The 144,179-nt window shown below is 47.1% G+C and overlaps 2 protein-coding genes across 2 annotated transcripts; both read right to left on the minus strand.

The window, feature by feature from the left end:
• Positions 1–6,632: 6,632 nt before the first annotated feature.
• On the minus strand, positions 6,633–116,988 carry MAP3K12 (mitogen-activated protein kinase kinase kinase 12). Its single transcript, XM_033138514.1, has 14 exons — positions 116,464–116,988; positions 37,927–38,425; positions 32,752–32,935; positions 30,003–30,194; positions 28,634–28,792; positions 26,514–26,672; positions 24,883–24,991; positions 22,323–22,432; positions 21,234–21,350; positions 18,348–18,485; positions 16,554–17,109; positions 14,392–14,462; positions 10,503–10,776; positions 6,633–7,526 (listed from the first exon to the last, which is right to left on the minus strand). Exons 2-14 carry the CDS (start codon positions 38,387–38,389, stop codon positions 7,428–7,430), a joined length of 2,631 nt encoding a protein of 876 aa, XP_032994405.1. The 5' UTR covers positions 38,390–38,425; positions 116,464–116,988; the 3' UTR covers positions 6,633–7,427.
• A 7,464-nt stretch (positions 116,989–124,452) lies between these two features.
• On the minus strand, positions 124,453–143,434 carry LOC117040631 (pleckstrin homology domain-containing family A member 3-like). Its single transcript, XM_033138515.1, has 8 exons — positions 143,236–143,434; positions 140,890–141,006; positions 138,734–138,889; positions 135,616–135,752; positions 132,776–132,946; positions 129,722–129,765; positions 127,529–127,686; positions 124,453–125,705 (listed from the first exon to the last, which is right to left on the minus strand). Exons 1-8 carry the CDS (start codon positions 143,273–143,275, stop codon positions 125,644–125,646), a joined length of 885 nt encoding a protein of 294 aa, XP_032994406.1. The 5' UTR covers positions 143,276–143,434; the 3' UTR covers positions 124,453–125,643.
• Positions 143,435–144,179: the final 745 nt, after the last annotated feature.

The raw sequence follows: 144,179 nt of genomic DNA on the forward strand, positions 1-144,179 counted from the left end.
GCAAGCATAGCCGATCGCCAGGGGCAATTGGATTTGTAGTTCAGCAACATTTGGAGGGCCAGATGTCCCCCATCTCTGCTGTGTCATCCTGAAAAGCCAATTTTGAATGGGCAGCTTGCTGTGCCTGTCTCGTTCCTCCCTCGGTTAAGCTAGGAGCAAGCAAACCACAACATTGGCTTAGTGTTCTATCTGAACCAGTGCTCATGGCTTGTTTGTCTCCAAGCAAGTGGGAACCAATAATAAACCTGTACTCCTGTATTAATAGAGTAGCATTTCCCTTGACAGCCACAGGGCCAATAACTGACTTTGTATTGGGGGGGAGGGAGGGACAAAAATTGGCTGGATAGATGTAGTAGAAAAAGGAGTGAATCTAGCTGAGATTGGCACTAATGTCCGGAAAGGAGAATAGAGGCATAGCTGTCAACTTTTCCCTTTTCTTGCGAGGAATCCTATTTGGAATAAGGGAATTTCCCTTAAAAAAGGGAAAAGTTGACAGCTATGAATAGAGGGCCTACCGAATTCTTACAGGCTTTTTGCCTGAGGGACTTTTCTTAAACGTCCTTGCGGAAAGGACAGTGAAACCTGAGCTAGTTTAAAACTTGACAAATCTCTTAACACTTTTATTTCTAAAGATGCATCTGTGCTCTAAACTTGTCCGTGGCTGTAGAATCCCAGGTCTGCCAGTTCTCCATGCAAAAATGAATAGAGTGAAAGATTCCATTGAGGGACAAGCAGAAGTTTTGTGCATTAAATTCCTAGAGCTGCAGACTTTGTGGGATTGCTCTCAAGTGCAACAGTCTATTTCTGTCATCAGGAGGGCAGGGAGGTTATGCAGGACACTGCATGCTGACCATTTCAATTTCATTCAGCCCACACCAAGCATTCCCTGTCCACCTAAAGCTCTTTTTTTCATTGTGAGAGCTTAAGATGTGTGCACGCCTAATACCACAGCTCTTCTGCACTTCCACTGCATCTGTGAATATACAGAATGTAGGTATTCAGTTGTCACAGGCAGCTTAAACTAGGCCTGGAAACAAGTTTCCTTGGTTCCTGAAGAGAGTACGGATCTGGTTTCTTTCTCCATGTGTGGTGCAGTCTGTAAGGCTTCAACTCCAACAGTCTTAGTCCCTACTTGTCTTGTGCTCTAGGAACTCTCTTCAGTCATGTGACTGACCCCTGTGACTGGCTTTATGCCTCTCGCTTGAGGCAGGATGGGGATCTGCAGTGTTCAGGGGGTTCTATTAACTCATCGGAGTCAGCACTAACATTTGCCCAGGGCTCTTAATACCCCCCCCCACAAAGCTTGTTTCCTGTGCTAACTCCAACCCCCATGCTTTTTCATTTCATTTATTCTCTTTTTCCATGTCTCGAACTTGCCTATGGAAAACAAATTGTGATATAGATTCTTAATGTGTGCCGTTAAGTGTCCAATGTTGAGTATTCATTTGGCTGGCACATGAGATTGGAACCGAGGTTCTCTTCCTAGTGGCTGCACGCAACTCAAAACAAACAAACAAAAATCTTTGTTGGCATCACTTTGCTCTGATTTTCTTAATGGGAGGGGCAACAAAGTCGGGCGCAGAAGCCCGGATTGCATCCATTGGCAATCTTTAATTCTGCCGCCCCTCTGACTTCTGAGATTTTAGCAGCCAGTTATCCTTGCAGTTTCAAGCTTATTTTTATAGCCATGGGGCTAGAAGCTTGCTTCAGGACAAGTACTTAAAGCTGAAATGTTAAGAATTGGGAGCCTTGGCGATATTCGGCAGAGAGGACATCATTCGAATGGAATGGCTTCCTTGCTGGTACCTACCCCCCCTCTTCCTCCTTCCCTCCCCACTTAGCACGTGAAATTTTGTGTTTGGAACCCTTGAGGAATGCACAGGGCCGCATTGAGAACATGCAAACGCTGAATACAAAATGGTCTTTAATTGAAATCTGCAGTGCCATTACTCATCTAGCAATGTTATTACCATACAGACATGATCTATCTTACAAGGGTGGATGTTAAAACAAGTGGTGAGGATGCACAGATCCAAAGTGGTAGGAAGTATGGCTTCACCTAAGGGACTTGAGAACTTTCCTTCCACAGGAAGAATGACAAACTGGGCTGGGAGTGGTCGGAATGGGTCGTATGTCATGCTCGCTGCGCAGCGCAGCCTTTTCTAGGGACCAAGATCCTGTGAGAGCCTAACTAGGGATCCTAAGGAATTAATGCAGCCAGGAAGAGTCTGAGCAGAGACCCTTGGGAAAGGACGAGGCCCAAGTCAACCCTAGCAGCTGGAAGTTTAGTATTGACAGGGGAGCTTCTCCACCTTGAGCTAATGTAAAATGGTTTGCATTATTTCCATGGAGACCGGTTCTCAATAAGGGCTGTTGCAAAGGAGTACTTTCTTCATTCAGTCTGTGGCTGAATGCAGTTTGTGTTGCCTGATGATTCCAGTTGCTAATGGGGTGCCCTGTGCATTTATTAAAAAGCTATATTTCTACTGCCAGGCTTTTGGTCCAGAATTGTCTCCTCTGACAGCCAGCCAGCCGCGCTCCAAGATGCGAGACAGCGATCTCTCCCTGCTGTGCTACCTGAAGTTCTTTTAATTGGAGGTGCCACTGGTTTGAACTTGTGACCTCCTACATGGGAAGCATGTTCCCTGTTGCTGAAGTATGATAGCTCTCTACTAGTCTGTTCTGGAGCAACTGCAAGCTGTTACGTCTCCATTCGAGGAGGCTGGTTCTCAGTACATTTTAAATCTTGTTTCCAACATGGCTCGCAAGACCCACAGAGCAGAGTAAGGTGTTTTGTTAAGCGTAGCCTCTGGTGGTTAGGCACCCAATGTGTATCTGCTTAAAAAAAAAAGCCACTTTGAAAGACTAGCAACATTACAGATGGTCAGAATGAAACAGCTATACGGCCTCGGAATCCTGCAAAACTTGGCACTGCATGTTCTAGAACTGACTTTGGAAACACTCTTTATTTTTGTGCCAAAAGTTGGGAGTTCAGAACCATTTGCAGCTGCATCAGATCAAAGGCCTATCGGGTCTAGGACTCTTGTCTTCAAAAGGGGCCAGCCAGATGTTTCTGGGATATTTGTCCAAGCTACCCTGAGAACACCTGATAGGTTGAAACCATGATCTTGAAACAGATGCTCATTTGCTGTGTGAGATGGAGCCTAATGTATGTATGGCTCCTCTAACCAATCAGGAACCCCAACTGGTCAGGATTCCTGATTGGTTAGAGCAGCCCTAATGTGCACAGCTGTATGGTAGTAAGTGCTCCTTTGTCCCTAATGCCAAGTGTGTTGACAGGGCATGTTCCCATTACCCTCTGCTGTGTTCAGTGAACGCATGTAGGAAATGCATTACAAATTTGTAAAGTTTTTTTTTTATGTAACCAAAACAAATACCTTTAAAATAACCTGCCTTTGTTGCAATTTAATCTTGAATATATTCAAAGGGGAGGTCTTTAAATCTAGAGAATTTTTCTTGCCTTCCTTCCCACCCCTAACATTTCAAAATAACATTTCTTATCTTGTAGAGCTGCCAAGGACATGCTCTTAACAATCAGTGCTCCATATCTGGAGGGACAAGCTAGAAAGTGAAAGTCTTCAAGCAGATTTGCCAAACCAAGGCTTGAACATATAGTACATGGGGAAACCACTGTTAAGATTTTGCAAAGGGAACTGAAATGACTCTCTGGGCTCTGCCTTAGAAAGGATCAAACCCTTCCAATTCAGGGAAAATTTAAGCACATACTGAACTGCATAATTTAGTCTATTTGGGCTAACAGGGCTACTTTTCAGAATTGCTGGTTTTTCATGGAGTTTTAATGGGACATTTTACATTTAAGATTACTTTGCCATCATAAGTCTTCAGGATGGGCCAAGCAGTATATTTAAACAAGATTCGTGTGATCTGGATGTGTTCTTTTAAATCTTTGTGAGATTTCCAACTGCGCCACTAGCAGATGCTAGTTCAGACCCCACCCCCGTGAAATCTCACGCTTTGCTTGAAAGACTGTGACAGGGAGGGCTTATTCTGGCTGGGGAAGTGTGTAGGGAGCAGTCTCTCTCCCCCTCTGGCCTTTGGTTAGAGTAACTGTACAGTATTGAACACTAAGCCTGTGAAAACTGCTGCCAGCAAGAGATTGGCTTGCAGTGTCCTGTGTACCTAACTGCAGAGCTGGCAAATTTCATACTCTTCCTACCTGCTGTTGGAGTTAATGGACTTTTTGGCACGATCCCTTTAGCCCATCTGTTCAAATGTCCTATAACTGAGCTCTTGCCTGGAAGACCTGGGGCCTTGAGTTGATGGAAGAAATGGGCTCTGAAATCTCAGGGAGCTTGTGCAATGGTTTGTCTTTCCCTGCTAGGCACTGCTGCATACTTTTCCTGCTCGCACCATCTACCAGGAAGACACATGGGCGCTTCCCTGTGGCCTCAAGAGACCCCAGTGGAAACACTACTGGTTGCATTATCACGGGGGCTGCAAGTTTTAAAGGGATTGACCAGTTTTTCATGGGGAGTTTCCCTCCTTTTCCCCTCCTCCCTTTCAAAGCAACAAATATTCAAGCATCTTGAAATCCTTTCTTTGCCCTGTGAGGGAAAAGCAATAGCTGTAATGATAACTGGAGCCATTTGGAAGCAGAAAGGTGGTGCAAAATTTGGAGAGCTTTGAAAGTTTTCTTTTTTCTTGAAAAGCATGTTGCTAGTCCTCATGTGTGAGGCTGCTGTGCAGCAAATGCGCAGAAGATTCAAACATGTAGGTGGGGGCGTGGAGTGCCTGTTACTCCTAGCTGCCAGTGCCCCCTGACTTCAAACTTCTATTGCTCTTTGCAATTCTATGCATCCCTGTGGGCTAAAAAATTCTCTTCGGTGGAAATGGGGTTTAAGTGCCAGATTCTGTTTAGCCAACAAAGGAGGTACAGCTGTGCAAAGAACAATATAATCATACACACACCTCTTCGGCCGATCTATTAGAGCTGAAGGAGACTGTCCACATGAGCCTAGCTGAAGAGTGGGCTACCTTTGTTTGCAGTTCAGCAGATCAGATCCCTAAAGCAAAGCTGGTGTAGCAATGGGGCATGGGGGCCTTGGATTAGTGGGCAGTGGGAAGAAATTTCCCAGCATGCCACTCTTAGCACCACAGAAGGTGGAGCAGCAGGTATTAGGCAGGAGCTTCTGGAGGCTATAAGCCTCGCATCCCTAGTCCATCTGATTTAGCACTGTCGGTGGCAGCACCTCTCAAATCTGGCTCTAGCGTAATCGGGCTGTGTTTAGCCACAGGCTGCTGTGTTCGCTTGAACTTGTCTTTACAATGCATACAAAACATAGGCTTGTGCAGCAGCATCATGCAAAGCCTGCTCCTGGTTGCACTGAATTCTCCCCACCAAAAGCTGCTGCATTCCCCTTTAAATAGGAAAAAAAAGAGCAGCTGCGGGAAGGAAGGGCAGGAGCTTGGGCACCCAAGGCAACCCCTGCCCCCTTGTGGGCAGAAAGGGAATTAGCACCAGGGCAATGCTGCTGTCAAAACGGGTAGGTCTTTCGAACTGGAGCATGCATTGCGGTTAAAATGCCGGACTTGGGTCTCCATTCTGCAGCTCCCGTCTGGGGAAGGCGAACAGGCATGTAAGGGGAGAGGGCTTTCAAAGATGGGAGCGAGCGAACCACAGCCAGACCCCCTCCCCCATAGAAGGAAATCAGATGGCCAAGCAGGGACACCCCCTGTTAACGTTTCACAAATCAAGCCAGGTGTGTTTTGTAAGCATTCAGGTGCGCTGTTTATCTGTTTCGCTGCTGTTCTGGCAAGGACTCTGAGCAAGGATCCAACAGGAGGCAAATTGTGCACTGGAGGGGGACCCCCCATATGCATATAAGCTGGGCAGGGGGTGTCACAAAAGCCACAGCTCACAGTGCTAGTGAGCAGAGGAAGACATTTTTTTAGCCAGTTCAGCTTCGTTTCAGGAACTCTTCTCTTTCCCAGTAATCTCAGCCTAGTTGTCCCCGCCCAGGCTGCTTTGTCAAAATGGCAGAGGGTGGGGGGGAAATGTGCTGGTCCCAAAATCTGTGGCTGAGAAACCCTGCCTTAGTTTATCTTTTTGCACCAGGGGCGGTCCCCACCCCCTTTTTTTGTTTTAACCCTTTCGCGTCCACCCCTGCGCTAAGCTCTCACACCCTTGGTGTTTTTAACCAAACACAAATAAGCAACAAACATTAAAGGAGAGGGGACATATTTCTCCAAACCAGGACCTTCACCTGAGAAACCAAGAGGAAAGGGGATTCTTCCTTGCCGGGGTACGCTCAACAGACTCCCCTTCCCCCCCTTTTTAAGCGTTAAAAGGCTATCGCCAGAATCGAGCGTTGGGATCAGAAATCCCAATTCCTGCCTTGTCCGTCCGTGCGCACGATCTGTCTATCCCTCACTTCCCTCCCCGCTCCCCCCCCGTTACACAGACCCATTTGACAGAGACACGTGTTAAGTGCAAATGTAAACATTTCTCGTTACAAATTAAAAAATAAATAAATTACTTGAAAAGTGCAGTGCATGTTGGTGCCAGCAGGGGAGAAATGGAGCAGGGGTTTTCCCCCCATTCCACCATTGGAATGGGCCACATGAAGTGTGTGTCCGTCCGTGTGTGTGTGTGTGTACACATATATACAGTATGGGAGGGAGGGAGGGAGGACTGTTGGAAGAGAAGAGGGCTTGTTGCGCTCAGGCTTTGGTTGTTACTTTTGGGGAGGGCTATATTGGGGGCAAGGGGAAGGAAAACAACTTATTCCCAAGCTCTGGGTAGGGGGAGGTTTCCGTGCTGACTGCGGCCCAAACATGCATTGAGTCCAGATCAGAAACAGTCTGGCACCTGGGATGTGCCTGGTCCAGCTAAGATGTTTGAGCCTTGCCAGTGCGCCGAGAGCTCCTTGCCGCTTCCTTTGGTAGACGAAGGCACCATTCCCCAGCCTGGGTCTTCTCTCTCCGATCCACGGGCCCATCGCTGACTCCCTGGGCTTGGTTAGAGCTTGTTGGTCCTTTGCTGGGGCCCACAATGTCCGGGACTCTTGAGGCAGCAGAACAGAAGGGATCGACTGCTTTCTGCGTGTATCGAAATCCTCCCCTGCTTAGTTGCGGGGCTGACGGATGCAGAGTTTGCGTGTCCCGTTTGTTTCACGTCTCCAGCTGCCCCAAGTGAAAACTGCAAGCCCCGGTGGCGGGGAAGCGGCCCTCGACCCCACAACCAGTCCGAAGGAAGTCAGGGACGGGAGAGTATGGATGAGGCGCACTGGCTCTCCTTCCAGAGATTATGAGATAATATAGATTTATATAGAGCTTTTATAGATTATTTATATAAATATCTGGGGAGGTGGTCGTGGTGCAGGGAGGCAGAGGAAGGGCCCGGGGGGTCTGTACAACCTGGGGAAGGAAAGGCCAGACGGGTGCAATCACAAACTGGGCATGTCCTGAAGTCTCTGCGTCTCCCCGCTGCCTGAATGGTCCAGTTCGGCACTGTCGCAGTCCGAATCCTCGTAGGCAGCAGCGTCCTGGAATGAGAGGGAGAGTGTGAGGAAATTGGGGGCATGTGGAGAACGATCCAAAGGACCCTGCCGTCACCCAATAATAATATAATAATAATTTATTATTTATACCCAGCCCATCTGGTTGGGTTCCCCCAGCCACTCTGGGTGGCTCCCAACAAAATACTAAAAAACACGTTTCTGAATGGAGAATTAAACTGTGTGAGATGGTAGAGATGGCTAAGATAACAGCAAACATTAGAGGTCGCTCTAATCAAGAGTTAATAAAAGAATGGGAAAGAGTAAAAGAATACATGACCATATCTTATTCTGGAATTGATATTCTGTATAATATGGAGTAAATCGTACAGGGGATATGAGAGAATTGGGAAATATAGAATAAGGATAAAGGATATAAGATGCAATAGCACGATTATAAAAGGTAATATAAGGTACTGAACAAATAAACTCACGTACAAGTGAGGGGGAGTGAAAGGGGTGGGATGGGGGGAGGGATTAATTTCATTGTTTTTATTGTTTGATTGTGTGTTGGTATGTGTGTGTGTATATTATTGGAACCAAATAAAGATTATTTATTAAATATTTTTTTTAAACTAAAAACACGATAAAACATCAAACATTAAAAACATCCCTATACAGAACTGCCTTCAGATGTCTTCTAAAAGTGAGATACAGTGGTACCTCTGGTTACGAACGCTTCAGGTTACGAGCTCCGCTAACCCAGAAGTATCTGCTCCTGCTTGCAAACTTTGCCCCAGGATGTGAATGGAAATCGCGCGCCAGAGACGCATGCGCAGTGGGAGGCCCCATTAGCAAAAGCGCGCCTCTTGATAAGAACAGTTTCAGCTTAATAACTGCCTCCGGAACAAATTAAGTTTGTAACCAGAGGTACCACTGTAGTTGTTTATTTCCTTGGCATCTGATGGGAGGGCATTCAACAGGGCGGGCGCCACTACCGAGAAGGCCCTCTGCCTGGTTCCCTGTAGCTTTGCTTCTTGCAGTGAGGAAACTGGTAGAAGGCCCTCAGAGATGGACCTCAGTGTCTGGGCTGAACAATGGGGGTGGAGACGCTCCTTCAGGTATCCTGGGCCGAGGTCATTTAGGGCTTTCAAGGTCAGCACCAACACTTTGAATTGTGCTCGGAAACGTACTGGGAGCCAATGTAGGTCTTTTAGGACCAGTGTTATGTGGTCTCGGCGGCCGGTCCCACTCATCTGGTAAGCAGGCAGGTAGGGTGAGACAGCTGCCCTGGACACAGAATTGACCTGCACCTCCATGGACAGCTGTGAGTCCAAAACTACTCCCAGGCTGCGCACCTGGTCCTACAGGGGCACAGTTACCCCATTCAGAACCAGAGAGTTCTCCACACCTGCCCGCCCCGTCCCCCCAAAACAGTACTTCTGTCTTGTCAGTATTGAACCTCAAACTGTTTGCCGCCATCCATCCTCCAACCGCCTCCAGACACACAGGACCTTCCATGCCTTACTGATTCTGATTTAAAAGGTAGAGCTGGGTACCGTCTGCATACTGATGAACACCCAGCATGAGGCCACATGCGGCCCTGAATTGGCCTTGAAGCAAGAAGCTTCAACCAATGCCCTGCTGGATCAGGCCAGTCCCTCATCTAGTCCAGCATGCTCTGGACCAGATGTCTGAGGAAAGAACGCAAGGAGGACATACCGGTAATTGCAACAACACTCCCCTCAACTGGTATTTAGAAGCACACAGCTTCTTGACAGAGGCAGAGCATAGCCGTCATGACTAGTAGCCACTGATAGACTTATCCTCCTTGAATGCGTTTAATCCTGTTTCAAAATGGCCATCGTTGCATCTTGTGGAAGTGAGTTCCACAGCCCTGCATGAATAAGTTTTTGTCTGTCCTGAATCACCCAACATTCAGCTTCACCAGATGTTCCTGAGTGCAAGCGTTACTGTGAGAGAGGGAGAAAACCTTTTTTTCGGCCCACTTCCATCATACCAGTGCATACTCTTCATTAAAGCTGGGGTGGGGGGACCTGGAATCTTCTAGATGCGACTGCACCGTGGCTTCCCCACCCCTTCTTTAAAGCAAATATTCCACACCCAGAAAAATGAAGAGGCTAATCTTGCATGTGATCCACACTTAGGTTACTTCTGCTAGGCACAGGGAAGGGCAAAGGGTTTAGGGAAGCTTTTAATGTTTGATGGATTATTGTATTTTGATATTTTGTTGGAAGCCGCCCGGAGTGGCTGGGGAAGCCCAGCCAGATGGGCGGGGTATAAATAGGATAGATGTTTATTCAGCATTTGCGCCCATCATACAATACAATCATACAATACAAAACAAGCAGTCAATCAAAAATCAGGTAAAATCAAATAAAACGACGACCCAATACAAGCCGCGGATATAATAACACAACTCACAGGGACCAATATTATCGCTTCGATAAAACATATATATAAAAAGGTTAAAATTTAGGCACCCAAAACTAAAACCAATGTCTAATTCTATTTTTGAAAAACATACCTAATTATCAGTAATCGGCTGACATCCCATAGTATAAACAATAAATTGTTGTTGTTGGAGGGGTTGAACACTGGCAATCTCACTCAGTTTTCTTTGTGGTTTGGGATTCCCCCCCCCCCAAAAAAAGGCAGCCCTCCTATGCAGCTTGAAATTTAATAATGTAAAAATAGAACAGTGACCCAATCCACTCATGATGCCGAATTCTGTCCGTTTGTTGATGGCGCAGTCTTACACACATTTTAACAACAGACCAGAAGCCACCAAAATCGGTAGGTGCAGGGACAGGCAATGGCCTCCGGGGCTGCAGGTAACCCAACATTTTGGGTTTTCCTGCACCAGTAAAAGTGACCTTGCAGCCTTCTCAAAGCTCCTGCATCGCCCAAGTTCACCACCAGGGGGAAACCCGCAAGCAAAACACCAAAGTCCCGGCAGCTGAAATGGATGCCAGCACCCTTCCATTCTCGCACCGCACCCACCTCTCCAGGGTTCTGTTCTGCACTGAGCTGGCGTTTGACAAGCTGGATGGCCGCCTCCTTTTCGGACAGCCCGTCCGAGTGCCCCAGGATGTCGTCGTCCGAGCGCTCGGCATCCAGGCGTTCGTCTGTGTTGGTGCTGGCCACATCCGGCGTGCCGCCGCTGTGGGATGCTGTGGTGCCCTCGCTGGCAGTGCCCTCCTCGCCATCCCCATCGGAGAAGTTCTCGGAGCTGAAAGTGGAAAGCGACTGCCGCTTGCTCATCGCCTGAGGCCACCTGGGTCAGGCGAGACAGAGAGAGAGAAAATATGAAGCCCCCTGGAAACATGGACCCATCGTCGTGGCAAAGGGAGTGCTAGGCTAGCCAACCTCACTGGCCTCCGACTCAGCCACCATGGCCAGGGCCGGATTTAGGTTTGATGTGGCCCTAAGCTACTGAAGGTAATGGGGCCCTTTATATGTCCAGCTGTCCTTTGTCCACAACAAATTGTCACTGTTTTTAGTGTTGAATATATACTGTATATTCTGGCGTATAAGACTACTTTTTAATCCAGGAAAATCTTCTCAAAAGTCGGGGGTCGTCTTATACGCCGGGTGGAGAATCTGCGGTCGAGTATATCTCAAACTCTATATTTTAACTGGAAAACTTGGGGGTCGTCTTATACGCCCAGTCGTCTTATACGCCGGAAAATACGGTACTATATGGTAATTTATGGACCTAATAGGTATCTAAAGCAATTTGCACATAACAAATAGGAGCCTACACAAGACAAAACACCGTTGCTGTATGTAGGTTTTATTTTGTTTGTTTTTTATCTTATATTTTGGAAATGTACATCCAATTTTTTTCCCTTTACAATTTTAGGGGCCCCCAAGAGAGTGGGGCCCCAAGCTATAGCTTGTTTAGCTTATATGTAAATCCGGCACTGGCCGTGGCCCATGGTTAGAGATGGGAGCCGGAGTCCCACAAAATCTGGAGGGTGCCACATTGGCTATATCCCTGAACTATGGGATGGCTGCATAAAATTAATAAACCTTTATTGTCACTACACCACCTGTGTGCAGTGAAATTAAACAAGCTTCCCTCCCCCCATACACTCAGTCTTCTTCGCACTCTGTGTGCTTCTTGGAAGTCAATTGCAGCACTATTTTTTTTTCCTATTCAGCAGCCCAACAGCCGCAGATAAAAACTGTTCTTTAACCTGTTGGTGCGGCTGACTATACTTCTATATCTCCTGCCGAAGGTAGGAGATTAAATTGGTGCAGGCCGGGGTGTGAGTCATCCCTGAGAATTTTCCTCACTCTCCTGAGGCAGCGGTCTCCTGCGATGTCATCTAGTGAACTCAGGGGACAACCCATGATATCATGTGCTGTATTCGCCACCCTCTGTAGGGATTTTCTCTCCATGGCTGTCAAACCAGCGTACCACACTGTAATACAGTATGAAAGGACACTTTCTATTGTGGACCGTTAGAAAGAGATCATCAATTTTTGTTTCACATTGTTCTTACGCAAGACCCTAAAGAAATGGAGTCTCTGTTGGGCCTTTCTAACCACCTGGGTTGTATTGATTTTCCAAGTGAGGTCTTCACTAAGGCAAACTCCCAGGTATTTGAAGGAAGATACTCTCTCCACACAGTCCCCCCGATATAAAGGGTAAAGGGGACCCCTGACCATCAGGTCCAGTCGTGTCCGACTCTGGGGTTGCGGCGCTCATCTCGCTCTATAGGCCCTGGGAGCTGGCGTTTGTCCGCAGACAGCTTCCGGGTCATGTGGCCAGCATGACAAAGCCGCTTCTGGCTAACCAGAGCAGCGCACGGAAACACCGTTTACCTTCCCGCTGGAGCGGTCCCTATTTATCTACTTTCACTTTGACGTGCTTTCGAACTGCTAGGTGGGCAGGAGCTGGGACCGAGCAACGGGAGCTCACCCCGTGGCAGGGATTCGTACCGCCAACCTTCTGATCAGCAAGCCCTAGGCTCTGTGGTTTAACCCACAGCGCCATCTGGGTCCCCGATATACAACGGGGCTAATTCCCCTCTCTTCTTCCGAATGTGTGTCTGCATTAAGGAATGGTTTCCTGGTTGTCTAAGCGGTTTGCCCGTTGAACAGACCGCCTTGGAAGATGCAGCTCATCCGATTTTAAAACGGACAAATGATTATTATACATAGGTAAAAAAAGGATTTCCTCTATTCAACTTTTTTGAGGAAAGGTTATAATCGTGTATAAAAGTCAGAGCAGTTCATTCGTAACAGGAAATCGCTCGTAACATGAGGCAGGTTTTTGCTAATGCCGCCTCCCGCTGCTGCCGCACCACCGGAGTGTGACTTCCGCTTGCAACCCGGGGCAAAGGTCGCAACAAGGGGCATCTACTTCCGGGTTAGCGGAGCGCGTAACCCGCAGCATTCGTAAGGGGGACAGTACATAACACGAGGTACCACTGTACTTGTTTAGGCAATGTGAAGGGAGAAGGGGCGAGTGGATTTTGAAATGAAAATTGGAAAAGATATTGTTCTTGGGAAAGCAACGAAGGGAGGAATTGACTCAATTTACAGTGGTACCTCGGTTTTAGAACGTAACCTGTTCCAGAAGACCGTTCGACTTTCGAAATGATCAAAAAGCAAAGTATGAATTTTCGGAAGCATTTACATCTGGAAAACTCAATACGGAAGCTGCGTGGCATGTTCGGCTTCCGAAAAAAGCATTCAAAAACCGAAGCAGTTACTTCTGGGTTTTCGGCGTTCGAAAGCTGAAACTTTCGACGTCCGAGTTGTTAAAAAACCGAGGTACCACTGTATTTCAGTCACTGACCAGAGTGCCAGAGGGAGGAAAAAAGAAAGAACATATGGATGTGGAAAGTCAGCTTTTAAATTTGTATTGAATTTGTATTAATTTGTTTTTTTTAAAAAAGAGGAAGGTAGGTGCAGGCCTTCCATCAAAGTTTTTTTTAGCAGATGTTGAATGGCCACGTCACCTATCAAGAAAAATTCTCTGCATAAGTTTAAGGCATGACTGAATACGCAGAAATACTGCATGACTGAATACGCAGAAATGGACAAATTGACAGGAAGAATCCGGGAGCAGCGGGACCAGAACTTCATCAAAGACTGGTTAAAGTTTACGAACTATTTAAAAGACAATTTACAATTGAATACGTTAATAGGATTTCAAGAAGCTTTGTAGCTAATTTGTAGAGTTATCATTGTAAGTAGGATAGAAGTAAAAAATCTTTTTTTTTGTTTGATAGTGGTAAGCAATGGTTGATTTAAGAAGTATAATGTTAAGATATAAATTAGAAAGCCATGTGAAGGGGTTGAGGGAAGTCATGGCTTGTTAGCCAAAGATGAATGTAAGAAATTTTTGTTTGAATGTGGTATTAATTGTAGTTTAATATAAAAAATAATAAAAATTATATTTAAAAAAAAGGAAAAAAGAAAAATTCTCTGCAGCAGGGAACAACAACCGGTGCACAACTGACAGATGATTTCAGCTGAGGGTTGGGGAAGAATGGCTTTGTGGGCCAAACTCAATCCCTTGGCTGGCTTGTTAGCTTGGTTAGCCTTGCAGGGGGTTGGACTAGATGACCCTTAGGGTCCCTTCCAACTCCACAACTTTATGATTCTAAGACTGGTTCCTGGGCCAGAGGTTCCCCCACCCCTGAGGTGCACTAATGACACAAAATAAATAAACAGGAGCCTGCCAGATGAGTCCAAAGCCAGCTGTGTGATGACATTTCTTTCACCTGTCCTGAATCTTTCAGCTTCATAGTAATGTCTGATCCAATGTTGCACGGAGATTGATTCTGTTGGGGACGACGACAACTCAGGGCTAACCACCTCCATCTTGTAATGCTCCACCAGTTGCACTGTTCTAACCCAGGCAAACACTCACCTTTGCCGGAGAGGGAGCTCGACTTCGCTGTCTACCTCGCCTTCTTCCTCCTCCGAGGAGACCCCACGCTTCTGAGCCGAGAAGGGGGGGCAAAAAGAGAAGGAAACGTGTCATGGCTAAAATGAGACTGGATGAAACAAACCCACCAGCCTCCAAGATTCTTAAAAAACATATTCCACCATTTTCAGTGCTATTAGATTCCGGGGCCGTGATCCAAACAGACATGCACGTGGCATTCAAAAACAGATTCTGAATAGCTGGCTGGCAGTGTTTCGAACCCCTCACCTGTGCTTCACATCCACAGCTCCAGCTGAGGCAGGGCAATCGCATGCCCACAGCACCTACTTAAATGTGCGACTCCCTAGCCAAGTAGATAAAAGATGTGCAAAAGTCAACTGTGGTGGCCATATGGCCCCATCTGGATGGAGAAGGGCTGGATTGAGCCCGAAATGAATCAACAAGCCTTTCTTAGGGGAAAACACCCCCTTCTGTTAGGATTTCATTCTCCCATTGCTTGGATCATGTGATCCTTATTTACAGTCCGCACTGCTGGAAGTGTGGGAACGGAAACAGATACAGAACCCTGAAAATAGCCTGACGTTTTGTTTCTGTTCTAGTACACCCGTTTGCCTTAAATGAGAGATGCGGACCCCTGTGGCCCTCCAGATTGTCGCTGGACTCTTACCGCCCATCAGCTCTGACCACCCACTATGATGGCCGAGTCTGACGGGAGCCAAATGCATCATTAAAAGAGGGCACCGATCCGTATAAAAATTTGTGCATGCTAATCTATAGACGAAGAAGCAAATTTGGACATAATTTCAGTGGAATAATATCTCAACGCTGTGGGGAAGAATGTGACCTGTGGGCCTGTCCAGGTACGGATCCTTAATGGGCAGCTTCAAGCCCCCTATTTGTAGGGTTCTTCACCATTAACGCAGACTTGGGATGGGGCAGTCCTTCAAAAAGAGGAGCCTGGAGAGCAGGACACCTGGCCACCCTACTTCTCCATTCAGTTCAGTCCAACAACACCTGGAGGGCCATTTGCACTTGGCATAAACAGCTTGGGTCTGGGTGGTCTCATGTTTCCCATGTGAATTTTTGCAAGATTTGAGACCAGTATGTGCATCTTTCGCTAGAAACAAGGCCTGCTTTGCAGGGGCTCCAGGACTCTGGATTTACCCTCCTCTGGGATGTTCATTTGCCCTCTTCTTATACATCATTTCGGAGGCAGGAAAAGACATTTCTCTTTCACTGTGTCTTTGGGAACTTAGCCCTTTCTGCTGCTCTCCTCTCATATACAAGGGGTTGTCAACCTGGTCCTACGCCCAGTTTCAGGATTCTAGGTGGGCGGTAGGGGGTTCTATGGCACAAGCTGAATCCTTCCATCGAGCACTGGTGGGCAGTAAGGAAATTTTACCATCAAGAAAGATGCATTAGTGGGTGGTAGGTATAAAAAGGTGGACTACCCCTGAGAAAGACAAACAAAACAGAAGATGGAGGAGAGGGGAGGGAGGGAGAGAGGGAGGGAGGAAGGAAGGAAGGAAGGAAGGAAGGAAGGAAGGAAGGTAAAAGAAAGAAGCGAAGGGGGAGGCGAGAAGGAAGGAAGGAAGGAAAGAAAGAAAGGGGAGGAGAGAAGGAAGGAAGGAAGGAGGGAAGGAAGGAAGGGAAGGGGAGGAGAGAAGGAAGGAAGGAAAAAGGAAGAATGGAAGGGGGAGGAAAGAAGCAAGCAAGGAAGGAAGGAAAGAAAGAAAAAGAAAAAGAAAGAAAGAAAGGGAGGAGAGAAGGAAGGAAGGAAAAAGAAAGAAGTGAAGGGGGAGGCGAGAAGGAAGGAAGGAAGAAAGGAAAGAAAGGGGAGGAGAGAAGGAAGGAAGGAAGGAAGGAAGGAAAGAAAGAAAAAGAAAGAAAGAAAGAAAGGGAGGAGAGAAGGAAGGAAGGAAGGGGGCCAACTTGAATAAAATACCGGGGGGGGGGGTAAGCCCCACACTGCACAATTGATCACAAAATGTGTTGCATGCACACCATCTGAATGGAAATGCCCACCAATTTTGGGAGGGTCCTGGCCCTCTCACATATTTTATTGGGGGAGGGGCAAAGAGACCTCAGCCCCAAGGATTTGGCTCCTATGGAGGGAAGGAAGAGCTCCCCCTGCCCAGCTCTACCTGGCTCCGGGTGACGGCTGCCCGATACAACATGGCCGCTGGCGTGAGGTGCTGGGATTGCGGTGCAGCCGCTGCTCGGCTGCCCCTGCCCTGCTCCCGCTCGGCTTCCTCTCTTGGCTGCAGCCCGGCCTTCCCTGGTGGGCCCACAGCGCCTTGTCGCGAAGAGGGTGACTCGGGGCTGCTGGAGCAGGGGACGGAGGCCGCGTCTTCGCTGGGTGTCTCGCTGCGGGGCTGCTCGGCTGGCGGGGATTCGGGGCCGGCCGCCCCCTTGCGGCCTTCGGCTCCCAGGGTGGTGGAGATGAGGTCGGGGCTGGAAGACGACATCTTGCGCAGCAGGAGGTCGTGCTGGAGCCCCCTGAGGGCCGCGCAGGGCTCTAGGCGCTTGGCTCCCCCGGGATCGGCCAGCTCCCCACAGCTGCCTCGGGTGCTGACCTTGCGGTAGCGCGACTTTGCCCGGCGGCTGCGCCCGGGGGATGGGGGCCCTTTCTGGCACACGGGGATGGCGAGCTGGGGCAGGGTGGGGTCCATGATCACCTCCGTCTTCAGAATGTCAGGCCTGTGGAAGAAAACAAAAGTGGCATGAGGAACCACAGTTGTTTCTGTTTGACCCTTTACAGCGGCGATGGGGAACCCTCCGGCCCTCTCTGTCTGACCCTCAGGGTTCTCTGCAAGCCATACCCCATGCTGGCCCTTCTTTGCATCTCCCTTGAACTCTGATAATGCTGCCTTGCCTGAATGGAGGGGTGATGTGTGTGTCTGTGTGTAAGTGCATAACAACTTACCGTATTTTTCGCTCCATAAGACGCACTTTTTCCCTCCTGAAAAGTAAGGGCTTATTTTGAAGCCCGGGTGTCAGGGAACTATCCCCGACTCAGCGCAGAGTGGTGCAAGGGCTCTCAGGATGTTACAGAGAGCCCCAGTCCCACCTTGCCAGCAGTACCTCCTCTAGCAGCGGGAGGAGTGGTGAGGCATCCAGCGAGGAGGGGGAGGTCTCTCAGGGGGAGTGGAGCCGAGGCTCTGGGGATGCACGAGAGACCCAGCACTCACACAGTTCAGCGGGCGATACAGGGGGTGTGCAACTTCTGTCGCCCCAAAGGCATCGTGGGGCGAAACGAAAAGATGGGAGGCGGGGTTTTCGTATCCCTAAGCTCTTTTGTTGGGGTCAGAACCGGAAGGGACCATTCCCGGATTCTGACACCGCTTGATACAGACATGAACCTTTTAGCACTGCACTGTACATAGTTTGCACAATAAAAACCTTAAAGGAAACAGCGGAGTTCTGGCTGCTTACTCATGAGCAACTAACTGAGAACCTTACACCTGCATTTTAGGAGGTTGTGTTGGAAAACCTTAAACACCATGTATAGATATGTAGATGAAGAGACAGATTTTGTGCCCAAGAAAGCGAAATCCTGCACCCAGAAAAGCTGGATTCTGGAAGCAGAATAAATTATGCAAATGTGCCTAATTTATTCTTCATTTTAAAAATACCATGCATAATGTACTGGCAACAAAAGCCACAACTACAGCAAACCTTATTCAGCTATTCCTCCATGTCCACGAGATTGGACATTGCCTACATGGCTTCCAATGCATCTATGTAACAATGAGGGCTAGAAGCTTGGTTGTTTTAAATAAATAAAAGAAAGGAAGCCGAGATTCTTAGGAAGCTGAGTTGTGAACTGTATTCTACACCTGCACTCCCACAAAATCATGCCGCGCAACACTGAAAGCGACAGACACTCTTCATCAATCCCTCTCTCCTTTGTAGGCCTTTTCCTGGCCACTCCTCACCTCTTGCTGTGCGGAGAGAGTTTCTGAGGCACATTCCTCTTCTTGATCAGCTTTTCCACGGTGTTGCCATGCAGGAGGCTGCGTGAAGGATGGTGCTTAAAGAGCCCAGGGTATTTCTTCTCCAGGGCTTGCTCCCGCCTACGGATGGGGATGGAAAAATTTGAGAACGTATGAGGATGGACTATGCAGACACCAGACCGCTGAGTGGCATGGATCCTTTTGGGGGCAGGAAGGCAAGCTACAAATTTTGTAAATGGTTGTGCAATTAAAATACATTAACTACAGCAACCAACGATGCCCCAACTTTACAGGTGAAACTCGAAAAATTAGAATATCGTGGAAAAGTCCATTTATGTAAGCAATTGTTTTCATTAGCTACTGGAGTTTAATATATGAGATAGACTCATGACATGCAAAGCGAGATATGCCAAGCCTTTGTTTGTTATAATTGTGATGATTATGGCGTACAGCTGATGAGAACCCCCAAGTTGAAATTGTTAATTTGGGGTTCTCATCAGCTGTACGCCATAATCATCACAATTATAACAAATAAAGGCTTGACATAGCTCGCTTTGCATGTCATGAGTCTATCTCATATATTAGTTTCGCCTTTTAAGTTGAATTACTGAAAGAAATGAACCTTTCCACGATATTCTAATTTTTCGAGTTTCACCTGTACATACGTTGTTACAGGGTTCCCTGGGACACAGGAAAATAGGAAAATAGCTGCCTTGTACCCAATCTGACCAATGGTCCATGTATCTCAGAATTGTCTACTGAGGTTGAATCCTGACAAGACAGAAGTACTGTTTCTGGGGGACAGGGTGGGTGGGTGTGGAGGACACTCTGGTCCTGAATGGGATAACTGTGCCCCTGAAGGACCAGGTGTGCAGTCTGGGAGTCATTTTGGACTCACAGCTGTCCATGGAGCCGCAGGTCTATTCTGTGTCAAGGGCAGCTGTCTACCAGCTCCATCTAGTATGCAGGCTGAGACCCTACCTGCCCGCAGACTGTCTCACCAGAGTGGTGCACGCTCTGGTTATCTCCCGCTTGGACTACTGCAATGCGCTCTACCTTTGAAGGTGACTTGGAAACTACAACTAATCCAGAATGCGGCAGCTAGATGGTGACTGGGAGCGGCCGCCGAGACCATATAACACCGGTCCTGAAAGACCTACATTGGCTCCCAGTACGTTTCCGAGCACAATTCAAAGTGTTGGTGCTGACCTTTAAAGCCCAAACAGCCTTGGCCCAGGATACCTGAAGGAGCGTCTCCATCCCCATCATGCAACCCAGACACTGAGGTCCAGCGCCGAGGGCATTATGGCAGTTCCCTCACTGAAAGAAGTGAGGTTACAGGGAACCAGGAAGAGGGCCTTCTCGGTAGTGGCACCCGCCCTATGGAATGCCCTCCCATCAGATGTCAAGGAAATAAACAAGAAGAGTTTGGATTTGATACCCCGCTTTTCACTACCTGAAGGAGTCTCAAAGCGGCTAACATTCTCCTTTCCCTTCCTCCCCCACAACAAACACTCTGTGAGGTGAGTGGGGCTGAGAGACTTCAGAGAAGTGTGACTAGCCCAAGGTCACCCAGCAGCTGCATGTGGAGGAGTGGAGACACGAACCTGGTTCCCCAGATTACGAGTCTACTGCTCTTAACCACTACACCACACTGGCTCTCAACTACCTGACTACTAGAAGACATCTGAAGGCAGCCCTGTATAGGAAAGTTTTTAATGCTTGACATTTTATTACATTATTATTATTATTATTATTATTATTATTATTATTATTATTATTATTATTCTTTCTAGTAGCACCTTAGAGACCAACTGAGTTTGTTCCTGGTATGAGCTTTCGTGTGCATGCACACTTCTTCAGATACACTGAAGATATCTGAAGAAGTGTGCATGCACACGAAAGCTCATACCAGGAACAAACTCAGTTGGTCTCTAAGGTGCTACTAGAAAGAATTTTCGATTTTGTTTTGACTATGGCAGACCAACACGGCTACCCACCTGTAACTATTATTATTATTATTATTATTATTCGGTTGGGATCTTCCCAGAGTGGCTGGGGAAACCCAGCCAGATGGGTGGGGTATAAATAAAAAATTATTGTAATTATAATTATTATTGTTACAGGGTTCCCTGGGATGCAGGGAAATAGAGAGCTGCCTTGTACCCAGTCTGACCAATTGTCCATGTATCTCAGTATTGTCTACAATGACTGGCAGGGGCTCTCCAGGGTTTCAGACAGGGGTCTCTCCTGTTTCTACCTGGAAATGCCAGGAATCGAACCTGGGATATCTAGATGCAGGGTAGATGCTGAGAGCGGCCATTGAGCTATGGCCCTTCTCAACTGGGTTTGCCCTCTCATCCCTCTTCCTGTATAGCCTCAAATGATGCTGTGAGAATCATTGGGCTTACGGGGGGGAAACCTGCCATGCTTCTCAGATCCACAGATTGGATCTGCCGTCCTTCCTGGTCCAAGCTCTCTGGCAAAGCAAGCCAGAGAAAGCTTGCCACCTAGAGGTCAGGAGCAGCCAGAGGCATCAGGATCCTTCCCCATTTCCTGCATTGCTGCAGCTCAGTGGGAAGAGTGCACACTTTGTGCCCACAAGGTGCCAGGTTCAATCCCTGGCATCTACAGGTAGGACTAGGAGAGAGATCTCTGTCGGGAAACCTGGACAAAAAAAAAATGGCCCTGTAAAAACCACTTGCAACGTCTAGCACCCCTTGCAGTGGGATCCCCCCGGTGTTCCTGGGACTGCAATTCCCATCATCCATTGGGCCCTGCTGGCTGGGGCTGATGGGAGTTGGAGTCCAACAGCACCCAGCAGGCCCCAGGTTTCCCTGCCCTGTTTTTGAGCTTCCGCCTTCTCACCGGAGTAGCTCCTTCTCCTTCAGCTCCAGCTGCAACATGAGGGAGTTGAGCTCCATGTACAGGTTGTTGGCTCGCTCCAGCTTGCGCTCGTAATGCTCCCGGATGTCCAAAGCGTGCCTGGGGAGAGGGAGAGGAAAGCAGCTGTCAGGCGTCCTATACGAAGAGGCCTCGGGAGCTGTGTCTGCTCTGCCGATGGGCTGCTTTTCAGAATTAGCAGCAGTGACCCAAATGGCGAGGGGCGCTGTCTCACTAATGCTGTCTGCTACGGGAGTGGGTATACATGCTAAGTACAATATTTTAATTCACACAAAAATGGAAAATGTGTGTGTATTAAGGTTTAAAATGGAAAAGGGGACAAATGTGTGTTGCTAAAACGGGGGGTTTTCCACGAGAGTTCTTCTAAAGCACTCTGAGCTCTTGCAGAGGTAATGATGAACTGTCCTCTGGTAGGTTGTAACCTGGGATCATGTGAGAGGTATTAGGCTGCAATCTCCAATTTGAACTTCCTGACAGTGAGAGCTGTTCGGCAGTGGAATTTGCTGCTAAGGAGTGTGGTGGAGTCTCCTTCTTTGGAGGTCTTTAAGCGGAGGCTTGACAGCCATCTGTCAGGAATGCTTTGATGGTGTTTCCTGCTTGGCAGGGGGTTGGACTGGACGGCCCTTGAGGTCTCTTCCAACTCTATGATTCTATGATTCTATGAAGGGAGTTGCAGTGGCGTAGCAACAGGGGCGGGTGGGGGCAGGCGGGCTGCTCCTGGTGCCACGTCTCCGGAGATGACAAGGCATGCGGTTTGCTGGCAGCGGTGCTCCAGCGCCGCGTGGATGGTGCCGGTATCTTCTGCTGGCAGCCACGAATGGAGGATTCTCCGTTCGCGGGTGTAGCGGCGACGGAGGGATCCCACCGCCCTCCGTGCAGCGCTGGAGCGGCAGGCCGCTGTGTGCAGCGCATGTGCAGAGTAGCTCCGTGCCCCAGAGGCGCACTCCATTGTCTCTCGAGACAGGCATGTGCCGCCGCCGCCACCAAGCTCCTGACAACAGGGAGGAAACCTTTTCAACCGTATCCTTCCTACTCCTATATCCATCACCTTACCTGAGCTCTTCTCGCCGCCGGTGGATCAGCTCCTCCTCCAAGCGGTGCAAACATGTCCCCTCTGACTTGATCTTTTCAAAATGCAACTTCACTTCCTCCCTCCATTCAGCCTGGGGGGTGGGGGGAGAAGAGAAGAGACACACATAAGCTTCTCTCCCGGATTCCGGACATACACAGCCGAAACTAATGGAAAACAAGAAGCGACACGTCTTTGGTCTTCTGGCAGAGTTCAAATGCCCAAGCAAGGAAACACTGTCCATGGGCAGAAGGTAGGAACATGCATGCAGCCCCCACCTCAATGCACACACCCCCTGCGTGCCACTGGCGAGGAGGGCTGCAATGCATTTGTGTTGGTGCTATGTCGATTGACAGCCCTAGAATGTATTGTTTGATGGTCTTGTTGCCTGGTGTACTGAAACCGAAAGACGATAATAGTGCCTCACCAGGTCTACTCTATGCAGCCTTAATACTGGTATGTGATCTTCAAATTTCTCAAGGGCTGTCACATGGAAGATGCAGCACATGGAAGATGTTGAGGGAGGCAGTTTCTGGAGGGGAGGAAGCCCAATGGCAGCTGTCCCCCACCAAGTCCGTGAGTCCCTCACCTCTGCCTCTTGGGTTACAAATATCTAAAGCATGGGTAGGCAAACTAAGGCCCAGGGGCCAGATCCGGCCCAATCGCCTTCTAAATCCAGCCTGCGGACGGTCTGGGAATCAGCATGTTTTTACATGAGTAGAATGTGTTCTTTTATTTAAAATGCATCTCTGGGTTATTTGTGGGGCATAGGAATTCGTTCTCCCCCCCAAAAAAAAATATAATCCGGCCCCCCACAAGGTATGAGGAACTGTGGACCAGCCCCCTGCTGAAAAGGTTGGCTGACCCCTGACTAAAGGGCTGTCACATGGAAGAGGGAACAAGCATGTTTTCTCCTGCTCTGGAGGGCAGGACTCGAACCAATGGCTTCAAGTTACAGGAAAGGAGATTCCGACTAAACATCAGGAAGAACCTTCTGACAGTAAGAGCTGTTCGACAGTGGAACGGTCTCCCTCAGGAGGTTGTGGACTCTCCTTGGGGGTTTTTTAAGCAGAGGCTAAATGTCTTTCCTTTGGACCACATCAGTGAAGCTGTGAGGGGGAGTCTTGTCATCTGGGCATCCCAAGACCTCCACACATATTGCCCAGGCTTGCGCCCCAAGAGGTAACTCTGGTGCTACAACTGCAGCAGTTTGACACACTCCATTGGCTCTCGAGACAGAGAGATATGCTCACAAGAATGGTGTAATGCAGGAGTGGGGGAATCTAATGAGAGAGAGAGCCCCAGAACTGATAGAGCTGAGAGGTATTCTCAACCCAGGAGCCCAGAGCAATATATATATATATATAAAACCGGCCACGACAGCTGGACAAGAGAACCCCGTTACTAAGTTATCCCTAGTTAGAATAAAAGGGGATTATCCTCACAGACGACCTCAAAGATCAAGGTGGGGTGTATGGAAAAAGTGACCCTGAACACCTCATAAGTAATATACTTGGTAACAGAGGGGTAGTTGGCAGGGAGGTTCGTCGCATTTTTCAGTAGGAGGGGCACATTCCCTTCTGTAAGAAGCCCTGTGATCGTCGGATGAAAGGTGATATATAGACATTTAATAAATAAACGAATAAACAACAGCAACAACCACCTTCCAGGGCCTGCATGCTAAGATAAATTTCACCTTGGTCCAGTAGGCTAGTTTCTATGTGCACCTCTGTCTATCCCTTATTCAGGCAAGCAAGAGGAATATTGTTAAAGTTCAAGGACTTGTTCCAGCCAAGCAAGGGCTCAAGGAGCGAGCAATGCAGGGCCAATAAGGGCTGTGGCCTGGGGAAAGTCCCAACGCCAGATGAAGAGGCCTCATTTGGCCCACGGGGCTGAGGTTCTCAATCCCTGGATAAGAGTGTCAGAGGAGGACATGGCTTCAAACCCAAACCCAGCCATGACATTCACCTAAACCTGCACCTAACTTATCTCACGAGGTAAGGACGCGGGTGGCGCTGTGGTCTAAACCACAGAGCCTAGGGCTTGCCGATCAGAAGGTTGGCAGTTCGAATCCCCGCGACGGGGTGAGCTCCCGTTGTTCACTCCCACCTAGCAGTTCGAAAGCACGTCAAAGTGCAAGTAGATAAATAGGTACCGCTCCGGCGGGAAGGTAAACGGCGTTTCCGTGCGCTGCTCTGGTTCGCCAGAAGCGGCTTAGTCATGCTGGCCACATGACCCAGAAGCTGTACGCCGGCTCTCTCGGCCTATAGAGTGAGATGAGCGCCGCAACCCCAGAGTCGTCCGCGACTGGACCTAACGGTCAGGGGTACCTTTACCTTTTCAGGATAAAATGGAGGAGAGACCCCTGTACACCATCATGAATCTATAGAGGAATAACTACAGCAAATAAATAAAACAATACGTAGGCTGGTGAGAAAGAGAGAGGAAAGCTCCGTATTAACCTCTACGAGGAAAATGGAGAGGAAGCGACTGTGACCCTCCAATGGGGGGCTGGAAGAAAGGCACTGGCCGAACAACACCCACCTGGGATTTGAAGTAGGTCTCTTGAGGTGTAGACAGCACATCGGCGGACGCAATGTCAAGATGGAGCAGGATCTGGCGGAAGGAGGGCCGGTTCCGAGGTTTGCTGTTCCTGGATGGGAGAGAAACAGACGGATGGAGCTGGTGTGGACATGAGCTCATGGTGAGCCTCTGCCCAGGTTGTCTCTCCCTGAGCACTTGGTTGTATTTGATGGCACCCAGGAATGGGATGGGGAACTGGGGGTGGCATGCAATTGGTGCCCCTCCGTAGATGGAAGACATCTCTCAGCAGAACCACCGCTCAGTAGAGCATTTGCTTTGCCTGCAGAAGGTCATTTGCCCTGCATTTTGCTGTCGCTATGGCAAAGGGGAGACCCATGTGGCGCTGTGGGTTAAACCACAGAGCCTAGGGGCTTGCTGATCAGAAGGTCGGCGGTTCGAATCCCTGCCACGGGGTGAGCTCCCGTTGCTCGGTCCCAGCTCCTGCCAACCTAACAGTTTGAAAGCATGTCAAAGTGCAAGTAGATAAATAGGGACCGCTCCAGGGGAAGGTAAACGGCATTTCTGTGCGCTGCTCTGGTTCGCCAGAAGCGGCTTTGTCATGCTGGCCACATGACCCGGAAGCTGTATGCCGGCTCCCTCGGCCAGTAACGCGAGATGAGCGCCGCAACCCCGGAGTCGGACACGACTGGATCTGATGGTCAAGGGTCCCTTTACCTTTATCTATGGCAAAGGGAGCCACAACCATGCTCATTTCTGGGTTCCCATCAGGGAATTTTGTGCAGCACAGGTCAATAGGCACATCTTTAAAATAAAAATAAAATGCCTCCAGTGATATTCGGATCGCTGCGTATCTGAGGTAAATAAATATGGAGGAAGATTCTCCCCCAATCCTCCCCATGGCCAGATGTTGTTCTTCTTGTGTGAAGTGTGCGCCGCACAGTTCTGGGAGTGGGACGGAATTGTTTCCACATGACACACTGGCAAACATCTGATAGTATCTGAAGAAGTGTGCATGCACACGAAAGCTCATACCAAGAACAAACTTAGTTGGTCTCTAAGGTGCTACTGGAAGGATTTTTTGATTTTATATTTTGATTTGACAACACAACACATGATAATAAAAATTTATTATTTATACCTAACCCATCTGGCCGGGTTTCCCCAGCCACTCTGGGTGGCTCCCAAACAGAATATTTAAAAAAACGATAAAACATCAAACATTAAAAACTTCCGTAAACAGGGCTGCCTTCAGATGTCTTCTAAAAGTCAGGTAGCTGTTTATTTCCTTGACATCTGGTGGGAGGGCAGGTGCAACCACAGGGCAGGTGCCACCACCGAGAAGGCCCTCTGCCTGGTTCCCTGGTAACCTTACATCTCACAGGGAGGGAACTGCCAGAAGGCCCTCAGCGCTGGACCTCAGTGTCCAAGCACGATCCTGCACAAATGGCATCCTGCAGAGCACAATAGCACACAAGTGCCTTTCGTTTGCCTGCCACTGAGTCTCCAAAAATGACTTGGCAGTGTATAATATTCAGTGATTCAGGTGGGGAGGGTCACACATCCAGGTTCTCACTCCTGATGCAGGGAGAGGCGTTTGGGCTTCTTCTTCTTTTTGCATCTCATGGACTTACCAGCACTGTCTTAGCAGGATCTTGAAACCGTCAGGGCAGCTGGTGGGCACAGGAAGGTGGAGGCTGTTGCTGCCCACCCCCCAGATGATGGCTGAGGAGTCCACATCCTTGTAAGGGATCTCTCCCGTCAGCAACTCCCAGAGGACGACTCCAAAAGACCTATGGTGGGGAAATTAAATCTCAGGACCCATCTGGCATGTAGCAACTGACTGCATTGTGCTCCATTTTAACAAAACTCTGTCTGCAGCGGTTTCCCATCTCTTTCATTTCTTACAGTGGGGGGGGGGTCTACCTGTTGGCCATCCCTGTTTTACAGGATGGAGAACGTAGAAAACCCTCACACCTTCCTCTGCATTCCTCCCTCTCCCAGTCTAATTTTGTGTGGTAAAATCATCTAGCATTTCAATTCTGCTCTTCCGCAATAAGTTACCCGAAATAAATAGACAAGTTAATATGTAAATTAACTGAGAAATGATATTTCCCCGTGATTTCATGTGGTGAGACTTTCTTCCAATGGCCCCTGAAACGGATGAGGTGTAGTTTTTTTGACCAGTTTTTATTCCCCCCCCCAGCAGTTGTTATACCCCCTGGCTGCTTGAGAGGGAGAGGCCAGACAGCAAGACCCCTTCCATCAGCCATACTGATCAGGTCTGCCTGCCGTTCAGCTCTCCTCCCCTCACAGAAATGCCTCAGGTTCTATTGATTTCCCCATTTGCATTCCCATTCTGTATCTCGTCTGTTAAATTTCAGGTTGTTGTTGTTGTTTAACTGCCTAGTTTTTCTGCCTAGCAGAAAAAGGGGTTATATAAATAAAGGTAAAGGTAAAGGGACCCCTGACCATCAGGTCCAGTCATGTCCGACTCTGGGGTTGCGGGGCTCATCTTGCTCTATAGGCCAAGGGAACCGGCGTTTGTCCGCAGACAGCTTCCGGGTCATGTGGCCAGCATGACAAAACCACTTCTGGAGAACCAGAGCAGCGCACGGAAACGCCGTTTACCTTCCTGCCGGAGTGGTCCCTATTTATCTACTTGCACTTTGATGTGCTTTCGAACTGCTAGGTTGGCAGGAGCTGGGACTGAGCAACAGGAGCTCACCACCTTAGGTCCCTTGGTTATATAAATGTCAATCAATAAATGTTTGGGTTCTTCTTCTTTTTAAATGCCTATGTTTATTAGTTGCTATAGCAAAATAACATAAAGCTGATTCCTGCCTGCACGGATGCCATCTAAATATGGCAGCCATGGGGAGCAGGAAGCGTTCAGCACAGATTGCCAGTTTCTGGACTATGTGCAGTATAGATGTGTACTGTATATTTGTGAAGGAGGATGCTAGAATATGAAAATTCAAGGGTGTCTTTGCCCATACGGAACACGAACACCTATGCACGATGCACACAGATCTGAAGGCTCAGCTCTGCATCACATATTATCTGGACTTTTGGTTGATGGGAACAGGGATGTGGAAGCTGGAATCCTCCAGATATTGCTGGGCTTCAGCTCCCAGCAGCCCCAGCCAGAATGGCCAACTTTCAAAGATGGACAGGAGTCTGGAGGGCCCCTGGGTCTCTGCCCCTGTTCTGGATCCTCCCCCGTCATGGAGGCTACCCTCTGGGATGGGAGATTTTGGCACTTGGGGTGCGACCTGAATTTTTAAATCCTCTTGCTCCACTCTTGGAAGCAGTTCCATTCAATGGTCCCCATCTCCCTTCCTTGTATTTTATTCTACGCGTTGGGTTTTAATCGCCTCACAATGATTCAATTAAATTGCATTCACACCCAACGAGCTCAAGCCAGAGCACACGGCTCCCCCAACCCCTGTCCATGTTTATATCTTCACAACAAGCCCGTGAGGTAGGTTAGGCCGAGAGGTAGTGAGTGGCCCAAGGTCACCAACGAGCTTGATGGGTGAGGGAGGACTTGAACCTGGATCTCTCCTGGTCCTGTTGCAGAGGGCTGGGGACTGCTGAGCCGTGTCTCCATTTCCATGATGGTTGTCTTCGCATTTCTCTCTCTCTCTGTGTGTGTGTGTGTATGTGTGTTTGCGTTCTTGTGGCCTACCAAGCCCTGATCCCATCCTCCCTCCCTCTCCCTCCCCTCTTCTGGGCAGTCCCTTCTCCTCACCAGATGTCAACCTTCTCAGAGACAGGCTCATTTCGAATGACTTCTGGGGCCATCCAGGCCACTGTTCCGGCGAAGGACATCTTGGTGCTCTTGTCACTGAGCTCCTTGGAGGTGCCAAAGTCAGAGATCTTCACCACATCATCGTAAGTGATCAACATGCTATTTGGGGAAGGTAGAGCAGAGAAGAAGCATGAGGCATTGCAATGTCGATCTTCCCACCGTGCGCATGACCAAGGAAAAGAGAAGTCATGCTCTCAGCAGTCAGCAGGGGGAGCACAGCAAGGGGATAGGTAACTTCCTTTATAATGGAGGGAGAAGCACTCTGGTTTTAGACTGCTCCTCCGCATGGGGCTGGGCTAGATGACACCGGGGCACCTTCCAACTCTACAATTCAATGATTCTACGCTCTAGACAAAGAATCTGGATTACCTTGCTGGTAATTTGGCAGGGAGGCAGAATACATACTGCCCCTTGCGACCGTGACATGTTGAAAGCCCTAGTCCTATTGCCACTTCAAAAGCAGTGCTGATTCTTAAATCAGAGGGAAGTCCTGACCCGGTACCCTAATCCCATCTTGTGATCACTAGGGCTGGCCGATATATCGCTATATCAACCAAAACTGGTTTGAAGTCCATGCCGTGATATTGGTTCCATAGTTTCTGACCTGGCGATATATCGCAAATCACGATGTGTTTGTGCGTTCTATGCAAAAATCACGATGTGGGGGAAACCATGAAGCCCGCCAATGGCTCTACCTACGTAGCTCAGACAGACGGTCCTTCATCCTTATTTCAGACATTGTGATATACAGTGGTACCCCCGGGTTACGTACTTAATGCGTTCCAGGTTACAGTACGTAACCCGAAAAGGACGTAACCTGAACAATTTGTTCTGCGCATGTGCAGACCGAAAAAAACCCGAAAACCCGGCAAAAAACACTCTGCGTATGCGCAAATCGCACGCACGTCGGGTTGCGCTTCCGGGTTAGCGGAGTTTGTAACCCGAAAAGTACGAGTACGTAACCCAAGGTACGACTGTATTGATATACCACGATGTTTAGCTAGTGATATATCACGATGTTGAAAATCAGATATTGCCCAGCCCTCCTGTTCACTTCTACATAGTTTCATCCTTATTTCAGACATTGTGATATATCTGTATAACACGATGTTTAGTTGGTGGTGTATTGCGATGCCAACCCCCCCCCCTTTCTTGGCAATCACTCGTGGCCGACTAAGATGGTCTTCCATGAATGCAGTCTTAGGGGTGTGTCTGTAAAACCAGAGATCACCCAGCCCTAGTGCTCACTGTCCCCCGGTAACTCCCAGCCACGCCTCCCCACTGTAACTCTGCCCCCTCCCCTTCTTACTTGGGTGACTTGAGGTCACGGTGGATGATCTTATGCAGGTGCAGATAATTCATGCCGCCGGCGATGCCCATGGACCAGTCGACCAGCAGCGAGGGGGTGACCTTGCGCCCGGCACGCAGCACTTCGTACAGCTGCCCCTGGGCACAGAACTCCATGATGATGCAGTAGCAGGGGGCCTGGGTGCAAACACCCCTAAGAGGAAGGAAGAAGCACAGGGCATGTTAGAGGCCAGCAGGAACATGTGGTTAAGCAGTGCTCAGCATAACACGAAGCAGTGATACAGAATTCTGTAAGCTTTATCACAGGGCTGGGGCATTGCTTCCGGTCCAAGGGCCGTATTTCCTTGTGTGCAACCTCGTGGGGGCCGCAGGCCAGTGGTGGGTGGGCCCAGAAGCAAAAGAAGGAGTGGTCAAAGGCAAAAGTGAGTGGGCCAACAGATAATAATAATAATAGTAATAATAATAGTAGTAATAATAATAATAATAATTTATTATTTTTACCCAGCCGCTCTGGGCGGCTTCCAACGGAACATTAAAATGCAATAATCTATTAAACATTAAAAGCCTCCCTAAACAGGGCTGCCTTCACATGTCTTCTAAAGGTCTGGTAGTTGTTTTTCTCTTTGACATCTGGTGGGAGGGTGTTCCATCTGGTGGGAGGGTGACATCTGGTGGATGGGGTGGAGACGCTCCTTCAGGTATACTGGATGCAACTCTTACCTTCATACGGCAGATGGAGTCTCCTTCATTGGAGATTTTAAAGCAGAGTTTGGGTGGCCATCTATCAGCTATTTAGCTGTGATTTCTGCATAGCTTGGGTTGGACCAGATTAGCGTTACTGTTCCTTCCAACTGCAATTTATGATATTCCCGCCATGCAGAAGTCAAAGGGTGGCCCTAAAGCCCTAAATGGCCTCAGTCCTGTATACCTGAAGGAGCGTCTCCACCCCCATCACTCAGCCCGGACACTGAGGTCCAGCTCCGAGGGCTTTCTGGCGGTTCCCTCACTGTGAGAAGTGAGGTTACAGGGAACCAGGCAGAGGGCCTTCTCGGTGGTGGCACCCGCCCTGTGGAACATCCTCCCACCAGATGTCAAGGAAATAAACAACTCTCTGACTTTTAGAAGACATCTGAAGGCAGCTCTGTTTAGGGAAGTTTTTAATGTTTGATGTTTTATTGTGTTTTTAATATTCTGTTGGAAGCCGCCCAGAGTGGCTGGGGAGGCCTGGCCAGATGGGTGGGGTATAAGTAAAACAACAACAACAACAACAACAACACCAACAACACCAACACCTAAGCCTTACTCAGAGCAGACCTACTGAAATCAAGGGACCTAACATATTCTGTCCTGAATTTAATGATTTTCTTCTTTTACTGTATATTGTTGTATGTAAAAACTTTTTCCAGTAGCACCTTAGAGACCAACTAATTTTGTTCTTGGTATAAGCTTTCGTGTGCATGCACACTTCTTCAGATACACACTTCTTCAGAAGTGCATGCACACAAAAGCTTATACCAAGAACAAAATTAGTTGGTCTCCAAGGTGCTACTGGACAATTTTATATATATATTTTGACTGCGTCAGACCAACACGGCTACCTACCTGAATGTATATTGTTGTGTAATGCTCTGATATTGTATGACAGCGCAGTAACAAACACTTTTATAAACACGCTTTATATAAATTCTCTGGTGGGCACCAAGTTGCAGAAGGCTGAACAAAGCACACACACAGTTAGCTACCATATTTTTCGCTCCATAAGACATGCTTTTTTCCTCCTAAAAAGTAAGGGGAAATATCTGCGTGTCTTATGGAGCAAATGGTGGTCCCTGGACCTGAATTGCCCAGGGGCCAAAAGAGGATCATGCTTTCTATTTTACAAAGAGAGAAAGGGGGTGTTGAAAGGACCCTGCTCAGCAGCTGATCAGCAAGAGATCGGGAGAGAGATAAGAGTCCTGGCTCCCTTTCAGCCCCGCCCTCCTTTGTTGAATGTGCTGCAGAGGGAGGTTGTTTGTTTCCCCAGCGACATGTGACTGGCTGATTAGATTAGCTCAGTGTTTTTCAACCTTTTTTGGGCAAAGGCACACTTGTTTCATGAAAAAAATCACGAGGCACACCACCATTAGAAAATGTTAAAAAATTTAACTCTGTGCCTATATTGACTATATATAAAGTAATTTTTCAATTTTTCCCACGGCACACTAGGCAACTTCTCGCGGCACACTAGTGTGCCGCGGAACAGTGGTTGAAAAACACTGGATTAGCTGTCTGGAAACTGTAGAAAAGGCTCCCTTTATAAGCTGCAGAAATGTGAGTTGAACCCCATAAAAATGGGGCTTTTCCTCTTTGCTTTTCCCCCTTTGCAAAAAAAGCTGCAAAACTTTTAGCTGATCCTCAAAACACCAGGGCTTTTCCCTTTGCAAAAAAGCTGCAAAACTTTTTGCTGATCCTCAAAAAAACCCAGGGCTTTTAGAGGAGGAAAACCAGAAAAACATTTTTTTTCTTGTTTCCTCCTCTAAAAACGAGGCGCGCCCTATGGTCCGGTGCACCCTATGGAGCGAAAAATATGGTATATGCTCTCATGGGAACGATGGCTCATGCCCAGCGCAGGCGAGCAGGTGAACAACCCAGCAGGAGGAGGGTCTATTGCTTGGGAAAGGCAATGTCCACACCACACTTGGGCACTGTCCTACTGGAAGCCGGCAGATCACCCCCCACAAGGCACCCCATCACCCAGACCCCACACTCACTTGAAGGTGATGATGTTGGGGTGCTTCAGTTTCCGCAGGTGCTTGATGTCCGTCTCCTTGAGGTCTCGCACCTTCTTGACGGCCACCTCCTCCCCATGGAAGCGTCCTAGGAACACAGCGCCTTGGGCCCCACTGCCCACCCACTGCAGGTCCATGATTTCTTCAAAGGGCACTTCCCAGGGGTCTGCATTTGGGAGGGAGAGAAGGTGGCTGTCGACAACCGTTCAAGGAAAGGAGAAGGAGAAGGAGGAAGGCAGACTCTCTACCAGCATGGAAGTGAGTCATTCCTTCTGCCAAGATCACAGGGCTTGAGGGAGACATAACCCTCACGTAGGAATCGCGAAAGCAAGGGTGTATTGGAAGGGCAAACGGAAACACGGCAGAGACGTAACGTTCAGTATTCTGAGAATCTCAGCTCTTGGTTAAAAAAAAATACTCAGACCGAGTTTCTATCCCTCATGGCGGTGAAGATAGCTTGAAAGTGTGAGGCCAACGTGTACGGAAACTGTAGAAGCTGTGTGTGAGAGAGAGAGAGAGAGTGAGAGGGGGGGAGGGAAGGAGGGAGGAATTTCCAGGGCTGAGGGGAAGGGAAGAAGGGCGCAGGTTCAATCCTTGATATCCCCAGGTAGGGCTGGGAATGTCTCCTTCCTGAAACCATGGCGAGCTTTCGCCAGTCAGTGTTGACAATTCTGAGCTACAAGGACAAACAGTCTGACTCTGCAGAGCAGTGTCAGGGAACTGTCCCCGGCGCAGCGCAAGGTGGTGGAAGGGCTCTCGGGATGCTACAGAGAGCCCCGGCCCCACCTGACCAGCAGCACCTCCTCTGGCAGCGGAGGAAGCAGTGAGGCTTCCAGCGGGGAGGGGCAGGCATTTCAGGGTATGGAGGGAAGAGGCTCTGAGGATGCTGGAGAGACCCTGCACTCCCCTAGCTCAAGGGGCGATGAAGGAGGCACGCAGGTTCCGGCGCCCCAAAGGCGTCGAGGGGTGAAACAAAAGGATGGGAGGTGGGGTTTCCATATACCGAAGCTCTTTTGTTGGGGTCAGAACCGGAAGGGGCCATTCCCGGATTCTGACGACGCTTGATACAGACATGAACTTATTAGCTCTGCACTGTACATAGTTTGCAGAATAAAACTATTAAAGGAAACTTGGAGTTTTGCCTGCTTACTCATGAGCAACTAACTGAGGACCTAACAAGCAGGTTCCTATGTCCCTGTGATGGAGCGCTGCCTGGTTCAATACATTTTGGCACCTGAGGCGAACCACAAAATGGTGCCCGCCTTCCCTGCCAAGGAACAGTTCCCTACATCAGGAGCAACGGGGGAATAAATATCTACATGGGGATCTGTTGCCCCTGTGGATCCTGCCCCCTGAGGTGGTCACCTCCCCTTGCCTCATGGGCCAATGCTCCCCACAGTTCTTTGCTTCTCCCCAAGCAGTTGTCCCCTGCCTACATCATGGGGCCATTTAAATCTCAGACATGCATGAACTGGTCACAGAAAGTTAGCTCCAGTGTAGCTGGGGGAGCATAAGAAAAAGGACCAGAGGGAAGGGAACATGGGACTTGATTCTACATTTTGAGCCTGAAAATTGTCCTGAACCATCCACGTGTTTTCAAAGGAGGAGGAAGTACAGTGGTACCTTGGTTCTCAAACTTAATCTGTTCCGGGAGTCTGTTCAACTCCTGAAACCATTTGAAACCCCAGAGAAGTTGGCAAAAATATATGGAACAAATTTGGGTAAGTGCTGGAAATGCCAAGATGAAATAGGTACGTATTTCCACTCTTGGTGGAAATGCCCAAAGATTTATGAATGTTGGAATATTATATATGAAAATTCTGAAATATTTCCATTAAGTATGACCCCTGAGAATATTCCTGAAGACAGAAAAAGCATCCTTTTGTACGCTTGTGCCGCAGCTAGGATACTTATAGCTAAAACCTGGAAAGGAGAAAAAATACCAACAGTCCCAGAATGGCAAATTAAGCTAATAGAATATATGAATTTAGCAAGGATGTAAGCGGCAATAAGAGATATACCAAAGCAGAAAACAAAAGCAGAATGGAAATATGTGGAAGAATATTTAAGAAAAGCAGGTTTGAAAACGGAACTAATGATTTGCTTAGATTAAGATACGCACGTGGGAGATTTAAACTATATATATATATATTTTTAAAGAATGAGAGTAATAAAATTATTAGTTAGAGTAATGAAATGAGTATTATACTAAGAAAACCGTTGTAGAAGCAATATGAAGTCATATTTTAAATTTGATTTATAATCCGAAAGAGACTATTGTAAATGTATGTCTGTTATTATTTGTGTGATGTAAGATTTAATGTTTTGTTTTGTTTTATGTTTGAATTTCTTTTCTTAAAAAACACAAATTTAATAAAGGCTTATTTTTTTAAAAAAGAAAAGAAAGAAAACCAAGTCGCAGCTTCTGACTGGGTGCAGGAGCTTCCTGTACTCAAGCGGAAGCTGCGTCGGACATTCAGCGTCTGAAAAACGTTTGCAAACCAGAACACTCACTTCTGGGTTTGCGGCGTTCGGGAGCCGATTTGTTCGGGAGCCAAGCCGTTCGAGCACCAAGGTACCGCTTTATGTAAGAGGCATTCTGTTGCAACAGCTGGAAATACCTGTCCTATTTGTTTCATAAGACCACAGGTGAGAGAAAATGGGTTGGTGACCCCTTGCGTATGAACACACACCCCAGCATCGTAATAAAAAGATGGTCCACATTCACTTCGATAGCGTGAGGTCACCAACAGGTGAAATGCCCATAACCCACCCCACTCGCTACTTTTTAGTCCTTAGGGTTGCCAGCTCACAAAGCTGCAAGGCCAGGGGAGGCCACAACTGGCACACTCTAGAGCAGGGGTAGCCAATGGGAAGAGGCACCATCAGAAAACTGAGACGCAAGGCCTTTGCTTGGGGAATTCTGTAAGGGGACCCCCATACGCCTCTTCTGTCTATAAGCTGCATGGCAGTACTTTTCCTGGATGATGTACTCGGCAGTACATCATCTGATCTGCATGCAAAAGTTCCCAGGTTTAAACCCCAGCATCTTCAGGTCCAGTAGTAATGTACGGAAGTGAGAGCTGGACCATCAAGAAGGCTGATCGCCGAAGAATTGATGCTTTTGAATTATGGTGCTGGAGGAGACTCTTGAGAGTCCCATGGACTGCAAGAAGATCAAACCTATCCATTCTCAAGGAAATTGGCCCTGAGTGCTCACTAGAAGGACAGATCCTGAAGTTGAGGCTCCAGTACTTTGGCCACCTCACGAGAAGAGAAGACTCCCTAGAAAAGACCCTGATGTGGGGAAAGATGGAGGGCACAAGGAGAAGGGGACGACGGAGGATGAGATGGATGGACAGTGTTCTCGAAGCTACTAACATGAGTTTGGCAGTGGAGGATAGGGGTGCCTGGCGTGCTCTGGTCCATGGGGTCACGAAGAGTCGGACACGACTGAACAACAACAACAATCTTCAGGTAGGGTTGAGAGAGAACCCACTCTGAAAAACTAGCGAGCATCTGCCAGGCATTGTAGGCCTGAGCTAGATTGACCAATAGCTTGACTCAGTATAAGACGGCTTCCTATTTATGGAGGCATGTTACTACCAATGGGTGACACCAGCAGCCATTAATCCAATCCTGTTCCTCACCTTACATCTATTTGCACGGTAAGCAATCAACACACCTCACCGTAAGGAAAGGGTTAAGCTGCCCTGCTTAACAAGCCTAGAGTATTGAGAATGAATTCAAGTAAGCAACGCCTACCACAATTACTGCCTAGGATGGAAAAAATCTCCCCGCGGGATTTGTAACAAAACCCATCTTGGCAGGTGCACATACTCAATCTATATTACAACGCTGCTAGAGGATGTTCCTTCTCCCTGCAGTTCTTTGTATTCGCGGGTTAACTGGAGCAGCTCACATTAAATAAGCAGTTATTTAACTGAAGGCTTCAGTGGTCGAAAACAGCACATTGACTTGGGCCCAGAAGCAAACTTGAAAATAGTGCTGATCTTTTCAGGAGAGAAGTATGCAATACGATCCCTTTGGCTAGAAAACATTAAGAGTCTAACGGTTGCGTTCTGGATCAGCTGCCGTTTCAAAGGCAATCCCAGGTAGAGCGCATCGCAGCAATCCCTGACCACTGAATGTGTCCCCATGATGGAGACTGATTCTCCCAAGGATGCGCTTTGCATCTCAAGTTATATAACCAGTGAAGCTGTTCGGAGCCACGCCTGGGCACAGATGCCACCCGAGAGGTTGGCGTTGCCGTGTTTGTCTGGGCAGTAATGAGCCAGAAAGATCACAGGGCAAACGAATGGCCTCTGGCCAAAGTGGTAGATAACATCCCTGCTGCCACCACGTCTGATTTAGGGCACTTCCAGATTGCCAGAAATTTGTGGGACGAATTCAAGCACACGCCAAACTTTAGGTTTCCACCTTTAAAGTGCATTATTAAACGGTCGTGTCACTCTGGAGATACAAACCTGCTTTTCAAAATCAAACCAAAAAACCCCAAACGTTTTGCAGTTTGGAAAGTGGAGAAGGAATGCACGGAAAAGCGTGGGGGTGAACTAACAGGAAGATATGCAAACGCCCCACAAGAAAATCAGGATGAATGCTCATTGTTGTGTTAACCACCCCACAAATAAATTGGAACGAAAGTGCAATAAAGACAGAACAAACCTGGGATGCTGGAAAGTGGCTTACTTACTGCTTATTTATTGCTTACTTATTGCTGTAAGTCACTTTGAATTGTCTAAGTAAATAAAAAGCAAAATAAAATAAAAAATTCCTTCAAGTAGCACCTTAGAGACCAACTAAGTTTGTTCTTGGTATGAGCTTTCGTGTGCATGCACACTTCTTCAGATACACTGAAATAGAAGTCACCAGACTTAGTTGGTCTCTAAGCTGCTACTGGAAGGAATTTTTTATTTTATTTTGTTTTGACTATGGCAGACCAACACGGCTACCTACCTGTAACTGTTAATAAAAAGCAATATGTAATAATAATAATAATAATAATAATAATAATAATAATAATAATAAAGGTGATCAAATCGAGGACTTTTTGCACACTGCCCCTGAGCTCTGCTCCCTCCCATTGTTGTTCCTATCGCACTAAGATTCCTTTAATGCCCACCACTGTCTCCTCACCTTCCTGTTGTTGTTTGTGTTCAGTGGAATATGCCTTGCCAATCATGGTCCAGACGGGCTTGAGGCAACCAAACAGGCCCTCCAGGAAGCCACTCCCCGCGTGGCAGTGGATCCGCACTTGGTCGGCATGGTAACGGGTAGGCCGCACCTCGGGGTTCCCGGCCCCGGCCCCTGCGCCGGCCCCGCCTCCCCCGCCAGCTTCATTCTCGTGGAGCTGCAGGACACTGTTGGCAAACTGGTCGTGCGCCTCCTCGCTGGGACTGGGGCTGTGCCCGCTGCCCCCGCCTCCGCCCCCGTCGATGGGCAGCACATCCCTCAGCACGCACTGGGTGGGCGTCAGGTCCTTCTCAGGGGTGCAGTCCGAGGCGTCGGGGTCCAGCTTGCGGAGGGAGCTCTCCGTCAAGATAGTGTTGAAACTGCCAAAGGATGGAGAAGGTGTGCGGGTCTCGTGGAGGCATGCCATGACGGTGTCTAGCTTGAGGTAACGTCCAGCTAGTCCCTAAGGGGGAAAGAGATAGAAAGAGACAAAGAAAAAAGAACGTTGAATAAGACTACCAATGGCATTACTGAGTTTGTCAGGTTTGAAGAGCAACGTTTTGACATATTAATAACTATATCCCAAGCCTGGGTATCAAAAGGGAATTGGATCATAGAGTTAGTTACATCTTATACATCCCATAATCCTGCCCTGTTGCTGCCCATCGCAGAAGTCCCTTTTCATTCGACTGCTGTAGAACCGCCCGCAGGGAACACTTCAAGGAGCAAAACTGCAAGTGACTTACAAGTGCATGTATTTCTACCCCAATGGGAGGTGATTATGAGTGAAGAATTGCCGCGTGTCGCAGGGGTGTAGCAAGGTAAATTGGTACCTGGGGGCAAAAAAAATTTTGTCAACCCCCCCCCCAGGCATGGGAAGGTCAGCTGGTACCCGGTGCGGAAAATTTCTTGTCAACCCCCCCATTGATCCCCCCCCCGCAAAATGGTTTTACGTTATTTCATATTTTCTTACAAAGGAATAATAACAAATAATAATAATAATAATAATAATAATAATAATAATAATAAAACAACTTTTATTTATATCCCGCCCTCCCCGGCCAAAGTCGGGCTCAGGGTGGCTAACATCAGATACATAACATTGGTATAAAACCAAACAATAATTAAATTACCTCCTAAAAAAATCTCAAAATCAAATTAAAGTCTAATTAGATGGCTTTCCACAGGGTTAGGGTTGGGAACAGTAAGTGTTCTCTGAACTGAAATTTCAGCCTTCATGACATAGGAAAACAGCCAAGTGAACAGCTATTTTGGTGGAGGAGGGTCAAGATATTAACTGATATGCATGAAATTTCATATATAGCTATATAATCCCTAGTATAGTAAGATAAGACCTTCGGAGCAGGCATTTAAAAATAAATTCAATTTTTTTAATTTTTTTTTTTTAAATTGTTCCTTGATAATTTGTCACCCCCTTCATTATGGAACCCAGGGCGGCCCACCCCCACCCCCCTTGCTACGCCCCTGTGTGTGTGTGTGTGGATTGCTGCACCCTTCACCTGTCCACTACTTTTCAGTTGTGATTCCCTCCCCCCCTTTATTTCCAGATGTAGGTTTGTGACAGTAGCACATCTATGAAAGGAATCTTGGGGCCAGTGGCTAGGGAGAGAATTCCTGTGGGAAGATAATGCTTCTCTGTTGAACATCGCCACTCCTCAACTGGTGTGGTATGAGTTTGCATATTGTTTGATACTAGAACCAAGGCTATAAGCCAGTCAACACTCTTTCCTGTTAAGTCTCATTCCTAAGCCACTATTGGAGTCATTCATTATCCGTTGCTTATGTATTCATTCACTCTGTTAGATTTAGCCCAGTCCCTTTCCCCAGTTTAAAGCAACACTAATGAACTAGCCACTGAACTAGACAACACCATTACTTTGACAGGCAGTGGTGACCTTCTTGGGTCTCCAGCCGGTGGTGGTGGGGGTCCGGTGAGTGTTTGTGATGGCATGGAGAAAATGGCTTAATTAAAAACTGCAGAACTGTAGCTGCAGGTCCCCCCTGTTGGGACAAGGAGGAACTTTGGTACTTCTAGCTGCTCGTTCCGTAGCTCTAAGGCATTCGTCTAATGCAGGCATGTCCAACAGGTTGATCGCGATCTGTGGTAGATCACCGGTGGATCATTGGCTCCCCCCAAAGAAGCCGAACAACTGTGGCTCCCCTAAAAATAGCTCAACATTTCACCTCCTCCCTGAAAAAACTCAACCATTTTGACCCAAACCCCCTAAAAAGGGGGTAGATCACTGCCAGTTTTTAACTCTGTGAGTAGATTGCAGTCTCTTGGGAGTTGGCCACCCCTGTTACTAATGCGATAAGCTTCCCACTCTGCTTAAGGTGCCCCTTGCAATATGCCATGATCTTCCCTAACCTTCTCCAGTCCATCTGAAGGAGTCTGAAAGTCCTTTGGTACAGGGTCTAGCTGACTTCAGTAGCAGTTAAATGCAAAGCAGCTACAGCGTAACACAAGTTTAAAATGGCTGCTAGGGAAAACAGTTCAGAGGCTTTCTTCTAAAATTGGTTCCCCGGAAGCAGTGTAAGAAAGGCAGGTCTCAAAAAGGGACTTGTATATGGACAAAGTAAAAGAAACCGAGAGAGAGAGAGAGAGAGAGAGAGAGAGAGAGAACACAGGCCTAAGGGTGAGCAGAGTAGCATGGGGAAAAGCTACAAGGCATGTATGGGAGCCCCAAACAAATGGACTGATTAAGGAGATGGAATTGCTGGCCTGGAAAAAATGGGACGCTTAATGGAAAGCCAGAAGGAAAAGGACACAAGACCTTTAGAAAGGATGCTAAGAAGCTTTTGTGTTAATATAGTGCATGGCGAAACCAACAAAGACGGTCTTAAAAGTGCCAAGGGGATTACGCGATCGGAGCAGTGAGCAAGAAAAAGAAGTTTAGCATCAGAAAGCAAAGACGGATAAAAGAATAAAAGAAGAACTTGCAGGGCATCTCTCAGCTGCAGGGATGGACGGGGGGACACACATACACGCACACACACGCACGGACACACACACGGCACCTTTGCAATTCAGTTGATCAAATGTTCAGCTTTGAGTCTCGTCCTTTCTTGCCCATGCTTGACTCTCATTATTTTTGTGTCTTTAAGGCTGTAATCCTCTATCTGTTTACCTGGGAATAAGCCCAATGGAACCTATTTCTAAATAGAATTACATTTTTAGGGTTGTAGCCAACTACCGGTATGTTAGCTATGACCAGTAACTTCAGTAGGTCTGCTCTGTGTAGGATGAGCATTGGTTATTATTGTTATTTTTTAAAATAATCTGAATGGTATTTTATATGTTTATGTTACCCACCTTTCAGACTATCATGTGGAAAGGAAGCATCTACAGGTGAAACTCGAAAAATTAGAATATCGTGGAAAGGTTCATTTCTTTCAGTAATTCAACTTAAAAGGTGAAACTAATATGTGAGATAGACTCATGACATGCAAAGCGAGATATGTCAAGCCTTTATTTGTTTTAATTGTGATGATTATGGCGTACAGCTGATGAGAACCCCAAATTAACAATCTCAACTTGGGGGTTTTCATCAGCTGCACGCCATAATCATCACAATTATAACAAACAAAGGCTTGACATATCTCGCTTTGCGTGTCATGGGTCTATCTCATATATTAAACTCCAGTAGCTAGTGAAAACAATTGCTTACATAAATGGACTTTTCCACGATATTCTAATTTTTCGAGTTTCACCTGTAAACATATTAAATAAAAAAATTGGTATGCTTTAAGCAGGCTGCCTTTTCAAAAATGGCTACCCATTTATTTATCACCTTGTTAATATTCCTAATAGCAGAAATGTTAATATTTAAAATTAACTGCAAGCAAGAGGGCCAAACTTGACAGGATGCTGAATGTACCGTGCAATATTTTGTGAATCTTTCTAACACTGTAAGTAACAACCCCTGTGAGACCTTATCGGATCAGAACTGAGGCACAGAGGCAGGGGTTTTTTGTGGTTTTTTATTTTTTAAAGAATTCTTATTTCTATTAGCCCTGGCAGAGAAGCCTCCGTTGCAGATATGGTCTTGATAGGATCAAGAAACCAAAGGTAGAAGAAACAAGTTTTGGATATTTTATCTTAAACGGGAAACAGAAGATGACAGGCATATGTCAGATGAAAAGAATTCAAAGTCCATCAGAAGTGATGGAGGTGGGGGAGGGTTTTGTTTAAATAAAATAATAAAAAAAGACAGTGGGAAGCAGTCTTTTGATGGAAACATCTGTGTGCCGAGACAGCGTGTTGAGAGCCTGTGGAGAGATGGTTCTGTTGGCTTCCTTCTTCTGGGAGATCAAGGCCAGGGTTTTATGGTGTGCAAAGGAAATTCTGCATCTGATTCTAGTCTTAGAGGGGCCCCAAAGCAATCAATTCTCCTCATATCCCAAGGCTGTCAGTTGCCATTATTTTTCAAGGAAAAAAACCTCTCACTTGGGGGGGGGAAACCCCACCTAGATGAAATATATCTTGGTTCTTTTTAGAAGAAAAAGAAGAACTATGCTGTTGAAAAGCTAAGGAACACAAAGGACCGTGTGTGCGTGCGCGAGAGAAAAGCATTTACTGATGGTGCTACATTAATCATAATAAAAATCTTCTAAATGCATCATATCCTGCCTCCTCCTTGCACAGCAATACAGGTACAGTATACAGTGGTACCCCGGGTTGCGTACATAATTGGTTCCGGGTTACAATTTGTAACCTGAAAATTACGCAACCTGAACAAGTGTGTGAAAAACCCAGAAGTAGCGGTTTGCGCATGTGCAAACGCGTCTGCGCATGTGCGAACTGCACATAATACTTCTGCGCATCTGCGTATCACGTGTGCTCCGGGTTGCGCTTCCGGGTTACCGGAGTTCGTAACCTGAAAAGTACATAACCCGGAGTGTACGTAACCCGAGGTACGACTGTACATGCAAAGCTAGATGACCAGCCATGAATATCATTCCCTAAACCCCAAGCTCAAACACTTCTCATAAGCGCTATAAGATTTGAATGTTGTTGTTGTTGTTCAGTCGTTCAGTCATGTCCGACTCTTCGTGACCCCATGGACCAGAGCACGCCAGGCACGCCTATCCTTCACTGCCTCTCGCAGTTTGGCCAAACTCATGTTAGTAGCTTCGAGAACACTGTCCAACCATCTCATCCTCTGTCGTCCCCTTCTCCTTGTGCCCTCCATCTTTCCCAACACCAGGGTCTTTTCTAGGGAGTCTTCTCTTCTCATGAGGTGGCCAAAGTACTGGAGCCTCAACTTCAGGATCTGTCCTTCCAGTGAGCACTCAGGGCCGATTTCCTTGAGAATGGATAGGTGTGATCTTCTTGCAGTCCATGGGACTCTCAAGAGTCTCCTCCAGCACCATAATTCAAAAGCATCAACTTTAGCATTTGTATCGACCCTTTTGTGCAGATCATCTCAGCGATGCTTGCAACAAGCACCTTGGTTTGTATTACAATGCAGCAGGAGAGACCTCTCCATCTATGCAGGCAGCACAACCATGTTCAGAAAGGAAGGTCGGCATTTGTTCTCCCCATGTGGCAGGGGATGTGTGAGCCCATCTGGTGAGTTCACGGCTAAGCTGTGAATTGAGCTCATAACTCATGCTCTCAACCAAGGATGGGGAAAATAGGGCCCTCCCGATGATGTCAAACATCAGGTCCTCAGCCTGGATTGCCGATATTCAGGGAATGTGGAAGTCGTAGCCCAACAACACCCGGGTGCTGTAGGTGCTGCAACTAGGGCTGGGCGATATCTGGTTGACAACATTGCGATATATCACCAGCTAAACATCGCGACATACTAATGCCAATATATCACAATGTCTGAAATAAGGATGGAGCCACATAGAGGCATTGGCTGGCTTCATGGTTTTCCCCACATTGTGATTTTTGCATCATCACCATCACCATCACCATCATCATCACCATTTATTATGTACAACCCGCCCATCTGGCTGGGTTTCCTCAGCCACTCTGGGCGGCTTCAAACAGAATATTAAAAACACGATAAAACATCAAACATTAAAAATATCCCTAAACATTGCTGCCTTCAGATATCTACTGAAATTCAGATAGTTGTTTATTTACTTAATGTCTGATGGGAGGGCGTTCCACAGGGCAGGTGCCACTACTGAGAAGGCCCTCTGCCTGGTTCCCTGTAACCTCATAGGGAGGGAACCGCCAGAAGGCCCTCGGCACTGGACCTCAGTGTCCGGGCAGAACGATGGGGGTGGAGATGCTCCTTCAGGTATACTGGGCCGAGGCCATTTAGGACTTTAAAGGTCAGCACCAACACTTTGAATTGTGCTCGGAAACGTACTGGGAGCCAATGTAGGTCTTTCAGGACCGGTGTTATGTGGTCTCGGCAGCACATGCACACAGTTGTACTGAGCTTTGGAACCCCCCCCCCCGAAAAAAGCACCATACAACCAAGGAGGATCTCTCTGTCCCTTCGGAACTCCAAGCTGGAGAAGACTGTTTGACTCCCACTTGCTGCTGTTATATGCTTGCCGAGTGGTAAGGAGGATTGCGGAAGGGATGTTTGGTGATTTAAGGAGCAAAGGGAAGAGGAACACAGCTGTGGGGGCTTCAGCTCCAACATGACCCTCTTTCTTGTCATGGTGCCATCTACCACCAAGAGGCAGGATACCACTGAATACCAGTTGCCAGAAACCACAGGAAGGGGAGAGTGCTGTTGCGCTCATGTCCTGCTTATGGCCTTTCCATAGGATGCTCGGTTAGATGATGGGCCTTTGGCCTGATCCACCAAGGCTCTAGTTGTGTCCTCAATTGCCCTGCAAGAAAGGCCAAGAGAGAGGCAGGAGATGGTGACAACAACAACAACAACACCACAGTAATGATCCAGATGACGTCTGTCAGCAGAGCATCTATTAATATTTTCAATAATGGAGAAAACAACAGTCGACACTTGATCGTGCTCTAACTAAACTCTTTTGTTTGCTTGTTAATAAATGAATGAATGGATAGCCAACTCTTTTGTTTGCTTGTTATTGTGTTGCTCTTAATGCATCCATTTGTATGAATGTGAGCTGCTTCGGGGATGCAAAGCAGGCTATAACTCTATGGAATAAATAAATACCCCCCCAAAAGCCTGCCTACCTATGCAGGGTTTTGGGATGAGAGGAGCAGTCCTAATTCTTGGACACCTGCCAGAGAAAGGTTTGTGAACGTGTGTGTGCACGCGCGCCTGGGTCTGCACACAGCGCATTGTTCCTGATCAATGCTTTCCTGCACCAAGCAAGGTGCCATGTGGTCAAGTTTAAAGCAGCCAGCACAAAACCTGCTCCTGTGGGATCACCCTCCATCTCTTTGAAGAACAAAAATCCTAAGGAATCTTTTTTTTTCAGGGATGAGCATAGCAGTATTGTCAGAAAGGTTTCAAGGGCCCAACGTTGGCTATACTCAAAATTCAGAGGGGTCTCCAAACACATTTTACTCAAAGTAAAATTAATCAACCTAAGTTTATCATTCATGTCTATTAATTTCAGTGGGTCTTCTCTGAGTAAGACCAGCATTAGATAATTTATAAACCTTTTAAGTGGGGTGTTTGTTTGTTTTTTGGGGAGAGGCAGATTTTTAAAAATATGTTGCAATTGCATACATATGGTTAATAGGACAGTCACCTTTCTTTCCTATTTAAAACAGAAGGGTTTGGGCGTTTGGCATGCATACTCTCAGTATACAGGCCCATTTTTAAAAAGTGTAATAATAGCCATTCAGTTTGTAGAGTTGGCATCTGAGGAATTATCATCATAGGCATTTTTATCCCAATATTAAACTTTAGAAGGCTCCCATAATTACAAGTGAACTGAAAGGTGGGGTAGGGGTGAGTCTGGGTCTGGGGCTAAAAGACTCTTCCCTCTCTGATTGGCGCCCCTGATATTTACAGTTTCCCAAATGTTTCTGTTGGGAGCCACTTGGAACTGGTTTATTAAATTTGTCATGCAGGTAGCGATATGCCCTTGATCCACAGCTTCGCTACGGCCCAAGCTCTCTCCATGGTGCTGAATTTATCAACCATCTGCCTCCTTTGTTGTTTGTGCATTCTCTCATGGGTTGGCTATTGGGGTTGCTTCTGAAACACGTCCCCTTCCTATCCACAACTTAAAGGAGCAAGCAGAGGGTGTCCTTAGCGCATGCACAGGTTTTAAAATTTGCATCCTGCTAGCCACATGTGGAAAGTCAGAAACCTGTATTTATCCAGATCTGAAGAGGTGCTTCAGAAATGGCAAAGACACGTCACTGCAATTGGTTATTTCCTGCTCTGTTCCTTACTCCTGCCTTTAAGGTACAAATAGAGATGATTAATATCAGAAGCGCTCCTGGTATTTTAAGGTTTTGGGGCACTGTTTAAATTCATTCCATGGTGGCAGCCATGACAGGGGAAGAGGGCATGTAGAGCAGTACAGCACTCAGCTAAGTGAATGCGGAGCAGATGCCCTCTGTGCTGAAGAATTCTGTGGAACCTGCATGCTTGAATCACTGAGCAGCAAAATAGATTACATTACCCTATCGGCAGGGCACCAGGACTGCTTTCGGAAGCCTCCAGTTCCTGGAACCTGTCCTCCTCTTTTATTTGGGCTGCGCTTTGAGCAGAAGTGCCATCTGGCAGTGGACTCAAAGACATTACTAAAGGGAAACCTTTCCACTGGCCAATTCCACGTCACTAGGTGATACAACGGCATCGGCATATCCCAGCCGGTCTAGTGACTCTGCTTGTCCTTCATTTTCACCTGCATATGCTTAGAAAGCTCTTTTCTAATCACCGATACACACACAAAGTCTACACCTCAGAACAAATTGCTGTGCATCAGGCCCATGGAAGGGTTAGCCAGTGGCCTTGAAAAATTGCATATGTGTGCATGCATTTCTGAAGCCCAGACTCTGTGTTTGAGACAATATAAAGCTGAAACTTGGGCTCCATGATCACTGCAGATGGTGACAGCAGTCACGAAATTAAAAGACGCCTGGTTCTTGGGAGGAAAGCAATGACAAACCTAGACAGCATCTTAACCTAGACAGCATCTTAAAAAGCAGAGACATCACCTTGCCGAAAAAGGTCAGTATAGTTAAAGCTATGGTTTTCCGAGTAGTAATGTATGGAAGTGAGAGCTGGACCATAAAGAAGGCTGATCGCCGAAGAATTGATGCTTTTGAATTATGGTGCTGGAGGAGACTCTTGAGAGTCCCATGGACTGCAAAAAGATCAAACTTATCCATCCTTAAAGAAACCAACCCCGAGTGCTGACTGAAGGACAGATCTTGAAGTTGAGGCTCCAGTACTTTGGCCACCTCATGAGAAGAGAAGACTCCCTAGAAAAGACCCTGATGTTGGGAAAGATGGAGGGCACAAGGAGAAGGGGACGACAGAGGACGAGATGGTTGGACAGTGTTCTTGAAGCGACAAGCATGAGTTTGGGCAAACTGCGGGAGGCAGTGAAGGATAGGCGTGCCTGGTGTGCTCTGGTCCATGGGGTCACAAAGAGTCGGACACGACTGAACAAAGCTGAAACTTGGCATGGGCATTAAAGATAGGTTATACCAACCTCCCTCAGTCTGGGATCTTTCAGGTGTTGTTAGACTAGGACTCACATTAGTTCTAGCCAGCATGGGATAATGGGAGTTGTAGTCCAAAACATCTAGAGGGCACCGGTTTGGGGAATGCTGGGTTAGACAAAGACCCAGGGCTTAAGCCTAAAAATAAGCAGCTCAGACAACAAATACAGATCGTGGGATGGAGACTAGGTCACAAGAGCAGGAGACAAATCGTCATTTTTATCCTTCTAATCCCAGCCTTGCCCAGTTCTTCTTTTCAAGTGGTATCTTAGCCACAGATTATCCATTATGTTTATAGATGAAGGAGGGGGTGTGTGCACGCAAGGTGACATCAGTTGCCGTATTCTGCAATCTTTTGAGCTACACTGAACTCTTCCCCACCTAACAGAGATAGCAGTAGCAAGAAGATCAAAATGAACGAAGTGAAAAAGAAAGAAAAAAAGAAATTGGCCAGCTGAGAACTTTTGGGTCACACTGAATTTTTACTTGGCAAGAAAGGGACTCGTTTTCAGCTACAGAGAGAGCTGAAAGAAAGCAAGGTGATTGAAAAGAACAAGATCAATTTCTGTAGGTGCACTGTGGACATTTCTAGGCCACACAGAACTTTTCAGCAGCCAGAAGGGAATACAAAGAATATATTTTTCAATACAGCTACAGTAACTGGTTTCTCGGGTAACTATTTCTGGAAGACGACACTTCTGTCTACCTCAAAATATGGCATATTTATACACCTACAGACGTTAGCCGAATAAACTTAGCTCCTGGCCTATTAGGTCAACGTCTGTTGATATATAACTATGCTAAACTTTTAAGTCATTCTCAGCTATGGAGTTATCTAAGAATGCTGACATTTTTACTCATTTTAAGGGCATTCTTATCTAATCATAACAGGCAAATCCACCCAAAGCCAATAATTTTTAAGATCTTATAATTTCAGTAAATTACACCTAATAATACTGCCAACAAAAACCACATTAATTTAGCACTTTAGCGATTGTCCCTTTTGCACTGCCTTCAAAGTCTTACAACAACCTTAAAAGGTTGGTTGGTATTATTTTCTCCATATTGTATGCCCTTAACTCCACCACTAGAATAACTGAAAAATGCATAACTTTGGCTGGACTACAGGTATAGCCCAGCTTTTTTAACTGCTCAAACACAGAAGCAACACATAGCACTGATTATTACATAGTGGGTATTCACAGATTTCCCATCCCACTGCAATATTTAAGACTCCTTTCTTCTCTTCCCTGTCCTTCCCTGTACGTGGTTCTCTCACTTTTTAATATGCTTATGGAGCCCTTCATCTCCTTAGAGCTGGACTGACTCATAGCCTTTAAAGGATTTATCCTCATCGCTCCTCTGTAATGAGAAGCAGGGCCAGGGGTATTATCCCATAATGGGGGAACTGAAGACCAGCCAGTCTTACATGCCTTGCCCAAGGTCATGCAAGAAGACTGTGGCACAGCGGGATAGACTGGGACCCAGTTGACGGCTGACCGTCCACAGAACTCAGAGCCAACCCCAGGCAATGATGTGCGTGGAAGAAAGAGCTCCCATAATTCTATTGACAACACACAAAACACCAGGGAGATCCAGCTCATATTTGTGCTGGGTAGTCACAGAAAAGCGGGCTTTACGTCACTAATAACAGAAGGCTGGGTTCTGTCCCAAGAGTCTGGCTGTGCCCATACATGAAAATAAACACTCTTTCCTTCAAGCTTTGTGGGATGGATGGAGCCGCTGCACATATTCATTCTCTCTCTCTCTCTCTCTCTCTCTCTCTCTCTCTCTCTCTCTCTCATGTGACTGTCTTGTAGAGTTCTGGTGTGGCTAGTGATTGGCTCATAAACTGTGTGTATGCAAATGAAGTCCAGTGTCCCGGTGGGAGCCTCCTTGCAGCTGGCATTTGTAGAAGAAGCATGTGGCATACGGGGCAGCACCAGACAATGGGGCTACTCTCTCAATTGATTTTGGCTTCCCCCTAATCTTGCCAAGGAAGCAAAACTGCGTTTTTACTACCGGTAATTTTTGTTGGAAGCCACCCAGAGGCAACCCAGTCAGATGGGCAGCATATAAATTTATTATTATTATTATTATTATTAGAGGTGGGCAAGAGCATTACAGAACACCAGCTTTGATTCTGATTCTCAGCAGTGCAATCAGTGGGATGGGTTGCGGTAGAACAGGGGTGGCCAACTCCCAAGAGTCTGCGATCTGCTCACAGAGTTAAAAACTGGCAGTGATCTACCTCCCTTTTGGGGGGGTTCAGGTCAAAGTTGTTGAGCTTTTTTTTTTTTAGGAAGGAGGAAGACCCATTTTAGACCCATTTTTGTGGGGTTCAGGCCAAAGTTGTTGAGTTTTAGGGGGGAGGTAAAATGTTGAGCTTTTTTAGGGGAGCCACAGTTGTTCAGCTTCTTTGGGGGGAGCCAATGATCTACCAGTGATCTACCTGTTGGATGTGCCTGCGGTAGAAGGATGGCACACTTTTCCTAGTTTAGGGAACCTTGTTTGCCCATGACGTCCCTGTGTCGATGCCCCATGGCTTTCGGCAAGCTAGTTTCAGCACGGCCCCCTTCTCTGGAATGGTAGCCCAAGCAAATTTTTGTTTTAACGGAAGAATTCAGTCTTCGGGAAAGGAAGGGGGATGGCTTTAACTGAAGGAGGGTCTGTGGTTGCAAGCAACTGGACCTCAGGGATTAAAAGGAACTGACAAATAAAGGCGACAGAGAGAACTGAAAACAAAGATGGATAGATGGGGTGGGGGAAGGGGGACAAGATACAAATGGGAATGCAGGTGAAGCAAAGACAGGACTGCAAGATTCAGGAGAACGAGTGTGTGCAAACATGGTGCCTTCATGGTGCTGTTGAACTCCAGCTCCGATCAGCTCCTGCCACCATGGCCTAGGGTTAAGGATCATGGGAGATGTCATCCGACATCTGGGAGGCACCACATAGGTTACTCCTGGTGGAAACAGGTGGATTTCTACATCCCTCTTGTTGTATGTGGCAGACAAAACAGAGAACTCTGGCAGGCCTAAGGAATGGATGGTAAGATGCAGAGCTGCTACCAGCAGGGATTTCTGCCCCTTGCACAGAAAAATATGGGGGGGGGGTTGCAATCAAGGACTTCATGCACCTTTCCCTGAGTTTCGGGTTTCCCACAGTGAATTCAAGCGTACCTTCATATATATATATGATTTTTTTTTTCAACGTAAATTTTTACAGAGATATATCAAACATAAATAATAAAAACAAGATTCCAAGGAGTCTCCTGGACTTCCATCCTCCCCTATGTGGGTCCTATTATTAACCAGTTCCTCCTGCATCTTTTATGATAATCCAAACCCTTTACTTCTTCCATTATGTCCAGAATTCAGCCTTAAACTACAAGTGCTATTCCAATTCTACTGACGATTTCAACTGTTTACAGTTGTCTTTAAGGTAAGTTAAGATCAAGTGTACCTTCCTATCTGCAGCCCGGGTGAAGCACAATGAGAGGCATGTGTGAATGGAGGACTAACAACTTGCAGGCAGAAATAAATATAAGAAAATAGTAGAAAAACGAGAACTCAGGCCACAACGATGATTCAATTGATTCAAGTTTTTCCAAGTCTCTTATGAATAGATTTATTTCTTAAAGTTTATATACCAGGTGAAATTAATGTGCCAGGACAAGGCCCTGTTTTGGTGATTCTTCTTCAGCTAATAGAGTCTTAAATTCTTAAGGTCGACGTGTACTGGTTGCTTAGAGTTAGGTGATTCAAAGTACGTTTGTGATATTTAAAGAAAAATTAAGAAATAAATATAAAGCTGAGTAGAGCAGAGAAAGAAGTTAGGGTACTGGATTGATTGGTGCAAAGAGCAAAGATGGAAATGGAACCAGAGAGTCCCGAGTGTCACTGCGATAACCGAGTTTCCTTTGAGCGTGCCTGTCTCTTTACTCGCTAAAATTCATTAGCTTCCCTTGAGCAGGAATGGGACAATCTGTGGCCCTCCTGGTGTTTTTGGACTCCAATTCGCATAATCCTTGAATACTGACTAGGGCACATGAGAGTTGCATTCAAACAACAAAACCCGGAAGCCCACGGGTTCCCCAGCCCTGCTCTTGGGCAACAGGAGTCCTTCTTGTTGCTGAAAGTCCTTATCTCTTCCCTGCACCCCAGGGACCATAGTCCGGTTTCCTTCTGAGTTGCTTTCGCTGCTTGGAAAGCCAAGGCTGCCAAAATTCACTTTCCAAAGGTTAATAGCAGACCTGGGGTCCTCCTCTGCTAATTACCGTATTTTTTGCTCCATAGGGCGCACCTCGTTTTTAGAGGAGGAAACAAGAAAAAAAATTTCCCCTGGTTTTCCTCCTCTAAAAGCCCCGTTTTTTTGAGGATCAGCTATAAGTTTTGCAGCTTTTTTTGCAAAGGGAAAAGCCCTGTGGTTTTTTTTTAGGATCAGCTAAAAGTTTTGCAGCTTTTTTGCAAAGGGAAAAGCCCAGGTTCTTTTGAGGATCAGCTAAAAGTTTTGCAGCTTTTTTAGCAAAGGGAAAAAACCTGTTTTTTTGAGGATCAGCTAAAAGTTTTGCAGCTTTTTTTGCAAAGGGGGAAAAGCAAAGAGGAAAAACCCCGTTTTTATGGGGTTCAACTCACATTTCTGCAGCTTCTAAAGGAAAGGGAGCCTTTTCTACAGTTTCCAGACAGATAATCTAATCATCCAGTCACATGTCGCTGGGGAAACAAACAACCTCCCTCTGCAGCACATTCAACAATGAAGGCCTGGGCAAGGGGACGGGGCTGAAAGGGAGCCGGGACTCTTATCTCTCTCCTGATCTCTTGCTGATCAGCTGCTGAGCGGGGTCCTTTCAACACCCCCCTTTTTTCTTTGTAAAATAAAAAGCATGATCCTTTTTTGGCCCCTGGGCAATTCAGCTCCAGGGACCACCATTTGCTCCATAAGACGCACAGATATTTCCCCTTACTTTTTAGGAGGAAAAAAGTGGTCTTATGGAGCGAAAAATACGGTAACTCAATCACTTACAATTTTCATAGTTACTAGTTGTGTTTTAATAGTTGTAACTTGCTGTGGGCCCTTAGGGTGCAGGGGGGATAATAGGTTGGAAGGAGGAGGAGGAGGAGGAGGAGGAGGAGGAGGAGGAGGAGGAAGGAAAAGTAGTTTGGAGGTACCCCAAGGTACCTAGTCCAACTGAAGACAATGAAGGAGAAGCTGAGCTGCGCATCCCAACCTAGTAGAATGGAGGGACTTGAGCTGGGGTAGAAAGAATACAGATGAATAATTTCCTGTGCTCAACACCCTTGTGTAGAGTTTTTTATTTATTTGCATTCACAAGTTCTCCCTCCACTGCAGACAATGGGGGTGGGGAGTCTACAGCATTAAACCAATATAAAAGAGATCACAATAAAACAAATCTCTCAGACCGCTATTCTGGGCCCAGATATGTCCAAACCACCATCACAACACACCATTAATTTATTAAGGTATCTCTTCACTCCCAGTGTGGTAGCAAAGACTTTTTTAAAACAACAGGGACAATATGGTAGACGATAAAAATAATGCATTTTGAATACAGCAATATGAAATGCCTGCTCCCACACTGGATTATCCCTCATACCAAGAACAAACCAAGAACAAACTCAGTTGGTCTCTAAGGTGCTACTGGAAAGAATTTTCTATTTTGTTTGGATTATCCCTTGACCTTTTAAAACTACGCTCAGACATACCCCAATGTTACTTAGGCTTAACGCCTGGTGAATTTCCAGAGGCAGGGAGTTCCACAGTTGTGGGATCAACCACAGAAAGCAGCTCTCTAGCGGTTGTTTTTGTGTTCAGGCGAAATGCACAGCTGTTAGCGGGGTCAGGCTGTGGCTCAGTGGAAATCCCTGCCATTTCCTGTTAAAAAGGATTCGAGGGACGGGGGCAAAAAGGACCTCAGAGAGATGCTGCCAGCCAGGGTGGAGAGTATTGGATGAGCCAGATCAGTGCAGTGACCCAGCTACTTTTGCCAAAGGAATAAATAAATCCGGCCACTGATAACAAAGTAGTGGGTAATAGTGGGCAAGGATCTAGTGCTGAATGCACCAAAATGTTGTTCTGCCATCCCATTGTCATGACAATTGAGCATGGAGGATAGATGGCATCACTCAAGGGGCCAGATTTGGCTCAGGGGCCGCCAGTTGCTGATATTTGTCTGAGATGGTGCTCTCAATTCACTTAAGAAAGCACCATGGAGCAAGCGCAGTCAGATCACAATACAGACCGATTGCCATCTCTGAACTAAACAACGTGTTCAGAAGTCCTTTTCAAACAAACTCTGCACTGTTTCCTGTAGCTGGTAACACCCACCCAGACTTAGCCAAAAGCTCTTCTCTTTCTCAGGTCCCATGGATTCAGCTTTCTCAAACTAGAGACCAGTCTTCTCCCAATTCCGTCTCCCTTCAAATACAAGTGGACACTGGAGGTATTCCACAAGATTTTACTCAAGAGTCGACCCACTGATATTAATGAACATGACTAAGTTAGGTTCATTAATTTCAGTGGGTCTACTCTGAATTAAACTCAGACCACCACCACCACCCCAACTGCAGACTCAGCACCTCACAGTGCAGTCCTAAGGCATGTCTATTCAGAAGTAAGTCCCGTTGAACTGAGTGGTGCTTACTCCCAGGAAAAATGTCCACAAGGTTGCAAAACAAAGCAACCCGGAAACTGTCCTGCAATGCCTAGCAAGAAAAGGAAAGTAGTCGTGTTCGTCTGCCATAGTAAATAAAAATTAAAAAAAAATCCTTCCAGTAGCACCTTGGAGACCAACTAAGTTTGTTCTTGGTATGAGCTTTCATGTGCATGCACACGAAAGCTCATACCAAGAACAAACTTAGTTGGTCTCCAAGGTGCTACTGGAAGGATTTTTAAAATTTTGTTAAGAAAAGGAAAGCCATACAAGCATGCCCCCAGCTCACCTGTGCTTTGTCCCCTCAATCCAGCAACTTGAGTTATCCCCAACTCTGTGGCCGGTGTCACTTGTCCTTTTATCCTTGCAAATTCTCTCTCCATTTGCCTTTTGACCTCTTCCAACTTCAGACAATCCAGGGCAGGTGGATCCCAGCTGCCTTCACATAAGCGAAAATGACAGCGCCATGTGGTTGTTGTTGTTTTTTATCTCCTTTCAAACAGGAGAGAACTTCAGTGCACCATCTGTTTATCTGTCTATCTGCCATCTATCTATGAACCCACCCATCTTCCACAAACCCTTTAAAAAGCCTCAGGTCCCATCCGCTTCAGCTGTCCTCAGCACTCTGTAAGAACTCCCATTGCGAGCACATTTTACCTACCCACCCGCCCACGGCTATCTACCCTGTCATCTAAGGCTACAATTCCATGCATGCCTGGGAATGAGCCCTCCTGAGCAAGCATGCACAGGGTCAGGTTGCATGCCTACCTATCTAACTTAGCCCTCCGAGTCCAGGTATATAAGCATGTCTCCTGCCATCCATCCCTAACAGAATCAAAGGAGACAGCTATTTACCTTCCAAAGCACAGATACCCACGCCTTCCCCCCCCTCCCTCCTGGCTCCCTCTCTCCTACCCATGTGCTGTCGCTGCTGCAGTCTGGGCTCCTCTCGCTGCCAGCCTTTTCCAATTCCTTCCTCCCTCCCGTCTCCTCTGGAGTTAATCTCTCTCCTCCTTCCCCTCCTCGCACAAGGATGCTCTAGCCAATGGGCTGCCTTGGCGGCCCTCTCTGCTGCAGGTAGCTCGGTGGCTCGGCTACTGATGTCATCGCAGTGGAATGCGGGAGCCAAGGTGAAGCGGTGTGCCATGTGTTTGGCGGCGGGTTTTTACGTGCCCAGGATCAGGCCTGAGGCGGGAGAGGGCCTGGGAGGACAACAGCATGCCTCTCTCCTCCGACACCCACCTGCGCACTTTCCCTTTTATGTAAAAGTGCTGGAGCAGAGGTTAGAATGAAACCTCCTGTTTGCTGTGCATTCAAGCTTCCAGCTAGAGCGTGTTTTTTGTTTTTTGTTTTTGCATCTCAGAGGGCTCCAAAATTGCTGCTGAGAAGGGGAGAGGGTGGCAGCTGAGAAAGAAGGCGCAGGAAATAGAAACTGTGAAGACAAGCATATTCACAGCTTTGAGGGACCTGCGAGAAGAAGCCTGTGGAAAAGAAGGTTCCCCTCTCCCCCACTAGGATGTTTCTGAAGGTCCTCTAGTCCAACCCTGAACATTAGGGGAAGGTCTCCCTCATCAAATAACCTAAAGAGAGCGCTCTGCTTTCCTTTCAGCAGGGGGGAAGAGTCTAGTTTTGTCATCTGGGCAGCCCAGGACCTCCCTGCCCACTGCCCAGGCTTGCACCCCGGAGAGGTCACTTTGGTGCTGCTAACCCCTCCATTGTCTCTTGAGACAGACGGATGCCAGCAACTACAACTCCCATCATCCCTGAGCATTGGCCATGCTAGCTGGGGCTGATGGAGGTTGTAGTCCGAGAGCATAAGGGGCACTACAGGTTTCCAGTCTTTGCTTTACTGATACATTTTGGGAATCTCAGGCCCACAGGCTCGGTTAGGTCTGCCAGGCTTTGGAAATGAGTCCGCCAGGCTGTTTTTGGAAAAATCATGCACACTTTTCCCGGCCCTGGCATGGGAAAGTTCAAGATACTGTTATTTTTTAAAAAAAGAAAAGAAAAACCAGAGGTTCATTCTAAGAACTGGGAGTGCTCTGCACACAGACAGAAAGACACAACAAGTTCAAAAAGCGTTGGCTTTCTGATGCAAAGGAAGAATCAGGACCACACTTAAAAGCTGCACTCCTCCCTCTTTTTGCACATATGACTTGAACTCTTCATTTGCTTGATGCCTGCAAAGGAGGAACATGCTCCTGATTCTTTCCTTTGAAGCGGAGTCACCTGATACCATGATGATGTCAGGTGACTGACAGGTGGGCAGCCCCACACACTTGTCTAAGCGGTCCATGGCACTGCTTAGGATCTGTTGACAAACCGCAAAAAAAAAAAAACAGTAAACCTAGGTTATGTGGAAGCATTCACAAACACACCACAAAGACGTAACCGGCTGTATCAAAATAATATATTCATGCAATATATTTCTCTCTGTATCAAAAGTTCTTCACAGACATAGCCTACATGTAGAGGTCAACAAAGTTCAGCAAAGTAACGTAATAGCAAAATGAATAAAAGTCCCAATGAACGATATCGATCACGAAGTCCCAGATATGAACTTATCCACATATATGTCTCTGTGTTTGTGTGGTCCAAACAAAAGCTTGCACAATTCACAAGAAGAGCTTGCACACTAGTTCAGGGACAAGGTTTTCCAGAATAGTAACCCTGTTTCGCCCTCCTGGGCTTCATCAGAGGTGCAAGCTTCTCAATAATAAAAAATACAATATGGTAATACAACATCTTTGTACACAAAATCTAAATACCGTAATACAAACAATATAGACACACCATAGATGAGAGCAAATGGGCACACGAGCATTACTTGCAATGCTTCGGGGGTGAGCAGAAGGCGGGTTGGGATCTGTTGGCAGATTGCTAGATGATTTGCAGCAGGTTAGCAAGGGTTTCTGGCTCTCAACTGTTTAGACAAAATAAAAGGTAAAGGGACCCCTGACCATTAGGTCCAGTCGCGGACGACTCTGGGGTTGCGGCGCTCATCTCGCTTTATTGGCCGAGGGAGCCGGCGTACAGCTTCTGGGTCATGTGGCCAGCATGTCTAAGCTGCTTCTGGCAAACCAGAGCAGCGCATGGAAACACCATTTACCTTCCCGCCGGAGCGGTACCTATTTATCTACTTGCACTTTGACGTGCTTTCGAACTGCTAGGTTGGCAGGAGCAGGGACCGAGCAACGGGAGCTCACCCCGTCGCGGGGATTCAAACCGCCGACCTTCTGATCGACAAGCCCTAGGCTCTGTGGTTTAACCCACAGAGCCACCTGTGTCCCTTTAGGCAAAAGAGTCAGTGGTTAATGTGTTGGATTAGGATCTGAAAGAGCAGGGTTCAAATCCCCACTCAGCTATGCAGCGCACTAGGTGACCTCTGGCTCACTCCCAGCCTAACCTACATCGCAGGGTTTTTGTGAGGGTAAAATGGGGAGGGAATGAACTTTGCGCACTACTTGGAGCTCCTTGGAGAAAAAGGTGGGATATATATGCAAAAACAAAACAAAACCACAGCATCCACAACAACACCCACCCACCCCCCAAAATTAGAATCCCTGATCCACAGTAACTCAGACATAAGTAGATTTGCATTTCTAGGTGTTCTGTGGATTAAAGGAGGCAATTGACTTCCCCTTCTTTAAGCCCCAGTTTTGCAATTGGCTCCTTGTCGGCCCACCCCTCCTGAGCACTTAACTCCCATTGGTGGACCTTGGGGTAGAGGGGCGGGGTTCTAGTACAACACAAAGCAGATCCCCCCCAAAGCTTAAGTCAGCTGTACGTGAGCTAATGATTTGCTCTTTTTCTTTTTCTTTCCCTCTCATCTGCAAAGGTTGCCTAGGGAAGGATCCCATGGGCCAAAGGACACACTGAAAATAGAACAGCCTTTCTTGGGCAGCTCTGTGAGCTATGACTCATTCTCTACTTTAGTTCTACCTCAGTTGCACACGGCTTTTCTGTAGTCCGGTTAAGGGCTCAGCCCAGTTCCTAGTCCGGTGTATTTGGGGCTGGGGTGACACCTGGCTTGAGAGCAGTACATGTGAAAAGGATCTAGGAGTCTTGGTAGACCATAAACTTGACATGCGTCAACAGTGTGATGCAGCAGCTAAAAAAGCCAATGCAATTCTTTGGCTGCATCAATAAGAGTATAGCATCTAGATCAAGGGAAGTAATAGTACCACTGTATTCCGCTCTGGTCAGACCTCACCTGGAATACTGTGTCCAGTTCTGGGCACCACAGTTCAAGAAGGATACTGACAAGCTGGAACGTGTCCAGAGGAGGGCAACCAAAATGGTCAAAGGCCTGGAAACGATGCCTTATGAGGAACGGCTTAGGGAGCTGGGTATGTTTAGCCAGGAGAAGAGAAGGTTAAGGGGTGATATGATAGCCATGTTCAAATATATAAAAGGATGTCATATAGAGGAGGGAGAAAGGTTGTTTTCTGCTGCTCCAGAGAAGCGGACACGGGGCAATGGATTCAAACTACAAGAAAGTAGATTCCACCTAAACATTAGGAAGAACTTCCTGACTGTAAGATCTGTTCGACAGTGGAATTTGCTGCCAAGGAGTGTGGTGGAGTCTCCTTCTTTGGAGGTCTTTATGCAGAGGCTTGACAGCCATCTGTCAGGAATGCTTTGATGGTGTTTCCTGCTTGGCAGGGGGTTGGACTGGATGGCCCTTGTGGTCTCTTCCAACTCTAGGATTCTATGATTCTTTCTCACAGCACTGTGGGCAGAGCCAAGAGCTATTAGGATCTGGGGACAGCTGCCCCTTGTGGTGAACCCCAGCAACTTCTCAGTGAAGGATCCCGAAAGTGGCAGCTTCTTAGTCCAGCCTCCTGCTTTCCACAGTGGCCAGCCAGAGGGCCCAGTGTTAGAAGGTGACAGGTTCGATCCCTGGCATTTCCAGGTAGGACCAGGAGAGACCCCTGTCTGAAACCCAGGAGAGCCCCTGCCAGTCAGTGTAACAACAACAACAACAACAACAACAACAACAACAACAACAACAATTTATTATTTATGCCCCGCCCATCTGGCTGGGTTTCTCCAGCCATTCTGGGTGGCTCCCAAACAGAATATTAAAAATACGACAAAACATCAAGCATTAAAAGCTTCCCTAAACAGGGCTGCCTTCAGATGTTTTCTTAAAGTCAGGTAGTCGTTTATTTCCTTGGGAGGGCATTCCACAGCACGGGCGCCACTACCAAAAAGGCCCTCTGCCTGGTTCCCTGTAGCTTCACTTCTCGCAGTGAGGGAACTCCCAGAAGGCCCTCGGAGCTGGACTTCAGTGTCTGGGCTGAACTCAGATTCTGTATATAACCTATGTGCCAAGTGGCTCCTTAAACCAAGGTATACAGTTGCCAAAACAGAATGTCTAGTGGGCATTTTTTGGGCAAGACGTCTCTACAGTCTTATCTTCCAAATGATGGACTGACTGCGATTGATTCTCAGTTAAACATCTGGTTAGTTAAGATGGCAACCTTAAGCTTAAGGTTAAGAGCTTTGAGAACTTAAAGAAGAAAAGTCATTCTATACAGAAACAGTCCATATATATATTGGTCTATTACAATCTCTTTTTCTTAATGGTGACACAGACCATTAATAACAAAATAATATTCTTCACAACTGAAAGCAGGACAAGTGGGGGTGAGGTAAGTGAAGACAAGCTGCAACAATTAACTATAACGCTGTTCGCTGCTCCTGCTCAGGCTGCACAGAAAAAGCATTTAGGTTCCGGAAATTCATTCCTATTGTGCAGATTAAATATAACAGATAGAATTCTACAGGATGGGGTATTAGGGTGTGAAAACAGTCCAGATCCAATGACCCCAGGCATGTACCTCTAGATGGTAGAGAAGTCAGATGCCATCCTGACACCCAGGCATCTTCACCTGGTCGCTAGTGGTTGAAGGTAAAGGTAAAGGGACCCCTGACCATTAGGTCCTGTTGTGTCAGACTCTGGGGTTGCGGCGCTCATCTCACATTACTGGCCGAGGGAGCCAGCGTACAGCTTCCAGGTCATGTGGCCAGCATGACTGGCGAACCAGAGCAGCGCGCGGAAACGCCATTTACTTTCCCGCCAGAGCGGTACCTATTTATCTACTTGCACTTTGAGGTGCTTTCGAACTGCTAGGTGGGCAGGAGCAGGGACCGAGCAATGGGAGCTCACCCCATTGCGGGGATTCGAACCGCTGACCTTCTGATCGGCAAGCCCTAGGCTCTGTGGTTTAACCCACTGGTAATAACGCCTGAGATATACCAATGATGACCAACTCTTGCATTTATGCGGTGCAGTCAGTTTAGTGGGCTGGGGCTAGAACTGTATTCTGTTGCATACACTGACCTTCTCAGGGCAGAGGTGGAGCTAGCTGCTCCAGCACCCGGAGCGGCCCACATGCTGTGCACTCGGGGGCGGGGGTAGCTGCTCGCAGGGGTGGGGCGAGTGTCCCAGGGGGGCTCGGCAAGCGACAAGCATCAGGGGGGGCACTGCCCACGGTGAGCATCCCAGGGTGTGGCACGGCAATGTCATCCCCCCCAGGGATGATACCCAGGGAAGACCGCACCCACCACACACCCCCTTACTCCGCCGGTGCCTTAGGGTCTCCATAATGGCACATTAAAGGACGTTTCTTCAAAGAAAAGCAGCTTAGTAAAATGAGCTGTTGCCGTGGCTGAACTGTGAACTCCGTTCAAATCTCACCTTAGCCATGACCTCTCCGAGTAGCCTTGCAGAAGCTGCCCTCTCACTTAGCCAGCTTTCCATCTGCAACATGGTGACGATACATATTCACCGAACCTTAACAGGGCAGTTGCAAGGGTTGCAAGGGTTATTATGGCTACAGTGTAGTTATTATGGGTACAGGTAGAGAGCCAGTGTGGTGTAGTGGTTAAGAGCGGTAGACTCGTAATCTGGGGAACCGGGTTCGCGTCTCCTCTCCTCCACATGCAGCTGCTGGGTGAGCTTGGGCTAGTAACACTTCTTTGAAGTCTCTCAGCCCCACTCACCTCACAGAGTGTTTGTTGTGGGGGAGGAAGGGAAAGGAGAATGTGAGCCGCTTTGAGACTCCTTCGGGTAGTGAAAAGCAGGATATAAAATCCAAACTCTTCTTATTATTATTCTTCTCGGGTTACAAACGCTTCAGGTTACAAACACTTCGGGTTACAGACTCCGCTACTCCAGAAGTAGTACTTTGGGTTAAAAACTTTACCTCAGAATGAGAACAGAAATTGTGCGGCAGCAGTGCGGCGCCAGCAGGAGGCCCCTTAGCTAAAGTGGTACCTCAGGTAAAGAACGGTTTCAGGTTAAGAATGGACCTCCGGAACGAATTAAGTACATAACCAGAGATACCACTGTATATGGGAAGGGCTTGAAATGAGCTTTGTTGCCTCCAAACTTTCTCGTGCAAATGCAAGTTCTAGTTACGTATCACTTCATTTATGCACCGTTTATATGACATATAAACATATAATAATAAAATGATAAAATCTGCGCTTGACTCCACAAGGAGGCAGGAAAACTACACAGCACTGATAAGATTTCCTAAAAAGGAACAAATGGCACTGAAGAACTTCATGAATTTCAAATGAGCTAAGAAGGTCAATGACCTTCAACCAAGCAAAATTTGAATTTCGTGGATGAAACTGGAACATGGACATTTCAAAACTGGACTTCCAAGTCCTCAAACTCCCAATTGAAAGCCAGAAATTCAAAACTTTGCTCTTCAAAGCATCGATCCAGTTTTGCAAAAAATCCTCTGCTGGGTTGCATTTACAATGTCAAAAAGAAATTGTACCTGTGTGCTGCACAGGTATGCTCACCAGGGAGCCGAGATCGATTGCAGTTCCCCATTGCACCTGCCCTTCATGGAAGACCTGGGCTTCCTTTTGCACAGTGTGCATAACACCTGAAAGGAGTTGCCCTGCTCCAGGCCGCTTGGTCACTTGCTTGCGTGTGCACATGAGCTGCGTACATCTGGCCACTTGCACACACCCCTCGCAGAGACAATGCTTGGTCCCCAGTTTCCTCTTCAGCTTTAGCAACAGCCATTCTCCTTCATCTGGCCAATTAAGTCCCACCAAACGGAAATGAAATTAAATTGGCTAAAGCTGCCCAGGGGTAATTAATCAGGGTTCTTCTACCTTTTTGGCAGCCTCTCGGTCTGGCTATTCATCATCAGAGTGCCTTGAGATTTAAAGTGAAACACAGCAGCTGGAGTGAATGATGTAAAAGGACAAGTCTCCAGGAAACGTCCTCGCCGGGCAGGCGGGGGCTCTCGTATGTGTGATTTTCAAGGGCCGCTACATGAGGCACAGCCTCCCCCAACCTGGAGCCCTCCAGATGTTGTCCAACTCCCATGAACTCCAGCCAAGCAGACCCAATGCTCAGGGATGATGGGAGTTGTAGTTCAACCAGGTCCAGAGGACGCCATCTTGAGGAAGGTTGAGGCACAAAGGGAACAGCCTGAGCTGAGTGGTACAGAGAAGGTCCCAGGCTTATTCTATGGCATCTCCAGGTAGGGTTGGGAGAGAGACTCCTGTCTGAAATCCCAGGGAGCTGCTGCCAGTCAGTGTAGACAATACTGGTTATTTGTCTGACTGGTATTCCTATGCCCCTAAGGCCTTCTGTGCCACTGCCACAAAGAGAATAATGTGAGGATCCAGTTTACCGCAGCACAAAATGGGATGTCACCATAGCAGATAGCAGTGTGGGAGGCAGATTGTGCTACATGGGTTGAGTTTTCTTTCCTCTCTTGCCATTGTTGCCTCCAAACTTTCTTATGCAAAGGCTAGTTGTGGTTAAGTATAATCTGGGGCCCAGTGCCAGTATTTAGGCAACTTCTGGAGCCCCAACAGCCTGGCACTTGTCCTAGTCCCCCTCCCCGCTTTCACAAACTGGCTGGATTTAGGAGCCACCATGTTAATTTCCCACTGTGCCCATGGAGACATTTTTGGCAAGTGAAAACAATAGCTCCTGGCCACCCAGTGCCAGTTCCACTTTTTAAAAATGTCACCTTATGGTGAAACATACAGAACAAAAACCAGAAGACAAACATGCTAATATAATTCTAGAATTGTAGAGTTGGAAGGGGCCCCTACCTTATCTGAGATACCATTGCAGCAATCTCAGCTAAAGCATCCATGACAGATGGACACCCAACCTTTGATTAAAAAAACTTCCAAGGAAGGAGAGTCCACAACCTCGTGATGGAGACCATTCCACTGTCAAACAGCTCTTACTGTTATAAAGTTCTTCCTGTTCTTCTTCAATAGAAGAGAAAACAGGGAGACCAGATCGTGTGAAAGCTATCTTTTTCGGAGATGCCTTTGAATAGTCACCGATGGTGACTTAGTTGCAACAACTAAGAAAATTTAATTTGTCCCAAGAATTGTTGATCCAATTTTACAGAGGTTCTATTGAAAGTGTTCTCTGTAATTCTATTACTGCCTGGTATTGCACAGCCCCTAAGCTGGATAAGAAGAGGCTACAACGAGCAGTAAGAATTGCAGAGAGGGTAACTGGTGTTAGTTTGCCTCCAATAGAGACACTTTATGCTGTTCGAGCCAGGAAGAGAGCAGAGAGAATTGTCGCAGACCCTTCGCATCCTGGTCATCACCTGTTTGATTTACTTCCATCCAGACGTCGTTACAGAACTCTGTACACAAAAACGTCTAGGCATAGGAATAGTTTTTTCTCTTGTGCCATCAAACTATAGAATTTGTAGTTGTGTGCAGAAAAGAGGTCAGTTGGTGGTATGGGGTTCCTTTGTTGTGCTGTTGTATCGTGAGGGGAATAGTGTTCGTATGAGGTACGCTTTTCTTTACATTGCAATGTAGTCAAAGCAAAATTCCAAGTATGATTGATACTTGGCCAATAAACTTATTCCTTATTCCTTATGGTATGTGAGGCATTCTGATAGAGCAATGATCCAGCTGTTATTAACCCAGGATAGAACAAGATATTTTAATGCCGCCATCATCACAGAGACGTCTGTGGAGGGGATATATTGATTGAAAATGTATTGTATTGTAACGTGTGTGTGTGTGTGTGTGTGTGTGTGTGTGTGTTTGTGTGTGTGTGTTAGTTCTTTCTGATGTTCAGTTGGAATCTCCTTTCCTGTAACTGGAAGCCATTGGTTTGAGTCCTACTCTCCAGAGCAGGAGAAAACAAGCTTGTTCCCTCTTCCATGTGACAGCCCTTTAGTCAGGGGTCAGCAAACCTTTTCAGCAGGGGGCCTTTCCACTGTCCCTCAGACCTTGTGGGGGGCCGGACTATATTTTTTTGGGGGGGGGAGAACGAATTCCTGTGCCCCACAATAACCCAGAGATGTATTTTAAATAAAAGAACACATTCTACTCATGTCAAAGCACGCTGATTCTCAGACCGTCCGCAGGCCTGATTTAGAAGGCGGTTGGGCTGGATCTGGCCCCTGGGCCTTAGTTTGCCTACCCATGCTTTAGATATTTGTAGCCCAAGAGGGAGAGGTGAGGGACTCACTGGCTTGGTGGGGGACAGCTGCCATTGGGCTTCCTCCCCTCCGGAAAATGCCTCCCTCAACAACCATTCCACTTGGTCATTATGAATCTGGGAAGTTCAAGTACCTTAACTTTTAAAAATAATTCTTTCCCTCCCCCCCCCCAATCCATCCCCTTAACATAGCTCTGCTTTTATTTTATCATGCCTTTTATTTAGATTGTCAACCAAAGGTCAGGGCCTGTGTCATTTCCTTAATTTTTTTCACAGCACTTAGAAAATGTAGCCATAAGAATGCTTAAGAAACCACAGAGAGAGTGAGAAAGAGAGAGAGAGGAAGGGAGGGAGGGAGGGGGAGCTGATGCTGGCAGAGGACATAATGGAAGTCAACCTAAGGCCCATGGGCCACAAGCAGGCCACAAGCATGCACAGATGCCAGAAATTGCGTCTGCGCAGATGCAGATGCCAGAAATCGCGGGCGTTCGTGTGCGCGTGATCCGGCCCACAGAGTGATCTCCGCTGGAGTGAACCGGCCCAGGTGACATAAACCTTGCTGACCGCTGGTGTAGGGTTTATGTCTTAGCCTTGCCTTCTCCAGAATATATCCCAGAACGCTGATTTCCACTCAAACCAGTAGATCAATACATCAATATAGCTGGATGACCCCTTAGGTGTCATCACCAGGTTCTGCACAAAGGGGTACAGAGACAAAGAAGTTATTCAGAGCTGTCTCTTGTAGTAACTGGAACTAAAATGTTACTTGTAAGGCAGGTGACAAGTCTTTTTATGAACATTTTTGTTCAATCAAAGGATCTTTTCTAATATTTATTGCTATCACTAAACAACAACAAACTGGTACAAGGGGAACGTGTAAATCAATATCTGCGCCGCTATAGCCCAGAAACCAGTATTTGCACCCCTGTAGTAGTCCATTCAAAATGGATGCTACCAAAGGATAACTGCGGCCAGGCTGCCTGTGCCGTGAAGGAGTTGCAACAGGGACACAAGTCTCAGCAGGCAGCAGGTGCTGCAGTTTTTGTGCCGCAGTGTCTGTTTGGGTCTCCAAAGACAGTACCTGATCTGAAGGCATCCCCGGACTGCAAACCTGATCCTTCAGAAGGAGTCCAGTTTGCAAAGCTGGTTTGAGAACACAATAACGAATCAGTAGGAGACAAAACACTTCCAATGTTTTGCGTTTCTCCAGCCTAAGTCACTGCAGATCTGGGTCGGTTGCTGTCCAAGGTGCTGATTTTTAATAGAGAGCTATCAAGTTGCGGTGACGTTATACAGTATATACCACAGGGGTCAGTATCAGGCTTCAGTTTGTAACCAACACACTGTCTCTGCTCCTCTTTGCAAAAGCAAGGGTTTTACATTGTTTCTAGTACTACACAAAATATCATTTATTTTAAGGGGGGGGGGAGATTACAATATGAAATGAAGGGACGGGGAGAGCATCTTGCTCTGGGCTGTTCCACACCCACAACAGGATACATCAAAGGGATGAGAGGGCCCCCAAATTGCCACTTTCCAGAGAGTCCCCAAGCCATGATGCTTCCCTTTTAAGAGGAGTGAAGGTCAGTTGTGTGATCACAGCTCGGAGGTGACTTCATCCTCTACCCAAAAAGCCTCCATCTTCCCCAGGGAAGGTTGGGAGCAGGGATGATTGTGTGGCTTAAGCTTCCGGGTATGATTCACCACCGTGGGGGAAGGGTTGGGGAGCCTTGGCCCATATGTCCAAGTCTGTGTCATCTCCTCCTCCTCCTCACCACCACCACCACTCTGGTGGCTCTCCTTGCAGACCCTTGGGATGTGCAATCTGAGCTACCCAAGCATTGAGCTGCTCAGCTGCTAGGCATTTTCAAATGAAGTCATTTCCTGGTTACTTCCACTGCACTGCCCCCATGCCTGGGGGTGCAGAGGAGGAGGGGCAAAGTGCAGGGCACCACTTCATTACACAACCAGGCCCTCATGATGATGGAATCGCCTCGTAAATGGAAGAACTTCCTTCACTGTTAGTGTGGTGTAGTGGTTAAGAGTGGTAGACTCGTAATCTGGGGAACTGGGTTCGCGTCTCCGCTCCTTCTGGGTGACCTTGGGCTAGTCACACTTCTTTGAAGTCTCTCAGCCCCACTCACCTCACAGAGTGTTTGTTGTGGGGGAGGAAGGGAAAGGAGAATGTGAGCCGCTTTGAGACTCCTTCGGGTAGTGATAAAGCGGGATATCAAATCCAAAACTCTTCTTCTTCTTCTTAGACAAGATGGCGGCTTCCATGTTGGCCCCCAACATGGGGGAGTAACATATACACATTGAACTGCCACCTTTTCTCAGTGTGGCTCCCCTTCATTACATACACAGCCCAACAAGATGACAACAACCCCCCACAACAGGAAATGGATCAATATGGATAAGTGGACCCAACAACCTCATCACACATGCAAAGAAAACTCACAGCAGTCGACTGAAGGCAACTAACCAGTCTCTCTCACTGCCAATGAAAACTAATAAATGAATGGGAAAACTAATAAATGAATTGTAAAACCTTGTACAAACACTGTGTAAAAGAATGAAAGTTCACTACCTCCTTCCCCCCTCCCACTTTGTCTCTTCTCCCCCAACCTCAAACCGGTCATGACATTATTGTCTGGCATTGAATGCAACTGATCTATAGAAAAGTCTCTGTGGACTGAAAGCTGAGGCGCCACATGCGCTTTTGTCACCCAAGGAAATCTTTAATAAAAACAATTTTTTTAAAAAAGAACTGCTTTTTAGCTTTTGGATTTAAACTGCCCCACCTCCGACCCGCAGCATCCTGAGGGGGGCAAATGTCAGCGTCCTCTCTTTGCAACTCTGCTGAGGGAACTCGACCCGAATTTGCCAAGTGCATAGCAGGTTGACAAAGACTAGAACAGATGTTGTTGTGGTGGTGGGGTGTGTGTGTGTGTGTGTGTTGAGTCTGGCCTGTGCGAAAGGGTCCAGAACAGCATTGGCAGCAAGTCAAGCCGCAGCGAAAGCAAGAAGGCGGCCTATTGAGGGATGTGCTGACAAAGCTGTGGGGAAGGAAGGAGGGGCGAGCTCTGCCTCATAAATCCCAAGTTGGAGGCCGCTTTCTAGCTCTCGGCTCTTCCTGGAAACCACGTGAGTGACAAATACAAGGAGGAGGCGCAAGGAAAGGGGAGGGGGGGCAAGGAATGGAAGGCTGCGGTGCTGCTATAGCAACAGATGCAAGAGAGGAGAGCAGCACTGAGCATGAAGTCAGCACTAATATTAATAGCTGACTCCACAGTGGGTGGTACGCAGGGAGAGAGAGAAGAGGCGGGGTGGATGGGGAAGGAAGGAGGGCAGCTGGTCTTAAGGGGGACGCAGGAGGTGTCACTTTGCTGCTTTAAGATGAGGAGTGTCCAGTGCATGAGAGGAATTAAGGTGAGGAGGGTGGTTGGAAGGAGGGCAAGGATTCCTGTACCTTTAAGGGCTGAATAAGAGGGAAAAACAGGGCATGAGCACCTTTGCTTACGACAAGCTGTAAAGGTAAAGGTAAAGGGACCCCTGACCATCAGGTCCAGTCGTGTCCGACTCTGGGGTTGCGGCGCTCATCTCGCGTTACTGGCCGAGGGAGCCGGCGTTTGTCCGCAGACAGCTTCCGGGTCATGTGGCCAGCATGACAAAGCCGCGGCGAACCAGAGCAGCGCACGGAAATGCCGTTTACCTTCCCGCTGGAGCGGTCCCTATTTATCTACTTGCACTTTGATGTGCTTTCGAACTGCTAGGTGGGCAGGAGCTGGGACCGAGCAACGGGAGCTCACCCCGTGGCAGGGATTCGAACTGACGACCTTCTGATCAGCAAGCCCTAGGCTCTGTGGTTTAACCCACAGCGCCACCTGCGTCCCTAGCTGTACCTGCTTACAAACACAGAAACGCCTTATTTGACACAGCTCTTAGGATCACAGAACTGTAGTGTGGAAGAAAAAATTGGGGTGGGGGTTGGCTTTTGCCCAACTCTGGGTCCCCTGAGTCCATGATCGGTCAGAGAAGAATGGATGGAAGCAGGATCCGGTAAGGCAGTAAGGCAGATCTTTATTTTTCTGTTGCAACAGAGTTGCCCCCCTCTTTGCAAGGAGGTAGGAGAGACCCAGAACAAAGGTGTGCAAGCCCCCTTAAAGACTTTAGACATTGCCCAACCCCTTAGCCAAAACCTTGTGTTGAAGTTCCAGGTGGGGCATAACACTGAGAGTGACCATCTACCACTAATCTTAGCACTAGATGGTTACTAAACCTATGGCTATCCCCTTAGCCAAAGACCACCCAAAAGGCATCGTACATACATCACGGAAGGAGGCGGTCTCCAACAGAGATTTGAGAGTGAGGCTTCTCTCCTGCCTGCCAGGATACCTGATAATGTTTTACTGATCCTGCTTCCTTCCATTCTTCTCCGGCCAACCATGGACTCTTGGGGAGTTGGGCAGCAAAAGCCAACCCACTATTTTTCTACCACAGTAGCGTTGGGAGGGACCACGATGGTCCAAACCCCCTGCAATCTTCTGCCCAACGTGGGGCTCAAACTCATGACCCTGAGATTAGGAGTCTAATGGCCTGCTGACTGAGCTATCCTTGGCCTTTGTCCAGCCTGGTGCCCTCAACCTGTTTTGGACTACAACTCCTGTAGCAACGAAGAGGAAAGCTCAGTGCATGTGAATGGCTATGCACACTGAAGTTGGGAGTGTGCCCTTCTCTTAAGAAAGGAGCCCAGTGGAAGCCCTGTCTAGAGGGACAGTGTGGAATATTACCACTATTCCACCCTGTTCTCAGGATTCTGCTCATGAGACCATATGAAGACACACTAAGGCTGTTCGTCGCTTGTGGTATAATGGACAGAGTATGGATGGTGAATCGCTGCTGCCCCTCCCCCCCCAGAAAAGTCTTTTATGGACCTTTTGCCAGTTTGGTGGTGACAGTGAAATCTGTGGCAGCAGCGAAAAGAATGAAAACTGAGCTGTATATGAGAAAGTGGGCCAAGAGACAGCACACTGCCCTCTTTCAAGCACTTGGAGAAAGGCAGATCACATGCACACCTCCCTCCCTGCAGCAGGGCAAAGCTCTCGAGCTCAGGAACTCTGCAGAATTTCCCCCTTTCTCTTGCTGGATGGAGCAAATATTGGTTCTGGATGTGTGGAAACCATGTTCAAAATCCCTGCATATCTTCTATGGGTACTTCCAGACAGGTGTTTATTATGGGATCAGTGCTCCTCATGCATGCAAGGTTTCCCCCCCCTCAGATTCCACACAATATTGTTAACATCAAAATGCTCCTCACTCCAATTTAATTCACATTTACCCAGGTGGCGCTGTGGGTTAAACCACAGAGTCTAGGGCTTGCCGATCAGTAGGTCGGCGGTTCGAATCTCTGCGACGGGGTGAGCTCCTGTTGTTCGGTCCCAGCTCCTGCCCACCTAGCAGTTCGAAAGCACATCAAAGTGCAAGTAGATAAATAGGGACCGCTCTGGCGGGAAGGTAAATGGCGTTTCCGTGCGCTGCTCTGGTTCACCAGAAAGCGGCTTTGTCATGCTGGTCACATGACCCGGAAGCTGTCTGTGGACAAACGCCGGCTCCCTTGGCCTATAGAGCGAGATGAGCGCCGCAACCCCAGAGTCAGACACAACTGGACCTGATGGTTGGGGGTCCCTTTACCTTTACCTTACCCTTTCTGGAGTTGTGTGTGCATATTGCTGCCAATGACTCTTTGTGATATCTCAATGACCCGCCTGCAAATTAAGCCCTGTCCAGAAGCTCCCAACGTTTTCTTTGTGACTTTCGATAAGTCGGCGTCTACCTTGGGATGCTGCAGAGCTAAAACAAGGTAACTCTCGGGAAGTCGTGAATAGCTATTGCTTTCATTTCCAGAAATATAACTGTTGTCTGTTTACACAGCAGGATAAATGTTTGGAACGCAACAGCAAAATTCTCAATGATTATCGATGATTTCTACACTCTCCAAAAGCAGCAACCTGCTGAGCAGGATTGGGCAAGGTATCTATTGAATGGAGGGCTACGACGAGCATTAGTAAGGCTAGATAGATGTAAACTATCCAGCCCATGTTTGTTTTGAATGGAGAACATAATGAGATGGTAAGTTGAATTGAATGGCCAGCTAGTTTCTCTTTGTGCCTAGAGCCAAACACAACTGAGCCAGTTCCCTATGCTTTTAATGAGAAGCAATGTGAAACAGTTGTAGGATCCAAGGTTATGTGCAATGCACAACAGTTTGGAAAATCGTATTGCAATGAAAATGGCAAATCTGCTTTGGCAGATAACTATCCCAAACAGTTGGTGTCAATGTTTGCCAAGGGACATGGCAATCATGAGGAATGATGGGTTACAAATATTTTAGCTTGTGCATTGTCACATCCGGAGCGGGCGCTATCTGAAAACAAATACCTTTCTAAAATAATAATAATAATAATAATAGATCTGTATGTATTAATACAAAGGCTGAGAAGGAATCATGAGGACGTAGTAGTAAACACAGCAAATTCTAAATCCCAGAAAGCTTTCGCGTGGAGGCTGGATTTAACAAAACCACAGAGCACAGTTGAGCCAAATTTACTTTTTACTACCTGCAGGATTGGGCTTGAAATTCAGTTAGATTGAATAAGCAAGAAGTTTAGATGAGCTTGCCTGCCATTAACTGGCTCCATTCCCTAGATCAGGGGTTAGCAAACTTTCTAAGGAGGGGGCCGGTTCACCGTCCTTCAGACCTTGTGGTGGGCCGGACTGCACATATGCGCACACGCACACACACACACACACGGTGGAGGGGGGCTTCTCTTTCTCTCCCTCTCTCCCCCAGCCCCCCTCCCCCTGCTTTCCTACCTCCTCCGCCGCTCTGCCTATGGTCAGGAGCCGGCGCCGCTGGTGCTGCCTCTCCTTTCTGGGCCAGCTTTCCTGGGCACCAGGCCCGGGGCCAACAGGCAGGCCAAGCTCCAGCTGAAGCCCCACGATGTGCCCGTCATGACGCCCACAGCGTGGCCATAGATGGAGAGGCCGGTGGGTGGATGGTGAGTCTGGGCCTTGCCTCAGTGTGTGCGCAGCGAGGCTCCGGATTGGCTGGAACCAATCAAAGCCCAGCTCCCTTCCTCCACAGGGCGGAGAGAATCCACAGGAGGAGGGAGAGAGGGGGGGGGAGGCGCCGCCGTGGTGTGTGTGAGGGAGGGACGGGGGGAATGGCACCCCCCCCAAAATTGCAAAAAAATGGCGCAGCCCGAACAATCATGCCAATCCAAGCAGCGATTCCAGGACCACCCACAGGCTGGAACCAGAGGGCAATTGGGCCTGATCCGGCCCACAGGCCTTAGTTTGCCGACCCATGCATTAGATACAGTGGTACCTCAGGTTACAGACGCTTCAGGTTACAGACTTCGCTAACCCAGATATAGTTAAGAACTTTGCTTCAGGATGAGAACAGAAATTGTGCACCAGCGGTGCGGCGGCAGCGGGAGGCCCCATTAGCTAAAGTGGTACCTCAGGTTAAGAACAGTTTCAGGTTAAGAACGGACCTCCAGAACGAATTAAGTTCTTAACCCGAGGTACCGCTGTACTATGCACGATGGATCAGGATTCCAAAAAAGTCTCAGAAGTGTTGGGTTCTTTTCCTACTGAGATCCTCCTTTCGTCGTCATTTATGGGGATTACAAGGTGGTGGTGATGTAGGAAGGCTCTGTACATGGTTGTGTGTTGTGGGTGCTTATGAGCAGACTCCAGTTGAGGTCACGGGGGGTCCTGCAGTTCCCCGGTTCTGTTCCCCTTCCTCCAGCTTGTATCACAGTCGGCTTCCCAATCTCAAAGGCGATTAGCAGCTCAGCGCTGATCCCTCATGGGGAATTTGCAGCTAAACAGATCATGCCAAACACACAAAAATCGTGACCGGCTGAAAAATAATCTCAACTCTTAACAATTGCATATATAAACAAATATAATATAAATCTTAGACATAGTAATAGATGGGTACAACCACGCAACTGTAGATATATGCCTTCAACATGTATCCATAAGTATCATGGGATACACATATTATAGATCAAGGTCCCAAGAGGGATATAATGCAGGTTGTGTTGGTTAGCGATGGTTCTGTAGTTACGCCATTCAAAAGATGCAGATGAAGTTGCCACGAAGATAAAGTTGAACAAAAAATAACTTTGCTGTATTGCCACTCCAAAATAGGATGGACAAGGTTACCCGGGTTTTAAGCCTTGTTTCGCCTAAATTAGGCTTCATCAGCAACAACGCTGTATACAAAAGTACAGAATCAGTTTTAAAAAACAACAACAACAAAAGTCTGCTATCAACGCATAAAATACATTGTTATACATACCACTCGAAGTGAATACGTAAACACAGAACAACAGGAATAAAATAGATTTCTTCAGCACCAAATACGCTGTATGATATGATATAAAGGAGATACAAAATCAGTATCTTAAACCAAAATGTATGTTATCAACCCGCCAAATGAATGCTGTTATACATACCACTTGAAATAGATGCGCAAACATAGAACAACAAGAGTATAGAGGGTGGAACAAACATACTAAGTAGAGCTGACTATATATAGATATACAACCAAGAGATACAGGTGTTACTAATTCGGATTGTTCTGGAAGGCCCTTAAAGGGACAAACACACAAAAAATGTTTTAATTAAGTTGCAATTGTAAAGTATTTCAAAACTAAAGACCAGAAGTGTATATAGAACAATTATCAGATTCACAAAATGATGAGGGAGAAGAAAGACAAGATCTGGATTATAAGAAACAGTTATAATCTATATCTGTATTAAGACCAGCAGGATGTAGTGTATTAAGCAAGAAAATAAACCTGGCTTCTTTCTGCAATAATCTTGTCTTGGCTAATTCTAACGGGCCAGAATAAGTCCAAATAACAAAAAAGGAAAGATCTTCATCCGTGTGTGATGCTTCTAAAAAGTGTGCAGCAAGAGGAGCATCCATCACACAGTTTCTTATTCTGGATCTATGTTCAGAAATTCTAATTTTTATAGGTCTAAGTGTATATCCCACATACAACAAGTCACACGGGCACCTGATAACATACACAACTCGGGACGTGGCACATGTCGCAAAAGAATGTATTACAAACTTGTACCCTTTCACATTTGTGAATTCTTTAACCTGTAGAGCATACTTGCATGCACTGCAGTGTCCACATCTATAAAAGCCCTGTGGCGGGCCTGAAAAAAATTGTTGGGTCAACATGGGTTGAATATCTGTGTGAACCAAAGAATCTTTAAGGGATCTCGTTCGCCGTTTTGCAAACAAAGGCACAGTATTACATCCTAGAATGTCTTGCACAATGTGCCAGTGCCGTCTAATGATTTTTTGAATGTGAAACGTCAAATGGTTAAACTCAAGCGAGATGACATTCTAGGATGTAATACTGTGCCTTTGTTTGCAAAACGGCGAACGAGATCCCTTAAAGATTCTTTGGTTCACACAGATATTCAACCCATGTTGACCCAACAATTTTTTTCAGGCCCGCCACAGGGCTTTTATAGATGTGGACACTGCAGTGCATGCAAGTATGCTCTACAGGTTAAAGAATTCACAAATGTGAAAGGGTACAAGTTTGTAATACATTCTTTTGCGACATGTGCCACGTCCCGAGTTGTGTATGTTATCAGGTGCCCGTGTGACTTGTTGTATGTGGGATATACACTTAGACCTATAAAAATTAGAATTTCTGAACATAGATCCAGAATAAGAAACTGTGTGATGGATGCTCCTCTTGCTGCACACTTTTTAGAAGCATCACACACGGATGAAGATCTTTCCTTTTTTGTTATTTGGACTTATTCTGGCCCGTTAGAATTAGCCAAGACAAGATTATTGCAGAAAGAAGCCAGGTTTATTTTCTTGCTTAATACACTACATCCTGCTGGTCTTAATACAGATATAGATTATAACTGTTTCTTATAATCCAGATCTTGTCTTTCTTCTCCCTCATCATTTTGTGAATCTGATAATTGTTCTATATACACTTCTGGTCTTTAGTTTTGAAATACTTTACAATTGCAACTTAATTAAAACATTTTTTGTGTGTTTGTCCCTTTAAGGGCCTTCCAGAACAATCCGAATTAGTAACACCTGTATCTCTTGGTTGTATATCTATATATAGTCAGCTCTACTTAGTATGTTTGTTCCACCCTCTATACTCTTGTTGTTCTATGTTTGCGCATCTATTTCAAGTGGTATGTATAACAGCATTCATTTGGCGGGTTGATAACATACATTTTGGTTTAAGATACTGATTTTGTATCTCCTTTATATCATACCATACAGCGTATTTGGTGCTGAAGAAATCTATTTTATTCCTGTTGTTCTGTGTTTACGTATTCACTTCGAGTGGTATGTATAACAATGTATTTTATGCGTTGATAGCAGACTTTTGTTGTTGTTGTTTTTTAAAACTGATTCTGTACTTTTGTATACAGCGTTGTTGCTGATGAAGCCTAATTTAGGCGAAACAAGGCTTAAAACCCGGGTAACCTTGTCCATCCTATTTTGGAGTGGCAATACAGCAAAGTTATTTTTTGTTCAACTTTATCTTCGTGGCAACTTCATCTGCATCTTTTGAATGGCGTAACTACAGAACCATCGCTAACCAACACAACCTGCATTATATCCCTCTTGGGACCTTGATCTATAATATGTGTATCCCATGATACTTATGGATACATGTTGAAGGCATATATCTACAGTTGCGTGGTTGTACCCATCTATTACTATGTCTAAGATTTATATTATATTTGTTTATATATGCAATTGTTAAGAGTTGAGATTATTTTTCAGCCGGTCACGATTTTTGTGTGTTTGGCATTACGTCAGTTGTGATCCTGGTTCTTTTGTGTGTTTTTTGCTAAACAGATCATGGCAAGATGGAAGAGGCATGTAAGAATTCATTGCACCCTTCAATAAAGCTTATTTCCCCCACTCTTTTGGCAAGTCAAACGCCAACAATAGGGATGGATGGAATCCAGAAGATCAATGCCTTTGCTAGATCCGTTTCCTTGAGACGTAAGCAATAGAGTTGTACATATTTTTAAAAGCCAATCGCAATTCAACATAGGAATAGGAATAGGAATAATTTATTATTGGCCAAGTACATTTTCCAACATACTTGGAATTTGTTTCGGCTACATTGCAATGTAAACATACAGACACTGTTCCTCTCACAATACAAAGAAGCAAAGAAACCCTACCCATAATTTACCTCCCCTTCCGCTATACAACTACGAATTTAACAATTTAATGGCACAAGGGGGAAAAACTATTCTTGTGCCTGGCCGATTTTGTATATGAAGTCCTGTAGCTACGTCCAGATGGAAGTAAATCAAGCAGATGATGACCGGGATGTAAAGGATCTGCTGCAATTCTCTCTGCTCTCTTCCTAACTCAGGTAGCATAAATTGTCTCTATTGAAGGCAAGCTAACACCAATTACCCTTTCTGCAATTCTTACAGCTTGGAGCCTTTTCTTGTCTCTCTTGGAGGCTGTACCGTACCAAGCTGTTATAGAATTCGTCTAGTTCTCTTTTGTGCAGCCTTTCTTTATTCTAGTTGTCTCTCTCTTTCTCTCTCCCCTGGTTTTGTTTGCAATCATGTTGCATAGTGGCCTCTCAAATGGAAAACAAGTTATTTGGGGTGATGGGTCCTAGCTCAGTGATAGATTGCATGTTTTGCACATAGACGTTCCTAGGCTGTGTGCCCATGGCAGTTAAAAAAAAAAAAGGCCAGTTAAAAGGGTCAGGTACTAGCCTAAGATGGGAAATGGCCTCTTCCTGAGAAACTGGGCAGCCGCTACCAAATTGGCCTAAGCAATACTGAGCCAGATGGACAAACAATCTGACCTGGTATGAGATTCCTATATCACAAGGTTGGTGGGACAATATTGCAGGAAGCGATACGTCTCAAAAGGGTCAAAATACCATGACAACTGAGAATGTGGGACTGAGCGCACTACCAAACTGTTAGCATTTTCCAAGAGTGATTCAGCCACACCAAAAATTCAGGTTTGCACATTTAAAAGGGAATTAAAGTACTCTGTTGCCCTCACACTACAAATGCCCCCCTTTTTTCCAAAACAACAACAACAACTGGAATTTTGGAGTTTTGAAAGTGATGAGAAATGCAATGAAAAGCGTGAGATGAATGAACAACAAGAAGTTAAGTAAACACCCCACAAGCAAATCAGGAACACAGGATGAATGCTAATTGTTGTGTAACCTCCCTGAAAACAAATCGGAATGAATGCTCAATAAATGCCATGTGTAATATAACCTCCAGGTAAGTTTTGGGCAAGGAAATCTAGAAGAATGCTCCATATATAGGTCATTTGGAGGAGCCCTGAAAACAAGGAGAATATAGTTATTTGAGTAGTACGAAAATGCCAGAAGCAAACAAAGCAGATCTGATAAAGTCACTGGAGTAAGCGTGTGAGCTGTGAGAGGACAACACTGCAAGTCTGACGGAACTGCAGAACTCAACTCTAGTGCAAAGCTTTATGTGGCAATCCTAAATCTCTACAGCCCAAAGAACATCCACAGCAGACTTGGTCCAGCAGTACTGAAATGGAGGCACTGTTGAGAACTGGTGCCTCCATGTGGAAGAATGACTATATGGCTGCCGGAACTTGAGAGCTGGCACAACTCAGTGGCTAAAGAAACGGAGCTATGAATTCAGACCCTTCCATCTTGAATCTTTCCTCAGTCATAAACTCGCTAGGCAGCTTTGGGCCAGCCACACTCTCCCAACCCAAGGCCTCCCAACTGCAATAGGGGAATAGCTGACTGACTTTCCAAGGCTGTTGTAACGGCTGCGGCACATTCATGTGTGTGAAGTGTTTTGAACATTCAGAAGCACTTGGCCAATGCGAAGTAATTAACTGTGATTGGAATCCCCCCTTTTTAAATTTGCTGCAATGATATAAACCAGGGGTAGCCAACCTTTTCATACCTACCGCCCAATAATGCATCTTTCTTGATGGTCAAATTTCCTTACTGCCCACCAGTGTTCGATGGAAGGAGGATTCAGCTTGTGCCATCGAACCACTTACTGCCCACCTAGAATCCTGAGACGCCCCCTAGTGGGCGGTAGGGACCAGGATGACAACCCCTGATATTTAAGGGTTTGGTGACTTCCATCTCAGTGTGTCTGAAGAAGTGTGCATGCACACGAAAGCTCATACCAAGAACAAACTTAGTTGGTCTCTAAGGTGCTACTGGAAAGAATTTTTTATTTTATTTTGTTTTGACTATGGCAGACCAACACGGCTACCCACCTGTAACTGGAACCCCTGATATAAATCATGGCAACACATGAACACATGGGAGATCGGATTCTGATTATTATTTTTTAAGTGCCTCTGCATCGCTACAAACCAAACTCAAACACCCAGGCCTAAGCAGAGTCAGACCACTGGCCTATCCAGCTCTGTATTCTCTACACTGACTGGCAGAGGCTGCTCAGGTTTTCAAACAGAAGACACTCCCAGCCCTATTTGGCGATGCCTTGGGCTTGAACCTGGGACCTTTGTCATTCAAAGCAGATGCTCTACCCTCTACCACTAAGCTATTTGCGGCTGGAGAGGTGGAGGGAAGCAGGTCACACTTTGGTATGAGGGTTGTTCAGCATTGCAAAATGAGAGATCAGATGTTTTAAGCAGTTTTCACTATGCCCGACAGATGTCTAGAATTGGAACCAGGCTGGAGGGGGGGCAGGGAACTACTTAAAAACAGCAAAGCCCAATGAGATAAGAGTGGCGAGGGTGTTGGGTTTGGCTCCCCTTCTCTTTGTGCATGAAATAATTTACAGCACCTCCATTGTCTTTGCAAGCTGGCCGGACATATGCTAAAGATGCGCACGACTGACCCGGCTATCTAGCTTTGGCCCTCCGACCCCTACATCAGAGACTTAAAACCATTGCCCTGCCCCAATGCCATTGGGAGAGCCTAGACAATTCTTCTGTTAGGCCCTCAAATGGGTCCAGGAACCCCTGTGTCAGTGCTGTCAAGTATCCCGTTTTCCCTGGGATTCTCCCTTATTTCAAGCAGTTTCCCGCTGCTCTCCCTTATTTTTCATTTCCGTTAAATTTCCCGTTTTTAATGGAAGCAGCTCCTCCCCTGCTGGCCAGGGACTGGGTGGGAAGACCTCGCCTACTTGGAGAGAAAAGCCTCAGCCCTCAAAGCAAGTGGGAGCCGTTTCCCGTGCTTACAGGGGGGTGTATTCCTCCCCCTGCATCAGCCCCGCTGAGCCCCTCAGCCGGCCAATAGGGTTAGCTGGCGGGCGGAGCCTGGCTGCCTTTGAGCAGCTGCTGCTTCCTGTCCTGTTTTGATGGGATCAGACAAGAAGACATGGGGCACATGGCTGCCCTCCTCTTTGCTGGCTGCCCTCCTCTTTGCTCCACTCCGAGCCCGAGGCCGCTTGGAGTTTACATTGCTGCTCCGCCCACTTTTGCTTCTGGCTCCACCCACCACTGACATGTGACTGTCCCTGGGATAGGTGAGACTGCTGATCCCTTATTTTCAAATCCGAAACTTGACAGCTATGCCCTGTGTCCAACTTGTAAGTTGAGAAGCACACTGTGGGTTGTTTTTTTTTAAGGGGAGAGCAGCAGCACAGTGTCAAAGCATGGCATAACATCCCAGGTCAGATCCCTGGCATTTCCAGGCTCCTGTTTGAAAGCCTGGGAAGCCACTGCCAATCAACCTAGATAATATTGACCTAGATCAGGGGGTCAGCAAACTTTTTCAGCAGGGGGCCGGTCCACTGTCCCTCAGACCTTGTGGGGGGCCGGACTATATTTTGAAGGGGAAAAAAATGAACAAATTCCTATGCCCCACAAATAACCCAGAGATGCATTTCAAATAAAAGCACACATTCTACTCATGTAAAAAGACCAGGCAGGCCCCGCAAATAACCCAGAGATGCATTTTAAATAAAAGCACACATTCTACTCATGTAAAAACACGCCGATTCACGGACTGTCCACAGGCCACATTTAGGTGATTGGGCCGCATCCGGCCTCCGGACCTTAGTATGGGGACCCCTGACCTAGATAGACCAGTGTTCAGATTTGATATACGGAAGCTTCCTCTTGTTACAAAGACACCATAGCACAGGCAGCGGTAGCTGGTGCCCATTGCATACCCTCCAACATTTCTCCAATGAAAATAGGGACATCTTATTCAGTAAAATTAATTTTATTATTTATACCGCACCCATCTGACTGGGCAGATCACTCTGTACAGCTTCCTACATATATAAAAATGTAATAAAACATTTAACGTTAAAGAAAACTTCCCTCTGCAAGGCTACCTCCAGATGTCTTCTAAAGGTTGAATATGGTTACTTATCTCCTTGGCGGGGGTGGGGGGGTTCACATAACTCCATACCCTCCAACATTTATCTGAAGAAAACAGAGGTGTCCTAAGGAAAAGCGGGACATTCTGGGATCAAGTCAGAAACTGGGACGGCTTCTGTAAATCCATGACTGTCCCTGGAAAACAGGGACACTTGGAGGGTCCTTCAGAATAGTTCCACTAATCCTACTCTGCTGTTTAGCATCGAGAAAGTCTTTCGCCATTGAAAACGACCACTTAGCCGCCCACCCCCTCCTTGCTGCCCACAAAGATATATAAGCTGGGAACAGCCGAGCACTTAGGAGATGAAAAAATTAATAAGTGACGTTTTCTTTGCGTCTTGTCCAGCAAGAAGTGCCCGGCTCCGGAGACCACCTCCCCTATTCCCCCCCCCCCCGCCGCCCTCCCCGCAGCCATCTGGGTCCCCTGCCACTTTTTTTTTGCCTCGCAACAGCCTCGCAAATCTCCCCGGCGACTCGCCGTCCTCGCCAATCGCCTCGGCCACAGGGCATCACGTGAGCGAAGCCCCGGCCGGGATGCCAAAAAGCCCCCCATCTGCCTGGGCCTGGGAGGGGAGCCAGACATGCCGTCACCCTTGTTAAATGGAGCAAGACGATTCCCAGAGTCAATTTGAATTTTTCATAAGTTCCACTTTATAAAATATTAACGGGGGGGGGGGGGAGGGAAGAGGGAAGGGCCTGGGATATTACGGAGCAAGGGAAGGAGCCGGGTGGGGCAGCAGGTGACAGAGGTGTAGGGGTCGCCCAAAGGTTCCTCCGATTGTTGGCAACCCCAGAGGTGGCACCAGAGGACATTAACCGAGGCCTGTTCATCTTTTTTAAAGAAACGAGGCCCAGAATATGGCTGCTAAAAGGTATCAGGTATGACCTAAAAACTACATGTGGTGCTTAATTTTTCCCCAGCAGCTGAACATTATGCCAGTGTTTTTCAACCACTGTTCCAAGGCACACTAGTGTGCCGCGAGATGTTGCCTGGTGTGCTGTGGGAAAAATTGAAAAATTACTTTATATTTAGTCAATATAGGCACAGAGTTAATTTTTTTAACATTTTCTAATGGTGGTGTGCCTCGTGATTTTTTTCATGAAACAAGTGTGCCTTTGCCCAAAAGGTTGAAAAACACTGCATTATGCTGCCAACAAGTTTGCACTTCCAGAGGCGTAGGAAGGTCAGGTGGTACCCGGTGCGAAAAATTTCTTGTCAACCCCCCCCCATTGATTCCCCCCCCTGCAAAAATGGTTTTATGTTATTTCATATTTTCTTACAAAGGAATAATAACAAGTAATAATAATAATAATAAACTTTTATTTATATCCCGCCCTCCCCGGCCGAAGTCGGGCTCAGGGTGGCTGACATCAGATACATAACATTGGCATAAAATCAAACAATAATTAAATTACCTCCTAAAAACATCTCAAAATCAAATTAAAGTCTAATTAGACGGCTTTCCACAGGGTTCGGGTTGGGAACAGTAAGTGCTCCACTGAACTGAAATTTCAGCCTTCATGACATAGGAAAACAGCCAAGTAAACAGCTATTTTGGTGGAGGAGGGTCAAGATATTAACCAATATGCATGAAATTTCATATATAGCTATATAATCCATAGCATAGTAAGATAAGACCTTTGGAGCAGGCATTTTTTAAAAAGTTTTTTTTTTATGAACTGCCCTAGTAGGGCAGTAATTGTTCCTTGATAATTTTTCACCCCCTCCATTATGGAACCTGGGGCGGACCGCCCCCTATGCCCCTCCATGCTACGCCCCTGTGCACTCCTAGCCTGAGTTCTGCCAAGCGTTCTGCTCCAAGAATGGGGTTTCTGAACACTGGCTTGTGGCGTGAGAGGTGTTACGATTGCAGCCTCAGTTTCTTGGATGAAGGGAAGGATGCAAGTGTGTTATTTCAAAATAAAATAAAAAATTCTTTCCAGTAGCACCTTAGAGACCAACTAAGTTTGTTCTTGGTATGAGCTTTCGTGTGCATGCACACTTCTTCAGATAGTGTGTTATTTGTTACACTTATTTGTTGCTATTTACACCAAAGTGTCTCAAAGCGATTATATCAAGTAGGGATAAGACCTAGAGGAAATGATATATAATGAATTGAAAAAGATGTTTAAAATAACGTTTGTAAAAACCAAACCAAACCAAACCAAACCAAACCAGAAGTCTTCCTTTTAGGAATGATAGGAACAGAACTACCCAAACTGTATAGAAATTTATTCATGTATGCGACCACAGCGGCAAGAATTGTTACTTGCGCAAAAATGGAAAGAAGAAGTAGACCCAGCGAAAGAAGAATGGAGACAAAGACTTATGGAATATGAAGAAATGGCAAAACTTGCCGGAAACATAAGAAATCAAGACAACAAACCTTTTATAAAAGAATGGAAGCGGTTTACTAAATATTTACAAATAAACTGCAAACAGATAAGAACATTGGCAGGATTGTTGTAATAACCTGCAGTTTTATAAGAGCGTATATTTAAAATAGATGAATAAATGAGTAAATTAATTTGGAATATGCAATAAACAAACAAACAAACAAACAAACAAACCGCAGAAAGAGGGGGGAAGGAAGTTGAGTTTTGAAATGTTAAAATGATTGTCAAATTATTGAAATGTATAAAACTGAAAATCATTTTAAAAAAGATCTAGAGGACAGTTGAGTGGGGAACTTTTTCCCATCGGAGGGCCACATTCCACTGTGGACAGCCTTCCAGGGGCCGTATATCAGTGCTGGGTGTGTCAAAAGTAGGCGTGACCAGACACAACCCTCTGTCCTTCATCCAGATACGTAAGAGGTATTATCACAGTTCAATGAAACATTCCAGCTAGGTAAAAATCACTCGAGGGTGCAGACATCTACATGCAGTCTACCAGAATATTCGTTTTCAGGTGCACATATAAAAAAAAAAAATGTGTGAAGTGCTCCTAACAGAGCTGTATAATCATGTGGTACTCGATACATCTATACACGCTTGGAGCAGCCATCTGTCATGTCTGCTTTTGTGGGACGCATATCCGTCCCTCTCTGTGTGCTGATCTCACCCAAAAATCACAAACACCTTTTAATAGGCACAGCAGGTGCAAAACAAACCCTGTTTGATGGGATTTTGAGCAAACCGCTGTGACTTTTCTAGAGCTTGAAGGACACGGCGGCGGAGCTGGCTATCATCATAATTCCTCTTTTGCAATTATCTCCTGCTCCAAGCCGCTCGCATCAAGCGGTGACCGCAGCAATTGAACCCCTGAGAGCATCATCATTAGCCTGTTCCGACGCAATCGTGCCCAGGATCATGACAAATTGGACAGCTGGCCCTTGGAAATGGCTGCGTGGCACTCGGGCAGCTCGCTTCTTGAAGCAAAGCAACCTCTGCGATGAACAAGCTCTGTACGGGGAGGCTAAGGGTTTCCAGGGAGCAGGCATGAGAGTGTTTGTTCCTAGCTCTCCATCCTCTTACTGTGGGATGTAAACACAGAGCAGCCAAACACAACACTGCAAGAGTGGACATGAAGGTAACTCAGTACTCCAGGCTTAACTTCCTGTTTACCTGGACTGAGTTACAGGAACCAGAAGTAGGTGTGGTCTTACCTGGGAACAAGAACCCAAAGAAGACTTTTCCCATTTTGCCTCATCCTTTGAACAAGCAGGATGCTCTCTCTCAGCTTGCAGCTGAGAGAAGCAGAGGTGAAGCCTGCTCCCCTATGGAATCAGCTTCACCACATGCAAATATATTTATCTAAGCTTATCTGCCTCTTTGAGCCTGTACTGTATCTCATGGATGACTGTAAGTAAACTCTTTTATATCATATAATCAGTACTGTATTGTGTCTTTGCTTTTAAGAGGGAACAAGGGGGATATACCAGGAATATATATTTCTTATAGAGGCTTTAGCAAGCCTATGCAACTGTTTTCTGCTGTGTTTTAAAAGGGAATGTGACTCTGCTAAGTTTGGAGCTTGCTCACACAAGCTGGGATGATATATATAAAATAATATATACTCATCCACACTCCTAAACATTCCCACACATACAGCAGTCTGGGCCTGTGCTGGATATCTCAGCATTACATAAGCGCTCTTTTAGCATCATTGCCTCCATGTTCCTCAACACGGGAGTAGGGACATGCCAAGTAGCCCTGATCCCAAGGGTTCATGTGAACAGCACGGCTGTTTCTAGCCACATTGTATGGAAACTGACAGCAGGACAGCAAAAAATGGATTCGACAAGCCCTAACGGCGGCCAAGAGGCTGATACCGATGAACGGGAAGAATAGAGATACGATTCTCCTTAATCAATGTCTTGACAACATGACAACACTGGCAGCATATGAACAGACAGCTTATAGGCGCAGACTTTCTTTGTGTAAACGCAATGATATTTGGAATGAGTTTACCCAGCATATATTAGGTTATTGACAATTGTATGTGTATTGGGATAAAAAGAACACACACATCTCCATATTAATGAATGGTAAGAAGGCTGATCGCCGAAGAATTGATGCTTTTGAATTATGGTGCTGGAGGAGACCCCTGAGAGTCCCATGGACTGCAAAAAGATCAAACTTATCCATCCTTAAAGAAATCAGCCCTGAGTGCTCGCTGGAAGGGCAGATCCTGAAGTTGAGGCTCCAATACTTTTTGGCCACCTCGTGAGAAGAGAAAACTCCCTGGAAAAGACCCTGATGTTGGGAAAAATGGAGGGCACAAGGAGAAGGGGATGACAGAGGATGAGATGGTTGGACAGTGTTCTCGAAGCGACTGGCATGAGTTTGGCCCAACTGCGAGAGGCAGTGGAGGATAGGGGTGCCTGGCATGCTCTGGTCCATGGGGTCACGAAGAGTCGGACACGAATGAACGACTGAACAACAACAATGTAACAGTATTTTTTTAAAAATTCTTGCTCACTTTTTTCCTCCTCTCCCTTCTTCTCACTCTAACTTTTTAGAAATGAAATTCTTCTAATAAAATGTCATTTTAAAAAAAACAAAAAAAACATGGAGTTTCCTTGCAGGCACACATTTAGGTTTCATAGCCTTCAAATCCAGTGGCATCAGAATCAATGAGAATTTGGGAGGCGTAGGAAGATTGGTGTCTACCAGTTTGTTGCATTGCTTCTTCTTCGGGGTAGTTCAGCAGTAGCCCCAATTATTCATTCCGAATACTTATATCCCACTTTCCAGCACTGAGAGGCTCTCAAAGCAGCTTGCAAAAGATTTCATACAATACAATCCCGATCAAGTGTCGTTTCAGGAGCAGAAGTACCAAGATGTCAACACGACTCCATGATTATTTGGGAAGCATTTCCTGCCCTCTATCCTTGGTCTTCCCTCATGTTGCCAGGCACCAACCCCACTCTGGATCTCAGAGGCAAGGCAGGGGGGGTCACACAGCCAAAACTCACTCAGCCCACGATGGACGCAATGGTGGAAGAATCCAGAAGGGCTGTCAAGCTTGCTGGGAGAGAACTGGCAAAACGAGAGCTGCACAACTCATTAAAGTGCTGTAGCTCAGCAACAGTGTGTGTGTTTTGAAGGCATAAGGTGCCAGGTTCAATCCCTGGGACCCTCTGATCAGGCTGGGGGAGACCCCAAGGAGCCACTGCAACCAAGCTATCCATTCACCTCGTGCTCAGGGTTTAAGGCAGTACATCGGTGGCATTGCTGCGGAGAGGTTCTCAGATGCATTTAGTTTGAGTTCATATTACAGAGATGATAAATGTACTGGTGGCAACACAGGTCTCAATTTACTAAAAAAAAAAAAAAGTACTGAGCCAGATGGGCCCACTTGGGATAAGGCAGCTTTGTACGTTCGTAGGATCCAAAATAACGATTCATGCTCTCCGTGCCCCTAGAACAGGCCTGCACCAAGGCTGTGCAGGCTTGCAACAAAGTGATGAATCAAGCCAAATGAAGACTTAATCTGGCAGCCTACCAGGATGATTCTGAGCACAATTCAAAGTGTTGGTGCTGACCTTTGAAGCCCTAAATGGGCTCGGCCCACTATACCTGAAGGAGCATCTCCGCCCCCATCGCTCTGCCCGGACACTGAGGTCCAGTGCCGAGGGCCTTCTGGCAGTCCCCTCCCTGCAAGAAGCCAAGTTACAGAGAAACAGGCAGAGGGCCTTCTTGGTAGTGGCACCCGCCCTGTGGAACGCCCTCCCACCAGATGTCAAGGAAATAAACAACTCCCTGACTTTTAGAAGACATGTGAAGGCAGACCTGTTTAGGGAAGTTTTTAATGTTTGATGTTTGATTGTGTTTTTAATATCCTGTTGGAAGCCGCCCAGAGCGGGTGGGGAAACCCAGCCAGATAGTTGGAGTATAAGTAATAAATTACTACTACTACTACTACTACTACTACTACTGGCTCAGTAGGTAATAAGAGAGATTTTTGGCCTGAAACTCTGGGAAGAATCACTGCTAATCAGATTAGAATCATAGAACTGTAGAGGTGGAAAGGACCCTAAGAATAACCAAGTCCAACTCCCTGGAATGCAGGAATATGCAGTTGTCCCATACAGGATCAAACCGGTAACCTTAGCATTTCTAGCACCACACTCTTAACCATCCAGATTAAGCCATTGATGGGGAACCTGGAGCCCACCAGATGTTGGACTACAACTCCCATCCCCTCCGACTATTGTCCATACTGGCTGGAGCTGGCAAGAGTCGAAGTCCCATCAACATTCAGAGGGTGACAGGTTTTTCTGCACCAGTAGCTTCCTAAATCGGGCAGGCTTATTCTGGGACAAAATACTGCAGACCCCATTGCACCCTTTCTCACTGCAACGAAACCCAACTCTTGCTCCCAGCATGAAGTCAGGAGCAAGCAAAACAGTTGCAGCTTAAGGACCAAAGAGAAGCCTAGGGGATGCCATGGATGTTACCTGGGGAGCAGAATCATAGGTAAGAACTCCACCAGCGGAAGATTCAAAGTGAATCTGAACGCCTCCGGAGATCTGCGTGCTACGCTCCCGATTCAGACTGGGCAAAGGACTCGCAGGAACTGCTGCCAAGTTTTCAGCAAAGTTCTCTGCAGCTTTATTCAGTCTGGATTCTTTGCCCTGCTTACGATTCTCAGCTTGCTTGCCCCAAAATCATCCTCCGCCAAAAAAACGCCTCCCTTCCCTCATCTCTTAATTTCCCTTGCAACAAGCCCAAATCCCAACTCCACAATGCCTTAACTCGAACCACCAATCAGAAACGGAGGTCAGGGGGGCTGGGAGGGGTCTCTTTTGAGGTCACTGGAGTTGGCAGCTGGAGGGGCTGAACCATCCCTCGCCTGTTCTTGCTGCCAGATGAAAAAATACATCATCCGTCCCCGGAGAAAGGTGGAATTGATTGGGGACATGGGGCCGGAGGGTCCAAAAACCCCTCCCCCAATTAGCTGGTCTTCCTGGAGGAGACTGTCCTCGTTGCCCTTCAAACGCCCTGCTTCCTTCCAAATTTGCTTTCTTCACGGCGGATATGTAAGGCCACTTTGAGAGCTATATATTCTTCTGACGTGGAAAACGAAGCACAGTTTTCATGCATGAGTCACAGAGTGCTATTTGTACTGCATCTGCCATCAGCATACATCTGCAGGGAAGCAGCTGCAAATTATGGATTCCTAAACCGATGTACAAGGAGGAAAACGCACCTGCTGGTATTTCGGCTATTGAAATATGTATCAACTCTATTGTATACATCTTGGCCCCCTATAGAAGGGATGGGGAACCTGTGGCTTAGCTGTTGAACTACAGCTCCCATCATCTCCGGCTCTAAGAGAGCCAGTGTGGTGTAGTGGTTAAGAGTGGTAGACTCGTAATCTGGGGAACCGGGTTCGTGTCTCCACTCCTCCACAAGCAGCTGCTGGGTGACCTTGGGCTAGTCACACTTCTCTGAAGTCTCTCAGCCCCACTCACCTCACAGAGTGTTTGTTGTGGGGGAGGAAGGGAAAGGAGAATGTTAGCCGCTTTGAGACTCCTTCGGGTAGTGAAAAGCGGGATATCAAATCCAAACTCTTCTTCTTCTTCTTCTTCTTCTTCTTCTTCTTCTTCTTCTTCTTCTAAGCCGTTTCCCTACAGGGTTCCATTTTGCAACCTGGGGGTCCCAGCTGTACATTTTATCTGTCCCACACACCCCATGCATTGGGGAGCTTCAGCAAACCATGACTCCTCCCACCTCTTCTGGACATGGCTTCAGATGGTTACAAAGAGTCTTTCTATACCCTGCTCACTAAAAGGGGGGGGGAAGGTAAAGGGCCCCTGGACAGTTAAAGTCCAGTCAAAGGCGACTCTGGGGTTGCGGCGCTCATCTCGCTTTCAGGCCAAGGGAGGCAGCATTTGTCCACAGACAGCTTTCCCGGGTCATGTGCATAGCTGTCAACTTTTCCCTTTTCTTGCGAGGAATCCAATTCGGAATAAGGGAATTTCCCTTTTTAAAAAAGGGAAAAGTTGACAGCTATGGTCATGTGGCCATCATGACTAAACCGCTTCTGGCGCAATGGGACACCGTGACGGAAGCCAGAGCGCACGGAAATGCCGTTTGCCTTCCCGCCGGAGTGGTACCTATTTATCTACTTACACTTTGACGTGCTTTCGAACTGCTAGGTTGGCAGGAGCAGGGACCGAGCAACGGGAGCTCACCCCGTCGCGGGGATTCGAACCGCCGACCTTCCGATCGGCAAGCCCAAGAGGTTCAGTGGTTTAGGCCACAGCACCAGCTGCGTCCCTATCCTGCCCACTACTGACATGACATGCTGGGATGCCCCTACATTTGATAAAAAGTGGCACCCTTACAAACAAGAGTTTTCCCCAGTACAAACCTGAAACGAAGAGGAAAACCTCTCACGCTTAATTTTTTCATGTCCAGCAGGAGTTAAAGATGCAAGATGAAAGCTGCGAATAAAAGATGGCAGCCAAACTTTGGCTAGTGCAAGAAAAGGCACCACAGACTTCTGGGAAGACATTTTGAGAGAGAAGGGTGGGTTGCCGTTCTGCCGGGATCTGCCAAGTTCTCTCCCGATTGCTTGGGCTGCAGGATTGCACCCCTCTCCTTGCCTCATTCTCCCATGAACTGAGGGCAAAGCTGCCCCCCAACTCCTAAGGAATGGAGAGGCGTGCCCCATCTCCTTCTGAAGGGTCTGCGATTGCTGTTGCCTTCTTCAAACGCAGCAGATAACCCGTTTTCTGGATTTCATGAAGGAGGTGGGCCTCACTTAATTGAATGTGCCTTGATGCATGTATTTAAAAACTCCTTGCATATAGAAAACTACATCAAGAAGAGATGTTTTGTCCCAGCCTAGCCTCCTCTTGGATGAGCTACCTTTCTTAAGCTGCAGGTGGTAGCTGTTGATAATACACTAATACTACTAATAATTTAATAAGGAGAGCTGTTTAATGTTTTGAGCTTCAACCTGCAGTCTGAAATAGCAGAGTCAACAAACCTTTCGTCCCCTGATCTCCTGTTTGTGCGAACAGAGTGCCCTCATTCTTCCATTAGCACAAGAATTTCTGCTTGCCCCATGGAACTTTCCCCCTCTCGCTTCCCCAGATCTGCTCCAGAGGGTCTGGGGGGTTCCCCACAACATATTTAAGGGGTGCACGACAAGGAGTCCCCGGTGGCACAACGGGTCAGTGCATCTAGCTGTTAATCAGAAAGTTGGTGGTTCGAGCCCACCTTGGGACAGCTGTGGGCAAGATTCCTGCATTGCAAGGGGTTAGTCTAGAGGAGCCTTGGGGTACCTTCCCACCTCTATGATTCTACGAGGGAAAGAGAAGGGGGGGAGTCACATTGCAAACAGGTAAATCCTTGCGCTAATGGAGCAACAGAATTAACGCTGCTTTGGATACAAGCTACTATCTGTGTTAAAGACCTCTATTAGGGTTGCCTGTTAGTGTCTGTTGCCATATATGGCAGCCCTACCTATATCCTTCCTTCCTTGCACATATGCAAGAAAATCTAGACCTACATTAAAGGCCTTTATATTTAGTTGAAAATTTGTTTGCTCACTTCCCAAATACTGTTTGCTGAAGCTGTCTTACCACATTGCGGGTCAGGGTGGTGTTGTAGCGAGAGGGTCGGACTAGCATCCGAGACACCCAGCCAAGACGAATTGCCACTTCGCCAAGAAGAAGAAGAGAAGAAGAAGAAGAGTTTGGATTTGATATCCCGCTTTATCGCTACTCGAAGGAGTCTCAAAGCGGCTAACAATCTCCTTTCCCTTCCTCCCCCACAACAAACACTCTGTGAGGTGAGTGGGGCTGAGAGACTTCAGAGAAGTGTGACTAGCCCAAGGTCACCCAGCAGCTGCATGTGGAGGAGCGGAGACGCGAACCCGGTTCCCCAGATTACGAGTCTACCGCTCTTAACCACTACACCACACCGGCTCTGTCGCCGGGTGACCTTGAGCCACTCAGTCTCTCTCTCTCACTCTCTCTTTCTCTCTCTCTCTCAACCGAAACTACCTCACAGGGTTGTTGAGAGGATAAAATAGGGGAGTACAGTACAGTGGTACCTCGGGTTAAGAACTTAATTCGTTCTAGAGGTCTGTTCTTAACCTGAGGTACCACTTTAGCTAATGGGGCCTACCGCTGCCGCCGCACAATTTCTGTTCTCATCCTGAAGCAAAGTTCTTAACCCGAGGTACTATTTCTGGGTTAGTGGAGTCTGTAACCCGAAGCGTCTGTAACCTGATGCGTCTGTAACCCGATGTACCACTGTAGAGAGTGCTGTGTACAGCGCCGCGGGCGAAGGTCAGAATAAAAACTAAATAGAAATTGCATTGTAATTAAATGTAGCTACAGTGGATGCTCGGGTTGCGAATGCTCGGGTTAAAGACTCCACTAACCCAGAAATAGTGCGGGAGGCACGTTCTCAACCTGTGCTGCTGCGTCTGCGCACGCGTGTGACGCAATCCGGCACTTCTGCGCATGCGCAAAGCGTGATTTAGCGCTTCTGCGCATGCGTGAGCGCCGAAACCCGGAAGTAACCCTTTCCGGTACTTCCAGGTTCGGCGCATTCGTATCCCGCAGCGGGCGCAACCTGAGGTACGACTGTACTCCCAAAAATGGAGAATAAAGGCCTGCTGCCATTTACGGTACTTTGTAAAAAGAAAACAGAGCACATGGCAATGGGTGGAATTAGCCCAACGGCGTGAAGAACATCTTTTCCCACTTTAAACAGCTGATGAATAAATCATAGGCGCGCTTCCCCTAATGAAGTCATCGCTATCCCGTGGGGCGGTTCTCTCGCTGCGGGCTGGATGCCAGAGCTCAGCACACCAGGCATAAGCAAGGTGCAGAAATCTGCCCCCACTTCAAAGGCCATGCTGCCCTCAGCAATGGTCTGGCCCTGCTCTGAAGCCCACACTCTGCAAAGCGGCCTTGAGGCAAAAGGCTCTGTCTGAACGAACAGAGGAATTATATCAATTTATATTGCCTTATATCAATTTATTTGTTCGCCTACCCCAATATCGTCTACTCTGACTGGCAGTAGCTCTTCAGAGTCTTGGCCAGAGGGAGGGTATTTTCCATAACCTGCTGCCTGGTTGTTGTTGTTTTTTATTATCTTGAGATATCTGAACCTGAGCCTTTCAGCATGCAAAGTATCTTTTTACTTTTAACATGCTTTTAACTTTTTACGATTTTAATATATGGTTTTCAGTGCTTTTCCCCACCCCAGAAAAAGGTGCCAGTATTCACCATGAAGTTGTTACAGTAAGTGCCACACTTTAAATATTTTTTTTAAGGTGCTGGACTGTGTGCCCTTGAATACCCCCAGCAAAAAAGCATGGATGGCTTATGTTTTTATATGGTTGTAAACAGCTGTGATACATTTTAAATGGTACAGCGGTATATATGTTTTTAAATAAAAGGTAAAGAAATAATTTAAAAAAGAGTTAGCCCTCCTGTTTGTTGAGATCTGGAGAAGAGGGATCCATTCCTGTGCCAGCCAAGACATTGCATTGACAATACCGAGTAGCAGGGCCTTTTCGATCATTGCCCCCAAGGTTATGGCATGAACTCATGGTGGTGGCCCAAAAGCTACATAAAACACACTTTGAAAGGGGGGTGGTGGATATACTGCTGCAAAGTTTTCCGGGGGAGGGGTTTCTTTGCTGGTGGCGGATGTCGTTTATGGTTCCGCTGTAATTGGATTTGTTTTTATGGTGGTTTTAAAGTGATGAATTGCTAGTCTTATTTTTAATAGGGTTTCACTGTCATTGTCGTTTTTAATCAATATGTGAGCCCCCTAGTAAAGCCATGGCAGAAATTATATAAACAAATGACACATCTATTATTTTCGGAAGGAATAGCACTCACGCCAAACCTGACATTGGTTGGTGGCTTGGTTTTACCCTATATGTGCATAACCATTGCAAGTAGACATTTTGCTGTCATCTGGTATGGCCATGTGCTGGCAATTATTTCATCCTCGTTCTGTGGCCACGATCTACTATGGGCCACTGTCTAAATGTGGCATGCAAGGGAAGGGTGGGGTGGAGAGAGAGAAAAACCTTTGGTTTGGCAAGGTATATTATTATTATTATTATTATTATTATTATTATTATTATTATTATTACCAATTAATTTTATTGATTTCCCAAATCACTACAAGCCATTTCCAAATCAATTCAATTTCATACAATTTTCTAAAATCGGCTCCCCGCACTCCAGACATAAGATATGTCCAAGATGTACTCCCACTGCTGCATTTTGTTCTCAATTAACATCCTCCAGTATTTACCAAACGGTTCAACAAGGTTTTAAGGCATTACCAAACGGTTCAACAAGGTTTTAAGTGCTGGAGGAGACTCTTGAGAGTCCCATGGACTGCAAGAAGATCAAACCTATCCATTCTTAAAGTAATCAGCCCTGAGTGCTCACTGGAAGGACAGATCCTGAAGTCGAGGCTCCAGTACTTTGGCCACCTCATGAGAAGGGAAGACTCCCTAGAAAAGACCCTGATGTTGGGAAAGATGGAGGGCACAAGGAGAAGGGGACGACAGAGGATGAGATGGTTGGACAGTGTTCTCGAAGCTACTAACATGAGTTTGGCCAAACTGCGAGAGGTAGTGAAGATAGGCGTGCCTGGCGTGCTCTGGTCCATGGGGTCACGAAGAGTCGGACACGACTGAACGACTGAACAACAACAAAGCTGAAACTTGGCATAGGCATTAAAGATAGGTTATACCAACCTCCCTGAGACTGAACGACTGAACAACAACAACAACAACAACAACAACAACAAAGGCATTTTCTGTTTGTTTGCAGAAGGATATTTCCCTTGGACACTTGAGCCACTGGAGGAGGTTTGACATGAATGTTCGGGACACAATTATACACTTCCAAGTTCAGATATCAACTCAACACACACACACACACACACACACACACAGAGAGAGAGAGCTTTTGGGGCAAGAGGGGGAAGCAAAGTTGTAAAAAGCATTACAGGGCAATTCCTGCCTTGAATATTGAGATGATGATGATGAAGAAGAAGAAGAAGAAGAAGAAGAAGAAGAAGAAGATGAGAGGATACCCTACCCATCTGGTTGGGTTTTCCCAGCCACTCTGGGTGGCATACAGATATTGCTGTAGCTGATGATTGACATCAGGGATGAAGAGACCTGTGGCCTTCCAGGTGTTGTCGGACTTCAGTTCCCATCAGCCCCAGCCAGCGAGGCCAATGATCATGGATGATGGGGCTTGTAGTCTAGCAACATCTAGTGGGCCACAGGTTCCCCATCCCTGATCTATATAAGAAAACACCAGCAGCAGCCTGATCCATCCCACACCAGGACATTTTCAGAGCAATAATTTATGTTAAAGTGATGCCTTTTGACCATTGTCATCAGTGTTCAAAATCAGCCACTTGTGACCAATTGAAGATGGCACCTGACCATCTAGCTGACTGGGGCTAAGCCCCATTTATGTTTGCGGCATACAGTGAAGTAAACCAAAAGGGACCCCTGACAGTTGAGTCCAGTCACGAATGTCTCTGGGGTTGAGGTGCTCATCTCGCTTTACAGGCCAAGAGAGCCAGCGTTTGCCAACTCCGCAGACAGTTTTTCCAGGTCATGTGGCCAGCATAACTAAGCTGCTTGTGGCGCAACGGAACACTGACACCAGAGCAGCACACCGAAACGCCGTTTACCTTCCCACCGGAGCGGTACCTATTAATCCACTTGCACTTTTGGCGTGCTTTTGGACTGCTAGGTTGGCGGGAGCTGGGACCGAGCAACGGGAGCTCACCCCATCGCAGGGATTTCATAGAATCACAGAATCTTAGAATCATAGAGTTGGAAGAGACCACAAGGGCCATCCAGTCCAACCCCCTGCCAAGCAGGAAACACCATCAAAGCATTCCTGACAGATGGCTGTCAAGCCTCCGCTTAAAGACCTCCAAAGAAGGAGACTCCACCACACTCCTTGGCAGCAAATTCCACTGTCGAACAGCTCTTACTGTCAGGAAGTTCTTCCTAATGTTTAGGTGGAATCTTCTTTCTTGTAGTTTGAATCCGTTGCCCCGTGTCCGCTTCTCTGGAGCAGCAGAAAACAACCTTTCTCCCTCCTCTATATGACATCCTTTTATATATTTGAACATGGCTATCATATCACCCCTTAACCTTCTCTTGAACCACTGACCTTCTGATCGGCAAGCCCAAGAGGCTCAGTGGTTTAGAGACCACAACGCCACCCGTGTCCAGTGAAGAATTTCTATAAAAATGTGATATTAACAATGTGTCACTGATGTGAATTGTGTATTAGTTCATGTGTTTTGAAAAAGAAAGAAAGAAAGTGCTGCTTAACTGGGAAAAAGGCGACTAGCCATTCTGTTTTTGCACCCGTAACCTAGGTTCCAGGAGCCATGTGGTGAAACAGTGTTTTTCTCTCAGTTTCCAACACTGATTGTCATTTGACTAGTGCAGTCACAGTCCTGTGCAAGAACGGACTCTGGAAATGAAGCAGACTACATCACAAGTGAAAAGGCAAGGGGGTGGCAGAAAGAGAGAGAGGAGGGGAAGCTAGAGTCACACTTTGAAGCTTACAAGATTTCTCCCTCCCACAGTGCTTACATACACAGCACACACACACACAACTGGGCGCTTACATACAGCAAATATATAAAATGCAGATAAGCACCCGCCCCTTCGTGTGCTAAACAGATTAATTAATTAAACCAAATTCAAAGCAAGTTCAAAAAAAATTGCTCCAGGCATCCGCTTGTGTGAGAGGTTGGTGGAAAAATGCATAACCTGTCACAAATAATATCTGGCAGACATTTGTTGATACACTGAAATTAACTCTCTCTCTCTCTCTCTCTCTCTCTCTCACACACACACACACACACACACACACCACCTGTTGCACCGGTTTCAGAGACGCTGCCGAAAAATGGTTTCAGCGTTTTTTGAGGGGCGCAAGCTGAAGCGCTATCAAATCCTGCAAAATCATTTTCAACCAGGCAATCACCCGCACACACCCTGCGCCCCAAACCATAGGAATACCGTCCAACCCCACCTCTAAATCGCCGAAAACCCATCGTCTACACACAGGGTGTATCTGGCGCCAAGGCCCCTTCCCTCTGGACTTGTGTGAGCTGCTAAAGCAGACGTAGCCTCAAGCCACGTCTGTGCTACTATTGCTGTCACAATTTGTCAAGCTCATCTGGAGGAAGGGGGGCGAGGAGGAGGAGAAGACACAAATAAAAGTCCAAGCTGGTCCTTTTGTATTTATTTACCGTATATTCTCATCTCTTGCTCTCACGGTAGATTACAGCAGTTTTAGGAACAACGTTGTGTGGGATCAGGGTGGATTTGATTTAAATCAAATCGATTTAAATCACTAGTCAGTAAATCATTTTCTCTCTCAGGATTTTTAAGACGAGGATTCAAATGTGGTTGCAGTCATGCCATTCCAGTTCAGAATAACCTTGTCACCCAAATTTGTTCACAAAAACCGGAAATGAAAATACAAATGGTACTCCAATTGAGGGACAATTAGGATGCAATCTGGTAATTCACTTTTACATCTCTCGTTGAGTTCGGGGACAAGGCGGATGTGGAGCCTCTTGTCTGTATTTCTTCAGCCTCATGGTCTCTGTCCTCCTTTGTACCACCTCTGGAGTCCAGCAGGTGAGCTGGATGGCAGGACTGGAGGAAAACCATCTTGGAGGAGAGGGGGCAGATGCCTCGTTTTTCAACACAGTTTAGAGACAGAACAAGACTGTACCCTAAGAACAGTCATACTCTTTGCAACTGCCTGACCACTGGTCCTGTTAGCTAGGGATGATGGGAGTTGTAGTCCCAAAACATCTGGAGCGCCAAGTTTGCCTATGCCTGTCCCAGGCCTTCCGGACCCATTAAGAAGAGTCCTGCTGGATCAAAACAAAAGCCCATAAGGTCAAAGAATCACAGAACTGTAGAGTTGGCAGGGACACCAAGGGTCATCTAGTCCAACCCCCTGCAATACTTGTCCAGCGTTCTGTTCTCAAAGTGGCCAACCAGATGCCCTGGTGGGAAGCCTGAAAGAAGGACATGGATGAGACAGTGCTCTCTCCTGATGTGATTCCCCAGCAACTGGTATTCAGAGACTTACTACCTCCAACGGTGGAGGTAGAACAGTCAGTAAAAGCTATCTATCTATATCTATATCTATATCTATATCTATATCTATATGTATATGTATATGTATATGTATATGTATATCTATATCTATATCTATATCTATATCTATATCTATATCTATATCTATCTATCATCTATCAATCTATCTATCTATCTATCTAAAATGGACACATTGTGGGATCCTTGGGGGCTCATAAAAAAACTTTTCTGGCACCACAGTATCACAGTGTGGGATCTACGTGAGCAATCTGTGAAAACCTATTTAAAAGAATAATTAATATGGGGGTTGGGGTACCCTCAAAGTATCATTGTGGCCTTACAGTGGGAGAACCACTGGAGCAGGCAAATTCTTTTTTTATATATAAAAAAATAATGATATATTTTGGGTGGTTTTTGGGGGGGAGTTTCCCCAAGAATCTCTTGAGGTGCCATATGTGGTCTATGGCTCCCCTTAGTGCGTTACAACAACATTCACATATACACATGCACCGTGGCTAGGGAGGGACAGAATTCTCAAGTATTTAAAATTAAAATAAATCGTTTTTTTCTGTTTGACATACTGTGCTGTATTGGTCTGGTAGACCTAACGGATAGATAGCTTCTCCAACTGCAGGTGAGGAAGCATTTTGGAAGGCCGTCTTGCTCACGTCCATTTGTCTTTGGGTTCAGAATTAGGGTTTTCCAATGCCAGCCAATACTTTACTGTTCTGTGAGGTAAGCAGTGCCGGGTCCGATTTGCAAAGCCAAATTGGTTCTGCCGGGCTCCCCCCCCCCAGCCCCCCAGTTCCTTTCCTGGCTCTGTGCTGCCTGCTCCAGCTCTGCTTCCTGGCATCTCCCAGAGGGCTAGCATCTTTGAAATCAAAAGCTGGAAACCCCATTTATGATATTTATGGGTCCTTCATATTTCTGGGACTCAGCCCATGCACAAGAAAGAGAGAATTTATTACACTTTCCCCCTCTCGTTTTGTGAGGGCAGAATTATGAACCCAAGCTTCAATCAATCTCACATTTAGTTTCAGAAATATTTGCTTGAAAAGGAAAAACGTAACTCCTTAGGACAGCTCCAAATACTAAGCGAGCTTTGTTTTATTGTTGTAACGCTAGCCAGCAAGGGACATGTGATTTGCAGAGTTATAATATTTAGTAATGTCGGGCTTTTTGTCATATCCTGCCTGAAAACTTCAGTTCCAGAGGATAATATGGGGCTTTAATAACTTTTTGGCATTAGTGAGCCAAAAATTCCCAACCCATTAATTAACTAGATGCACACGATTGTGCTGTGGTTGTAGGAAGTCCTTGGATATCTTGCTAGTTCTACCCCATCTATACATAGATGAGCTAGCCAGTGGTTTTCAAAATGTCTACTAAACATGCAAAACATATTCCAGATTGACTTGTCTGTCATGGAAGCACCATGCGCTGCAGAGAATTCTAATGTGCACCCTCAGTTCATGCAACGCAAGTTGAGCATTAGTCCTGTTTTGCCTCACCAAATTAGACCTCTTCTCCAGAATATGTTCAACTATCTTCTGTTGCTCCATGTTTCAGGGGAAGGTTTGGTAGTGGCAGATATGGCAGCTGTCTATATGGGAAGCCCATCTGACATTGATAATAAATTTCATTGAAGAATCCCTGACAAGCAGAGCTCCCTGGACCACAGTTCTGAAAACCGCTGAGCTACATTGCCCAAAATGGGCCAGGTTAAACGGCTACACACCTATCCCCACATCATGGCTATGCCGGGGCTCAGCAAGCTCATTTCCATATTTTCCACAAATGCGTCAGACTCTAAATCAGTGTTCTGCAACTTTGGTTTCCCACATCCTGTTGTTCTATAACCCCCAAGAAGTTTGGCCAACAGTCAGGGATGGAGGGAGTCGTGTTTCAACAACATCTAGAGATCCAAGGCTGAAGAACACTGCTGTAGGGCAGGGTTTCTCAGACTTGGGTCTCCAGCTAATTTTCGGCTACAGGTGTAGGGCTTGTTTGTGCTCAAGAGTGTGTTGGGTTACACAAGATGCATAACAAATCTTGTTGTTGTTGTTGTTGTTGTTGTTGTTGTTGTTCAGTCGTTCAGTCGTGTCCGACTCTTCATGACCCCATGGACCAGAGCATGCCAGGCACCCCTATCCTCCCCTGCCTCCCGCAGTTTGGCCAGACAAATCTACAGAGGTCTAAAGGTGTATTCGTCCTTCCCTTCATACACCGATGCTTTCTTTTCCATTACTTTTGCTGCCGTTTTAATTTCTTTTGGTAGCCAAATGCCAGTTGTGAATAGGTAAGGAGGGGACCTGTGTCTGTGGCATGCAGTTCTAGGTACTCTTGAAGGAAACAAATGTTCTAGATCCATTTCAATCAGAATTCAGGTCTGGTTTTGGTACAGAAACTCCCTTCATTGCCCTGCGGGGGCATTGTGACCTTGGAAATGATCTGTGTTGGCTCACGCCTCCCCAAAAAAGTCACCTTTGTGCCGTGGTGCGAGAAGGATGGGAAGCTTCTCCCAGTGCATTCAATCTTGCTCCAGCCATGTTGGCACGTCGCCACACACACATGTGTCATACACTCAGTGTTGCAAACTGAGATATGAAAGCTAGGAGCTAAATGGAACCTTAAACCTAGGTTATGGGCGCAAAAACGGGAATGTCTAGGTGCATGTTTTTTTTAACGAGAATTTCAAAGCTGAAAATGAATGAACTGCAGCTGAAATATTATATAAAAGATCATATACAATATTTTTCACATGGTCTAGTTAGGGCTGGGCGATATCAGCTTTCCAACATTACGGTGTATCGCCAGCCAAACGTCGCGGTTTTTGGACTACAACTCCCACTGGTCCTGCTGGCTAGGAATGATGGGAGTTGTAGTCCAAAATCAGCTGGAGACCCAAGTCTGGAAAACCCTGCTCTAGAGCCTAGCCTTCATCCCTCGAATGCACTAAGAGATGCTCACATAGTTGTTGTTCAGTTGTTCAGTTGTGTCCAACTCTTCGTGACCCCATGGACCAGAGCACGCCAGGCACGCCTATCCTCCACTGCCTCCCGCAGTTTGGCCAAACTCATGTTAGTCGCTACGAGAACACTGTCCAACCATCTCATCCTCTGTCGCCCCCTTCTCCTTGTGCCCTCCATCTTTCCCAACATCAGGGTCTTTTCTAGGGAGTCTTCTCTTCTCATGAGGTGGCCAAAGTACTGGAGCCTCAACTTCAGGATCTGTCCTTCTAGTGAGCACTCAGGGCTGATTTCTTTGAGAATGGATAGGTTTGACCTTCTTGCAGTCCATGGGACTCTCAAGAGTCTCCTCCAGCACCATAATTCAAAAGCATCAATTCTTCGGCGATCAGCCTTCTTGATGGTCCAGCTCTCACTTCCGTACATTACTACTGGGAAAACCATAGCTTTAACTATACGGACCTTTGTCGGCAAGGTGATGTCTTTGCTTTTTAAGATGCTGTCTAGGTTTGTCATTGCTTTTCTCCCAAGAAGCAGGCGTCTTCTAATTTCGTGACTGCTGTCACCATCTGCAGTGATCATGGAACCCAAGAAAGTGAAATCTCTCACTGCCTCCATTTCTTCCCCTTCTATTTGCCAGGAGGTGATGGGACCAGTGGCCATGATCTTAGTTTTTTTTATGTTGAGCTTCAGACCTCACATAGACCTGGCAGCAAAAGGGAGAGGGGATTATTTCTGCGACTGCTGCTCTCTAGAAGTCTAAATCTGGATCTCAAGTCTTACCCCGGCATAACCGAGAGCACCGCCAACCTGCCACTTCTAATCCCCTATTGTTACCATCTATTATTTATTATCTGTAATGCTATATAATTCCCCCAGCTATATTATTAAATCTGCAGAAGTGTTCGGAGATACCTTTGAATAGGATGCGCTCAGTGGAAATTAATTGCATTCTTATTAGGCTGACAGGTCCCCTTTATACACATGCAAATGAGCGGCAAAAAACGCTCCAGAGACACTTCTGGGAAGGGAGATGTGTGTTACTGGAACGCCCTCCTCCGGGGGGAAAGCTAAATCTCGGGCTCCATCTAGTGACTGCAGAGCTTGTCAGCAGTGCAGATCCTGTCTACCCCCCCCCCCCGCCCTCCCGCCATAGCTCTGGCTGCCATTTCTCACAAGCCTTATCTCCGAGGCTCAGGGTCTGTCCCATTTCTCGACTGCACCACTTCAGACCGCATGCAGAAAATTAGACATCAAGGAGAAGAGTAACTTGGGAACGGTGCCAGTTTTCTATGTGCAGGGAATCGAGAGGCATGGCTAAAGCAAAAGTGGCTGACCTGTTGTTGGGACTCCAACTCCCATCATCCCTGACCATGCTGGCAGGGGCTGATGGGAGATGGAATCCAACAACATCTGGAGGACCACACATTCCTCATCCCTGGGTAAAGGAAGAGGGATGGAGCTAATGCCTGCAAGAGTTTCTTCTCTCCCACCTCCCAAAAAACATTTGTGCCACTGATTGGATCTAATTGGCTTTTTTTACGCTGCCCAAGTTCTTCAAGTAGCTCAGCTGTCTCTCTAGGGATGTGTGGGATTTTCCCCGTTTGTTTTTGTTCTTTTAACAGCAGCTGACATCTTCCCTTAAAAAATAAATAAATTCTTAGGCCTGCAATCCTATACCATTGTCACCAACTGCCCCGACAATGCCGTGATTGTCAAGAAAACCCTGAAGCCATCATGGAACGGAGGTTGTGGACTCTGCTTACTTGGTGGTTTGTAAGCAGAGCTTGGATGGTCGTCTGTCATGGATGCTTTAGCTGAGATTCCTGCATTGCAGGGGGTTGGACTAGATGACCCCTGGGGTCCCTTCCAACTCCACGATTCTACGATCATGGCTTCTCACTTTCTCACGCTGAGTCCTGAATTCCCATCTATGTTGAGGTACGCTCACAGGAAATGATTATACACCTGTGACCTTCGAGGTGTCGCTGAGCTACAACTCGCATCAGTCCCAGAAAGCCGAACCAATCGCCAGGAGTGAGAGAAGTTGCAGTTCAAGGGCTGGAGCCGATGGGAAATGTAGTCCAAAACACTTCAAGGGCACCGGGTTGGTGAAGGCAGTTGTGCTCATTTATCTGGGAGTAATCCTAGATAAATGAGCACAACTGCCTTCACGAAATTAAAAGATGCCTTCTTCTTGGGAGGAAAGCAATGACAAACCTAGACAGCATCTTAAAAAGCAGAGACATCACCTTGCCAACAAAGGTCCGTATAGTTAAAGCTATGGTTTTCCCAGTAGTAATCTATGGAAGTGAGAGCTGGACCATAAAGTAGACTGATCGCCGTAGAATTGATGCTTTTGAATTATGGTGCTGGAGGAGACTCTTGAGAGTCCCATGGACTGCAAAAAGATCCAACTTATCTATCCTTGTCCATCCTTAAAGAAATCAGCCCTGAGTGCTCACTGGAAGGACAGATCCTGAAGTTAAGGCTCCAGTACTTTGGCCACCTCATGAGAAGAGAAGACTCCCTGGAAAAGACCCTGATGTTGGGAAAGATGGAGGGCACAAGGAGAAGGGGACGACAGAGGATGAGATGGTTGGACAGTGTTCTCGAAGCGACTAGCATGAGTTTGGCCAAACTGTGGGAGGCAGTGAAAGATAGGCATGCCTGGCGTGCTCTGGTCCATGGGGTCACGAAGAGTCAGACACAACTGAACAACAACAACAACAACAATCCCATCTTACTCAATGGGACTCACTTCTGAGCAGAAGTGCACAGGGTTGTGCTGTAAAGAAAGTAACATTACCATCATACTGAAACAGCTTATCTGTTGAATACTGTAAATACATGGGGCATGTGGGGTCTCAGGGTAGGGATACACCTTGCACTCAGCTCCCACCTGAGGCTCCTAGAAGCTGTCGCCATGCGACTGCACCCCAGGAAATGGCTTCAACTGGCTGGCTAAACCAGGTGAGGGTAGCTGATGGGTCTCAAAACCACAGCAACTTAGGGACGACAGGCTCCGGTTCATTGAGCAGACAAGACCAAGAATGGGTCCAACAGTGGAGAAGGCAGTTTCTGCACATGCCATAGAAGGAAGTGGGGGATAGATGGGGCTTGTCAAACTGGGCAAGTAGCCCATCTAGGAGAAGAAAAACTCTGATCCTAAACCTCTGCTGCCTTGCGGCATATCTAGACTAAGGAGTAAACCGGGGGTGCCCAAACTAAGGCCCGGGGGCCGGATGCGGCCCAATCGCCTTCTAAACGCAGCCCGCGGACGGTCTGGGAATCAGCGTGTTTTTACATGAGTAGAATGTGTCCTTTTATTTAAAATGCATCTCTGGGTTATTTGTGGGGCCTGCCTGGGCCAGACACTGAGATCCAGCACCGAGGGCCTTCTGTCGGTTCCCTCACTGCGAGAAGCAAAACTGCAGGGAACCAGGCAGAGGGCCTTCTCGGTAGTGGTGCCCGCCCTGTGCAACGCCCTCCCATCAGAAGTCAAGGGTATAAACAACTACCTGACATTCAGAAAATACCTGAAGGCAGCCCTGTTTAGGGAAGTTTTTAAACTGTGATATTTTAAATGTATTTTAATATTTGATGGAAGCCACCCAGAGTGGCTGGGGAGACCCAGCCAGATGGGCGGGGTAGAAATAATAAATTATTATTATTATTATTATTATTATTATTATTATTATTATTATTATTATTATTATTATTATTTACAGGAGTAGAATGTGTGCTTTTATTTAAAATGCATCTCCGTGCACTGCTCTGGTTCACCAGAAGCGGCTTAGTCATGTTGGCCACATGACCCGGAAGCTGTTCGCCAGCTCCCTCAGCCATTAACGTGAGATGAGTGACGCAACCCCAGAGTCGGACACGACTGGACCTAATGGTCAGGGGTCCCTTTACCTTTACCTTACTGGGTTATTTGTGGGGCATAGGAATCCATTCATTTTTATTTTTATTTTAAAAATATAGTCCGGCCCCCCACAAGGTCTGGGGGACAGTGGACCGGCCCCCTGCTGAAAAAGTTTGCTGACCCCTGGAGTAAACCCTACACAAATCCAACTTGGGGTCCTTAAGATGGTTGGGTGGCGACTTGTACGCTTTGTTCCGGCAAGTCCTGCAGCCCAGCTGGTGCCGAATATATTGCTCTGCTTTCCTTTGGACCACATCTGTGAGGCTGAGAAGGCGGGGGGTTGCCATCTGGGGAGCCATCTGGGGACCTCCATAGACACAGCCCAGGATTCCACCCCGGGGAAGTCACTTTATTGCTGCTAACGGAGCGGTTTTGCTTCAACCCCCCCCCCCCCGAGGTGCACTCCATTGTCTCTCAAGACAGACATATGCCAACAACAACAATATATACATATTCATCGATAGCCAAGAACAGGGTCTTATCTGTGGTGGCTCCCCATTTGCCCTCCCCAGGGTGGCCCATCTGGCGCCTTCGTTACATATCTTTAGGTCCCAGGTGAAAACATTCCTCTCCTCATAGGCCTTTGGCTAATTAAACAATCTATGGCCTTTTAGATAGGTATTGTTTTTGCTTGGTATTATGGCATGTATTTTTGTGTTTCTATATTGTAAGCTGCCCCGCGATCCTCAGATGAAGGGCTGTACAGAGATTTAAGAAATAAACAAACATTTTAGATGGAAGGAAATGGAGGCTGAATGCTGGTGAGGAGTGTTTTCCTGTGTGGTAGAGGCAGGATCCAGCCTGGGACCTACTGGTGCTTCATGAGACTCTTAACCTCAGGGTCATAGGTTGGGAAAAATGGTTCCTGCACAGCAAGGGTTGGACTAGATGACCCTCGGGCAGGGGCATAGCAAGGGGGGGCGGGGGGGGGGGGCGTTGCGCCCCGGGTTCCATAATGGAGGGGGTGACAAATTATCAAGGAACATTTTTTTTTAATTGAAATTTTTTTGATTTTTTTTTTAAATGCCTGCTCCAAAGGTCTTATCTTACTATACTAGGGATTATAAAGCTATAGATGAAATTTCATGCATATCAGTTAATATATTGACCCTCCTCCACCAAAATAGCTGTTTACTTGGCTGTTTTTTCCTATGTCATGAAGGCTGAAATTTCAGTTCAGTGGAGCACTTACTGTTCCCAACCCTAACCCTGCGGAAAGCCATCTAATTAGACTTTAATTTGATTTTGAGATGTTTTTAGGAGGTAATTTAATTATTGTTTGATTTTATACCAATGTTATGTACCCGATGTTAGCCACCCTGAGCCCGACTTCGGCCAGGGAGGATGGGATATAAATAAAAGTTTTTTTATTATTACTTGTTATTGTTCCTTTGTAAGAAAATATGAAAAACGTAAAACCATTTGGGGGGGGGGGAATCAATGGGGGGGGTTGACAATAAATTTTCTGCACCGGGTACCACCTGACCTTCCCATGCCGGGGGGGGGGACAAAAAATGTTTTTGCCCCTGGGTACCAATTTACCTTGCTACGCCCCTGCCCTCGGGATCCCCTTCCAAGTCTAAAACCATATGTTTCTATGATTCATAGCTTAGCCTCTCTGCCACTGTGCTACACCAGCCATTTACCAGTCTGCAGGAGTATGGACTGAAGCAATACTGCGCAGGGGACCATGAGCCTCGCAGACCAAACTGCCTTGCTCACTTTCTCCCAGGGCTGCCGTCACAACAATGACAACAACGGTCATTAAATTTCAACAGTAAAACATCATGATTCAGGCAGCGGTGGGAAAACACAGAGAGGCGCTTCCTGGAAGTCAAGAGAGAGACTGTTAACGGAGGAGATTAGGGGGTAATTGATAAAAACATTTCCCCGTCTAGAGCAGAGGGAGGGAAAGTGACTCACCAGCCCCAAACACACACACACAAAACTGACCCAATGGAATACAAATGACAACGGCCCAACTTCTTCAAGGTGAGCTCCTCTACAATGCCAGGAGGAAACTGGGTCTTGTGAGAGGCCGGCAAAATCTCGCTGGAGCCCAGATTTAGCAGGCACTTCTCCAGCAGCCATGGCAAGGGTAGGTAGGGCCCCTGTACGGGCACCAGCCCTTGGGATTCTGCCGCCCGAGGTGGCTGCCTCAGTTCACCTCATGGGTGAACCAGCCGTGGGCAGAATGGGCATTAGTTTATATAAGACATCTGACCACAGCTCAGAAATGATTACTCAGACATACAAATCTCCCAAAGATAATTAAATCCTAGCTGTTGTTGTTGTTGTTGTAGCTCATAACAATCAATCAGCTGCAGGGCAGAATAAAAAAATTGTCGCCATGGACTTTGGTGGGCTTTACAGAACTTCCTGAACTTCCTGAGGTAACTCTGAGGAAGCTCATTCTGACTTCTTGGGGGCTACTGCAGAAAAATGCTCTGCTTTCTCCCACTGCCAAACTCATCCCCTAAGTGCTCTGCACTGAACCCTACCAGAATATCTTAGCTCAGAGGTGGGGAACCCTTGCCCCTCCAGATGTTGCTGGACTACATCTGCTGTCTACTTTAGCTAACCTGGTCAACAGCCCTGGCGCCCTGGTGCATTGCGCCACTAGCCTCAATGGCTAAGACGGCCCTGCTCCTCACCTCTCGAGAAGGAGGCACACGAAGAAGGGTCTCAGAAGATTATCTCAGGGTCCGGATAGGTTCATATGGAAAGAGGCGGTCCTTGAGATATTGCGGTCCTGAGCCGTTATGTGCCGAGACTGTTTTGCGCCAGTGTGCAGCCTGACCACTTCTGCACCAACAGCAGTTTCCAAACCGTCTTCAAAGGCAGTCCCACATATATTGTGTTGCAGTAAGCTAATCTAGAAATTACCACAGTGCCTACAACAGAAGTTAGGCTATTCCTGTCCAGATAGGGGCGCAGCTGGGCCACCAGCCAAAGCTGATGGAAGGCATTTCATACCACCAAAACCACCTGAGCCTCAAGTGACAGCAATTGATCCAGAAGTACCTCCAAGCTACGTACCTGCTCCTTCAAAGGGAGTGTCGCCCCATCAAAAGCAGGTCACCTCCCATCCATTCATCCCATCCCACCAACAGTGCCTCATTCTTGTCAGGCTTAATCTTCAGCTTGATTGGCTGTCATTCAGTCCATTAATGAGAAAAAACATCTATCTAGCACATCTACTGCCACATCTGCAGAAATAAATTAATCCTTATCTAACCAAAAAAAGGACCATCCATAGAGAACAAGGAAATATCAGAAGGCTAAGGGAAACTCTGGTTTGCAGAAGCATATTTAAAAATAAATAAAATTGTATGATTGTATGTAAGAGAGAGGGACCTTAAACACAGCCGGATCACCTCATTTGTCTCCTGAGAAATCTCTATGTGGGACAAGAAGCTACAGTTAGAACTGGATATGGGGCAACTGATTGGTTCAAAATTGGGAAAGGAGTACGACAAGGCTGTATATTGTCTCCCTGATTATTTAACTTATATGCAGAATTCATCATGCGAAAGGCTGGGCTGGATGAATCCCAAACCGGAATTAAGATTGCCAGAAAAAATATCAACAACCTCAGATATGCTGATGATACAACCTTGATGGCAGAAAGTGAGGAGGAATTAAATAACCTTTTAATGAGGGTGAAAGAGGAGAGCGCAAAATATGGTCTGAAGCTCAACACCAAAAAAAAACTAAGATCATGGCCACTGGTCCCATCACCTCCTGGCAAATAGAAGGGGAAGAAATGGAGGCAGTGAGAGATTTCACTTTCTTGGGTTCCATGATCACTGCAGATGGTGACAGCAGTCACGAAATTAGAAGACGCCTGCTTCTTGGGAGGAAAGCAATGACAAACCTAGACAGCATCTTAAAAAGCAGAGACATCACCTTGCCAACAAAGGTCCGTATAGTTAAAGCTATGGTTTCCCCAGTAGTGATGTATGGAAGTGAGAGCTGGACCATAAAGAAGACTGATCGCCGAAGAATTGGTGCTTTTGAATTATGGTGCTGGAGGAGACTCTTGAGAGTCCCATGGACTGCAAGAAGATCAAACCTATCCATTCTTAAAGAAATCAGCCCTGAGTGCTCACTAGAAGGACAGGTCCTGAAGTTGAGGCTCCAATACTTTGGCCACCTCATGAGAAGAGAAGACTCCCTAGAAAAGACCCTGATGTTGGGAAAGATGGAGGGCACAAGGAGAAGGGGACGACAGAGGATGAGATGGTTAGACAGTGTTCTCGAAGCTACTAACATGAGTTTGGCCAAACTGCGGGAGGCAGTGAAGGATAGGCATGCCTGGCGCGCTCTGGGCCATGGGGTCACGAAGAGTCGGACACGACTGAACGACTGAACAACAACAACAACGATGAGGACTAATGAGGAAGCTCAGTGGCCACGAAACACTAACTGACAGTTAGGAAGGTGGTAGTGGTGGAGGAACAGAACATCAGAAGAAGAGGGAATACAATGGAGTACAGTATCCTTTTTTTTTTTTTAAGGACATGGCTGGCTGGCACCCAGAACAGGAGCACTACACATTACAACATTTTGCTGCAGGTCCCATTTGCTCATCACTGATTGCCTGATGAACAATAAGAGGAAATAAAGTAACAGGACCTGTAAACAGGAAACTTTTAATTAAAGGCACATGAGTCTACACTGGAGGGGCTGGTTCTGCAATTGTAGAAAAATCACAAATCAGGTCTGGAAAAACAAGGGAGAAATCAGTGTATTACAACAATTGGGACAATGATGTCATTTAGGTTTTCTGTAAAAAGTGAGAGAACACAGGATGTTATTTACTGAGAGGAGAGTTAGAGTGGACACAACTCAGGGGAGTGGCTTTTCAATTGAATCAGAACTCCTTGCCTTATCTTCTCCACAGATGTATTTAACACTCTCGGTTTATCTTAAAACGTAAATTCTAGTGCAAGAGAAGCTTTCCACTTTTACTAAGCTACATAAACCAAAGCTTTGCACTTTTATTAAGCAATATAAAAAAAGCACGGCACCATCAAACGTTTCAGTCTGCCACCTATCTTCCAAATATCATTCTTGCTCCTTCCTTCAGCAACGGGAAACAATATTTGAATTTAATTCAGAATATTTCCCAGCAAGGCTTTCAGCATGGATCCTGAGTGTGGAACTTAGGCAGAACCCTCAGATGATGCTGGAATACAACTCCCATCATCAGAGCCCAACAATATATAGAGGGCTACAGGTGGAGGAGACTCTTGAGAGTCCCATGGACTGCAAAAAGATGAAACCTATCCATTCTTAAATAAATCAGCCCTGAGTGCTCACTAGAAGGACAGATCCTGAAGTTGAGGCTCCAGTACTTTGGCCACCTCATGAGAAGAGAAGACTCCCTAGAAAAGACCCTGATGTTAGGAAAGATGGAGGGCACAAAGAGAAGGGGACGACAGAGGATGAGATGGTTGGACAGTGTTCTCGAAGCGACTGGCATGAGTTTGGCCAAACTGCGAGAGGCAGTGAAGGATAGGCGTGACTGGCGTGCTCTGGTCCATGGGGTCACGAAGAGTCGGACACGACTGAACGACTGAACAACAACAACAACAGGTTCTCCACCCTGGCGTAGGCCAGTCAGAACTCACTCCAAAATAATTCAAAAGGCATATGCCAACCTGGGCATGTTGTGTTTCTGTCCTGGCACTGAACAAACTTTGCCCTCCTACTAGCCAGCTGCTAGCAGTGGTGTCTGATTTACTTCCCCTCCCCCCCAGAATCAGAAATCTCTGCCACCCCAAAGTCTTGCCAGGATGATATCAGCAAAGTCAGGTGAATCTGAACTGTCTGGGACCATTCTGACGTGAGAAGCAACGTGGCCAACCAACATCCTTCCCTCTCTGCCTCATTTACACACCACAATTCTATTGGCTGTACAAAATCAGAGCTTTTGGAGCGGAGCTGGCTCACAGATGAAGTTCTTCTGGGCAGAGCCATTTTCGCTCTTGCCAAGTTTTCGTCATAAATCCTATCGGATTCTGTCCTTCGCTACCCGGAACACTGCTTAAAATTTGAGAATTGACTGGATGCGGGTTTTTTTAAAAAAAACATCGCTTCCAACAAAGCCAAGCTGACAAAAATACACATCCATAATCATAGCTGTCTCCAAACCTCAGCAGGAGACGCTTTCCTTAAAGGATCTGATTCCACTGCCACAGCTAGAATCATGTGTGTGTGTGTGTGTGTGTGTGATGCCCCAAACACAGGCTGAAATCAAATATCATAGCAAAGAGAACATATGTGGTAGCTCACATGTGACAGCAATCTTGCACACCACCATGTCTAACCCACGCTAACCACATGCTTCCACCGAGACGAAGGAGGGTCTCCCATGGCAAGGACAATGAGCATTTGTACATAGACGCACATTGCTGGCGCTTTTAATTAACCCAGGGGGTATTGTTGCCTGGCAATTAGAGTACGGAGCAAGGATGTTTACATTCAGTCCTTGGCTCAAGGAGGAAATCTAGTCCTAGAGCACATCTGCACTATGGGTGTAAACTGGGTTCCAAAACTCTTCCACAAAAGAACTCTGGGCACTGTAGCCCTGTCACAGAACCATAGATCCAGTTACAGGTGGGTAGCCGTGTTGGTCTGCCATAGTCAAAACAAAACAAAAAATTCTTTCCAGTAGCACCTTAGAGACCAACTAAGTTTGTTCTTGGTATGAGCTTTCGTGTGCATGCACACTTCTTCAGATACACTGAAACAGAAGTCACCAGATCCTTAAATACAGTGAGGGAGTGGGGAGGGGTATTACTCAGAGGGGTGGTGGGAATGGGTGATCAGCTGATAGGTGTGGAAAGCCTGTTGACGGCTGCAATTAGTCTTGCAGGGAAAGTCAAGGGGTGAGATGGTTAAAGATAGCTTTGTTATGTATAATGAGATAAGAATCCAATGTCTTTGTTCAGACCAGGTCTCTCCATGGTTTTAAGTTTGGTGATTAGTTGCAATTCAGCCACTTCTCTTTCCAGTCTATTTCTGAAATTTCTTTGTATTAAGACAGCTACTTTGAGATCTTTTATAGAATGTCCTGGGAGATTGAAGAGCCAAAGGGTCATCTAGTCCAACCCCCTGCAACGCAGGGATCACAGCTGTTGAGGCAGTAAGAATCACAAAAAAAGGTATCAGTAGTTTCATGAAAGGAGAGCTTGGGGCAAGTGACGGCGATGAAACCCATTAATGTGCAATTAGAAATGTGGGGTAGTTGTCAACTAAGGTTTACTCTGAGTAGACACACTGATATGAATGGACCTTAGCCATGTTTAGGCATTTCCATGGGTTTACTCTGAGTAAACATTAGGTGAACACCGCATTTTATAGCATGAGTTTGGCCAAACTGCGAGAGGCAGTGAAAGATAGGCCTGGTGTGCCTGGTTCATGGGGTCACGAAGAGTCGGACACGACTGAACGACTGAACGACAACAACCACCTCTGGTTAAGTACTTAATTCGTTCCGGAGATCCGTTCTTAACCTGAAACTGTTCTTAACCTGAAGCACCACTTTAGCTAATGGGACCTCCCTCTGCCACTGTGCCGCCAGAGCACGATTTCTGTTCTTATCCTGAAGCAAAGTTCTTAACCTGAAGCGTTATTTCTGGGTTAGCAGAGTATGTAACCTGAAGCGTATGTAACCTGAACCATATTTAACCCGAGGTACCACTGCTGCTGTTGTTGTTGTTCAGTCGTTCAGTCGTGTCCGACTCTTTGTGACCCCATGGACCAGAGCACGCCAGGCACGCCTATCCTTCACTGCCTCTCGCAGTTTGGCCAAAGTCATGTTAGTAGCTTCAAGAACACTGTCCAACCATCTCATCCTCTGTCGTCCCCTTCACCACTGCAGTGATGTGCAATTAGAGGCAATTCCTTGCTGGCCACGACTTTTGGATTTTCTTTCCAGTGCTACCACCCACCACCTACGAAGAACAGTTATCTCCTGTTTGTCACAATCCAGAGCAGAGATGGCCAACTTTGAATTCTTGGACTACGACTCCCATCAGCCCCAGCCAGCATGGCCAATGGTAAGGGATGATGGGAGTTGTAGTCCAACAAATGTCTGGACAGAGCTCAGTCGACAATCCATGTTCTAGAGCGACCAAGGCACAGAACCCAGGGAGGGATATGCAAATGAAGGGGTGGAGTTATGCAGATAGGCGCTTACTTGATTCTTAGTGAATCCCACCAGGCTGACAAACACCAAGGTTGACAGAATGAGGGCCAGTGTGCAAGCAGAATTTACACAGATTTGAATCCACAGCCATCTACAAAGCTCCCTAGGTGACCTTGACCCAGTCGCTTGTCTCAGCCTAACCTATTTCACAGGGTTGTTGTGAGGATAAAATGGGAAGCGGGGTTATCCATTAGTTGCTTGGAGGAAGGGCAGGACAAAATGGCCTAAAAAAATAGACAGATTTTACAAACTATTGGAGACACCTCATATGCAACACTTATTTCATTTCCAAAAGGTTTGGGCAGGAAATCTACCTGACAATCCTGGGATCAGAACATGCTATTGTCCACCTGTTGGGATAGTGTTAGTAATATTTCCACTGGACAGGGTGGTGTGGGGCTTGGGAACAGCTCTTTCACCAAATCTCTACTAGAAACAGTATAAATTATACAAAACTAAACAATATGCCAATTGGTTTCATTTTCATAATGTATGTAAATGTTCCAGAGCAATTTCGAAAATTCACCAGGTGCCAGGCACGTTTTGTGCCTTTGTGACCAAGTGAAGATGCCTGGGGGGGCAAGGATAGCACCTGACGTCTCTACCATCTAGAGGTGCATAACTGGGGATCCTTGGATCTTGCCTGTTTTCAAATACTAACAACACATCCTGTCGAATTCTTTCCGTGATATTTTATCTGCACAATCAGAATGAATTGCAGGAACCAAAAACTCGTATTGCAAAATACAACTGGCCCCAAAATGGCAACTAGACATTCTGTTTTGGCAACTGTAACCCTGCTTTAAAGAGCCATTGGGCACCTAGCTTATATATCTGAGTTTGTATTCTAACACTGAGAGTTAACCCACAGAGAAACGGAACACAGTACCTTGTTGCCTTTCCTGCTGCGCAGTACAGTGGGCACACAGAAGCATGCCCCTATCTTTCAAACAGAATTATTTTGTTTGTGGTGGTTGGTGAGACCACCGTAGGTATAGCCAGTTTAAAAACCGTTGAAGGCTTGTGATAGGCAGGAGTCCTGCTGTATCAGGCAAAAGGCCCATCTAGTCTAGTGTCCCGGCCTTGCAGTGGTCAACACGATGCCTAAAGGAAACCTGCAAACAGGACCTGAGGACAACAGCCCTTTGCCCACCTGCGATTCCCAGCAACTGGTCTTCAGAGGCATCCTGCTGGTGACATTGGAGATATGACACCTCCAGCTTGGGATAGGAACATGGGAAGCTGCCTTGTGCCAAGTTGGAGCATTGGTCCAACTAGCTCTGCATTGTCTTCCACGGACTGGCAGTCTCCCTCTCTCCAGAATTTCAGAGAAGAAGAGGAGTTTGGATTTGATATCCCGCTTTTCACTACCCGAAGGAGTCTCGAATCGGCTAACATTCTCCTTTCCCTTCCTCCCCCACAACAAACACTCTGTGAGGTGAGTGAGGCTGAGAGACTTCAGAGAAGTGTGACTAGCCCAAGGTCACCCAGCAGCTGCATGTGGAGGAGTGGAGACACGAACCCGGTTCCCCAGATTACGAGTCTACCACTCTTAACCACTACACCACACTGGCGGAGTCTTTCGCAGCCCAACTTGGAAATGCCAGGGATCGAACCTGAGACTTTCTGTATTGCAAAGCAGATGCTCTGCCCTTGAGCTACGGCCCTGGTAAGATAAATTAACCCCAGACCTTTCCCGAACACACATGAGTCGGTCAATATACAGTTTATTCTAACCCAAAATCCTCCAGTCTGAGAGGAGCAACCCCTAAGTGGAGGTTTCATCTGTCCTCAGGTTTGTACCAAAATCATTTCAGGACTCCAGAGGCCAAGAACACCGATAAGGAACCCTGGTGTCAAACAAAACAAAAACGAAACAACCGAGCTGTGGTGTTCTGAAGCATTGATTCAAAGGATTCGCGTGGTCTAATTCCTTTCGCATCTGACCAGACCATGATAGTAGGGGGGGTGCACAGTGCCCCCTGCTGGATGAGGCCATGAAGCACTTTCGTGCCCCCTTCTTTTTCAACAACACAAACTTGCTTAAAGGCACCCTCTGCTAAACCCCTCTGTGCTTCCACAACCCCCAGCTCCATATCAGAAATACATACTGATCTGCAGTGGCTGAACAGATCATGCAACACCATTCACATAACGAAAACTACCATAGAGATATCAACATTTTCAAAAGTAGGGGGTCCATGGATTGGCTTTTGAAAAATGGGGTTCTATGGTGCTTAGCAAGGGACCCAGGTGGCGCTGTGGGTTAAACCACAGAGTCTAGGGCTTGCTGATCAGAAGGTCGGCGGTTCAAATCCCTGCCACAGGGTGAGCTCCCGTTGCTCGGTCCCAGCTCCTGCTCACCTAGCAGTTCGAAAGCACGTCAAAGTGCAAGTAGATAAATAGGGACCGCTCCGGCAGGAAGGTAAACGGCGTTTCCGTGCGCTGCTCTGGTTCGTCAGAAGCGGCTTTGTCATGCTGGCCACATGACCCGGAAGCTGTCTGCAGACAAACGCCGGCTCCCTCAGCCTATAGAGCGAGATGAGCGCCGCAACCCCAGAGTCGGACACGACTGGACCTGGTGGTCAGGGGTCCCTTTACCTTTATGGTGCTTAGCAAGTTGGGAACCACTTAGTGAATACAGCAACATAACCCCCAACCACCCTATATCCATGTGGCATGGCTTTTGCGGAGGGCTGGAGACCTACAAGAGATAAATGACTTTCCCAAGGTCATATAGGAAGTGTGTGGCAAAAAAAAAGGAGACCATTGTCCGTATTCTAGTTTACAAGCCCCAGCTGAGCCTCTTTGCTTCATAGCACCTGATAAGTGTGGAAGGCTTCCCTCCATCTCCCCTCCCCCACACCCTAAAATAATAAACAAGTAGGGGGGAGGCTACCAAAGATTGCATAATGAGACTATCAAAATGAGACAGATGGATGGAAAAGCAGAATGGAGGAAGGGGGGGTGGATTTGCTTTCCTCTGCTCCAGCAAATGACACTCCCTACCTAAAAAAAAAAAAAATCTCCCCCTACTCCAACAGTTCATAGTTCTTCCATGGGGATAGAGGAGACTACAGCTGTTCTCTTCAGCAACCTTAGCAATACACTCTTGAATTCACTTAATGGAAATGAGCTGCCCCTGTAACACCACTTTTACAATCTAGTGAATCCCACATTCAGGGTAATATAAAAACGGTAAGTGAGGTGGGAGGGTGGCCTTCCTTGTTTTGTAGGCCAAGTGGGGGTTCTAATTTGTTTTCACAATTCTAAATATAGGGCCAGTGTGGCGCTAGTTTTTCTCTGAGCATAAAATATGTGCTGAATGTAGGGTTCCGTTTGTTTTGGAGCACCAGATCTGAAACGCAAAGCCAACAAATAACCAGAGAGAGAGTGTGCCCCTGAGCACATGCAGAGTACATTTCCTCATCATTAACTGCAGTATAGCCGATCCCAAACATCTAATCGTTGGGGCAGGATTTCCACAGCAGAGGTTGCTGTTGTCAGGCAGGTTTGAAGGGGCAGCCCCTCTGAATTAAAATGGAATAATCATTTAGTAGTGGCTATTACAAATTAGATAAAGGGGAGAGCTGCAAGCGCACAAAACTCTTGTATGGGTCTGGCGCTGGGGACCATGAAAACAGAATCCCCTCTTCTCCCCTCCCCTCGCCTGGGTCCTGGCTCCCCCTCCCCCTTCCCCAGCTGCCAGCCCTGGGGAATCTCAGTCCATCTGCCTCCTCATCCTTCACTCGCCTCCTCTCCTTTCCCTCCAGCATCCTCCACACAGGGCCCAAGGAGGACCACTCTGCGGGCAAAGGCAGGCCACGGGGAGGGCAGCCCCAGCCAGCCACTTGGCCTCCAAGCAGCCGCATCCTTCCATCTCTGGCTATAAGCAAAGTGGAGGGGGGGGGCGCGGAGAGGAAGCTGCGCAGAGGGTGAAACTCAATCCAAGGCACCGGTGGCGCAAATCCATCCTTCACCCACAGTTCGATTGAGGCTGCTGCGCCCTCTCTGCCGTCCCTGCAACCATCCAAGCAGGTGGTGGTGGGGTCGATGGGGCAGTTCTTCGGAAAGGGGGGGTGGGGAAGGTGAGGGCATCCTTCCGCCTCCCTCCCTCCCCGTCAAGATTACTTGTAGGGCTAAGTAAAGACCACAGCCGTGCCTTTCCCCTCCTGCAAAGTCACACCTTGGAGGCAAACCGAAACACCAAATATTTGTGGGGTGGGGGTGTTGAAAGAGAGGGGGACGCAAGATGAACCCCTCCAAGCGTGCTCAGCAGAGATCTGAGCCAGCATCAGGTTAAGCGCTAGCGAGGACCACCAGCAGCAGTTAGCAGAGAAAAAGCATCCTTTCGCCGCCGCCTTGCCAAGACTGGACATCCTTTGCTCCGCGCCATCATTGCCTCTCCATCCATCCCTCCATGGATCCAGACCTCCCCTCCCCCACCAGCTCCATCCCCGGGCGGCCCGAGCCTCTGCCCACCCCGCACGATAATCCATCTCGTCTCCTAACCCCGATCTCCCCACCCAAATACCCCAGATGCAGATCCTGCGCCCCGGCAACGGGTTTCCCCTCCATCCCTCTTCCACCGTCCCTTACCTCCGCCCGGCGTCTCCAGCCGGCCGCGCAGCCTCTCCTCGCAGCCGACGATCCAGCGGCTGCAGCGGCAACAAAAGCGCCCGCTCCTCCTCCTCCTCTTCTTCCTCCTCCTCCTCCTTTCCCCCCGCTCCGTCAGCCGGGCAGGCCGGTCCCCATCTGGCTAATCACCGCGCTCCCCGGACACTAGCGCCGCCACCGCCGCCGCCGCCACCAGCAGCTGCAAGGAGGAGGATGCGCATCTTCCGCGGCCAAGGCGCGGCGCAAAGATGGAGACGCCAAGGGGGTCCTCCCTGAGCCGGCGCCGGGTAGGCCTTGGGCGACCTCGCTCCCTCTCCGCTTCCCCGGACCCGCGCGCTCCTGGCCGGGCTCCGCGCAAGACCAGCACCGCCAGCTCCGCTCCCTCCCTGCGGCCGGTGCCACCCCGGGGACAGACACGCCCTGGGCCGGGGGGACTTGGGACGGCCTCGGGCAGAGCCGGCCGAGCGCCAGCCTCTTAAAGGAGAAGCGGCTTCGCGTGGAAGCGCGCGAGGTAGCCTGCTCGCCCCCGACAGCGTAAAGGAAAGGGCGAGAGAAGTACCGCCGACGCTTCTTTTATCTGTTACATTTTTATACCAACTCCTCTCCCCCTCCCCGCTTCGTCCTCTCAACAACCCCGTGAGGTAGGCTAAGAGACGGTGACTGGCCCAAGGTCACCCAGGGAGCTTCTTGGCTGAGTGGGGATTTGAACTCTGGTCTCCCAGTTCGAATGCCAACCATGAAGCCTATAGGAGCCAACTCCCAGGTGTGCAGGGGGCTTCGCCCCACTAATAAAATATTTTAGGGGGTCGCCACCCCCCCATACTGGCTTTTAAAGTATACTGCAGGGGTCCCCAAACTAAGGCCGGGGGGGCAGATGCGGCCCAATCGCCTTCTAAATCCGGCCTGCGGACAGTCCGGGAATCAGTGTGTTTTTACATAAGTAGAATGTGTCCTTTTATTCAAAATGCATCTCTGGGTTATTTGTGGGGCATAGGAATTAGTTCATTTTTCAAAATATAGTCTGGCCCCCACAAGGTCTGAGGGACAGTGGACCGGCCCCCTGCTGAAAAAGTTTGCTGACCCCTGGTATAGTGTATCCCAAAGCAGCCCCACATATATATATTATTATTATTATAGTCGTTACGACAACCCTGCAAGGAGGTCGGTGTTCTCATTCCCATGTGGAAGAAAACAAAAGGAAGGTGCGCTGGGCATTTTATAGTGAGCCAGTTTGGTGTAGTGGTGAAGAGCGGCAGACTCGTAATCTGGTGAACCGGGTTCACGTCTCCGCTCCTCCACATGCAGCTGCTGGGTGACCTTGGGCTAGTCACACTTCTCTGAAGTCTCTCAGCCCCACTCACCTCACTGAGTGTTTGTTGTGGGGGGGGGGAAGCGAAAGGAGAATGTGAGCCGCTTTGAGACTCCTTCGGATAGTGATAAAGCGGGATATCAAATCCAAACTCTTCTTCTTCTTCTTCTTATATTTATATTCCACCTTTTTTCCAAAGAGGTACCTGGTTCTCCCTCTCCCTCCATTTTTATCATCCCAACAACCCTGCGAGGTAGGTCTGGCGCCGAGAAAGGCTGTGACTGGCCCAAGGTCACCCCATGAACGAGTTGAACCTTGTTTCCCAGGTCCTAGTCTAACACTGCGCCTGCACCACATTGACTCTTGTCGTAGGTAGAGCATGAGACTCTTGATTTTAGGGTTGTGGGTTCGAGCCCCACCTTGGGCAAAAGAAAAATCCTGCATTGCAGGGGGTTGGACTAAATGACCCTTGGGGTCCCTTCCAACTCTACAATTCTGTGGAATCGGAGTGTGCTCCCCCAATCCCCACCCCACCCCCAAAAAGGGATGTGAGAATGAGTATCAGAACTAGAGCCGGAGCTGGCATTTCAGGGCTTCAGGCAGCAGGTATACTATCAGTATTGTTAGCAGGATTGGGGATTCTTTTTCAGCCTAGTGGCACGTTCTATTATGGGCAATATTTCAGGGGCCACACAGGGAGAGGACTGAGGTTTGGACAGGAAGGAGGGTTCATAGTCACTCAGCTGTCTGCATCCACAGTTCAATTTCCTCACCCCTTGCCTTGGGATAGGGATATTCAGCGGGTTCATCTGCTGTGAAAGGGATGGGGTTGCCCTCCTCTGGACACGTTCCAGCTTGTCAGTATCCTTCTTGAACTGTGGTGCCCAAAACTGGACACAGTATTCCAGGTGAGGTCTGACCAGAGCGGAATACAATGGTACTTATTACTTCCCTTGATCTATCTCAATGGCTGTCATACGGAAGATGGAGCAAGCTTGCTTTCTCTTGCTCTGGAGGGTAGAACTTGAACCCATGGCTTCAAGTTACAAGAAAGGAGTTTCTGACTAAACACCAGGAAGGGCTTTCTGAGCGTAAGGGTTTCTCGACAGTGGAACAGACTCCCTTGGAAGGCTGTGGACTCTCCTTCATTGCAGGTTTTTAAGCCAAGGTTGGATGGTCATCTGACATGGACGCTTTGAGTTTTGTTGTTGTTGTTCAGTTGTTCAGTCGTGTCCGACTCTTCGTGACCCCATGGACCAGAGCACGCCAGGCACGCCTATCCTTCACTGCCTCTCGCAGTTTGGCCAAACTCATATTAGAAGCTTCGAGAACACTGTCCAACCATGTCGTCCTCTGTCGTCCCCTTCTCCTTGTGCCCTCCATCTTTCCCAACATCAGGGTCTTTTCCAGGGACTTCTCTTCTCATGAGGTGGCCAAAGTACTGGAGCCTCAACTTCAGGATCTGTCCTTCCAGTGAGCGCTCAGGGCTGATTTCTTTAAGAATGGATAGGTTTGATCTTCTTGCAGTCCATGGGACTCTCAAGAGTCTCCTCCAGCACCATAATTCAAAAGCATCAATTCTTCGGCGATCAGCCTTCTTGATGGTCCAGCTCTCACTTCCGTACATTACTACTGGGAAAACCATAGCTTTAACTATATGGACCTTTGTCGGCAGGGTGATGTCTTTGCTTTTTAAGATGCTGTCTAGGTTTGTCATTGCTTTTCTCCCAAGAAGCAGGTGGCTTTGAGTTTAGAGTCCTACATTGCAGGGGGTTGGACTAGATGACCCTCAGGGTCCCTTCAAATGCTACAGTTCTATTATTCTGTGATTCTAAATGAGATTGCTGGGATTCAACTTCGGTGCAGACATGGGATAAAGAAATTAAAAGTGCCCTGCTGGATTGGCAGAAAAGGTTTATCTGCTCCATCCTGCCATCTCCCGCAGTGGCTGAGATCAGGCCAGACAACCACAAGCAGGGCATGCAGGCAATATCTTCCTCTGGTTGTTTCCCCAGTGACTGGTAGCCAAGAGGCATGCCGCTTCTGATCCGGGGGGGGGGGGCAGCCTGGAGCCATCATTGTCTAATCCCCCTGGGGGATTGGCCACCACCACCAGATCTTGAGGAAACAGATCCCATTTTACGCTGTGTGGAGTTCCTTTTGTCCCTGCTCTCTACTCCTCAGCCAGTTACAGATCAATAAAAAAAATGTCTGTCCTCTCCCATAACTGCAAAATTTGCTCAGGAAACCCTTTGACAAGTGGAAAATGTCTACCCGCTTGCTGGTGCTTCCAAAGAACTCTAAAAGGTTATTGAGGCAAGGCTTGCCTTTGTAGAAGCCATGCTGATTCTTCTTCAGCAAGGCTTATTACATGGGATCATTTTATCTTCAAATATGCTTTCAACCAATTTACCCAGAACAGGCACCAAATAAACTAGCATGATTTCCCAGACCCATCCACCATTATCCATTTTTCTATATTAAAAAAAACTGGCATTGCCTTGGCAACTTTCCAGTTCTCCTGTACGGAGGTCGATCACAGAGACAGGTTACATATTTTTGTTGCAAGGTCAGCAAGTTCGCATTTGAATTCTCGAAGGCCACTGCTCTGGACACACCTATTTGTTAGGTTTTAGTTGGAAAATATAGAACCTAGAACATGTCTCAGTAATCCAGTCTCCCTCCCTGAAAATATGTCAGTTCAAGCATGGCTACTGCCTACATCTTCTGCAGTTAAGGTCGGCCACCAAGAATTCAGTTGGCTTCTCTGCAGTTTCTTTATGCTCCTTAGTACATCCTTGCCACCCAACACCCCAGCTCATTTCCTGCTTCTGAAGCATTTAAATATTCTTTAAATTGTCTTCAATATTTTTAGCTATATGCTCATTTTGTGTGCTTGCATCTTTTACTGCCTGCTTGCATTGTTTCTGTGAAAGCTTGTGTTCCTTTTTGTTCTCATTTGGTCAAGATTCAAATGTTCTGAAGTAGAATCATAGAATCATAGAGTTGGAAGAGACCCCAAGGGCCATCCAGCCCAACCCCCTGCTAAGCAGGAAACACCATCAAAGCATTCCTGACAGATGGCTGTCAAGCCTCCGCTTAAAGACCTCCAAAGACCACCACACTCCATGGCAGCAAATTCCACTGCTGAACAGCTCTTACTGTCAGGAAGTTCTTCCTAATGTTTAGGTGGAATCTTCTTTCTTGTAGTTTGAATCCATTGCCCCGTGTCCGCTTCTCTGGAGCAGCAGCAAACAACCTTTCTCCCTCCTCTATATGACATCCTTTTATATATTTGAACATGGCTCTCATATCACCCCTTAACCTTCTCTTCTTCAGGCTAAACATACCCAGCTCCCTAAGCCGTTCCTCATAAGGCATCGTTTCCAGGCCTTTGACCATTTTGGTTGCCGTCCTCTGGACATGTTCCAGCTTGTCAGTATCCTTCTTGAATTGTGGTGCCCAGAACTGGACACAGTACTCCAGGTGAGGTCTGACCAGAGCAGAATACAGTGGTACTACTACTTCCCTTGATCTAGATGCTATACTCCTATTGATGCAGCCCAGAATTGCATTGGCTTTTTTAGCTGCTGCATCACATTGTTGACTCATGTCAAGTTTATGGTCTACCAAGACTCCTAGATCCTTTTCACATGTACTGCTCTCAAGCAAGGTGTCACCCATCCTGTATTTGTGCCTTTCATTTTTTTTGCCCAAGTGTAGTACTTTACATTTCTCCCTGTTAAAATTCATCTTGTTTGCTTTGGAACCTTCTGGTCTCCTCTTGCTACCCATGCTGGTGTCCTCTTGGCTTTTGGTAGTACCTTACCTGATTTGGAGCACGTAGTCTAGCTGATCTACTATTGTGGCTTTGAATATCCCCCCCCACCCTCTCTTGAATTCCCCTTTCACCTTCCTTTCTACCAATCTTGTTATTATTTTGGGAAATGTCCTCCTTAGTGGAAGTCGTGTTGGACTTACTTGGCCATTGTCAGCTTGCTTGCCTGCTTGCTTGTGTGTGTTTGTCCCCTGAGGGACTGGGATCATAGACTACAGTGTTGAGCTGGATTGGGATCATAGACTACAATCCAATGCACACATGTATATATCCCGTGAACACAGTAGGGCCTGCTTTGAATTGGGTGTAAGTAGGTCACACTGTAGTAAGTAAGTAGGGACGCGGGTAGTGCTGTGGTCTAAACCACAGAGCCTAGGGCTTGCCGATCAGAAGGTCGGCTGCCCACCTAGCAGTTTGAAAGCACGTCAAAGTGCAAGTAGATAAATACAAGTAGATAAATAGGTACCACTCCAGCGGGAAGGTAAACGGCGTTTCCGTGCGGTGTTCTGGTTCGCCAGAAGCGGCTTTGTCATGCTGGACACATGAACCGGAAGCTGTACGCCGGCTCCCTCGGCCATTAACACGAGATGAGCGCCGCAACCCCAGAGTCGTCCGCAACTGGACCTAGCCGTCAGGGGTACCTTTACCTTTAGGTCACACTACAGGAACTGCAAGTCCATCTCCTGCTTTTTGATAAATCAGTTGACCAATTTTTTTTTGCAAAGGACCAGCGTCTCAGCATAGGTCCCTTTCTGTGATACTGAAGAAATAACTTATAATTTTGTTGCCAGAAGCTATTCCCCAGACATAGGGAGGTTTCTTTCTATTGTTTATTACAGTGAGCCAGCAAGTGTCCCCCCCTAACTCTCAGCTTCACAGATTAGTTGATTCATCTACCAACTGAAGCTTCACAGAATCACAGAACTGTAAAGGAACCCTGAGGTTCATTTAGTCCAAGCCTCTGCAATGCAGGAATATGCAGCTGTCCCACATGGGAACTGAACCTGTGACCATGGCGTTATCAGCACCATGCTCTAACCAACTGAGCCAGCCATCTGTGTGTTCAGCTTGCAGCCCCATTAAGCAGCATTATTCCCTAGTCAATCCTATATGTTTAATAATAATAATAATAATAATAATACCTTGCCCATCTGCCCGGTTTTCCCCAGCCACTCTAGTCGGCTCCCAACAGAATTAATGATAATAATAATAATAATAATAATAATAAAGCGATAAAACATCAAACATTAAAAACTTCCCTAAACAGGGCGGCCTTCAGATGTCTTCTAAAAGTCAGGTACAGTAGTTGTTTTATTTCCTTGACATCTGGTGGGAGGGCTTTCCACAGGGCGGGCGCCACTACCGAGAAGGCCTCGGCTTGGTTCGCTGTAGCGTCACTTATCGCAGGGAGGGAACCGCCAGAAGGCCCTCGGCGCTGGATCTCAGTGTCCGGGCTGAATGATGGAGGTAGAGACGCTGCTTCAGGTATACTGGGCCGAGGCCGTTTAGGGCTTTCAAGGTCAGCACCAACACTTTGAATTGTGCCCAGAAATGTACTGGGAGCCAACAGCCTTCATGTACAGAAAGGGTAATTGGTGTTAGCTTGCCTTCAATAGAGACTATTTATGCTACCCGAGCTAGGAAGAGAGCAGAGAGAATTGTAGCAGATCCTTTACATCCCGGTCATCATCTGCTTGATTTACTTCCATCTGGACGTCGCTACAGGACTTCATATACAAAATCGGCCAGGCACAAGAATAGTTTTTCCCCTTGTGCCATTAAATTGTTAAATTCATAGTTGTATAGCTTAAGGGGAGGTAAAATATGGGTGGGGTTTCTTTGCTTCTTTGTATTGTGAGAGGAACAGTGTCTGTATGTTTACATCGCACTGTAGCCGAAACAAATTCCAAGTATGTTGGAAAATGTACTTGGCCAATAATAAATTATTCCTATTCCTATTCCTACTTCCACTGTAGAATTGAGTTTATATTTTGATCTAAAGACTACTAAGTGTCTTAAGCAATTCCTAGGAAGGTGTTACTGCAGGAGCTCCAAATGTGTGCGCGCCCTTGCCACTCATACACCCGTCCCATTACCTTCAATATCACAGCTCTGCACATGTCTTCCGTAATGAATGTGCAGAGCTGTCCAACAACGCTGAAGGGAATGGGAAGCTGGTGCAGCAGCTCTGCAAACTGGTGCAAAAGAGGCTTGGGTTGGGGTGCCGGTTCTTCCTGAAGGCACCAAGGTGATGAATGGAGTGCCTCTGAATCTATTTGGGGTGTGTGTGTGTGTGTGTGTGTGTATTCATATGCCCTTCCCCTTGCTCAAGACACTACTAAGGAAGCAGCCTGAGCTGCCATGAAAACCCAGCCCTTGCCCACTCAATTATTTAAAGTACCCAATAAAGAAATTAAATGCAAGCCAAGGAAGCCGCTGTGTAGGGGAGGCAGAAAAGCAAGAGTGCAAGATGAGAGCCAGAAATAGCCCCTTGATGTTCCTGGTATGTTTCTGCCGTTATGAGTCACCTGCACCCTGGTTCTGCGACAGGCTTTGGTGATGCAACAATTGTTTATATAAAAGAAACAACCACCTGTTCCTCGGTGCAGACAGGGAACATTTGCAGGTGCGCACAGACCCCCGATTTTGCCGCCGGTGTAGCAGGCGAGACGACCCGTCCGATCGCCACGCTTGCTACAGCCGTTTCAAGCAGCCAGGAGAACGGTTGTGGTTTTTTTGGGCTCTGCTTCTCCTACAGGAAAACACCGCCGGTGCCTCCTTCGAGCCCCGCAGGGAAAAAGCAACATATTGTCATGACGCAGTGTTTGTTTCAAAATTAGAGTCTTCATTCAAAATTAGAGTCTGATCTTTGGGCAGGGCTCGTCGTGGGAACGGGCTCCAGAGACTGGGGGTTTGCGGGGTGTCTGTGTGTGTGGAACGGGGAGGAAGGAACGAGAAAGGGAGAACCGCCCAAGATCCCTACAAAAACGGAGATGGCAGAGAAAACCCCACAAGACAAAACAAGAAGTTCCCGTACAGCAAACGACAGTAGAGTCAATTCAATGTTTGGTATGTGACTGGTTGCGTTCACCTGACCCCGGTCCCACGCTGTGCAGAGGGAAGCAGCCCAATGTTGCTGTGAGGTCAGATGTCCAAAGGGGCTGCTTTTCCTGCCTTGGACATTTGCTCAGGGCCAACGCCTCTGCTGAAGAGAAGCAGGGAGAAAGCATTGAGAGGAATTCTACAACCTGTCCTGCAAGTTCGATGTCGTGGTGTGTAAGTGTCTCTTTGGGGGAAGAGCGGCTTGCAGGAAGAGCCCTCTGCTGAGGAAGGAGGAAGAACGCTCAGCAAGGAGGTCCTTCCTAGGCAAAAAAAAGATCCTGGCCGAGAGTCAAACCAGCAGGGCACTTCCCAAGACATCCTGGAGCAAAGCAACTCTAAGGTTTGACTGAGCTACAGATCTTATGCCGGTGAGAGGGAAGAAGGTGCTCTACATCGGCCATAGACCGCGAGTCCCCGGGCTCCAGCTACACCGGTGACCAAACCCAATAAGAGCATAGGACCACTGGGGACAGGCCCCGGAGAGCGTTGGGGGAAACCTGTCCAATCAGAAGCTGCCCCCTCCAAGCATCCCAGGCTCTCGTCAGGCCTGCCGCTTCCATCACAACCAATCCAGCATGGAGAGCTAATCACTATCTCGCTGCCCAGACCCCATCCCTTCTCACGGAGGACTGCTTTGTAAAAGCCAGCGGACCTGGGCAGCGTTCTCAGACACACCTTGGCAACTACAAGACTGAAGCACAGAACCAAGTCTGGCCACCTACTCCTTGCCCTTCATGCACACCGCCTTCCTAGGAGCAAAGGATGCTAACACCATCGCACCCTGCAGGCCAAGGCTATTCCACAACTAGAGGAGGGAGCCTCGGGCCAGTTCTTCTAGCTAGCTAGCTAGCTAGCTAGCAGCAAGGAGGGCTCCAAAGTGTCGACAAGAGCTGCGGCAATGCCAATATCCAGATTACAGTCGTTGGTCCCCGCCAGCCGAGTCCACTGGAGAGTCCTGGGCCGACGAGAGGCCATCTGAGATGAAAAGAAGGAAGAAACTGGGAGTGAGAGAGAGTGGCGGCTTCCATTTCTGAGCACAGACATCCTACCAACACCTTCCGAGGCCACACACCCCACCCAGAGGCAAGGGGCTAGCAAAATCATGCAGAAGAGGAACTCTAACCATATATGTTTCCCAGATTAAATATGGGAAAGGTTAAGGGCTGGAACATTTGCTCTTTCTGCTTTCGCCAGGGGCAAACCAGCTCCACAATGTTTCTAAAAACCACCCCAAACTTGTTTGATCGTAGGTGACCGTGGGACAAGTAAGTGTTGTGTGCACACACCCAGGAGTGGCTCAGATGTTGTCCCGAAGGCCACAGCTCAGCCATGCCTGGTGCGCAGCGACGCCTTCTTCAACCCGCTTTCAACTCTTTAAAATTATTAATCAGTCTCCAGCCTAATTCCTTTGTTTGTTTCCCATCAACAAGGTCCTTGTAGTAAAGGTGAGATCTTAAATTCACTAGCAATGCAGGCAAAAAAAACCCTCCTTCTAGTACAATACCAGAGGTGGTTTTAAGGTAGCACGACTGGCTCAGCCGCACTGGGCGCCACAGCAATGCTGTAGAATGGCGGGTGCCAAATTTTAGTGCCGCACGGGGTGCCACTGAAATTTGAAAGCTCTGAGTCCGCCACTGACAATATTTCTTGATATAGAAAGTGTGCAAAGATGCTGCACGTGCGTTTGATGTGTACATGTGATCCCGTTCATGTGCCTTGCTGTGGATTCTTGACAGTCTTAATCTTCCAGGACTGAAGAGAGGGCACCATCCCTGGAATACATTGGGACTAAGTGCTGCGGTGTGTGTGTGCATACATGCGCGAAGGAAAGAGGCTCAGAACATGAGCCAGTTCTCCCTCGGCCATCCGGAGAAAGCCTGCTTGTGTCGGAACAAGCAAAGACAGCTGCGTCGAGAGGAAAAACAGACCCAGCGCGACAACACTCAGTTCCGCTGAATGTGTTTGCAAAGCAGGACAGGAATGAGGAGCACGGGCGACACTGGCTCTTGGGGAAGATTGTCTAGCACCTTCCCCCCCCCAATAATGCCTTTTGGAGGTGCCTTCATCGGAGCACGTTATCCCCTGGATATGGTGCAACTTCCACCAGTTGTTCCCCGTACGGCCTGGGACATGTCCCTTTTCTAACTTGGGGTTGTATCCTTTGCGCTATAGGATGGGGGCAGTGTCTGTGTGCGCAACAGCGTGCGTGGCAGGGGTGGGAGGAGTGGGATGGGCTGCGCGCAACAGAGTATGCGCTATTTTCGGCGACAGCTGTGTCTCCATTCTGCCCACAGACTCTGCTACCAAATTTCAATCCAAGGATCCTGGATGACAACGCCCTCCCTTCTCAACCCACAACGTTTGCAGGAGCAGGCAAGGGCGCAAGAGAGGCTCCCCCCCACCCCCCGCTCTCTCCCCCATGAGGTCCTAAACTATAAGGCTGGAGAAACAAGGAAGGACAAGTTAATTCCTGGTACTGGATCCAACTGCTCTTCCTTTTTGGCACCTCATCTTCTCGGCAGGGAGAGAGTTGCCGCTTGCTGGGTTAGATTACAATCCTAGTCCCAAACGCCCCAATACCCACCGGCACCCTCTCACCTTCAGTGGAAAGGCAGGCCCTGAGAATCCTCTCCGTCCCGTCAACCCTTTAATTATAATTGCTAATGGAAGAAAGGCCGCATACTCCAATTATTATTGTTTTTACAGGGCAGAGGGGAAGGCTGCCTGCCTACCAAAACTCACCGCCTCTCCCCTCCTCCCACGGTAACCTCATGCAGTTATCTGGTGGCAGCCCCTACCAACTGCTTCTTCAACGATGGTGCCGGGGGCGCTTTCGGACTGGGAACCCGGCTGCCCCCACTGCTGCGAGCGGAACATCACCATCTCCTCCAAGTTGCGCAGGACCGTCACGGTGCCCTTGGCGGGGGCGGGCAAGACCCGAGCCTGCTCCAGAGCTCTGCAAGGGAAGATGCAGTGCAATTGTAAACACATGGGACTTATCCCCGAGTAAGCATCCGTGGGGGAATAGGCACCTTGCGTAAGATAAATACAGACTGCAGAATTCATCCTTGGGCTTGGGCGGGGGGTGGGTGGGGGTGGAGAGAGGAAATAATAATAATAATATTTATTATTTGTACCCCGCCCATCTGGCTGGATTTCCCCAGCCACTCTGGGCGGCTTCCAACAAAAATCAGATACAAAAATATCACACATTAAAAACTTCCTTGAAAAGGGCTGCCTTCAGGTATTTTCTGAATGTCAGGTAGTTATCTATCTCCTTGACCTGTGATGGGAGGGCGTTCCACAGGGCGGGCGCCACTACCGAGAAGGCCCTCTGCCTGGTTCCCTGTAGCTTTGCTTCTCGCAGTGAGGGAACCGCCAGAAGGCCCTCGGCACTGGATCTCACTCCATAGCACAACACAAGGCATTTCCTGTTGCCCAGATCCAGTGTAGTAGTAGTAGTAGTAGTAGTAGTAGTAGTAGAAGAAGAAGAAGAAGAAGAGTTTGTATTTGATATCCCGCTTTTCACTACCCGAAGGAGTCTCAAAGCGGCTCACATTCTCCTTTCCCTTCCTCCCCCACAACAAGCACTCTGTGAGGTGAGTGGGGCTGAGAGACTTCAAAGAAGTGTGACTAGCCCAAGGTCACCCAGCAGCTGCATGTGGAGGAGCGGAGACGCGAACCCGGTTCCCCAGATAACGAGTCTGCCGCTCTTAACCACTACACCACACTGGCTCTCAGTGTAGAGAACAATCAGGCAACGGGACCACGAAATAAAACAGTTTAGAACCAAGGGGGTTTGGAATGTGGGCTCTGTCAGCTTGGAAAGTCTTCTAAGCAGGCCTGCTTTGTAATGGGGTTTGTCACTTGCCAGCAGGGCGGACTTGATTTAAATCATTTCGATTTAAATCACTAGTCAGTAAGACTTGATTTATATAATTTTTTAAAAAACTTTTTTTTACAGAAAGGCTTATTCTTGCTGGTATAACCTTAATATTTACACCCAGATGAAGGTTTCCTTTTTGGAATAATAAATTTCCAGAGTAGTTTTTTACAGTTATATCAAAATTTACTGATTTGGTAATACTATTAGAAATACATAGCCAGATAATTATGCAATTATTGTGAGGTTTAATAAGTTAACTGTTTTTATTTGGACAACTTTTCTGCTGTACTTTATTGCAAGGAGAAAAACAGTCATTTCCTTAATAAGAATTCAAACAATTTATTTAACTAAAACAACAACATTATAGCATATGTATCCTTTTTTTGTTAACTGATGTGGTTAAACAATTTGTTTTTTTTTTTAAAAAAAACTTACGACTGAGTTTTAGCACACATGAAAAACTTACAACAAATCCTTATTTCCTAATGAATAGCCTTTGGACTATAATGTAACTTAAATAGAAAATTACCTTTAGAATTATTTTTCTTCCAAAAAATAAATTTAAAAATCCAATTTAAATTTTTAAAAAAATCCTATTTTTTTAAAATAATAATTTATTTTTATCCACCCTACTTGCCAGCACTTCCCTCCCAGTCCCCTAACCCCTTTCCCAAGAGAAAAGCCTTACCCTTGAGAAAATAGGATATCTAGCAGCAAAGAGGGCATGAGGCACTTTGCAGGCCTTGAGTGAACCCAAGTCAAACCAACAGTCCTTTTAGCTCAGTTCTGGTGACACTGACAAGCAGTGGCTCTCCAGGGGTTTGAGCAGGGAACATTTCCAGCCCAGCCGGGAGATGCTGGGGGCTGAAGATGTGATCTTCTGCATGCTTTCTTGTCTAAGTACGATTCTTTGCGAAGGAGGGAGGCGAACTGGCAGAGAAAGGGGAGGGTGCCTTGCCAACTTTCTCAGCAAAGGCTCGAAAGGACCCACATTCCCCCCCCCCCCCCCGCTGAGCATTGCCCGAGAATGCTTGGGCAAAGCAAACAACTGAGTCGGGCGAGAGCGTTCCTGCCCATCACTTGTTACCTTCCTATGAGTGCTTACCTTTCTGACGAGGCTATGCCTGTGTGACTCATGGAACGCCTTACCTGGAAAAAAAAGTGGGGGGGGGGGAATTCCATGGCAATGAGAACGCAAACACAATGTAACAACGTCCTGATATTCCAGAAACAAAATAGAAAATTCTTTCCAGTAGCACCTTAGAGACCAACTGAGTTTGTCCTTGGTATGAGCTTTCGTGTGCATGCACACTTCTAGAGTTGCACATTTGTTTGTGAACCGAATCTGTATACTGCCCAGTAACCAATGCCCTCTGGGAAATGTGTGATTTAAAAACATAAAAATTGAAAAACGGGCCACATGCAAAAATCAGGCGGGCTATAAGACTATATAAAACCCTCCAAAAAACCCACACAACTAGCAAGCCGTACATTAGAAATCTTAAGATAATGCAGGAATAATTAGAACCTCTCTGCTGCGTTCACCCTCGCAAATGTGGATTAGGGTCACCACTCCAGACACAGCAAATTGAAAAATCATCAAATTACACTCATCATCCTTCAGCCTCTCCTTAACCAACCTGCTCCCGTTTACAAATGGAACACCTATTTTGCTTAAGCAAAATACTTTAAAAATTGATTGACCCAAATGAAGGCTGCAATTCTAACCCCACCTACTTGAATTCAATATGACAGACTTGTCATAGAACTGTTTAGGATTATGCTGCACTCAAGTGCTGCAGCACAAGTTGAAAGAAAGTCAACTTACAACAACAACAACAACAACAACAATTTATACCCCGCCCATCTGGCTGGGTTTCCCCAGCTACTCTGGACAGCTCCCAATAGAATATTAAAATCACGATGAATACACCAAACATTAAAAACTTCCCTAAACAGGGCTGCCTTCAGATGTCTTCTAAAAGTCAAATGGTTGTTTATTTCCTTGATGGGAGGGTGTTCCACAGGGCGGGCGCCACCACCGAGAAGGCCCTCTGCCTGGTTCCCTGTAACCTCACTTCTCACAATGAGGGAACTGCCAGAACCCACATTAGGTTTTTGAGATTGCTCTTTGGACTAACTGCAGTAGGAATGGGAAATGGGAGTTGGCTCATGCCTGATCTGCAGTAGCAGCGAACCAAGATTTGAAAGTGCCCCATTGTATAAGAGAGGAGTCTTCATTTCTCACTACAGATAAGCTCTCTCCAGACTACCCTCGGGTGCCATACAAAAACACACCATCACTTCTCATGCCAGGGTTTCTTCAAAACCTTAACATCATGAAAAATGGGGGTTCTCAAACTAGCTCTTCAATTAATACCCTCCCTGTAAGTCCAAGGGACCCAAGAGACTAAATTAACAAAGGTAAAGAACAGGGCACCACAGCAGGTAAAAGGTAAAGGACCCCTGGATGGTTAAGTCCCGTCAAAGGCGACTATGGGGTTGTGGCGCTCATCTCGGTTTTCAGGCCAAGGGAGCTGGCGTTTGTCCACAGACAGCTTTCCGGGTCATGTGGCCAGCATGGCTAAACTGCTTCTGGCACAACGGAACACTGTGACGGAAGCCAGAGCACACAGAAACACCGTTTACACCCAAATTCCCTGGTTAACACAACACCAATTACATGCCCTCTTAAACAATCCAACAGTATAATCAGCAGCAACTAGACCCCTGACAACCTTCAAAAACCTCATCCTAATGACAAAGGGACGCGGCAGAGGGCTGGTATCCGTAATATACAAAATACTACTCAAAAATCCCACGAGCTCCCTAGACACAATCAAAAAACAATGGGACAATGACATAGGATATGAAATCAACCCCACGCAATGGACCAGAATGTGGTCTAAACCCCCCTTTAAATCCATATCAACAAAAAGAAGAGAACTCACCCTAAAACTAACCTACAGATGGTATCTAACGCCAAGAAAATTTGCGCTAATACGCCCAGGAACCTCACCAAAATGCTGGAGAGGGTGCAACTCCACAGGCACATACTTCCACATGTGGTGGGAGTGCCCCAAAATCCAAACATTCTGGACAACAACCACACGAGAAATATGTAAAATAACCAATCAAGTGCTAGAAACCACCCCAGAATTGGTCTTACTAAACATCTTCCAAGACAATAATGCCCACTTACAACACAAAGAACTCACAATCCATCTACTCTCAGCATCCAGAAACATCATAACCAGACACTGGAAAGACCTGACAGGAGCAAACATGGACCAATGGTACCAAGTAGTATGGGAAACAGCCCTACTAGAAAAACTAACCAGTAACCTGAAACTGACACGGGGACAAACAGAAGAAGACACCTTCACCCTGGTATGGTTCCCCTTCATCACACACACATCCCGACAAGACAATGACAAAAATCTACCGACAGCATACAAATCAATATGGCTAACGTGATCCAAACCACCCACCCACCCCACTCACACAGGAAACCAAAGATCACCACAGCCAACCACAAATGAACAATCACACCCCACGCCAACCCCGACCTCTCTCACCACCAAAGGAGCACAAGTGAACAACAGAGAACCTACACAAACATTGCTGACACCAAACCCTACTCATATTAAGTAAAATAGAAACATCGTCACCCCACCCCACCTATCTCCCCATCCCTCCCACCCCTCTCCCCCTTTTCTTCCTAATGTCTCAACAACAAAAACTGATTTGTAAAAATGTTATGTGGAAAAATACGAGAGAGACATTGCACTACCTTTGTAAATCAAGAAAATATTTAATAAAAATATATATTTTTAAAAGAAACGCCGTTTACCTTCCCGCCGGAGCGGTACCTATTTATCTACTTGCACTTTGACATGCTTTCAAACTGCTAGGTTGGCAGGAGCTGGGACCGAGCAACGGGAGCTCACCCCGTCGTGGGGTTTCGAACCGCTGATCATCAAGCCCAAGAGGCTCAGTGGTTTAGACCACAGCGCCACCCACTCCCACCGCAGCAACACGCTTGTGAAATTCCCTTTCCAATGAATGTTATATATGTATTTTGCATTTCAGGCTTTAATCTGTTAGCACTTCCTATCCGTGTGGAAAGGCAGAATATAAATACGATGATTGGACTCACCCGGTGAGAATGTGGGAGTTTGGTGCCCACAAAGTCGAAAGGCTGGGGGACTGTCAAAGGATGGTACAGCTCAGGAGCCAATCGGGTGTTTGCAAATTTCATGCACTCTTCTAGCGTGGAGATGAACTGGCTGCAGGTTGCTCGCAACAGGGATGACGCTTCATTCATCTTCTGGAGGAAGCCAAGAGCGGGAGGAGGAGTGAGCAAGAGTAGGAAGCCCAGGGCCAGTTCAAAGATTCTGCTGCTAAGGTAACCTAGCTCTGCGCCACCTTAGTGCCCATACTGTGGGCGGGGGGAGCTTTCAAATAAACGGTTCTGTACGTGAAAACTAAGACTGCGCAGCCAAGTGGGAGGGCTGCCCCACAAGCACCGCAATGAACAAATGGGGTGCTGCCAAGACGCACTGAGCTCAGTACAGACCAACCTCCTTCTCTCAAGGTGGCAGGAGTAGTTCACCCACTCCTTTGGCACTGGCTCTCCAAAGTTACAACTTTGAACACCGCTGCGGATGGCGTCGACTAGCAGTAGTGCCCTGTCGGTTTTCCACCCCAAGAGAACAAAAACGTCTTGGACCAATCCTGCCCTTGCTGCATCTACTAGCCACATCCACAGCAGGAACAGCTGCCTCTCATAACCCCAAAGCATCTCTGAATATAACCGTGGTGCCTTATGGATTGTGGGCTGGGCTTCTGTTCCTTAATTCCAAGGGCTACAACAATCCTGGGCTGTTTCCTCTTGGATCTGCTATAGCAGGAATGGAGAACCATCAGCACTCCACAACTTCTATTATCTCCAACCACGGACTGTGGCAGCTGGGCTGAGGTTCAGCAGGCCAACGTTCCGCATTCCTGCCCGACAGAGGTCAGAGGCATAGCTGTCAACCTTCCCTTTTTTTGCGGGAAATTCCCCTATCAGTACTATAGTCTATTTGCAGGCATGTCCAACAGGTAGATCGTGATCTATTGGTAGATCACTGGACGTCTGTGGTAGATCACTGGTAGATCACTGGCACCCCCCAAAGAAACTCAGCAACTTTGGCTCCCCTAAAAAAAGCTCTACATCTTTGCCCTGAAGCCCCCAAAACAGGGCTTTCCTTCCTAAACAAAGCTCAACTTTGACCCGAACCCCCCAAAACATGGATGGCTTTCCTTCCTAAAAAAAGCTCAACAACCTCAACCTGAACCCCCCCAAAAGGGGGTAGATCACTGCCAGTTTTTAACTCTGTGAGTAGATCGCAGTCTCTTGGAAGTTGGCCACGCCTGGTCTATAGTATAGTACTGATAGGGGAATTTCCCACAAAAAAAGGGAAGGTTGACAGCTATGGTCAGAGGGAGACCACGTTTTGCTCACAAATGACCCAGCGGGGTACGTTCTCCGCTAGGCACCCTGGAACAGAGGAGTGGGGAACCTTTGGCCCACCAATATGTTCCTGGAATAAAACAGCCCATCAGCCCTTGCAGTCATGGCCAATGGGCAAGGATGCTGGGAGTTGGAGTTCAGAAACATTATTGTTTTATTTATACCCCGCCCATCTGGCTGGGTCGCCCCAGCCACTCTAGGCGGCTTCCAACACACACAAAAATAATAATAAAACATCCAACATTAATAGTAACAATCAGATCCTACATGAAAAGTCACAATAACTTTAAAATAAACAACTTACACCAAATAAAGCAGTATGCAATAATAATCCAATAGTAAACACTAAAATTAAACAGTGGCAGGTAATAATTAAACAGTTTACACTTATCAATTACAATGAAGAATTACTCATCTATAATCGACAAAAATAGCAGCAAACCACAATACCTAAAATACCACAAATCATAAATTAAAAAACAAGGACACGCAACTTATTGTTATTGTTGTTATTATTATTATATCCTGGCAAATAGAATCATAGAATCATAGAGTTGGAAGAGACCACAAGGGCCATCCAGTCCAACCCCCTGCCAAGCAGGAAACACCATCAAAGCATTCCTGACAGATGGCTGTCAAGCCTCCGCTTAAAGACCTCCAAAGAAGGAGACTCCACCACACTCCTTGGCAGCAAATTCCAAATAGAAGGGGAAGAAATGGAGGCAGTTAGAGATTTTACTTTCTTGGGCTCCATGATCACTGCAGATGGTGACAGCAGCCACGAAATTAAAAGACGCCTGCTTCTTGGGAGGAAAGCGATGACAAACCTAGACAGCATCTTAAAAAGCAAAGACATCACCTTGCCGACAAAGGTCCGTATAGTTAAAGCTATGGTTTTCCCAGTGGTGATGTATGGAAGTGAGAGCTGGACCATAAAGAAGGCTGATTGCCAAATAATTGATGCTTTTGAATTATGGTGCTGGAGGAGACTCTTGAGAGTCCCATGGACTGCAAGAAGATCAAACCTATCCATTCTTAAGGAAATCGGCCCTGAGTGCTCACTGGAAGGACAGATCCTGAAGCTGAGGCTCCAATACTTTGGCCACCTCATGAGAAGAGAAGACTCCCTAGAAAAGACCCTGGTGTTGGGAAAGATTGAGGGCACAAGGAGAAGGGGACAACAGAGGATGAGATGGTTGGACAGTGTTCTCGAAGCTACCAACATGAGTCTGAGCAAACTGCGGGAGGCAGTGGAAGACAGGAGTGCCTGGCGTGCTCTGGTCCATGGGGTCATGAAGAGTCAGACACGACTAAACAACTAAACAACAACAAATCCCTCAACTCTCCTCCCAGCTGCTTCTGCTGTTCTCATCTGCTGGGCCAAAGGTTCCCCACACCTGCTGGAACAGGTGCTTGGAGCATTCAACGTTCACTGATGCTCCGACCCCCAAACTGCATGATCCCTCCAAAGCTGCCCTCACCTGGAGGTCCAGAGGGGAGCCATTGTCTTGAGGATGTGTTGCATCCTGTACGGCGAGGACCTGCTGTGTCAGCACGTCGCAATACAGTCGCAGTTCGGACAGTTTCCTCCCAAGGGACTCGTTGCTTAGGTCCAGATCTGAGGAAGACAAGCAAGCAGAGCAAGAACTGAAAAAGGGATCGTAGAGGAAATTAGCAGCGTGCACAAAGAAACTCTTCCCTTTTGCTGAGAGGAGAAGAGAGCTGCTGTTTATAACAGCCGAGTGCAATGAAATTTCTTTTTGGAGTAGAAAGGAGTGGTGACACGTACCCAAAAAAAGGGAGGGCACAGAAAAACATGCCACAGCTTTACTGCCAGCTGAAACTCTTGGAGGGTGTGGGATTAATGCATTGCAGAGTCATAACTAACTGGTTGAACTTGGCAGTCAAATAACATTTGCTCCCTGTGCCACAATGCCCTCTGGTGGGCCATCAAGGATTCCAAGGGGAAAGTGTCCCTAGTGATAGTTACAGGTAGGTAGCCGTTTTGGCCTGCCATAGTCAAAACAAAAATAAAAAAATTCCTTCCAGTAGCAGCTTAGAGACCAACTAAGTTTGTTCTTGGTATGAGCTTTCGTGTGCATGCACACTTCTTCAGGTATCTGAAGTGTGCATGCACACAAAAGTTCATACCAAAAACAAACTTACCGCATTTTTAGCTTCATAGGGCGCACCGGACCATAGGGCGCACCTCGTTTTCAGAGGAGGAAACAAGAAATTTTTTTTTCTGGTTTTCCTCCTCAAAAAGCCCTGGTTTTTTGAGGATCAGCTAAAGGTTTTGCAGCTTTTTTTGCAAAGGGAAAAGCCCTGGTTTTTTGAGGATCAGCTAAAAGTTTTGCAGCTTTTTTGCTAAGGGGGAAAAGCAAAGCTCCTTTTGCAAAGGGGGAAAAGCAAAGAGGAAAAGCTCTGTTTTTATGGGGTTCAACTCACATTTCTGCAACTTCTAAAGGAAAGGGAGCCTTTTCTACAGTTTCCAGACAGATAATCTAATCAGCCAGTCATATGTCGCTGGGGAAACAAACAACCTCCCTCTGCAGCACATTCAACAATGGAGGCCTGGGCAAGAGGGCGGGGCCGAAAGGGAGCCGGGACTCTTATCTCTCTCCCGATCTCTTGCTGATCAGCTGCTGAGTGGGGTCCTTTCAACACCCCCTTTTCTCTTTGTAAAATAAAAAAGCATGATCCTCTTTTGGCCCCTGGGCAATTCAGCTCCAGGGACCACCATTCACTCCACAGATATTTCCCCTTACTTTTTAGGAGGAAAAAAGTGCGTCTTATGAAGCAAAAAATACAGTAGTTGGTCTCTAAGGTGCTACTGGAAGGATTTTATTTTTATTTTTGTCCCTAGTGATAATACCGCAAATGTCATTTCTACTGCAAGTAGAGAACACAACCAATTTTGTACTGCACTGGGTGGTTTGTTTCTGTAGCCTGCAAACTCGCTGCTTCCCAAAGGTTCAGGGAGAGTAACAAAAGGAAAAATATATTTAAAATCAGTAAAATAAAAGAAAGACTTCATCTGAGTGGTTCCCAAACTTTCTGCCTCCTTCCCCCACCGCCCAAGGACCATTTCAAAGTTGCTGATCGTCTTCAGAGACCATCTAATGGCTTTTCTGCCTGCTGTAGCGACTCTAATGGGCTGTGTTTGTATATATACTGCTTCTTTTACTTCTTATATTGCACCAGATGGCATCACAAGCTGCATTCCACAGAATCCAAATTGTAACACAATATAAGAAATAAAACACTCAATAAAATACAATTAGAAATCAATATGAATATTTTATGCAGGCACACCACGGACCACCTGAATGAAGCTTGCAGACCATTGGTGCTCCATGCACCACAGTTTGGGAACCTCTGATCTCAGTGTTTTTAAAACACGCCCCCCCCCCCCCCAGGGCGTGCTGAATTTTTCAACTTTCAACTTCCAAAAATGAGGGGCGCTAAAAAGTTGCAACACAACTTGGGGAATTCCAAAGATAGCTTGGTTAAAGTTCAGTCTTGCTTGGCAAGCAAAACGTGGGCAAAACCGCATTGCTGCTGTTGGCATCCGTCTGTCTCGAGAGACAACAGGAGAGGGCATCATCCGGAGTAAAATCAAACGGTTCGAGAGTTGCAGCACTTCCTGTGCCAGTGCCATGTTAGCTTGACATACGGTCTGATTCTCCCATTCTTTCCAGGGATAGATCAGGTGTTCAAGGAGAAACTGTTGAAATCAGACTGGGAGAATCTAGTTAACTGGTTACTTTCTCTTCCCCAACAAGGTCGCCAAGGCACACGCAAGACCCACAGGCTTAGACTGAGTTGAGAGCCCTCAAGTGGACCAAGCAGGATCAAGGATGTTTGCTAAGGAGGTGTGAGACTTAAACACCTCACTCTTATCACGGTAAAGTTCCCACCTTACATTCCCCCAGCTCTGCCAACACCATCCTCGGATCAAAATAAAAAATTCTTTCCAGTAGTACCTTAGAGACCAACTGAGTTTGTTCTTGGTATGAGCTTTCGTGTGCATGCACACTTCTTCAGATACACTGAAACAGAAGTCACCAGATCCTTAAATATAGTGAGGGAGTGGGGAGAAATAGACTGGAAAGAGACTGGAAATAGACTGGAAAGAGAAGTGGCTGAATTGCAACTAATCACCAAACTTAAAACCATGGAGAAACTGGTCTGAACAAAGACATTGGATTCTTATCTCATTATACATAACAAAGCTATCTTTAGCCATCTCACCCCTTGCCTTTCCCTGCAAGACTAATTGCAGCGTTAAGTCGTCAACAGGTTTTCCACACCTATCAGCTGATCACCCATTCCCACCACCCTCTGAGTAATACCCCTCCCCACTCCCTCACTATATTTAAGGATCTGGTGACTTCTGTTTCAGTGTATCTGAAGAAGTGTGCATGCACACGAAAGCTCATACCAAGAACAAACTCAGTTGGTCTCTAAGGTGCTACTGGAAAGAATTTTTTATTTTGTTTCGACTATGGCAGACCAACACGGCTACCCACCTGTAACATCCTCAGATCTCAGCTTTCCAAACTCTTGTCAGGACAAAGCTATTAGCAAAGAACCAACCTCTTTCTTTCTGGCTCCTGCTGTCCCCGAGGCAGGCCTTGGAGCTGCCCAAAGCCACGAGCCATTTCTGTCTCTCAGCGGCGCCTCCTGCCTTCAGGTAGAAGTACTGCTCGCCAGGGATGACCAGCTCCATGCGAGTGGGGTCAGTAGTGTGCACTATGGAAGCAGTTAGGGAAAAGAGAGCAGAGAGGATGTTGAGATGCCAGTGGCTTCATACACAAGAGGCAGGGCAGCATCCCAAATAGTCCTTCCAGTACTGCAATGGACTGTCCCCTCCCTCTCCCCTTCCCATATGCCCCCCCAATACTCTCTAGAGCATTCTTCCTCAACCTCAGCCCTCCAGATGTTTTTGGCCTACAACTCCCATGATCCCTAGCTAGCAGGACCAGTGGTCAGGGATGATGGGAATTGTAGTCTCAAAACATCTGGAGGGCCGAGGTTGAGGAAGCTTGCTCTAGAGGGTTGGGAAACCTCAGAAAACAGATTTAAGGAGGTATGTGGGGGGAGAGGAAGGTGACAGAGGCGTAGCTAGGGGAGGCGGGGGGCAATGGGCGCCACACTGGGGGGGCACTTACCACGGGGTCTACAGCATGCCTGAACCATGGCAGTGTGGGGCTTGTGTTAGCCCGACACCTCCTCTTCAGCCACCATGCAGGACCACTGCAGGTGGTGGACGGACTCCTTGGAGGGTGTGTGGCACATCCCGCCCCCATGGGTGGCTTGCTCCGCCCCCGGGCGCAGGGCATACATGCCGCCCCGGATGACCGAGCGGCTAGCTACGTCACTGGAAGGTGAAGTTCTGTACACACCCATAATTCCTTGTCCTGGTGGCATTATTTCATGGGATACCTCCGTCTGGTGATACACAAGCACACTTCTGAATTCTACGCTGTGGGTTAAAGCACAGAGCCTAGGGCTTGCTGATCAGAAGGTCGGTGGTTCAAATCCCCACGACGGGGTGAGCTCCCGTTGCTCGGTCCCAGCTCCTGCCCACCTAGCAGTTCGAAAGCACGTCAAAGTGCAAGTAGATAAATAGGTACCGCTCCGGCGGGAAGGTAAACAGCGTTTCCGTGCGCTGCTCTGGTTCGCCAGAAGCGGCTTTGACATGCTGGCCACATGACCCGGAAGCTGTACGCCAGCTCCCTTGGCCAATAAAGCAAAATGAGCGCCGCAACCCCAGAGTCGGAAACGAATGGAGTTAATGGTCAGGGGTCCCTTTACCTTTACCAGTATGGAAATGCACCAGGAATTACAGACAATTCCAACAAGAAAGAAAAGTGGGAGGCATCTAAAGAAACCAGTGCGGCTGCATAAGGAGCTGAGATTTAAGAAGGGCATGTGCAAGAAATGGAAGAAAGGGGAAATCACAAAGGAAGAGTATACATGAGTAGCCAAAAGTTGCAGGGATAAGGTCAGGCAGGCCAAAGCTCAGAATGAGCTCAGGCTTGCAAGAGAGGCTAATAATAATAGGTTTCTTGGCTATGTTCAAAGCAAGAGGAAGAACAAGCAAGTAGTTGGTCCTCTGCATGGAGAAGCCGGAGAAACTCTATTGGGCAACAGAGAGAAGGTGGAACTGCCCAACACGTACTCTGCCTCTGTCTTCATCCAAAAGGAAAGCAGTGTCCAACTTGTTGATAACAGAATAAATGATGCAAGGAGAGAGCTGCAGCCCAAGGTAGGAAAAGAGGTGGTAAAGGAACACCTAGCGACTTTAAATGAATTCAGATCCCCAGGGTCTGCTGAGCTGCATTCAAGGGTACTAAATGAGCTTGCAGATGCAATCTCATAGCCTATATCTATAATCTTTGAGAATTTTTGGAGAACAGGTGAGGTCCTTGCAGACTGGAGGCAGGCAAATGTTATCTCTGTCTTCAAAAGGGGGGAAAGAAGACCCAGGTAAGTACTGGCAGGTCAGCTTGATGTCAATACCTGGAAAAGCCCAAGAACAGTTAATTGAACAGTCTGTGGCCATCGGTTATGGATGCTTTAGCTGAGAGTCCTGCACTGCAGGGAATTGGACCCTTGGGGTTCCTTCTAACTCTGCAATACTATGATTTTGGAGGCAGGTTAATAACATTTGTGGGCTTATTTATAAGGTGACATTTAAACGGCTTCCCTCCCCCCCCCCTTGCCCAAGTAGCACAAAATGCCCCAACCTTTGATCTCACACACAGCCATCTTGATGCTGCCTTTGCTGCCCTTTCCCACGTCATCCTGTGAATCATAATAGGAGAGGATGCCATTCTCTAGTACGAAGTATCGTGGCTGCCAACCTGTGGTGGGAGGAGAGGGGAAAAGAGAGATGGGTTCTCTCACCAGCAGTTTCCAAGCAGAATCATAAATTAAATTAAATTACCCGCATGTAAACAGGAACATGATTGAACGATTCCTTTTGCATACACGTATATTGCAGCACTCATTCCTAAGTGAGGTGGGGAGAGTCTAAGTGGGAGATCTTCCAAAGTCCTACTGGTAAGAAAAGGAAGAGGTGTTTCCTTCCCTATGCAGTTCTTTAGAACAAAACAAAACAAAAAAAACCCTGCCTTTCCCACACCCTTAAAACACAATCTCCAGGTTGGCTGGGGAGAGAGATCCTAGTGTTCTCTGAAGATCGAAGTGGAACACCCTGTTTTGGGCTTAAAACAGTACAACCCTAGCATTAGAGCTAAGCCTGCAGGGCTTTCCACAGGTGTAGCAGGGGCCTGTGAAGTTGGCATGCCCCTTGACAAGGTGAAGCTTTCCTCCGCTAACAGATATACAACTCCAGCCGTTCCCAACGCCCTCCAGCTAGCAGATCCGAGGGTTAGAAAGCAAGGTGTATAAAGCCATCCTACATCTTCATCTTTGAACTCAGTGTCATCAAAAGCTCATGCAGACATACTTCAATACAATTTTAAAAATTAGAGGTTTTTAAAAAACAAAATACAGTAAAGCTAAGGGTTAGGGGATGCAAAGAGCATGTGGCCCTCTGGATGCTTTTTTTTTACTCCTGCTCCCATCATTCCCAGCCTGCAGAGTCAATGATCAAGGATGATGGGAGATGTAGTCCAGCCACATCTGGAGGGCTACATGTCCCCCACTCCTGACACAGGTATATGTGCTTTAACCATAAATACACAAAACATCACCATGGGGATGTAACACTGACTATAAATAGTCTTTTTTTAAACCAGCTTTGTAAGGCAGTATTTGTTTATTTTCTTGGGAGATTGCAGCCCACTCTTGTCATTGCTCTGACAAAACCCTGTAGCATTTGCTAGAGAAGATCTCCTGTGCATTTATCAAATGCATGACAAGAAGATGCTCCACAAGCAAAGTCCCCCCCCCCCCACAGCATGCTGGAAAGAACTGGCCACCCCACGTCTTGCTTTGCTTCTGTATTTGTGGGCACGCCTCCTATGGGAAGTGCTCAGAAAACTACAATGAGAAATACAGAAAAACCATGGAAGACAAGACTCCTAGTTGACATCATGGACGACTCATCCTGCTCAGGAGCACCAGGAAATAATAATAATAATAATAATAATAATAATAATAATAATAATAATGAATTTTTATTTCTACCCTGCCCTTCCCAATTCAAAGACCGGGCTCAGGGCGGCTAACAACAAATATAACAGCATAAAAACAAACATCAGTGGGATCCCCAGGGCTAACTGGCCAGGTTAGTCATGCTAGGCCAGTAAGGAGACCAGGGAGGAATGTTAATGTAGGGTTTCTTCAGAAAAAAGGGAAGGGGAAAAGGAATAGGAGATCAGGCTAGATTAAAGGCCAGGCGGAATAACTCTGTCTTACAGAGTATTCCACCAGGTCGGAGCCAACACTGAAAAAGCCCTGGCCCTTGTGGAGGATAATATGGCTTCTTTTGGGCCTGGGACCCTTAAACTCTTGTTATTTGTGGACCTTAAGGTCCTCTGTGGGGCATACCAGGAGAGGCGGTCCCGTAAGTACGAGGGTCCTAAAGTGAGGATTTACAATGGAGAGGTGGTCCAGCACGGCCCTAACCCTTTAAGCACACACACAAATGAAACCACCAAACAGATGTCAGTGGGTGACACTTATTCCTTCCCCGCATCTCCATTGCTGGAGAAAGAGCTGCACCCGTTGAATTTCTCCCAGTTACGCAACTGCTACAAGGCGCAGAGGAAAGATGGCAGCCCTTAAAACCTTTGGCTGGGGGAAGGAGCGGGTTCAAGTGAGATTCGGCTTCCTGGAAAGGGATGTAAGGATTAAGTCGCACAATGAGAAAGGGAGCATTTTAGGGGGCTGGGGTTACGGGGCTAGGGGTGGGAGGGAGCCCGGACTCCTGGGTTCTATCCCCTGCCCTCTGGGATAGCTGGGTTGCTAAGGAACGCGAAGAAAGGGGTACATATGATGGGGGGGGGGGTGCAAGCGGATCCATGCGGGGGAGCAGGAGGCGAAGAAGGCAGAGGAGGACGCCTCCCCAAATGCAAAGCCCGACCCACTTGAGGACTCTCTCTCTCTCTCTCTCTCTCCCTCACCAGAAAGATAGTTGGTCCATTTCAGCAGCGCTCCCTCCATCACCAGCCCGGCTCGCTTACTGCCGCCGGTGCGCCGAGCAGAGCCAATTACGGCTTCAGGCCGGTGGGGCCCGACCAATCGCGGGGCAAGTTGAGGGCGGCGACCAAGAACGGGGGGGGAAAGGGGACTTGCAGGGACGCGGGAGGGAAGCTACGTAGGAACCAATCAGGCTGGGAAACGAGTCGGGGACACAAAAGCTGGACGGACCAGAGGGAAAAAGGAACGCTCGGAGCCTTCCTCCGCGCAGTGGCTTATGGGCAATGTAGTCCCAATGGTCGCAGGGCCCTAGCACTCCGCGAGCACGTAATGGGCAGCCCCTGGACACTGTTGTAGAAACTCTGAGTCCCCTAAGTCCATGATCCGTCAATTAAGAATGGATGGAGGCAGGAGAAGGAAAGAAGAAGATATTTATTTTCCTTGTTGCAACAGTTTCCCCCATCCCTCCTTTTCAAAGAGGTTAGGACCCAGAACAAGGGTGTGAAAGTAGTTTTAATTACAGGTAGGTAGCCGTGTTGGAACTGGATATGGAATAACTGATTGGTTCAAAATTGGGAAAGGAGTACGACAAGGCTGTATATTGTCTCCCTGCTTATTTAACTTATATGCAGAATTCATCATGCGAAAGGCAGGGCTGGATGAATCCCAAACCGGAATTAAGATTGCCGGAAAAAAATATCAACAACCTCAAATATGCTGATGATACAACCTTGATGGCAGAAAGTGAGGAGGAATTAAAGAACCTTTTAATGAGAGAGCGCAAAATATGGTCTGAAGCTCAACATCAAAAAAACTAAGATCATGGCCACTGGTCCCATCACCTCCTGGCAAATAGAAGGGGAAGAAATGGAGGCAGTGAGAGATTTCACTTTCTTGGGTTCCATGATCACTGCAGATGGTGACAGCA

This window comes from Lacerta agilis, chromosome 2, assembly GCF_009819535.1.
Source record: "Lacerta agilis isolate rLacAgi1 chromosome 2, rLacAgi1.pri, whole genome shotgun sequence".
NCBI classification, from domain to species: Eukaryota; Metazoa; Chordata; class Lepidosauria; order Squamata; family Lacertidae; genus Lacerta; species Lacerta agilis.

Excerpts from the sequence above, each read along its gene's own strand:
- MAP3K12 (XM_033138514.1), bottom strand. The coding sequence starts at position 38,389 with ATGGCATGCCTCCACGAGACCCGCACACCTTCTCCATCCTTTGGCAGT. Across the intron at positions 32,936-37,926 it reads ACACAAACAACAACAGGAAG|ACCCCTGGGAAGTGCCCTTT; the intron begins GTGAGGAGACAG and ends TCCCAAATGCAG. Across the intron at positions 28,793-30,002 it reads CGTGACCTCAAGTCACCCAA|CATGTTGATCACTTACGATG; the intron begins GTAAGAAGGGGA and ends TTCCCCAAATAG.
- LOC117040631 (XM_033138515.1), bottom strand. The coding sequence starts at position 143,275 with ATGGAGGGAGCGCTGCTGAAATGGACCAACTATCTTTCTG. Across the intron at positions 141,007-143,235 it reads ATGGACCAACTATCTTTCTG|GTTGGCAGCCACGATACTTC; the intron begins GTGAGGGAGAGA and ends CTCCCACCACAG. Across the intron at positions 129,766-132,775 it reads AACTCCCACATTCTCACCGG|GTAAGGCGTTCCATGAGTCA; the intron begins GTGAGTCCAATC and ends TTTTTTTTCCAG.